This window comes from Rhopalosiphum padi, chromosome 2 (genome assembly GCF_020882245.1).
Source record: "Rhopalosiphum padi isolate XX-2018 chromosome 2, ASM2088224v1, whole genome shotgun sequence".
NCBI lineage: Eukaryota > Metazoa > Arthropoda > Insecta > Hemiptera > Aphididae > Rhopalosiphum > Rhopalosiphum padi.
In genome coordinates, this window is record NC_083598.1 from 43,538,092 (window position 1) to 43,648,185 (window position 110,094).

General features: G+C 29.5%; 4 protein-coding genes across 5 annotated transcripts; all 4 read left to right on the forward strand.

Moving 5' to 3' along the window:
• The first annotated feature begins 9,778 nt into the window (after nucleotides 1-9,778).
• LOC132920792 (fatty acid synthase-like) lies at nucleotides 9,779-31,103 on the forward strand. The gene is made up of 28 exons (XM_060983465.1): nucleotides 9,779-10,043; nucleotides 16,895-17,114; nucleotides 18,585-18,737; nucleotides 19,541-19,915; nucleotides 21,726-21,964; nucleotides 22,029-22,259; nucleotides 22,337-22,528; nucleotides 22,604-22,726; nucleotides 22,971-23,201; nucleotides 23,271-23,460; nucleotides 23,550-23,779; nucleotides 24,546-24,683; nucleotides 24,754-24,926; nucleotides 25,001-25,145; nucleotides 25,328-25,441; nucleotides 25,510-25,618; nucleotides 25,812-26,069; nucleotides 26,537-26,713; nucleotides 26,795-26,949; nucleotides 27,152-27,328; nucleotides 27,391-27,696; nucleotides 27,829-28,283; nucleotides 28,350-28,473; nucleotides 28,552-28,728; nucleotides 28,789-28,968; nucleotides 29,037-29,816; nucleotides 30,029-30,274; nucleotides 30,368-31,103. The coding sequence occupies exons 2-28, from the start codon at nucleotides 16,910-16,912 to the stop codon at nucleotides 30,845-30,847; spliced, it is 6,363 nt and encodes a 2,120-aa protein (XP_060839448.1). The 5' UTR covers nucleotides 9,779-10,043; nucleotides 16,895-16,909; the 3' UTR covers nucleotides 30,848-31,103.
• Nucleotides 31,104-42,191: 11,088 nt separating this feature from the next.
• On the forward strand, nucleotides 42,192-57,493 carry LOC132922449 (fatty acid synthase-like). Its single transcript, XM_060985980.1, has 28 exons — nucleotides 42,192-42,524; nucleotides 45,214-45,366; nucleotides 45,466-45,639; nucleotides 45,906-46,106; nucleotides 46,574-46,812; nucleotides 47,447-47,869; nucleotides 48,177-48,302; nucleotides 48,419-48,649; nucleotides 49,134-49,323; nucleotides 49,647-49,876; nucleotides 49,966-50,103; nucleotides 50,171-50,596; nucleotides 50,909-51,017; nucleotides 51,095-51,337; nucleotides 51,414-51,578; nucleotides 51,662-51,816; nucleotides 51,901-52,050; nucleotides 52,156-52,446; nucleotides 52,522-52,715; nucleotides 52,813-53,049; nucleotides 53,915-54,038; nucleotides 54,151-54,327; nucleotides 54,397-54,576; nucleotides 54,941-55,466; nucleotides 55,567-55,820; nucleotides 55,908-56,153; nucleotides 56,251-56,467; nucleotides 57,179-57,493. The coding sequence occupies exons 1-28, from the start codon at nucleotides 42,350-42,352 to the stop codon at nucleotides 57,361-57,363; spliced, it is 6,159 nt and encodes a 2,052-aa protein (XP_060841963.1). The 5' UTR covers nucleotides 42,192-42,349; the 3' UTR covers nucleotides 57,364-57,493.
• A 4,825-nt stretch (nucleotides 57,494-62,318) lies between these two features.
• LOC132922900 (fatty acid synthase-like) lies at nucleotides 62,319-77,420 on the forward strand. The gene is made up of 32 exons (XM_060986644.1): nucleotides 62,319-62,705; nucleotides 63,499-63,651; nucleotides 65,927-66,100; nucleotides 66,177-66,377; nucleotides 67,281-67,519; nucleotides 67,675-67,905; nucleotides 68,000-68,197; nucleotides 68,467-68,598; nucleotides 68,659-68,889; nucleotides 68,959-69,139; nucleotides 69,205-69,269; nucleotides 69,869-69,988; nucleotides 70,064-70,227; nucleotides 70,311-70,455; nucleotides 70,531-70,647; nucleotides 70,804-70,912; nucleotides 70,981-71,232; nucleotides 71,415-71,573; nucleotides 71,652-71,806; nucleotides 72,104-72,262; nucleotides 72,323-72,634; nucleotides 72,719-72,915; nucleotides 72,989-73,237; nucleotides 73,327-73,624; nucleotides 74,428-74,607; nucleotides 74,715-74,907; nucleotides 74,981-75,170; nucleotides 75,238-75,383; nucleotides 75,568-76,061; nucleotides 76,547-76,784; nucleotides 76,992-77,189; nucleotides 77,270-77,420. The coding sequence occupies exons 1-31, from the start codon at nucleotides 62,492-62,494 to the stop codon at nucleotides 77,165-77,167; spliced, it is 6,072 nt and encodes a 2,023-aa protein (XP_060842627.1). The 5' UTR covers nucleotides 62,319-62,491; the 3' UTR covers nucleotides 77,168-77,189; nucleotides 77,270-77,420.
• A 1,407-nt stretch (nucleotides 77,421-78,827) lies between these two features.
• On the forward strand, nucleotides 78,828-98,077 carry LOC132921517 (solute carrier organic anion transporter family member 74D-like). Of its 2 annotated transcripts, none has more exons than XM_060984579.1 (12): nucleotides 78,828-79,297; nucleotides 87,660-87,887; nucleotides 88,580-88,816; nucleotides 89,109-89,300; nucleotides 90,288-90,428; nucleotides 91,413-91,541; nucleotides 91,832-92,192; nucleotides 93,033-93,183; nucleotides 93,267-93,427; nucleotides 96,733-96,836; nucleotides 96,957-97,058; nucleotides 97,789-98,077. In XM_060984579.1, the coding sequence occupies exons 2-12, from the start codon at nucleotides 87,674-87,676 to the stop codon at nucleotides 97,902-97,904; spliced, it is 1,908 nt and encodes a 635-aa protein (XP_060840562.1). In that variant the 5' UTR covers nucleotides 78,828-79,297; nucleotides 87,660-87,673; the 3' UTR covers nucleotides 97,905-98,077. The 2 variants fall into 2 exon arrangements, with proteins under 2 accessions (XP_060840562.1, XP_060840563.1); XM_060984580.1 differs by lacking the exon at nucleotides 78,828-79,297 and adding an exon at nucleotides 87,331-87,440.
• The last annotated feature ends 12,017 nt before the right edge of the window (nucleotides 98,078-110,094 follow it).

Sequence of the window (110,094 nt, forward strand, 5' to 3'; positions counted from 1 at the left end):
TTTAAATTCATTATTTCTTTTGCATTTATGATTTAAGATAGTTTTCAACATGAAAGGTAGTGGTTAACTGTGACCTCCTAAACAAATTTTTGGTGATAATGAGTATTAAATCATTTGCGTGCTTTCTAAATATTTTGATAATTTACTATTTTTATACAAAATACTATATAAATAGTTGAAAACATGGAATTTTACCATATAAAAAAAGTAGAAAAGTGCTCTGCTGTATGGTATAGCAGTTGAGTGTATCTTGTGATTTGGTAACTTTTAACAGAGTAACATTTTTTATTCAATACTAAAAATAAAAATTAACAACTATAGATTGAGTATAGAAAATAATAATTGAGTATCAGTAGAATGTTTCTAGATTTTATGATTAGTATGCTCATTGATTTACATTGTAAAAATTATGATTGTTCATAATATTTAGAAATTATATCAATAAAAAATTCTAGAGCCTATGCCCTATAACGTATTATAGAAGAACATAAAATATCAGCTGCAAAATGCTAATTCAAAACATAATTTATGTTTCTAAAATATCTTCTATTACATCTTAATCATTGTATAGATTGTGAAGTAAAGAGCATAGTTCAGTACTTTAAGTTGTGTGCATACTATATGTATTATATTAACAAATATGTACCTACATCAATTAATACCAGATAGGCTTTATAACCTTCACATTTTCCTCAATCATATTAGTAAATTATCAAAACAAATAAAATCGTCAAAATTTGATAAAAAATATAAAAATTATTTTTTTCAATTTTTTTTTTCCTTAAGTTAATATTTAATTAGTGAGATCCAAAGTATAAATAGGATACATGGAGGAATAGTTTTTTAAGTTTTTTAATTTAAAAATATAACATTGTTTCTTTTCATAAATGATAACAAAAATAGTAGTAATAATACTAGTAATATATGACATGATCAATTTTGAGCCCCTTCCAGAAAAAAACTACCACTGTGAGTGTTGGAAGTGTATGACAAGACGGCACATTTCCCTTCCTGGAAAAATTATATTTAAAAGGACGTCATACCCGCATGTGTTGTCTCTGTCTTACGAACGTAAGACATGGCAAATTTGCGTTCAGAAGATTCAATTTTATGCTGTTAACTTTAATATTAGATTCAATTTACGTATTATCAAACTTAAAGGCAATAATATTATGTATAGGGCATCGGGCATCTCATAGCCTTTTATTGATATCTTAATTTTTAAGTGAGTTAGAGTTATGTAAAATATTAAGACTTTAAAATACCCATAATTCGCTTAAAAATTAAAATATAAACAAAAGCCTATGAGATGCCCTGGATAATATTATTACCTTTAAGTTTGATAATAGGTAAATTGACTCTAATATTAAAGCTATTAGCATAAAATTGAATCTGCTGGACGCAAATTTACCATGTCTTACGTTCGTAAAACAGAGACAACAAATGCGGGTATGACGTCCTCTTAATTCATAATTTAGTAAATATTACCATGATAATATATAATAATTTAAATTAACATTTTGAGAAATTTTGTATTCTCTCCTAAAATTTTCAATACGGGTGTTCGTGTAGAGTATTTGTGTTCATCGTGGTTCATCATTTTTCTCTGTCAGTTTACAAAATGAATACATTTCTTTATATGAATTTTTATCATGTTTTTTTATTGGTTCAGTAACTATTATTTACTAAGACATGCACGAAATTACGGTTTTGTTAAATCTTAAATGGAAGAAATAATTATGTGTAATTAATTAACAATTTTTATGGTAGAAATTATAATTTTGTTTTTGTTTTTTAATATTAAGGATTTTATCTAGGGCCTAAATAGATCACTCTTAAGTAATACAACGGAAATATAAAATATAATATTATCAACTTTGTTTAAACTGCTAAAAAATAGCATAGTTTCATGCAACTAATAATATAGTTTAATAAAAACAACGTTCATTTAATTTTTAAAACATTAACAAATTAAATATAATTAACACAAAATTATAATATTAATAAAATTTCACTTTTATTTTTGCTTTACTCTAACGTGTCTTAGAATGGCCAAGTGTGCTTAGGTAAAACTAATTTTAACTGTTATAGCAGGTGAATAAGTTTCTCTTTTTTAATTTTAAGAGGTTCATTATCCAAATTTTTTTACAATAATATTATTATGGTCTTTTTGTTTTCTGTACTTGTTTGGTAAATCTACTCATTGGTCATCAGTCATCATAATTATGTTTGTATTGAATAATAGAGTCTGCAGGGTTGTACTTGAGACATATTATGTGAGTAACTGTAGGATCCCTATTTTTTAACAGGTCTAATTAACGTGTAATATTTCAATGATGAATAATCATTGAAACGACTAAAATTCAAATATTTGGCTTTGTATGGATTATTACTTCTAGAATCTCGACATACATTAAAATAATCAGAAGGCGAATAAATTTCCCCTTTTCTAAGTTTCATCTTAATAGAGTGATGGAGTTGATGGACATTCTCTACTTCCATTATTTGAATATAGAATGGGTTAGGTATTGCCGTATTGGATAAGTATACCCTTCTCTAAAAAGTTTTGTGTAATGGTCACTTTTTATCTTTTGATAAATTGCGAATATTGATAATGCATTGGATACAGTTTTATTAAGGTTTTGATGGAAACTTATAAAATATATGTCTTTATAAGTCATAACCATAACCAATTATATGATATTGACTATTGATTTACAAGGTTTTGTTATTGATGTTTTAGTAACGAGTTTTTGTTTTTGTATATCATCTATGAAAATACCGGGAAAAATTATGATATTTTTGTATTAAAAATATGCACAAAAATACAGTGCATTAAAAAAAAAAAAATACAAATTTTAAGTAAAAAATTATTTTAGTGAATATTACGGAACGAATTGAGTATTTTGTGATACAACTTATAACTAACGAATATTTTAGTAATCTATAATTGACTTGGTTAATTTTATGAGCGATAAATGTGATCTTTTAGGAAAAGAACTGCAAAAAATTATTCAATCAACGAAGGATATGAGAGAGGGAAATAGGATTTTAAAAGAACAAAACAACGATTTACGTAATGATTTTTAATATTATGCTGTTTAAAAAATATGAAGAGTTCAGAACACAATTTACTTAAGAATGTTGTTGAAATAGTTGGCGTCCCGAAAATTAATAATGAAGACTTACAGTCAGATAATTGAACAAATCACACGCAATTTTTTTCAAGTTTTTAGTTTATTGAAAGACTACATACATTTTTAATATCATATTTCGGAGTAGAATATTAATCAGAGTACAAAATAGTACATAAAAATTGAAATTCGGACGAGTTGTTTATGAGTTTTAAGTGTTTAAAGATCACGTGAGCTGAGTAATAGATCGACATTTTGTGGGAATTCCCGTACCACCCACTCCACTCACCTAAACTTTAGAAACTTTAAACTTATTAACACTTTGGTAACTCCTTTGGAAGTCTACATACTCCTGGACGTAGTATTGAAGTCAGGTGCAAAATGAGAAGTAGCTCAGTTGAAAGCTCAAGCCCTAGGAATAGACCGAGTTCAAGTGAGAAACTTTATAAGAAGAATCTAAGTAAAGGTTAAGATAAATAATTAAATAATATTTTTCATAGTGCGCGCTTTACAAGTGCTCTCCTCATGACCTCATTCGTCTCTCGGTTGTCGTTTAGTATCATCGCACGATAACAGAATGGTATTTTTGATTTTTACAATATTTGAATGACGCAGAAAAATAAAATTAAAAAAAAACTAAACGTAATCGGTGAGTACATTCAATTAATTTAAACAGACCACGTAAAAAACAGTTTCAAATAATTTTCATGATATTGTGACACATTTAGAAGAGTTTTTAAACATTTCCGTTTGTTAATTAAAACATTTGATAAGCTGGTAACTGGTAAGTACCTATAATATTATATTATTGTATAAAAATGTAATACAAATGAAGTGTAAAGAAGTCGAATCGTATTGTTTTCTTATTATTTAAATCATGTTTGATTATTCAGTTGGTCGTTAGACGTTAGATATCACTGGAAGACAGTTGTTGTCGAGCAAGATAATGTGTTTCGCCGTTTCGGTAATATTCGGTTGTCTATTGCACTTGAAGAAAGGATAATTATTAAATTAAAGGTAAATTAAATAATCCCATTTAATTTCAATGTATAAGCTATTACTACTGTATAAAATATAGTAAAAATAAATGCATAAAATACTTATAGACTATATTCCAATACAAACAATATTCAATTACAATAACAAAATGTTAAATGATAATAAATGGGTAATAATATTTTACGATATGAAAAAAACTTAAAACCATATTTTAAATATAATATTGTATTTTAACAATATATAAAATATTAATAAAAATAAAAATAACTGAAAATATTAGTTGACAGTATTTCTTTTTATTTTCAAATATTAGGAAATTTTGAGTCATTTTCTGTATAACTTGTCACAGATGAATAATTTTGAAGATAGTTAGTATTGTAAGTTAAAGCGGATTTCGGGGCAGATTTATAGGAGAATGCTAGGTAGTCTAAGAAAATTGTATATTTTGTGTATAATGTTGTGGTACAGAAGAAAACACAAAAAACTGATAAGTTGAATTAATATTTTTTATTAGAGGGTGTGAAATCGGTAATAAAATAGTATAAGTATATTTAATAGTGCCTGCAAAAGACTTATTATATTGTATTCTTGGGGAATGGATAAGGAACCATCAAATCTGTCTAGGGATTATCGTTACTAGAAATATTACTCATTTGTTGAATGTCATTAAAATATAAATTAAGAATTAAGTTTTTTTTTGTCCTGTAAAATTGTTTAATTTTTGACAACAACAATAAATAAAATAATAATAATAGGAATACCGAATAACTTTTCAAGGTCGTTGTATTTTTATAGTAAATCATATTATATAATCAATTGATTATAATATATATAATATATATATAATCAATGATTATATAATATGATTTACTATAAAAGATTTCATAAAATAAAGGTTTTCAAAAGATTTTATTTTGATTAATTTGTTTATATTAATAGTAAGGAATCTTGGCGGCACTTCATATTTGATATTATTAGCATATTATTGACAATTGTGTTGAATTATTGTTGAAGGTATACGTGTATGGACAGTATATTATTGATTACCGTTTGTCATCTATAGCCAGACTTCATATTGAATTATTGAATGTACGTTTGATATATTATCAAATGAATGGAATGTATTTTATTAACTTATTTATAATATTGTGTAATTTTGTAAAAAATATTATGTTTTATTACGAATACATATATAATAATTTTAATTTATACTAAATATTGTTTTAGTAAAAGTGTATTTGAAATTGTCTTTTAATTATTATTATTATTTTTTATAAAATCTGAATTCATACTTTACTAAAACAGATTTCTCATGTTGCTAATATTTATTATTTTACCCTTTAAGCATTTAATAATAATAATACACATGTTAAAATTTACCTACAATTAATCAAATCTAATCAAATTTAAAAAACATAATTTTAGATATAATTTTTGGTATTTATACCAATAAGCTATTTTTTATTTACAAACATATTTAGAGTTGTGTATTTGTAAAGAAAATAATTTATTTAAAAACAAAACAGTATTATATTAATGTCTTATTTTACATTAAAATTGTCAAAAGCGTCAATTATGCCTTTTTCTTCTCTTCTCTAGTTTGACATGGTTTTCTACAGTCTACACAGTATTGATACACTTTTGATCCTATTCTTGTTCTTCGTTATTATGCTCTAGTTCATTCGCGGTGGACTCGGCCAAGTTATTATTTACACACAATTGTTTCAAGTCCGTTAATATATGTCATAATATAATATAATTATGTTTTCGAACGTTCAAATCTGCCCGTCTTTAATTTTCTTTAATGTATAATTCGCATATAATGTCCTACTTACATGTCATTTTGTTGAAAGTTTTCTAGTTGTTCTAGATATATCGATGATAATTTTACCCGGTAGTAATAATTGATTTTGTTCGAATATTGGTTTTAGCTCATAATTTTTTCTCGACATAAAATTGTATCGTTTTATGATTTCGGACACTAGGTAGGTATGTTATATTCTATAATGGCGTGTCTAATAAAGTTCTTACTGTTTCTTTTACGTTAATTATTTGTGTTTCTAATTTTTCGAAATATTCGTTTTTAATATCTCGAATCGTGTGTATTCTGCTTTTAAATGTTGTTCTCCTGGGAGGTCCATTTCTCCAGCTTCACCATATTAGATTTTCCAATTATTTTTTTTTCATTCGATTGCGCCGCGTTAGCGCCGTTTGTTCTACTTGGCTCCGCGTTTGTGCCGAGCCCCTAATTCTAAGAAATCAAATTTCAATTAAAGCGGGGCCGCTAAAATAGAATTTTCAGAATTATAAAAATAACAAGATGTTTATTCTTGATACACACTAAATACACACAAAATAATTAGTTGTTTGGTAAGAATCTCTAAAAATGTAATAACTTATAATATTAACTATAGTAATAGTAGCAGATCTAATTATATTATAGTCTAGTGCTAATGCCTATTATTATTTTATTATTTCTCCGTTTGCATGTCCAGATATCAATTATTTATTTATTATTATAGTAATTTATAATTAAAATATAGCTTTTATATACATATATTAAATATAAAAAAAAACTTAAATATCTAATCTGCTAAAATTTCATATTTTTATTTTCAAAACTCGTATATTATTATTTATTACCTATTATGTATTTTTATAGGAAAACGGCAAAGGCTGAACAGTATTAATAATAATTATATTATTGCTGTAATCTGCGATAACTATCATCGCGGCGACTATTTCTAAGTTTAGAAATTATGCAAATAAGAAATTATAATATGTGTATATATTTTATTTCCGATCAAAGGGTTCGAAGATGCTGCACTTATCACCGTATAGTTAGCCGTGAATAAACATTTACTTGCACTGGTAGGTTAAGCCGTATATTATAACTATATTATTACTATAATTATTGTATTACCTATGTACTTAACAGTGGATCATAGTGACCTACCATGCAATTATGAATTCAATATACCTGACCTACCAGTTTAATCTTATCGCTGCTGGTGTTTACGGGCAGCAGTCGCATCTAATGTTATACATACATACATACATATTTATAATTATTTATAAAATTAATACACATATTATTTATATATTATTTTTTAATGATTATATTTCAGTGTTAGCAGTCTGAAATTTTGATGCCATACATTATATTACTTATGCATTATATTTATGGACAAGTAGGTAGACCCACTGATATCCTTTTTATGTCTTATTACATAATTATCTGTAAATCGCTTTTGCAGCCAATTACAGTAGAATTTCGGTAATCCGATAGACATCAGACCACACTACTGCCGAATTAACAAAAACAGCAGATGAGGGTTCACATAAAAACGCATTTTTACTTATTGAAAAATTAAAAGATTGTTTATTAATTATTAAAAAATGAATAACCTTATCGTACTTCAACGTTTGGTAACTGAATAAAAATAAAATATCTAATACGTTTATTCGGATTTAATCTGTTATTACTTAGTTATATCCAACGTTTTATCGTTTACGATAGTAACTTTATAAAGGTACAAATACATATTGGTACGTATAGGATTGTTGGACGTATCGGATTATCGAACGGCCGGATTACTGAGATTCTACTGTATTGTTTTTATGCTACGGCAGTGACTCTAACTGCAATATTTCAAAAACCGCCAGTAATCTTAACGCACGCCGCAATTATTTGACTTATTGACTATCGTAGATCGCGCGTTGAAAAGGTAGAAATTTGAAGGGGTGTAGACTACAATACTACACAATGTAATAGCTAAAATAGCTTTATTTGCACGATGTCCCGTGAAGTTTTTCTATAAGACAGTATCTGTTTATTTTTTTTTAATAATTATTTGTGAGCCATAGAGATTTTTATATTTAATGTCGACTTACCTTAGCTACTTAAACAAAAAAAGTGTGTTTAGTAGTGTTTCTAATAAACTCGAGTTAGTCAAGTATAGAGCCAAACGCATGTAAACATTTGATAGACAGAATTACTTTTTCCAGCAAGTGTTTCACGCGAACTTTGTTCGATTGTCTGTGATAACTGTTGATCTAATTTCTCAGTCAGAGTAATAAATTCAAAAATTTCACCTTATTATTCATATACGTATATAATCCAATCAAATTAAAGTTATCTGTCGTTTTAAAATTCTATATTGTACATTTTAATTTTGAAAATATTTAAATGTCATTTATTCATTTATAAGAGGTGAGCCGAATGTGTTACTTATAAATTGTGTTACATATTATTATATTGTTACATTTTGATATCTGAACAATTTGAATCACTGTGCCATATTAATCGATAAAACATGCAAAAACGTACAGTTAAATGATGTTATCATTAGAATCTAAACTGAATATTGCTAAGATAATCTATTGAACTACGATTTTTAACACAGTTTATGGATACTCAATCTGATTTTTTTTTGAGGCGGTGAGAGTATCTTATCTAACTCTGACTTAACGCATTCAAATATCCATCAACCCACCTACCCATCTATATATGCAGTACAATTGTTTGGGCGATAATGCTGTAGTGCAGAGACGCTACGAAGGGACTAGGACGTAATAAGTAAGTATAACATTTTTTTTGTCTTAACTACAACGATAATAATATCGTGACTAGAAATTTATATTAACGTCATTGACGAAGTGATATAATCATCGTATAATAAGTCTATAACTTGTCATATTTCTAAGGCCGAAAAAATGGAGCTCTGCGCTTAAGATTCATATCGCCAGCCACGCTCCAGCACATTTATCGACGTTTGCATACCGTAGTGATGGGAATTCAACTCAAACCCCATAAACGACCCTATCAGTAAAAGTAGATAAAAACTCGTGCTCAAATCGCATTTTCATCACTCGCGGTGGACGTTCGGCGAACTAATATTCAAGAGGTCTGTATAATCGTTATCCACGCTATACTTTTATCCTCTTGGGGTTTTCCTACGCTGACGTGCGTACTGCGACAGACTGCACGCTCTGCATTCTCCAATGATACACTGCTCGTTGGGGTATGGTGAGTATTGTGCCTATATACCTAATATTCGCGATGGTCGGCGTAAAACGATTGTATTTTCGGTATTTTGAAAATCGACCGACGTGAAGCTGTAAAATCTTCTGTCGCTAACCCGTCGGCGATGAGTCAAACTTTAAATTAACATATGACTATATGAGCATTATTAACGACCTGCTGCAAGGAAAACAAAGTCCGTGAACTCGGAAAGATATATATTGTTATCGATCCGAACTCGAGAGACGGCTCCTGGTATTGTGCACACAATATATATATTATAATATCTATAAAAGCGACGGTGATGTGTAATCATTTAACATTGATTTGTCCTTGCCGTGTATACAAGGCATGTATATATACGCTATGCGCGTACGCATTATTATTGTACAGTTGGGTTGTTAAGACAGCATAGTAAATATATGATATTACATTATTTTAGTACATTGTTTTCGTGTTATTTTCATCTAAACACACAAACACTCGCACACAAACGCACACACATACACACGCACACGAGCGCACGGTGTAGATTATAACAATTTATCTCGTTGACCTATAATCGCTAACTTGATCGTTTTCAAAAAACAAATAACTTCGACCCATCATCGAGCCAGGTAAATGCGCACGCACGCACGCACGCACGACTTACAGCGGTGTTTGTCCGCACACTTCCGTCAGTGATCTACAGCGGTCCACAGCGATCAATATTAGAGTGTACCGCAACACGTCCGCGTCTCCGGGATCTTTGGATTATAATATTATAATAAACCGGCGCCGTCCGTACCATCGTCGTCGTCGTCGAAATCTGCACCGCGGAGTCTCCGGTCCGTCCCGACCGACGAAAATAAACTCAAAAATAATAATTTATATCACCGCAGTACCAAGTAAGTCCGTAGTCGTAATATATATATAGATATATATTTATACATAATTTCGTATAATAATATAACACCCGTTCGATGTGACGCTATACGTATATATATATATATGTATATTCAACGTACTCGAACGTGGTCGAATCACGAATATATTATTTACGAATTTGCGAATTCGGGGGTTTGTTACGTTTTATTCGAAAAATCATTGATCCAAGAGAGTCGGACTTGTGGGGGGGGGGATGGGGTTGAAGCCATTTGTCCGAGCAAAGACGACTATAGCTTTCGAGAGTGTTGGTATAATACATAGTTTTTGTGAACATTTTTTTCTAGTCAATTCTAGAAATTGTCATGTTCTCGAAAAAATTGAACTCGGCAACTTTTTCCGTCAGCAGCAACTATAATATTATTGGCAAGTGGCTACTGCAAGTTATGTTTTTTCAGTTTTCACGCGTCGATCGCAGCTTTTTGGATTCGTCCAGACACACCGCCGGGTTCTAGATTGACTGCGATCTGTTTTCACGTGATCGAGATCAACCCACGTCGGTCGTTTACCACTCGTGCATATCTTATTTTTTTTTTTTATCTAATAACTATGCTCATTAGTCGATTTTATATAATAATCAAAGGACCGACACTATTAGTACTAGTATATATATGTATACTAATTAAATAAATATTTAATATAAAATACGCGAAAGGACAAAAATTTGATTCGTGTATTATTTGTTATCTTGTGACGAACGATTGTCCGTTGTTTGGGATGTGTCAAAAATATCGACGTTATCGCTGTACACTTCTTAAGCGTGATCTTGGTAATTGTCAAGTTGGTTGCCGCTGATTGAGCTGGTTGTCTTGTATATTTTTTTGTTCGAGTTCGGTATTTATAATGTTCCTATAACGCTGTGCATGGTAATTGGGAAAACAGTGCGTTTTGGAGCTGATATTGAACATGTGTGCCGCATAGAAAAATGAATTGTATTATTATCTGATTTGTACCTACCCTTAGGAGTAATACATCGTGTCACGAACACGGATTTCATGATGCGTAACTTGGTCTCTCTTTGCCTCGCTCTTCATTCAATAATCACAGAAAAAATGGCTCTGTACTGCACTTATACTATATTATATACTACTATTTATCAATATGAAAAAGAATTAGTTAACTACAAATGAAACAATTACGATTGCTCTGATTTTAAATTTGTGGGTGCTACGGTCTTTCAAGTTACTCCTCCCCCTAAATTGCTTAACACGGGTAAATAACATCTCGCGATGTTTACTATTTAACACCGGAAATTTTAATGTAAAATAATAATAACCATTCTTAGGAAAAAAATTCATAAGGCAATTTACCTGAGGCTGTATAAGTATATGTGTAAAGTGATGTTCGCACATTAAATCAGTGTGTGTTAAAAGATCAATGTTACAAGATAAAGTTTTGTAAATACTGACAATTATTGATTATTTAACCTATCCGAATACGATTTAACCTTAATTTATCATTATAATGTTATCAGCTTGTATAGCTAATATTATAGTTAAATAATAATAATAATAATAATATTAAAAAAAGTAACATTTTCCATTGCTAATATAATAATAATAATTAAAATAATATATGTTTTTATTTATCGACGAACACATCTCCGTTAAATTAATACTGTACAATGTACATCGTAATTATTTTACACTTAAAAGTCTTCTACATATCAGTAAGGTCGAATTATTGCTATCGTTTAAAGCTTTTTAGAATTTTGAAATTTTAAGAAAGTGGCCAAAAGTTCTAAATGATTACACACAAATGACATGATAATCATTATAACGTATAATTACTATATTTTTAATAGTATCTATTACATTTTTTAAGTGTTATCAAAAATATTGATTGGTGTTTATGTTAATTGTATCATAGTCCATAATTATGCAAGAGTCTGTAAATTAATAATTTTTATTTTTAAACATAGACAGAAATTTTCATTTTCACTTAATGACTTAACGGCAATGATTTCATTATTTATCAATGTGCCAATGTTCGATCTATCATTATTCATTGACATGGTTTATAATACTATAATTAATAGTTATATAATGTGTAATATGCATTATTATTATATGTAAATGTTTTGTATTGGAATATAAAATTAAAAGTGCATAATGTCATTAAAAAAAAAAAAATTATAACCATTTATGTATATTAGTGAGAAATACATTAAGATATAGGTATTAATATATGTATATTAATGTCAATTTTCCGAAAGAACTTTTTTTCTATAGTTCCGTGCTAGCAGATGATAGAGACAATATCGTTGTATTATTTTTTTTTAGAATAGAATAACTTAACTTATGGCTATTTTGCAGAATCTCAACCGCGCGTTACAGAGGTCCGATCGAAATCGTCTACCAGTAATTTTCAATTTAATAATGACACTATACGTACCAGCGTACCTATGATATATCTTTGAAATCTTGTTCAAATTATTTTTTCAGATATTGTTCTGTTTGGTAATAGATAAAATATAGATCAGATTAAAATTTAGTCATATGACGATGATTAATGCATATCATGAATTAAAAAAACTGTTATATACATTAGATGTTTTATTGATTTTGAACAAATTTATATTGTACATACTAATATGTATAAAAGTTTCTTATTAATTACTAAGACTCACTCAAAATATTAGATATAATATGTATTCAATATAATACAGTTTGTAAATTTTATTGAATAATTTTGAGTTTTTGCCATCTGAGGTGTACCAAATAATTGACTTAAATCAACCAACTCTATTTGCATATTATTATTATATTCTATGCTTTTGGAAGAAAAATGTTTTGAATTAGACATGTTGAATTATATACCATTATTGTTTTTCTTTATTAATTTAAAATTTAAGCGTTTTTTAACGACTGTAGAGTTTCTCGTTATTATTAATGCGTAATATCAATTGATTTAACAGACTAGGTACGTTTTTTTTATCATCAGGTGCTGATCTATTCTTTAAAATCGCTAATCGTGTAGGTATTCTATTTTTTGATAAATTCTGTTTGGAAATGATATGAAAGACGTTCGTACGTAGATTCTTATTTACTCTTATTATTCAACGATATACCAACTTAAAATAAATATAAAAAATCCACACATTCGACCGCATATTTCATTATTTGACTTAACCGAAATGTAGTTCTTACGTCATTTTATTGGACAAATTCTCAAACAGCCTCAAATGTATGGTCAAAAGGTTAACTACAACGAAAAATCATTGCGGAATATAATTAAAATAGGTATAATAGGTATAATATAATAAGTTTCGTTAAATATATTTATGTAAATTTATAATAAATTTAACCAAATTACATACAGATGTCAAATAAAGGTCGATATTAAGTATAATGTATAATACTAATAAAATCATATTGTATAATATTTAGAATTTATTAGAAAAATTGATTGGATGCAGAGATAAGGGGGTTTTGGTGTTCAAAGTCCAGTCCAATTTTTTCCCTGCTTCCCCACTCCTATACGGAAATCTTTTAATAGGTACGTTATTTATTTAGTGAAGTTTTATAAACTGTCCATTTTTAAAATTGTTAATTTAATTATAAAATAAAAATGTTAATTTAGGTTTCTAAACAGAAAATTGATTTAAGCTAACTAATTTAATAGCATTAAAATTTATGGGTATAATTAAATAAAAAAAAAATTAAAACTCATAATTTGATAATTACCTATACAATATACACATATTAAACTAATAAATGTTTCATTTTCCAAAACGATCATAAGCTTTGTAAAATATATTCTAATTTTTCAATACTTTGGACTATGCTGATATTTGTGATATATGATAATATAATGCAATGTAATGTTAATATTTAATTATAATATAATAATTATGTAATAGCATTTTATTAATTTGGAATATATAAATATTAGATTAAAATGTAAACACCACATTTCTTAGCACAATTAATGTAAAATAACAAGTGATTACAAACCCTTTTAGATGGTAATAACTTACGTAAGAAGATATACAAAATATTATATTTTACTTACCTGTTGATAATAATTTTTTGTTCATCTCGTCATCAAAATCATTTATTATTTTATAGATCTCATATTATTAAAGTATTTTTTAATTATTTATGAAAATATTAATTAACACTAAAGAGTATTTGATAAAAACATTTATGTTAAAATTAAAATCACTTGATTTTTGATTAATATGGCTTATAAATAATGTAATATTTCTACATAAAATATTGTCTATTTGGATAGAATTTAAAAATAAATTATACCGTAGATATTTCCACCAGACGTTGTTACGATGACACGGTAACTACATAGATCATTGAAGATATTTTTTATCGTGTTTCCGTATTATGCTTTTATATTTTCTCCTCGTACACATACTAATAAGAGACAATGATGAATATTTAATAATTACTAGGTTTTGATGTACATTTTAAAAATTGCAATTTTCATAAAATTTTAGTGGCCAGGAATTTTTAGTGAGGACAATCGTCAGTCGGCGCCGCCATTGCCTAATAGAATTAATGCCAAAAAACAACGTGGATTATATACTTATAGTGATATCACTGATATAGGCTGATACGTGATAGACAGCTCATTTTTCGTATACAAATCATTGATTTTAAAATTTAAGTCATCGTTTAGTTATTTTTTTTTTTAATAGTTAGAATGAAACACATAACTTAGAGGCAGGAATTATTTTCACTAAAAGATGTAAAATATGATGAAAATGACAAAATATGCTACTATTATACGCATAAAAACTTTTAAAAATTACATTGAAAAATAGTATCAAATTAAAACAATATTAATTAATAAACATTAATTTTTTATTTAACCTAACCTAACCTCTAAGCTGCACAGTATTTATTTTTTAGTATGTTTGTATTGTCAAGTTATCTACGCAGCTGATAAAGTAAATATATAAACTTAAAGAAATCACATTTGTATTTTTATAAATATATAATATTATAGTACTCACTATTCGGTAATCAACATAATATTCATTTTTTTGTTATTGCAAAGAGCATAGAGGAAAAAAATAAAAAGTTAATTAATTGATTAAAAATGTATAAAATATGCAAATAATAGATAATATGATTTATAATAAAAAAAAATATGTGCAAATACAATTAGGAAAGCAGTTTGGTTGGAAACGTCCACATTTAATATACCCATCATACTCTTGCATACACTCTGCGCAGTGTGAATATAATATGCAAATGCATGCAGTTCCGTTATCTACGGAGGAGCGAGCGAGTGATTTAAGCGACACAGCTAATATAGTTCATTAAAAAATTCGCGTAAAATATGTAGATTTATTAATGAGAACGTCGAGTACTCGGTCAGCGGCTGTGACAATGGTTTCAGTTCACGGATACACAGTTGACAAATTGATAAAAATAAAAACACGTATATAGGTATACACGCAGTGGATAATGAATATTTATAATATATAGACATCGTAACAGTCGTATTTTATGAATGACGAGAAAAGCGTACGAGTATCTGTATTGTTCCCGTTGAAGGACTAATAATAATTAATAATTAGTCGCCGTTTATGAAACGTCATCACTATATCGATGTTTTCGTATTTTATTCTGTTATGTGTATAGGTATACTATTGTTTTAAGATTAATATATTTTAAATTTTTATCGGGCCCGTCCCGTTTCATAATAAATAAATAAATAAATAATAAGTACAAAAAAATAAAATTGCGTAGAGATAAAAATTCACAATTGCCGTGCTGCTCGCAAACACCGGTTTTACTATTATAGACGATAACGGAATATTACGTGTATTATATGTATATATACATAGCTTTTACATACCCAAGGCCTTTTTTCGTTGTTCTATGGTTATACCGTAGACATATTAAATGCGTTGATATATCTATGGGCTATACGCATAACGTATGAAAAATGATAAAATCAATCATTTCATTCGATTTGGCCGGTTATAATAAAGTCCAATGGCCGAAAGAGGTAAGTTTACGATGGGCGGGGGAGCAATCCCCCCCTTTAATTTGGCTCTTGGCGCTACCGTTGGCTTATTACTATATATAGGTATAACTCAGTGTTTCCCAACCGGTGGTCCGCGGAAAAGAAACTCAAGCACAAAAATCGCATTAAGACCATTAAGTAGAATAAGTAAATAATATTTAGTTTAGTATTTAGTATACAATGTATACTATACATAATACAATAATAATAATAATAATAATAATAAAATGACAAAACGTAACGTCAAGTCGTCAAGTAATAGATGTACACATTTTTAAGGAAATTTGTTTCGTGTGATTTTTTAATCGAGACGGTCCGTGACCAATTAAAAACTAAAAAAGGGGTGGTAAAACGATTGGGAAACACTTGACTATAACTGAATAGCCGGTCGTGTTCTCCTATCGCTACGTTAAAGTGCATTTTTAGAAGGAGAGGCGGCGAACTCAAGAACTTAACCTAACTACACGTTTGTCCTACTAAACGTGTTGTATTAATTAATTACTATATATTGTACTTTTGAATAAACATCATATAAGTTATATCGTCGATTTGTCTTTGTATAATAAATATATATACATATACTGACGCGGGTACATCAACTTCCATGAACGGAATGAATAATATATTAATATAATATACATAATCTATTCTCACGTTGTATGACGTGTATATCGTTTATCCGCAACACTTCCTTCTCCTTACGAGTTTGCCTATACGTCAGAGAATAATTTACTTGACATTATATTTTATAACGATATGTTTTAGATTGTTCGCATCACAAATGATTAATATTTATCTGTTTTTCGTTACATTTTTATAGCAAAAGGTAGCTATTATGCCAGCGAGGTTCTCACAGGCTAGTCAATTACAAGCTGGAAATGGGACTGTAAACGGTGATTTTCCGCACTCCGGAAATGACGAAGTGGTCATCAGTGGAATATCTGGACGTTTTCCAGAGTCCAATTCAATCGCTGAATTCAGAGAAAACCTGTTCGCCGGTGTAGATATGGTCACAGACGATGATCGTCGTTGGCCTACTGGTAAGTAATTTACAGTAATAAATCTATTCACACATTTTAGAGTCTGAACGGAGTGATGATTGGATTGATTTTACAATGATGTGATGTGTGTCTGTCATCACATTTTGGAGTGGTAATAGTGTAAGTCAAAGTAAAAAGTAAAAAATTTCCACTAGTTTTTAACAAAATCCATTTTTTTTTTTTTGTAACAAAAACGAATCATTGTAAATACTTGAAATTTTCACCAAAGCTTTATTTATTTATGATTGAATTTTAAAAATATATTGACTTTTTTAAGCTATTTAAAGACAATTAAAATTTTCGATTTCTCTAATTTTTTTTTTTTTAATGCCTATAAAAATTTTGGTATTCCATAAAATCTTTCAAATTTAATACAAGGTTTATTATAAGTTGTACTTATCATTAAAAAAAAAAAAAAAATCAAAAATCGTTAGTCACCATTCTCACAAATCAATATACAATCTCTTCAAATAACTGTAAAAAACTCCAGTGTCAATTTATGAGCGTATAAAATTTAAATTTTTACGAAATCGTGTAAAATAACGATATAATATTCTAAAACGATTTAAGATATTTTGTTCAAAAATACATGCAATGTTTTTGAAAAACATTGATTAACCTTTCCGTATGGAAGTATATAATCCGTCCTAAATCTTACTTGAAAAATATATTGTAATTTAAATATACGTAATATATTATATCTTAGACTGGCAAATCATTTTCGTTCAGAATCGTTTTTCGTATACAATGATATACCTATCATTGCATTAAAATTTAACAGATCCATTACAGTGATCTACTGACTACTCTCCACACCTAACATACAGCAGACCGAGTTTTTTTTTCATAATTATTTTTGGGTTTAAAACAAAAATGATTGTGTAATTTGTAATGCAAAATCACAAAACGTAATAGGTATAGTAGTCATAAATTACAAATACCGGATGTTACGAACAATTAATGTAACGAATAAAGTGTAATCGTGTAACGATGATGATACTATAGATGTTATAAATTCAATTTTTTTATTTATTCGATAAATATTTAAAATTTATTTTCAAATAATTATTTTTAACTTTGACAAATACACGATTTACAATAACCCACGACAAGATACATATTATCTATTGGATTTGATATAAAACCATGTCAGTGCATATACAACAGAAATCAGACATTAGAGTAAAAGCATTTCGTTTTTATTTCTTTCTATTCGAGATAATAGTGAATATTGCACGATCACGTCCATAACCCAGACTTGGTAAACGTTGATAAAATAATATTAATATTATTATTTATGGCTTTTTCTATGCGCAATAACTGTTAAATTCTACGGTCGCCGATCGGTATAGAAAACGACGATTAAATACGGGTTAACGAACATCAACTATTCAGACTGACCTATCTTTTGATTTTATCATTGCCCATTGTTTTTATAATTATTGATATTTTGTATTGAATTTATTTAAGGTCTTTACGGTCTTCCCTCGAGGACTGGAAAACTCAAGGGATTGGAATATTTCGATGCCAATTTTTTTGGTGTACATGCTAAACAGGCCGAAGTCATGGACCCGCAGTTAAGATTGCTTTTAGAATCAACTTACGAATGTATCGTGGACGCCGGTAAGCTATACAAATCATAATATGTATTACATTTATACTCTCCTGCATGATATAAAATGCTATTGATTGCTTACACAAGAAAATAGTAAAAAAAAGGCCAAAAATTGCAATAAAAATAAAAAACGGATTGGAAACATTTTGACGACGAAATACAAACTGCAGAAGTGATAGATTTTTTGCGTGTAACCGTGTTACCTAATATTATATTATATAAATCAAAGATTGTTTGTTTTCGAAAACTTTCGTATTATTCGTAAATAATTATATTACAATATCATTTTGTGATATCACGGTTTTCAAATTTAAATATTTTTTATGTTGTCTACGATTTTGTATGTTTTTTTCTACATCAGGATATTGCAAACATTTGTTAATTTTTAGAAACATACAATTTGAAAAAAATATGTACAAATAACATATTTTTTATGCAATTGAAAAATATTGATTATTATGAACAAATGAAACATTACAAATCATATTTAATTGCATTTTAAATTCGTAATTCGTAAATATTTCAATGTTTTCGGAGTTGATATTGAATAATATTTTAAAGTTTTTTTACCACATTAGTCTCGAATTGATAACGTTCACGTGCACGTGGACGCAATGACGCGAAGTGCTCGGTTCGTGGGCGTTTTTAATGTTTGTTGCCAAATTTACTGAAAATCGTCATGTTTCAGAGCCGTTTTGTGCAGTAAAACGCACGTTAACCGCTTTCAAGACGACCGCGTGTAAATCGGTTTACAAACCGAGGACGGCGTGAACGTGATAAAAATATTATAACACTTTCGAAACTTCCGCAGGCGTGAACCCCGACGAAATCCGCGGATCGAAGACCGGAGTGTACGTGGGCACATTCCAAAGTGAGACGGACGACTACTGGAGCCGAGTGCAGGAGCGCGTGAACGGTTACGGGCTGACCGGATGCAGTCGAGCGATGTTTCCCAATCGGGTGTCGTACACGTTCGATTTCAACGGGCCCAGTTACGCGGTGGACACGGCCTGTTCGGGCAGTCTGTTCGCCCTGTCGCAAGCGTTGCACGCCATCCGGAGCGGACAGTGCGAGGCGGCTGTGGTGGGCGGCGTCAACCTGTTGCTCAAGCCCACCAACTCGTTGCAGTTTCACAAGTTGAGCATGTTGTCGTCGAAAGGGATGTGCCGAGCTTTTGACGCGTCCGGTACACGTTTTTGTTTTATTTTTATTTTTATTATCGGCACGAGAACTGACCGCGGTCAGGATTCATAATTATTATGCATTGGTACGTTTTTCTCAACGTCACTGTACAAGTTATATTTGGTTAGTAATATCGAAATAATCGAATACATATTTAACTGTTTTATATTGCGTTAGGTATATAAATCCTCGCCACTGGTCTTAAGCATATATTAGCGTAAGACGGATTTAGAGTTTTGATAGGTTAAGTTTTATTGATATTTGATACCACATCTATCACTTCCAATTTTTTTAAATTTGTTTTTTTAATAGATATAAAAAAAATATTATATTAAAATCTACTATAACTAAAACAAGCTATAGCTATTTAAAAGCAGCCATAAGATTAATATTTTTAATAATTAAGTAGTACGGGTAAACTAGTAATAAATAATTAGATTCATAAAATTAAATATGTATAATTGTATTTTTTAAGCGATACAGCACAAAATAGCTGTTGCAGCAGTTTTGTACCGTGTTAAGAGGATATTACACGCGTACGTGATTTTTCCGTTCTAAATATAAACAACAAATCAAATATAGGAGATCAGTAGAACCGATGTTGTCTTGTTAGCTTTATCATAGTGAATTGACCTTTTATCAGAGTTAAAATTAGTTTTAATTTATTAGCATTTCTAATTTGTAGCATTTTACATTCTCAAATCTTACTAAAAAAAATGTTATTAATACCTTTAGCTTTGATAATATTAAAGCCAATAACACTAAACCGATTCTATTGAACGTAAATTGACTATGTGCCTATGTTATTTATTTGTAAGACGGAGATAAAATAATTATGTGGGTGTAGTGTACTTTTAACACGGTAGAAAACTGCTGCCGAAAACAGCCGTTTCGAGTTGTATCACTTGGATATTAAAATTATATATATTTAATTATTTTAATCTAATTTACGACTGTGTTACTAATTACTACTTAGCTATATTAATCCTATAGTTGTATTTTGTTATTTATTGATCATTGTTTTAGTTCTAAGTAGATATTAATGACATTATAATCCAATATTTTTTTATGTGGCATTCTCAACTTTATGGCACATTAAATTGTAAAATAATTTTTTATTGACTTTTATCAATATTTTGTCAAACACGATAATGACAGAAAAATGAATAAATAATTAAATTAAATACATTTTATATTCGTAAATAAAATATTTTTGATATTTATAAAAAAAATGTGATATGATAATAATGTTCATGTCTCTTGATTGACAAATAAAACGAAAAACAACGGTTGTAATATTGTAAAATATAATAAATTCTTTCGTCTCTAAATGTTTAAAAAAATTGTTGATGGTATTCTCTCACCTACTTAAATACGTAAGTACCTGAAACATTAAGATGGGATTTTATCATTTTTTTTCTGGGGGAGGGGGAGAGCTAAATTATTTATAAATGAGTTAACAAATATGCATAATCAACCTCCTCCCCTAATAATGTCATAAATATATTAATTAATATGTAAAAATGTGTTAAATTTTTTTCTTGTGATTTTTCTTGCATAATTTTAATGAAATACAATGTTTTGATTTGGGAATGAGACGGTTCGGGCCAAAGATATAAACTTCCGATTCCGATATAATATCAAATTAGACCAATATTCTGTTTTATAAAAGCCTTAATCATTATGTTCATCAAACGTATAAATAGGAAATATTTTTGAATGATTTGAGGCGCATTATGCGTCAACGGGAGTAGTTAAATTTCTCAAAAAAACGTCATCTTCGATCGTGCACTTATACTTGATAGTTGTTACAGGAAACGGATACGTGCGGAGCGAAGCTGTAGTAACAGTATTTTTGCAGAAGGCCAGTGTAGCCAAACGAAGTTATGCCACGGTAGTGGAAGCATTGACTAATAACGACGGGTTCAAAGACCAGGGGATCACATTTCCGAGTGGTGCCATGCAAAATAAACTCATCCGAGAAGTGTATGCCAAATGCGGTGTAGATCCAGCCGAGGTGTCTTACGTAGAAGCTCACGGAACGGGGACAAAAGTATGATGGTTTAATTTTGAGGTGCATACAGACATTTATTTTATTTTATGATATGCCGATTTAGGTTGGTGATCCACAAGAGGTCAATTCTATCGCAGAATTTTTCACTAAAGACCGTACTTCGCCACTGTTAATCGGTTCCGTCAAATCGAACATGGGTCACTCCGAACCCGCTTCCGGTCTTTGTTCGTTGGCCAAAATTGTCATTTCTATGGAAAGTGGTAAAATTCCTGCAAATCTTCATTTTGCCAACCCAAACCCTGACATCCTGGCTTTGTTGGACGGAAGATTACAGGTAATTTACAATTCACATAATTAATTATAATAGTTTTCAAAAAATTATTTCTCATAAAAAATTACACATGTTCGCAGGTCGTGAACAAAAACTGGGACTTCAATGGTGGTTATGTGGCTATCAACTCTTTTGGTTTTGGTGGCGCAAACGCTCATGTGTTGTTGAAATCTAATCCCAAAATAAAAACCAATAAAATTGTTACCCATATACCGCGTTTGATTGCTGTGTCTGGAAGAACGGAAGAAGCAGTTAACAACATGTTGAAAAATGTGCATTTCTTTCTAGACTTCATAATTTATTAGTATTTATTAGTTATCAATTGAACACATCGTTTTTGTTGGTAGATCGCTGAAACGCCATTAGACGATGATTTTGTTTCTTTGTTACACGATATCCATGCTAACAACATTAACGGACATGGTTATAGAGGATATTCAATTCTAGGAAAATCGATCTCTGAAGTTACTGTAAGTTATTTTATTTTAATAAAAGTTAGATCATTTAAATTACTCAAGTCTTATCAATTTTTTAACGTGAATTAGTTTAAACTTTAGGGTTCTTTAATTTTTAAAGACTTTTATCTTTACTATCGGTTTAATCAAATTAATTATTTTATATTTTATTATTATTTATTAATTATTAATAGAGTTTAATACATCATAGTATTCAATCTGTTGATATCGAATTAATAATTATTTTTAATGGTTTAAGGAAGTAAAATCAAATAAAAGACCAGTGTGGTTCATTTTTTCCGGAATGGGGAGTCAATGGGCTGGTATGGTCGAAGGACTCCTTCAATTGGAACCTTTTGCCAAAGCCATAAACAGAGCAGCTTCTGTTCTTCAAGCCGAAGGTATTGATTTGTTGAGCATTCTGAACTCCAAAGATGAAAAAACATTTGACAATGTCCTCAACTCGGCTGTATCGATAACATCCATGCAAGTAATATTTTGGTATTTATTCTAATATTGATTGATGGGTTAATTCTAAATTTATATCTGATTCGTTTAGGTGGCATTGATTGATTTATTAAAATCAATTGGAATTGAACCAAATGGTTTTATCGGCCACTCAGTTGGCGAACTTACTTGTGCTTATGCCGATGGAACGTTTACCATTGAACAGACTATTTTGATCTCAGCGTTGAGGGCTCGCTGTATTTTGGAAACTAAACTAATTCAAGGGTCAATGGCTGCTGTCGGTAAATTACTAAATAATTATACTTGAATTTATTGTTATTTTTTCAAATCATTTTATTTTTATACCAATAATGGGCATTTGTGAATTTAGGCTTGTCTTGGGAAGAAACTAAAAAAAGACTGCCAGCTGATTTGGTAGCCGCCTGTCATAATAGTGAAGACAGTGTAACAATATCCGGTCCTCCTAAGAGCGTTAGTGAATTTGTCAAAACTTGCAAAGCTGAAGGAATTTTTGCCAAAGAAGTTAATAGTTCTGGATTCGCTTTTCATTCTAAATATATTGCTGATGCAGAACCAATGCTTCGTAAGAGTTTGGAAAAAGTAAGTTTGTTCTACATTATCTTTACAAACTAAAAATGTATATCTTTGCATTTTATATTTTAATTTTATTTTATTCTTAAAGTTAAAAAATATCTAATGTAGTAAATTATTATTTATATAGCTTAGAAAAAAATTCAGTAATTTTTATTTTATTTTCAGTAGTATTAAGTTGATATTTAATTCAAATCGTCGGTTTATTTTATTCATATTTTATTCATATTTTTGAACATTATTTTTTATTTCCCGATAAAATTTATGGTACCTACGTACTTATTATCATTTATAAATGGATTTAGGAGTTAAATTGAAATTATTAATTGATAGAATGTCTTTTGTAGTTCTGTTTAAGTTTTGTACTTAGAAATCAAGGTGATATAAATAATTAATTATAGTAGTTTGTTGTTGCATCATAATCTGTAATATAATATTATAAAAATAATCTTTATAAATGAAGGATTGATTTAAAATTATAAAGCATCTATTATAGTAATAAATATAAATATTAATTATCATGTATAATATTATATAGAAATAAATTGTTATATTTATTATTTTTTTAAATACATTTTTAAGTTTATAAATCCATTTAAAAAAGATTAATGTGGTATGATAATAAGTGGATCATTCAAAAGGCGTTTATTATTGTTCAAAATCAATAAGAAATTTAACAATATATTTTATGACCGTAAACACGTAGAAAAAATTATAATGTTAACATATTTCACATTTTTATGTTTTTTTTTTTTTTTTAAACAATCCATATCAGATTTTACAAAACCCAAAACCTCGTTCTTCTAAATGGATCAGTTCATCTATACCTGAAGAATTATGGAACACTCCGCTAGCCAAAACAAGTTCTACTGCATACCACGTAAACAATTTACTGTCACCGGTTTTGTTCCATGTAAGATCATTGCGTTGTTATTATCTATTGTATGGTATCCCAAAATAATTTTAATATCGCTGCTATTTAGGAAGCTATACTTCATGTGCCAAAAGACGCAGTTGTTATTGAAATTGCGCCACATGCATTACTTCAAGCTATTTTAAAAAGATCTCTGGGGCCAGAATGTTTGTGCATCGGTCTAACTAAGCGTTCTACAAACCCTCAAGGGAATATTTCAGTTTTATTATCAGCCATTGGAAAGTGGGTTTGGATTTTTCTATTTGAATAGATCGAATAGTAGGTAAAGTAATATACTTAAATTTTGCTAATTTTAGATTATACAATGCTGGACTTCAGCCCCAAATCAAAAACTTGTACCCAGCTGTGTCGTATCCTGTCGGGCGTGGTACACCAATGATTCAATCGTTGGTCGAATGGGATCACTCTACTCAATGGACTGTTGCTGATTTTGTACAAAAGGTAAATTCTATGAAATAAACTAAATTACTTACCTATACATACATTATTCTTATGTTTCTTCATTCTGTATAATCTCTCTCTCTCTCTCTCTCTCTCTCTATATATATATATATATATTAGTATTGATTGTTGACTATTGTTGATTAACAATATTTTTTTACATATATTATGACTGATCACAGGATGCTGGATCTGGTGAGTGCGTAATTAAAGTTGATTTAAGTGTGGAAGAATACCAGTTTTTGTCTGGGCATGCAATTGACGGAAGAGTGTTATTCCCTGCAACAGGATATTTAGTAAGAAAAAATTTAATTAAATTTTAATGTTTTTGTGTTATTTACAAAGTGTATTGTAAAACAAATAGACTCTTGTGTGGGAGACGTTCGCTAAACTTCACGATAAAAACATCGAAGAATTCCCAGTTACTATTGAAAATGTACAGTTTTTGCGTGCAACCATCATGCCCAAAACCGGTAATTATACTTTGTGTAAAAAAAGTTTAAGAAAACTAATAATTGATATATTTAATATTTATAAATAGTGTATATTTAATTATACAATTAATATAATTTTAATTATTTGCGTAAAAATATGCGATTTATAAGTGCATAATCTATGGAATAGTTAAAGTATTACTACGTGTTATTAATATATCTTATTTCGCAGGAAACGTAAGCTTCTCAATCAGCATTTTCGAAGGAACTGGCAATTTTGAAATTTGTGAAGGAGATTCTGTAGCAGTGACTGGTCACATCTCTATTCTAAACGATACGGATTCGGAGCAATTAGATGCCGAACTACCTATTCTTGATATCAATGATAACGCTTTACCACTTAAATCAGGGGACATTTACAAAGATTTGGGTTTGCGTGGATATGATTACAAAGGAGCATTTAGAGGAGTAAAAGAATGTGATAACAAAGGTGATATATTGAATGATAATGAATTAGGTATTAGTACTAGGTTTTATATAAACATATTTTTTCTATGATTAATAACTTTTATTACAATACAATATGTATATTATATTTTATATTACACTTAGGTATACTTAGGTTATTAGGTTTTTATAATTTTACTATATTTAAGGACACTAATTTTCAAATTTTTGTAATTAAAATTATAAATTACGTACAAATTTATAATTTTTAACTAACTACATTTTTAAATATTCTTAATAACTGTATAATTAATAAATATTTATTTATTTAATTAAAAATAATAAGTATAAGTACGTACAATTTATGAGTTTCTATAGGTTTTATGCATTATTTCAATTGATAAGACACTATGTTGTACAGTTAATTAAAAAACATAATATACTCTATTTATTATCTATATATGAAAACCTACTTATATATGTGTAATTAATTTACAATAATATTATCAGGCGTTCAAGGAAAATTGGAATGGAATGGAAACTGGATTAGCTATATTGATACAATGCTTCAGTTTTCAATTGTGGGCTTGAAAACCAAAGAGTTATATTTACCGACGAGAATTCAGAAAATTATTGTCGATCCTATTAAGCATTCGGAAATAATTGAATCTTTACCTGAGAGTAGCCGTAAGTGTTTGTGATCCAAAGTATTGTTTGTTGACGTTTTATGCATGAATTTAGAGTTTTATCACGTTAATATTTTTTTAGCAATCCCCATAAACATGTACAGAGATATCGATGTCATAAAATCTGGAGGAATTGAACTTTGTGGATTGAAATTGAGCTTAGCTCCAAGAAGACAACAATCGCAAGCAGCTCCTAAATTAGAAAAGTACACATTTGTACCGTACACTGCTGATAAAGTAATTTATTCAGATTTATATTATGTAGAATTGATTGCAGTTATTAGCGTTTAAAAATGTAAATTTTCATTTCGTTTATAATATTTTGAATTGTATTATTATAAAACATATATAATGGAAAAATACTGAAAAATATTTATTGCTTCGTGAATGGTGATTAATAAATACTGTATAATGTTAATATATGATACTTATTTTACAGGTTTCTTCGCTCCCAACCAAAATATCTGACATACTCTCTGCTTATCTACAAATCGTTTTAGAAAACAGTGCTGGCGCTATTAAAGTAAAAGTTGTTGAATATGGAGCAGATAAACCATTTGAAGGAATATATATACCTAATGTTGTCCAAATTCTGGAATCTGAACCCTTAATATCTGTAAGTATTGCAACATAAAATATTTAAGTGTTCAAGTAACAATGTTTTTAAATTTTTTTCAGTTGGACGCAACATTAGTTACGACTCAACAACAAGCTTTGGTTCCGTTTTTGGGACCGTTAGAAGTAAAAATGATAAATAAATCATTGGAAAATGGGCCTATTGAATCTAATGCTCATGTGGCGGTCGCATTTGATGTGTTAGAATCAAAAACTAAACTAAATAACTTGGCCGAGACAGTTAAGGACGGCGGATTTATACTTTTATCCGAAGCCAATAATGTTTCTCAAAGCCTTGTTGAGAATAGTGATCTCATTTTTATAAGCAAGTTATCTGCTGATGATAGAACATTCTATTTGTTGAGAAAGGTACACTTTAATTGTAAATCATTAAAATAATATTAAATGACCACAGAATATCTTAATTATTCTAATTAATTATACATCTATTTTGCATTGTATAGTATATGTTATTTTTTATAGTATTATTTTCTAATTTAGCTAATTAAAAATCATTCAGTTTCTGAAGTAATTCAAGTTTCTGAAAAATCGTATGAATGGGTTGAGACATTAAAATCTGCTCTAAAAATTGCTGAAGCTGACCCAAGCAAGAAAATAGTGTTATTCACTCAAGGAGAAGACACTAACGGAATTATAGGTTTAGTGAATTGTGTCAAACAAGAACCCGGTGGTAACAGTGTCAGATCTGTATTCATTCAAGACCCAACTGCACCGAAGTTCTCTTTAACAGCTCCTTTCTATGCTGCACAGCTGAAAAAAGATTTACTAAGCAATGTATTGAAACCTAATGGGGTATGGGGTTCAATGAGACATTTGGAATTAGAAAACCAACATGATAAGCCTTCGTTACATGTCGAGCATGCCTATATTAACGCATTGACTAGAGGAGATTTGAGTAGTTTGAAATGGATCGAAGGTCCTTTGGTGAATTACAAGTGAGTATTTATTGTTTAAGAATCTTGAAGAGAAAAGTTTATTTACTAACAACTATATTATTTTAGACCTGAATACAACCCAAATACTGAATTATGTACTGTTTACTACGCACCACTTAACTTCCGTGATATCATGTTAGCATCTGGAAAACTTCCTCCTGATGCATTGCCTGGTGATTTAGCTGGACAAGTATGCTTTTTAAACTTATTATTATATTATGATTATATTGTTCTTAAAATCATAAAATTGATTTGACTTTAATTTTAGGACTGTATACTTGGACTTGAATTCTCTGGCCGTAACTCCAAAGGTAAAAGGGTAATGGGTATGCTTGCTGCTAAAGGATTAGCTACCAGTGTTCTCGCAGATCCAAACTTCTTGTGGGAAGTACCTAGTAAATGGACATTAGAAGAAGCATCAACTGTACCTGTTGTTTACGGAACTGTAAGAATTTTTTTCTCATTTAATTTTATTAAAATAAATTTGGTTTGTTATTTAATTTAGGCCTATTATGCACTCTGTGTGAGAGGACGAATGAAGCCAGGCAACTCATTGTTAGTTCACGCTGGTACTGGAGGTGTCGGTCAAGCAGCTATTGCTATTGCTCTGCATATGGGTGTAACCGTTTACACCACTGTTGGAAGTAAAGAAAAAAGAGAATTTTTAAAAAAGACATTCCCCAAGGTACTTTTTTAATATTTCAATTTTTATGATTAAATAACTATGATTTTTTTTTTTTTTTGACAAACTAGTTAACTGATAAAAATATATCCAATTCTCGGAACACCAGTTTTGAACGACATATTTTGAGAGAGACTAAAGGACGTGGTGTAGATTTGGTCTTAAACTCGTTAGCTGATGACAAACTCCAAGCATCTGTTCGTTGTTTAGCTAAAGATGGTCGTTTCTTGGAAATCGGTAAACTTGATTTGTCAAACAACAGCCCACTGGGAATGTCCGTTTTCTTGAAAAATACTACATTCCACGGTATTCTATTGGACTCATTGTTTGATCTTAATTCTACAAGCGAGGAAAAGAAAGAAGTAGTAAGATTGCTGAACGAAGGTATTAAGAATGGTGCAGTTAATCCTCTACCAGCTACTGTATTTACTGAATCTCAAGTTGAACAAGCATTCAGATACATGGGTTCTGGTAAACATATTGGAAAAGTAGTATTGAAAATTAGAGACGAAGAATCTACAGCAGTTGTTAAACCTGCAACCAAACTGGTAAATTCTATTCCACGGTCTTATTTGAACCCAGACAAAACATATGTCCTCGTCGGAGGTCTTGGAGGATTTGGGTTGGAATTAGCTAACTGGTTGATTGTCAGAGGGGCCAAAAACCTTGTGTTGACTGCCAGAAGTGGAATTACCACTGGTTATCAAGATGTCTGTGTTAGGAATTGGAAAGAATCAGGTGTTAATGTATTGGTATCTAAGGCTGATTGTTCAACAATTAATGGAGCTCAACAATTGATTGATGACAGTAACAAATTGGGACCAGTTGGAGGTGTCTTCAACTTGGCCGCTGTAAGTCACTTTTATTATTTTTCTATGTATGTTTAAAAGTTACGAATGACTGTAAATTATAATATCGAATTTGAAGTATTTAATTTAATGTTAAATCTAAATAAGTAATATATTTTATAACATTTAAAACATTTTATACTGTTCGTTTTAAAATATTTTTCATTTTTTTTGTTTGTTATGAGAATTTATAATTGGTTATTAATTATTTTAAGGTATTGAGAGATGCATTCTTAGAAAATCAAACTCCTCAAGATTTTGAAATTGTGAGCAAACCTAAAGTAACTGGTACCAAAAACTTAGACACAGTTACCAGGAAGTCTTGTCCCGAACTCGATCACTTTGTTGTATTTTCATCAGTATCTTGTGGACGTGGTAATGCTGGACAAACTAATTATGGTTTTGCTAACTCTGTCATGGAAAGAATTTGTGAAGCTAGACAAGAAGCTGGTCTCCCAGGGGTATGTCGATATTGATATAAATAATATAATATTAATTTGTGTCCAATTAGAACTAATTAAATTTGATATTAATAATTAATTTATTGTTATTAGTTGGCTATTCAATGGGGTGCCATTGGAGATGTTGGACTTATCATGGAAACTATGGGTGGAAATGAGACAGTGGTTGGTGGTACGTTGCCACAGCGTATGGCATCATGTCTGTCCGCCTTTGATTTGTTCTTACACCACCCAGAACCCGTCTTGGCTTCCATGGTCTTAGCGGATAAGAGAAAAGGGGGATCCGGTGGAGCTACACAAGTGAGCTTGATCGACGCTGTTGCCAACATTCTAGGCGTAAAGGACACGAAGAATATGGATGAGTCAGCAACTCTAGCTGATCTGGGCATGGATTCTTTAATGGGTGCCGAAATCAAACAGACTTTGGAGAGAAACTACGATCTGGTGTTAAGCATTGGAGAAATCAGAGTCTTGACAGCCAAGAGATTACGTGAATTGCAAAGTGATGGTAGTGAATTACCACCCGTTGATGTGTCTGTTGTAGACACTAAGAATAGTTTAAATGGGGCCTGAAAGACTTATCAATATTGATTTGTATAAATTTCTGTCTGGTCGATGTAAATATTTCCATTCCATTTTTTTTTAGTCGGAAAATGATGTATACGTTGAACGTGCAAGGTATAATATATTGGATTTGAATTCTCAATTATTTTTCAAATTGTTTTTAGATGATATGTTGATACTGAATTATAATATAAATTGAAATAAATAAAACTGTTATTTAATAAATAAAATTTAAATATAATTTGTTAATATTGTTTACTGTCAACCGTTTTGTTTTCAATTTAATTTCAACCAAATTTCAATTAATTTTATTTGGAACGAATATTATAAAAAAATTTGAGTATCTTACTCGTTGTATTTTCTACAGGTGTACAATCTAGGCGTAAGTTAACGGTTATTGTTGGTTACCAAAAAAAATCAACACAAAATTAAATACATTAATCGCTCAAATTAGCTATATATTATAATTGGGCACGTTAAGTTTGATCTAAAATATTATTATCATTCAATTTAAAGGATTAAATATTATGGTAGCATATTAAGAACGTTATTCTATAGTTTAAGAAGTTTACAAATAATTTGTTTCTAAATAAAAAAAATGCATGTACTGAGTGATTTTTTGTCGAAAAATATTTATTATTTCAGAATTTATTGATGTTTTAGAAAATATTTTTTCTATTTAATTTCCAGTCAAAATAAAATATTTTTGAATATTTTCATCATTATAATTTTTATTTTATTTAATTTTTTTACTTTTTTGAATGGAAAAAAATATTTTTAATTTCATATTTTGACAAGAATATTTTTTGGAGTATTTTGACACATAGAAACGAAGTTTGGACTAGTAGTTTATAAGTTATGAGTATTTAAAGTTTTGGTAAGCGGAGTAGTAGACCAACATCTTATGACGAGGGTACCTCACAAAAATACAAAATTTTGGTCTACTACTGTGCTTACCTAAACTTTGAATAATTAAAATAGTCGTCTAGATTTAGATTTTTATGTGTTGAAATACTACAAGTTACATTTTATTTCGTAGTATGAAACTAAAAACGTATGTTGTATTTCAAAATCGAAAAAAAACTTAAAAATTATAATGATAAAAATGTAATTTTTTTTAAAAAAATATTGTTTTATTTCGACTAGAAATTATGTAAAAAAACTAGAGATGTAAGCTCGGTAAATTTACCAATTATTTTTTACAGGTAAATATTTTTTTACCGAAAAAATTAGCATGTGACACCTCAAATTAAACGTCTTAACGAGATTTATAACATATCAATAGAATGGAATAGTTGATAATATAAACTTAAAATGTAAAAGTTCAATATTCCCACGCAACTATACTAATAGTGTATTACCATAACATATATTATTATATCTACAACTAAATGATATTAGTACAATTTTTTTTTTATTTTTAAATTATAATTGTAACTATTTATATAGGTGTAACTAAAGAGAAAGACAAATAAAACTAAAAACTAGAATTTATTTTGAATTTTGATTTTTGGTGTTAATGTTATAGGTACCTAATGAATCTGATTTAATGAATTTCCAAATTATTTTATAGGTACATTTTTAATATTTATTTACATATAAAATAACTTAAAATATAAATATATAAGTCAATATAATACACTACAAGGTACTTATATAAAGTCATTCATTGAATTTATAGTACCATGAACATCTTACTATTCAGTATATTATAATAAAAATAAGCGTTACAATAATATAATAAGATCATGAAATAGACAGAGAAGAGTTCCTGAGGGTGTCCTTATAGTGATATACAAGAATTATCGAAAATTTACCAAATTTACAGAATTTACGGTAATAAATAAATAAATTTACGGTATTTTTTTTATTTATTTAACTTTTATCGGTAAATTACCCAAAAAAAATTTACGTAAATTTTACATCTCTAAACAAAACATTTAAAAATGATCAATACATTTTGAAATAATGAGTATTTTTCTATAAAAAAATCATCATATTGTATAATATTTAGCGATAGGATTTTGATTCGGTTAAATGAAATGTAATATACTAAGTTTTCATAATTTTAGTATGTTTATATTAAATTACACGAATGACTATAAATTGTTAGTATTGAAGGGTTGGTTTTCTAAATTATCAGATAAGTCATTAATATTAATTTAATGTTCTGTAAAATAATTATGTTTATAAATTTATAATATTTAAATTTAACCGTAGATTCTAAAATAAAAAAAAAAATAATGTAATAAAAGTAAATAATTAAAATGTTTATGACAATGATCGATTTGATTATTATTTATAAATGCGAATTTGGAAAAATAGAATTTGTAGCTATACTAGCTTAGTATAAATATAGTTTTTCGATGTTTAAAAATGTAATTTTTTATTTACTATATACTTGTAACTATTGAACCAAAGTTAACTACTTTTGAGATAAATTGGAACACATTTGATTAATTTTAGATCCTAAGTGAAACGATGAATCTATAGAATTTACCTTGATAAGTGTGATTTTTGTGTTTGTGTTGTCAGATTGTTTAATTTTACAAGGCGTAATGTATAGGCATATATTATTACTGCATTATTATCGCGTCGAAGTACGGCGAAATATATTCAATTATTATTTTATTCAGCATTTACATATTAATTCGGTTTATCATAATGCATTTTTGGTTTTTTTTCTAGGTAATGTTTATCGTATACTATTTAATGTTAAACAATAGTTTTTTAGTGTTACGAAAGCCAAAAATATTTTGTTTTAATTTGAATTATGCAATGACCAAGTATTTTTCTCAAGTTTTGCTAATTAGTTATTTTATTATTAGTTTTTATATTTATACATCTAATCTACTATTATGTATTACTAGATTTAATATTATTATGAATATCTCGTCGTATAAAATACATATAAGTATAACACATATATAATATTAGTTTAGCATCGAATCGCTAGAAAACAGAAGAAAATTTTATGATGTATCTTGTTTATAATATAAACTACTTAATTCTCTAATTATATGTCCCGAATTACTTAGTAAAATACCTCTAAGACCCTAAATGATCCTTAATAAATTAATACTCGTGTGTTAGAAATGTTGTATTCATCAATTTATCGTCAAAATTACAGTAAATTTGCACCTGCCAATACAATGCTAATGTCAAGTAACACAATAATAATAACTTTGATTTTTTCCACGACAACTTAGTCACGTTAAAATCATTAATTTAATTGTAAATAATACTATTAAAGATTAGAATATTAAATTTTAAATTTAATTATTATCATTAGGTATAAGATAAGGATGAGATGTTATGTATTATATTTGTTTGTACTGATTGGAAAAAAAAACTGTTCTGACTTCTGAGCCGACATTTTTAGGCGTATATTTATTAAATAAATAAATATATAATATATATATATAGTAAGTTTATATAATAACTATTAACTATAATATATTTTTATATAATACATTATTGTTATTAATTTTTAAGTCAAAACCAACTTGCCATTGAACGATGTGAGTTAGTCCGATAAATAGAAATAATAAAATATTATGTATAAAAAGTAAATAAAATCTAAACTTCAATCAATCATAAAATAATTTATATTAGTGTTTATATTACTTTTCACAATATCCCAAAATCCAGTAGCTCTCGCTACTTATTCTTATTCCTGTAGACCGCCAGAGATGGGTGGCCCGCGTACCATTTTTAACTGGCTCGGTGGCCCGTGCTACATTTTAAATTACTTTATAAAAATAAAAATTTTAGAATTTTTTTGTATTTTATTATGTTTATTAAACCTACATCATTTTTAGTGTAAAACGTAGATATGAATTCTTATCTAGCATTGAACTATAAATGTCAATTTTAAATTATATTGACCTTTTTTTTGTTATTGCCCTTTATGTTTACTGGCTCGCCAGATTTTCAGTATTAAAAAATTGAATTTCTAGTAGCATTGAGTTGCCGCACGTCCTTACTATAGACCAACGATTAAGCTGGACAGACTAAATAAAAATTAAACGAATCCTTCTGGACTTAAGGAGGTAATCTTGCTCTTACTTACTCTGTAAATATTCTAAACTCAGCATAAAAACATAGATACTCCTTTATAAAATTCTAAACTGACGTCTATCTGCATAGGTGCACTATAGCCCAAATATTGGTGGTGCTGAGGACACAACCACTCGAGAAACATCATTTAAATTCAATATTTATTTTTAAATGCATCTTATTATGTCCATAAGATATACACACGGTAATATTTTATTATCTGTGTGAACAGTAACACACTTACTTTTTTCATTGAACTATAATATTATAAATGTATATTAAGGTGATACAGTACTGAGTAGTAAATAGATCAAAAATATAGATATTTTATTTATTAAGTTCTGTTAAAATAATTACACAATTTATGCGCAATAAATTATACAAATTATTTTGAATTTTCAGTCATTACATACAATTATCTAATTCAACTTGTTTATTACAAAATGTTACCAAAAAGCACATGATTTAAGTAAAATCCAGGAAGTCCTGCACAAGATGAACTTTGACAAGGGATGCAAGGGTCATCAATATTTTCTATTTCTCAAGAGTGATTATTTATTTTGTTTTTTTTATTTAAAAATACTGAAAATTTTGAAACATAAAATACTTATAACACTTTACATGAATATAAGAGATAAAATTATAATAATGAAAATATTTCATCCAAAAACATGTACATAAGTTAGATAATTATATCAAATAGAAACATATAGAAGATTATTTTTTTATTTTTGGTGTTTTTTAATACCCTCAAACAACCCCCTATTTGCTCCTAAACCTATCTGAAAATATGGAATCCAACTATAGGAGATAACCAAAAATTTAAATATATAATAAAATTCAAATTTTTCAATTAATAACTCTTTTTTTAATTACAAATGTTCTCATTCTATATCTCAAATTACACTCTTTATACTTATTTAAAAACAAATACAGTAGAAGAAACAACAAAGGTACTGTACAAACGTTTCCGCTCTCGACTAACAAAGCGTCATAATCTCTTAGTATCAGTTTAAGTTAATTTGTTAAATTCCCAAACTATTACTGGCTAAAAATAAAATGGGGTCACGACTTAAATCTATATTTTTAAAAACTATAATTACAATGTATTGAAATTCCCAAATAAAATGTCATTAGGTAGTTACTTTTTGCATATGTCTTATGTCTTAAACATACACATACGTATAGAATCTTATTGTTATAAATGCAATAAATGTATTGATTTTATAATGATGTATTTTTTTATTTGTATACACGATAATAGTAGTTGAAAAAATGCTTAGATCATCAACTTTGATAGAAAATTGGATCTAAAATGCACTTTTGTGATGTAAAAATTAAATAATCCCAGTAATATTCAAAATAATCTGGAAGAACAAACAAAAAATTAAGGAAAAACTGTCGTTTTTACGCGAAACCATTTTTAGAAAAAATCGATGTAGTTTTTTTTGGCGTACCTCAAAAACGAATAATCATATTATACTCGTACGCTCAAAAGTTATAAAATTGTTTATATTAGCATTTTATTTAATATGATAAAATGTTCAAAGTTGTTTGATTCTTTTTGAGTTATTTATAGACATGAGAAATTGAAAATTTATTTTTAAATTATTTTTTGTGAAAAATTTCTCACTGAAAATGTTACATAAGGTCCCTTATAATATATTATAATTATAGATAACTATTTAAAAATATTAAAGATAGGTACTAGGTAAGTATTTTATATATATGTTTATAGACATTTGAAGTTTAAATTTGGATTAAATTACATAATTTAAATATTTAAAAAAGAATAATATTGTCAGTTATGTGGTAATAATATAAAACAATTATTCGTATGGTTTAAGTCATTTAAGACATTTACGTTTTATTATGATTAATTATTACCATCTGCAATGCCATTTTCAAAATATTTAGATTTATTTTAAGCTATACACTGTTTTACAGTTTATTTTTTTTTATTATTTAACTAATAGCAATACAATTATTAATTATCATCTATTAAAAAATACGTCTTAGTAGTTATATAATATTATAGACTAACCACAGTCAATCTCCACTAAGAGTCGTCAAGCGTACGCAATTAATTATATTTAATTTGATTTTAACATATCCATAACAGTTACCTAGTTTTTTGTTTTTCCCAATTATTAAGATAAGTATTATGAATTTTTTTTTAATTTCTGACCTTCCCCTTATTGACGCACCAACTACACTAATTTTGCCGCCAGGAAGATAAGTTTGTAATTTAAGTATTTGTATAATGTTCTTAAAGGCGTTGGCAGAGCAAAGATAATACACACACCATTGTACAATTAATATATCTGTCACTTTAGTCAGAGTCTAAAACGAAACACTGCTTACTTTTGATTATCTTTATGTGACGATACGCTCGTTTTGTACTATTTTTATTTGTTATAATTGTATATGTATAAAAAAAAAAACCAACATTTAGTCGGTAAATTAAAATCATACTCGTTATATACTGTTACGCAATGGTGGTTAGATAGTGCTGTATGCTCGCCATACGATTTTCTTATATTTCTGATTACGTCGGAATATTACTGATTTTTTTCTATAAAGGTCGTATGAAAAAAAAAATTCATACCTATTTATATTATAACAGAAATCGTTACCTGACCAAGAATAATATTATAAATCAAACGTCTGGATAATATAAACACTATACGAGTATAAACTACTATACATAAATATTGTATTAGGAATCATAATATCAGACGCAAATGTAATGACTTTTATTATCTATTATTGATAATTTTTTTCGTAATAACTGTGAAAATGTGAGAAAAAACATAATTTCAGAGTCCCCGATATTGTTCCACGCTATAGATATTTCAATAAACGAATTTAAGCATTGTAATGTTCAAATAATTTTTACTATGTTTGTTTGTTTATCTAATTAATTTATTGGCGAATATAAATATAAATACAAAAACAAGCAGTTATGATCATGTCATTGCAAAAAAATAAATTACTATGATTAACCTACGATTAAAATGTATGTATATATGTACCCGTATAATATATAATATATAAATTGATAATTAATTCATTGCAATAACATATTTTATTGAATGTGTATAAATACTGAACGGTTTATAAGATGACGATTTAAAATAAAACAAATTATGAACACATTTAGTTGGTGAAATTAGTTACACTACATGGCTTAAAAATTCGATTAATGTATACTTACATGACTTATATTGTGTTTAGAACTATTATTATAAGTTTTAAATTTACTTTTAATTTAAATTATAATATATTATTATGTTATAAAGGCAATGGAGAATTTCATGAATGTACATTTTTTATTGAAATTTATCAATTTTGATATATGTGTAAACATAATATGTCAGTTATCAAATTAAATGATAATTTAGTGTTTGGAAATAAAAATAATTAGAAAAACCTCAAGTAGGTTACTAATTAATTGTAATTTACTGTAGATACCTATACATAATTATTTGTAACTCTTCAAGGCTAGTGAAAGAAAATATTTTTAAATGGTTTATTAATAGTTTATAATATAAATTAAGAATTTTATTGTATCAATTAATCAATTTTAAATGTAATCTGAATAAAGGCAATAAAGGTTAAAGTGTTTTTTGCGACACTACAATAAAAATAAATATATTTCATTACGTTTTGTATTAAACTTTTGTGGTTTTACACGTAGCTATTTATAATACGAAGTGTATAGGTTTTTTTTTATTTAGTTTTGTCAGAGGCAAGACACAGTATTTTTATGTTTTTTACAACCTTAACAACATAGATTATATATTATATAGATTAAACAAGAAATAGTTTTAAAAGTTTACTGTTTTTCTTATATTAATATTTTTGGAAATATTTTAGATTCTGGCAGAGCGATAAATGTATTGATTTTACAATGATATGTTTTTTATTTTGGATGAGTACACAGCAAGTTGTTGATAGAATGGTTCGAGTTTCAAAAATGGGAGTGTTTTTGGATATAAAATTGGATCTAGTTTGTACTTTATAGTGGTCAAACTTAAAAATTCCCATTACTTATTTTTATAATTGAGGGAAAAAAAAACAAAAAATTATGGAAAAACAGGAATTTTGACGCAAATCCAATTTTTGACAAAATCGATTTTGTTTTTTGATGTAACTCGAAAACTACTAACTGTTAAAATGGTTAGGTATTTTGTAGTTAAAAATTCATAAATATTTTTATGTTCGCTATTTCGTACCGTTCATAAATAGTTAAAATATGTATAGTTATATAGTACCATTTTACTAACTAATTGTTCAAAACTCAAATAACATATTGTATAAAAATTCTCAGGAAAATATTCTTTGTTTGGATTACAAAATCATAACTATAATATATTAATATGCTACTATACAAAAAAGTGAAAATATTGTTTTGTATTTAACGGTTTAAAATTATGTAATAAGTATTTTTTTTTATGTTATTATACTTGACAAAACAAATAGTGTTTATTTTCAAAACAATCACTTATAGTAGCGTATGATGATCCAAATGTAGTAGGAATTCCTACTTGTTATTTAATAAATTTAATTATAAAATAGACCCTAATATCAACTTATGTAAATATTAATAATGAGTTCTTACAAAACATATTATACATATTGAAAATAAAAAAAAATAAATAAAAAATGTAGATTATCATTTGAAAAAATCAATAGTTAGTATTACAATAAGATACTCTTTCAAAAGTACAAAATCTTACCTTTAGGTATATTTAAAAATTCCGAAAGTTTAAATTTCAATAAAGTCATTACTGAATGAAAAATAGAAAGAAAGTATGAACCGGTCTGCTGTATATAGTTAGTAGGTATCGAGAGTGGCTTATTATTTTTGCGTAAGCCACGCTGTACTGTATATTATGTGTTAAAATCGAATTCAATGAAAAATTATTGCATACAAAATACGGTTCTGGGTGATACACTATCAGTCTATGTAACTAAGTATATTTTATGATATATTTATATTGTTGCTATAGCAATTATTAATTGTACCTATTATTAGTAATACGATAGGTTGGGTACCATCCATAGATAATTATACATATTGTATTAATTATATATGGCTCTATCATTGAATATTTTTATCTTAACAAAAAAACAAAAAAATGTAGATATATTATACTGGTATCATACTTTCTTATTATGTACATAGTATAAATTATAAATTTTTCAATAAAAAAATACAATTTTTATATTTTTTTGGTTTATTCACGAGCAATCTGGTATTAACCATTTCAAGTCTTGGCTATAAAAGTTTAATATTTTATAAATGGTTTACTATGATTTTGTAAATTTTCGAGACTGACAAATTTTGTATAAAATTAAATTGCAAGTGCTTCTGAAAAAAATCGTTTCTTTGTATCTCTAATAATAAATTGAAATATCTATATAATAACAATTTATAAGGAATTTTGTATTCAATTTCCAAGCTTTTTAATATATCAAAACTGTTTAAATTGATATTTACGAAATAAAAAAAAAAAAATAAAAAATTTATAAATAACTATTAAAGAATTATTTAGAATATTATACCATGTGTAAGAAATAACAATATAAATATTTGTTGAAAATGTCAAGTATTTACGATTTTTTGTTTTTGAATTAAATCGAAAATGTTTGTGCAATACTAGTATTGCGTAAAAATTATCGTATTCTATTTTTCCGGTTATTTTGAAATGTATGAAGACATTTTTATTTTTGATCAGTCGGATCCAGTTTTTTATCAGAAACAACTCTATATTATATTATTTATATTGCCGTTATCTAAAGTAATTTATTTTATTATAAGTAATACGGTATACTAATTTGTATAATTTTTAAGTGAATAGTAATTAATAGGTAATAGTATAAAATTAATTTAAATGTTTTAAAATATTATTGTGTATACCAAAAAAATAATATCTATAAAAGTATTAAGTCCCCACGAAAAATATTTTTTGAATTACAACAAAATAACTAAAATCGGTTTTTTTATTTATTTGTAAATATCTATTTCCGTCGAAATTTGAATTTTAAAAGGTTATAAAAACATTGTGTTTAAACATATTTTTTTTTACATATTTTGGTTCCGGTATGCTATTTTCAAGTATAACCTTGTAATATTTTTTCAAAGACTTAGCTATAAAAAATAATATTTAAACATTTGACACATTTTTAACTATATATAAAATATTTTTTTTATTGTGATTTTGACGTATTTGGTCTAAAAGTAAACTTTAAAGCCCTATACAAATTAATCGTGCCTATGCATATTTTTACTATTTTACTATTTTTAACTCATGAATCGTCAATTAATAAAACATTTTTTTGTCGATATTTATAGAAGAAAAATATGATTGAAATTGTCAAATGTCTATGAATAGCTCATAAAGAGTAAAAATATTTTTAAAATTACACTATGTGTAAATGCCAATACAAAAAGTTGATAAATTATTCGAGGATCTCCGTTCATTTGTTCAAGAAAATTGTTTTTTTACGAATGCATTTTTGTAAAAATTTAAACGGCATATGCATATGCTCTTTTAGAATTATTATTTGTATTTACGAACAACTTTTTTTCAATAATATTATTTTAAATATACGATAGGTGCCTACGCATCATCTTTAACTAATTTTAATTTTTTATACATCTGTACAGAGCATTTTACGTAACAAAATTCATATAATATATCATTGAATATAATCCGTTTTATTTTGTAAATATATCAAGTGCATGTTTTAATGATTTAATATTTAACATTTTTTGATTACATATTTCCGTATGTATTTATAAATTTTATATTCATGTAAGTACTTTATTAATATTGGAACGAACGAGTATGATATTATAATGATGGTATTAAATCTTAGTCTATAATATGTAGTAACTGACGTTGAAAAATATTTCGGGTAAAAAACGTCAGAGCGTTACGTGGTGTACACCGCGAGACGAATACTTCGTCATTATAATTTCGTATGACATTTTATGAATAAAATATTATCATCATAGTATATTATAATGTTATCGTTTTTAATCTGTGGTCATATAATTTTAGTAACACACTACAATACGCCGCATATCATACCTCCACATAGATGATGACACTGTACATGACCGTTAATACGGTTTATCAGTGTTTGACAATTAGGTAACTATGAAAAAAAAATTTAAAAAAAAATTATTCAACGATTTCTGTGCAAAAAAATGGAACGTATTGAATAACAAAATATGTTCTTCATCCGATCCGCGACCGGTATTTAAACGCACCGCCCTACGTAATTTCGATTTCTAGTGGCCTGTCACTGTGTGATAGCAATAATAGTATACACACCGACGTATACCAACCGATACAGGAAATCCAATAATCGTACGTGGTTCACTCTCGAGTTGTCTTCGATTGTTTCCGTTGTTTTTCGTACACAAACGCGAACAATATGGCTCCGAACACAGACGCAGCCGCTAACAGCCCGAAGTTCTACCAGGACGATGATATCGTGATTTCGGGTATTTCCGGTCGCTTCCCGAACTGCGACACGTTCGAAGAGTTCAAACAAAAACTGTTCGACGGCACTGACATACTTGAAAAAGAACAGACCAGATGGCCGGAAGGTAAGAGTTACAATAATATTATACAACAGTCTTGCAGTAAAAGATACTTTTAACATTTTATTTCAATACACATACAAGTACATCCATTCAGGAAGTATATTTTAAAATACATTTTAAATACTTTTGAGAAAAAGTATTTAAGAACAAATACAAATATTAGCCATGTAAATACTTTTCAAATACTTTATACTAAACAATTTAAATAAATAAAACTTGTTATATTATAGCAATTCTTTAATATTAGGTAGTACGTACCTAATTAGTAGGGCTAGGAAATTGTAGGAATTGCATATTGTTCTGTATGCTCTCAATTTTTAGTAGATCTAGCTAGAAATCTGAAGTATACAATGGCGCGTTAAAAAATGGAAAATTAAAAATGCATAGATTGCCAATTTTAGCTAAAAAAAAGTGTATATTTCATTGATTTTATACGCATATTATGCATATTTCATACTTTTTTAAAAAAATTGATTTTTTTTTTAACCTGTATATTTAAATTTATATTAAATTAAACTTAACAGGTATTAGATAACATTTATTTTTTTCGTAATTTAAAAATACTGAAAAAATATTTTCAATTTTATTTTCAGCTCAATAAGACGTCAAAATGACAACCAGATATAATTTTTTTTTCAATTATAAATAATTTTTATGTATAATATTATTAATTTATTAGCATCATCTGATGTATTTTATTTTTGGAATTTAGAATATTTTTTTTTGCATATTTAACATTTGTAATGCATATTTTGTAACTTTTTCGTGCATATTTCGCTTTTTATAGCTCCTACAATTACTGAGCCCTACTATCTAATAATTGAACAGTTGTTAATAAAATATAAATAAGAGGACATAAAAAGCAATTAAAAAAAAAAATCATTCCCAAAAATGTTTATTGTATTGAAGTATATTTATATTTTGTAATAATCACGTTCACAAATGAACGAGTTACCAGCAATAGAGGACAGGTTCTCAACATTTATGAATAAAAAATATAAAATAAAATAGACAAATAGTATAATAATTAAAAAAAAAAAAATATATGTGACTGACGAATAATTTGTTTATCAAAAGTATTTTATTTTCAAATACAAATACGTCCAAGACAGTATTTAAATATATGTATTCAAATACTTTACAAGACTGATGTACATCGTAAATTAAATTCAGTAATGCATGCAATTATTCTGCTCGTATTACTGGCATTACTATTAATAATATAATAATAACAATAACAAAAATTATTTATTTAGATAATTAAGTATGAATAAAACAATAATATTAAATTTTACGAAGAAAAAATGTATTATTTAAATTATATAATCGTATTACACTTATTATGCTTTTATTTCAAACCAAAATCGGGGGAGGGGGGAAATATAAATTTATAGCTTTATTATACACTGATAAGTAGGTAACACATCACTACATCAGACTATATACATCAATATTTTATTGTTATTTATGGTAACGAAATAAGGGGATTTCGCCTGAAATTGAAGGAGAATAATTCAGACTGATTTTATCGTAAGATGATTCAGATCAGCGGAATGCTCCATTCTTGATTTTATGTACAATAATAACTTCAAATTCTAACCGTCTGGTTTTTGTTGACTTTAAACCAACAAAATTGACGGCTTAATCAATATCGTGGTAAAGGTTGGTAAATATTGGTTTTATAAATTTAAAAGTGTAGGACAATTTCCCGAATGTTTTCTAGTTAATTAATTATAAACATATTTGATTAGTATTACACAACAGGTTAATAGGTACCGTACTAAATGTATCAATGGTCTTATCTCACGAGTGCACAATATAATAAATTTTAACAGAACGGGTCATTAAAACCATTAAAATGGCAGATGGAATTGATGAACGTTAATGTATATAAAGGACTTTCCGTATATTGTTTCAACTTAAGCATTAAGGATAGATAATAAATCCGTGAAGAGGATAAATTTTTTTTTAAATTAATATTTTGAAACTTATGAATATAATAAATAAAGATTTAAATACATGATATTTTGATTTGTTTGCGTGTTTTGTATTCTATTTGATTCAATCGAATTTATATCGTGTCGGCAAAAGTAATATTTTTGAAAAAAATGCCTGTAAAAAATAAATAATAAAAAGTTCGCTAATTGAAGAAGAACAGACCATGTTTAAGTTAGGCAAACAAACAGAAATACCTTTAGTATAACCTCGATAATATTTTTTCCTTTAAATTGCATAAAATTCCTATCAATTATCAATAATTTAAAAAATTAAAGAATAAAGTGAAACAATTATGTATTTAAAATTTGATAAATTGTGAGTAGCACATGTGGATAATATGGTGTCCTCAAATAGACCTTCATCGGATTTATTATAATATTACATATTTATAAAACTAATAATATATTAAAATTATTTATTTTATTGATCCATATGTATATATATATATATAGGTATTAAAGTAGTATAGAATTGATTAAATTACTTTTTTTTTCAATTTTTAAAGGTAAATAGCATGTTTATATATAAATTCGATTTAATAATATTATACAGACTGTAGTTTTTGAATTATATATAGTTTAATTTATCTGACAGATTTTATTTATATATTATTAAAATATGTCAGTGAAATTATTAATAATAATTTGTAAATACCTACGTGAAAATAATATTACAAGCATCGTGTTTACTATAGGTATTTGCGGTGCTGTGACTAAGATTGGAGTCTTGAATAATTTGACGAAATTCGATTCGACATTTTTCAATGTACATCCAAAATTGGCCGAAAGGCTGGACCCACAGATTCGTACCATGTTGGAGAGTACATACGAAGCATTTGTCGATGCCGGTAAGCAAATATATAATAATATTATTGAACTATAGAATAACCCATTTCATTCGTTTCTTTAAATCCCAATAATTATAATTTTAATAATTAACTCGGCAGGTGTGAACCCGACATCTTTGAGGGGATCGAACACCGCAGTGGTCGTGGCTACGACGAACAACGATTACGCTGATTGGTGGTCTGCCGATCCTACTAGAGTAAACGGTTACGAGTTTTTGGGTTGTACAAGAACCATGTTCCCAAATCGTATTTCATACTCGTTCGATCTGAAAGGTATTAAAATATTATTAAACTAATAAATAATTATAAATTTGTTGCGAACGCCTTCCCGTGTATAATATTATAATTATATTATAGACATATTTATAAAGGCAAACAAAAAAAATCAATCGTTTTAATGCGAATTCATACGTATGACAATTTGTATAAATCAAAGAAATTAATATTATTTAATTTTAATATATATTCGTTTATCGTACGGTAATTTACCGATCGCGTCTTTTAACTAATTATTAAAAATTTGTTGTATTCCTTTACAGGGCCCAGTTATGCCGTTGATTCCGGATCTTCGGGTAGTTTGGTTGCTTTCGAACATGCGTATAGAATGCTTAAGACCGGAGTGGTAGACGGTGTTGTAGTCGCTGGATGTTCGTTGCTGCTCAATCCCGTGTTGTCCGTCATGTTGCAGAAGATGGACGGCGTGTCACCAGACGGCAAGAGCAGACCATTTGACGCCGCGGGTAAGTACCGAATTTTATTGTCATTGCGTTTTCGTGTTTGCTTAAAAGTCGTATGAAGAACTAACTTGACGAGTCTGAAAAATAAAAGCTCGCGACTCGGGTAAATAGGAGACATATTTTGATTCGATACGACTTTCTTCCGCGATGACTAGAAAATTGAATTTTTCAACTAACATAATATATTTATTGTTTGGCGTATTAGAAAAATATTAATAACGTTCGAAAAAAAAAAATATATAAATATAATACAAATAAAATTAAAATTTTTATAAAAATACTTTTTGAACTTTTATTGTTGTATACTTCACAAATTATTACACTTACGATACGCGTAGTATTTGTAATTACGAATTTCAATTTTTCAATGGAATATTTCTATAGATTATTGCTTTAGTGTGTATAGTCCCGAGTTCTAACTGTAATAGCAATAATATAATAATACCACAAAAATATTGTGATTGTTTCAGGCCAAGGGACCGCTCGCTCTGACGCCGTTGTCATCGCATACTTGCAGCACGCCAAAAATGCCAAACGCGTGTACGCAACCGCCGTTAACGCGCGCACCAACAACGAGGGTTTCCGTTTAGAAGGAGCCATTTATCCAACCAACACACAGCAGATCGAGCTGTTCCGCGAAGTCTTGGACATGGCCAAAGTCAGTCCCGCCGATGTCGACTACATCGAGAGCAGTGCTTGCGGCGACCAGGTACCTATTATATTTGTCTTAATACGCATACAATATATTATACCATCATATTCGTTACATTAGGTTTTCTGAAATAGGAATTTCACACATGCCCCCCCCCAAAAAAAAAAATTGTCCGCAGACGAGTTATATATATTATAGATTTTAGTTAATTTGTTATACGTCATGCGGTGCTAGTAACGTGTATAATGTATATCGACGATTTCAATCAGAATGGATCAGAGACACCATTTATAAGGTTTATAAAAGGGCTGATACATTTTAAACGATAATATAAGCTTTCAAACTACACTGGTCAGTGACATTTAAACGGAGGACATAATTCTAACTTTTACTTGAGATACATAATACATTTACTAAAAGTCTACTATAGTATTAGAGCCCGTTGCTTTGCTCACGATGTGCTTAAACGTGATTTCTACAACAAACCGATAATTTAAACCAATTAAAAAACACATACATATTACGTTACGACTTAATAGTATTGTATGATATTATAATAATTATTATTCTGATTATCCAATGTACCTACTTACTGCTAAAATTTAATATAACGCGTATCGTTTCGAATATTATTGTTCGGCTCTCGAGATATTGACAGGTGACGGACATTTTGTTTGTGTTGAAATTTTAGTTGGGCGATGCTCAGGAACTCAACGCTGTCACTGAAGTGTACTGCAAAGACCGCACCAAACCACTGTTGATCGGATCCGTGAAATCGAACATGGGCGACGGTGAGCCGGCTTCCGGGCTCTGCGGTATCGTCAAAACCGTGTTGGCCATGGAACGTCAGGAACTCCCACCGACGCTCCACTACAGCGCCCCGAACCCCCGTGTCCCGGCCCTGAAAGACGGTCGGTTACTTGTCGTCAACGAATCGCTGCCGTGGAAAGGACAGTACGCAGCCGTGAACGCAGTGGGTATCGGTGGACATAATGCACACGCTCTGCTCAAGGCCAACGAGAAGCAAAAGCAACCGCTATCCCAGGAATCCACTCCCCGCCTGGTGATCGGATCTGCTAGAACCGAAAGCGCGATCAACTACCTGCTGGACACTGTGAGAATTTCGTATAGACGTACTCAATAACTCGACGTTCGGGCTTTGTAGCGATTGCTATGCGCATACCTATATTTAGATCGTACGAAATAAGAAATTTCTTAACACATTTTTAACGATTAATTAAATACTTAATTGATTTAAAAATCCGTCGTGCATATTATATTATGTAATTTTATCTTTTCGAGACATACTATTATGTAAATACGTATCTGAATGATTTTTTTTTTTGCTGCTACAAGTCTCGATCCGATCGATAATATTTTTTCGGTCGCATTTATGATCAAATTTATCTTCGTTGTCGTAGGTCGAAAGCCTGCCCAGAGATCCCGAGTTTTACGGTCTATTGTACGGAGTTCATAGCCAAAACATTCCCGGCCACATTTACAGGGGATATAGCGTTCTCGACGAGAAGGACGCTCGCGAAGCAGTAGTGAGTAAATTATTATCATTTTTATTATTTTGTTTTCACCAACAACGGTTGGGCGCGTACAAGTCATACGACTTGTATAAATAAAAATGAAAAACAACCATCGATTCTGTCACCAGACAATTGGAGTGGGCAAACGCCAAGTATGGTACATTTTCTCCGGCATGGGAAGTCAGTGGACCGGCATGGGCCGCGACCTGTTGGCTCTGGCGCCGTTCCGCGAGTCGATCGAAAAGACCGCCAATACATTGAAAAATCTCGGATTAGACATCTACGCTATTTTAAACTCAAACGACAAGACGGTCTTCGACAACGTATTGAACTCGTTCGTCGGAATCGCTGCCATACAGGTACGGAGGTTTCAATACGTTTAGTTCAATGTAATAGGTCCGAACACAATTTTGTCCAAAAGTAGTTCAATGCATTTGCGTAAAAAGTTTATTGTAAAATGCATTATTAAAAATACTATTAAGGCAAATGTAATTTAAATTAGAAAAGTTGAATACCCGACCTATTCAAGACGCGTATTGTACGATTTATATGATAAACAACATAAAACAAATGTACTTAAAATATTTGGTTGATTTTAGTTAGATGAACTAAACAAATATCGGTAGATATACTCCGTCAAACGAAAATTACTATTGGACGAAATTGCGATTGGATATAATCTATCGGACCTATAATAAACGTCTGTCGATCAGACATTATTATATATTTTATTCGTTACTATATTATTTATTAACGGCCATTCATATTATAATGTATAGTTTGTAGATTTATTTTTATATTAACGCGCCATTACGTAGATAGATTAATGTTTCGTTTTAACAGATCGCTTTGGTCGATGTGCTCACCGCTGTCGGTATCACACCCGACGGAATCATAGGACACTCGGTTGGAGAACTTGCTTGCGCATATGCTGACGGAACTTTGACGGCTGAACAAACTATTATCGTCGCCTACTGGAGAGGTCGCAGTCTTTTAGATCTGAACTTGGCCCCCGGTGCTATGGCCGCTGTCGGTATGTCATTTTTCATTTGAACGTTTTTTTTACGTTTGTAGAAACGTTTTTACAAATAGTAACTTTCATTAATGTATACGAAACAAATTGTTGTTTCAATAATTTGTTAATATTTTCAAATTTTATTTAAACAAATAAATTACTTAGCTCATTTTTACACCTTTAAAAACTGCAAGTTGACATTTTTGAATATTTTTTTAATTATAAACGCATTTGAGTTCACATATATTTATCCATTTTTCAGCGTTTGTTGCTCAAATTGACATACTTGTTTTTATAGATTCACCCTTTTTAATAAATTAATATATTTTGTTAAATTTAAGGTTTATCTTGGGAGGAGGCCAATGCTCGAGTTCCATCTGACATCGCTGTGGCTTGCCACAACAGCGAAGATGGTGTCACAATTTCTGGACCACCAGATTCAATCGCAAAATTCGTGAACCAATTGAAATCTGAAGGTGTGTTTGCAAGGGAAGTCAACAGTTCTGGAATCGCATTCCACTCGTGGTACATTGCTGCCGCAGGACCATTATTTAAAGAAAAAGTTGCAGGCGTACGTTTATTTATAGTTTTAATTACAAAAAAAAAACCATTTAATGCGATATCAAATATTTTTTAAACGCACGATGTACTATAATACAGATCATTTCAAAACCGAAAATGAGGTCAGTTAAGTGGATCAGTACTTCTATCCCAGAATCCAGATGGCACGAACCGTTGGCGCAATATTCATCCGTGGCATACCACGTAAACAATTTGGTGTCTCCAGTTTTGTTCAACGTGAGTGCGAAAATCGCAAAAATAAAAACCGTAATGATCGTTTAATGATTTTTTAAACACGTTTCAGAGTGCATTGAAACACATACCCGACAACTCTGTGGTCATTGAAATCGCTCCACACGCGCTCCTCCAAGCCATACTGAAACCGAGCGTTGGCTCCAAATGTACGCACGTAGGTCTGGTGCGAAGAAATAATTCGACGGTAGTGAATTTGTTGTCCAGTATTGGTAATCTGTACAACGCCGGACTTCACCCGAAAGTAGAAAATCTGTACCCACCAATCAACTATCCCGTTTCCAAGGGCACACCATCACTGCAACAGTTGGTCGAATGGGATCATTCCGACGACTGGGAAGTGATCACTTTTATTGACAGCGAAGTAAAATCGTCCGGTGATGTCAAAGTAGATGTGGACACCGAAAGCGAAAGGTACAACCACCTTAGGGGCACATACATAGATGGTGTCGAAGTCCTTCCGTACGCGTCATACCTCGTAAGTTTAACGCGATGTATAATAAAATACTTTAGTTTTTTTATTTAATTGTTAGTTGAAATATTTTCGATATTTTCAATTCATTTAAAAATTAATACAATTAATATTTATGATATATGTACATATATATTATTGCAATATGCACGAGCCGTACATTAAAAAATATATATATTAAGGTTAGGTTATCTTGTAATGTGATAGTAAAAACTAATCTAATTCTTTTGACGAATTAAACTGAAAAATATATATTTATTATGTATGAAATAAGAATATGACGTTTATTTAATATTAAACAATATTTACATTTTTCAGACATTCGTGTGGAATACTTTAGCTAAATTGCAACAGTCATCTGTTGACAAAGTCCCTGTAGTATTCGACAATGTTCAATTCTTTAAAACATTACCTATTCCGGAAAACGGTAAATCGATTATATATAAAAAGATTTAATAATTATAGATTATATTGTACGTTATTAAAAAAAATTTTTTTTTTTAGGAAAATTCAGTTTTTACATTAACATTTTGGAAGGAAGTGGAGAATTTGAAGTTAGAGAGAGCGATGTCGTTGTAGCGTCAGGTTTCATTCATATTCAAACATCTGACGAACAAATGCAATTACCAGAGATTAAATCATACGAAGTCGACCAGTTATCGACCTCTGATGTTTATCAAGAACTTGCGTGCAAAGGTTATAAGTACAGCAAAAACTTCCAAGGCATCAACATAGCCAGTAACAACGGTATTAATAAATATTTAATAATTCGCTTATTCGTATAATTGCAATTTAATATTAACTATAATTATTATTTTTACAGGTAATTGTGGACGTATCGATTTTGATGGAAAATGGGCACCATTCATCGAATCACTGTTGCAATTGCACCTGTTGAAACTCGAAACGAGAGATCACTACGCTATTAAATACTTATTCAAATTGAGCGTTTGCCCGAAAAAACAATATGAACTTGTGTCTTCTAATAGTAATTATTACCGATTAGCCAAAACATCGTTGTCAAAGCACTGTTTAAACATTTAATGATAACACGAGTTAATTTGTTTACAGGCGCGTCATTCAGTGTTTACGAAAATATCGGCGTAATTAAATCCGCCGGAGTTGAGATCAGAGACATCAGATCTACATTGGTCCCCGTCCGAAAAGAATTACAACAAGATTTCGATTTGGAGTCTTACGTATTTGTACCATTTGTGTTGGACGAGGTGCGTAGACAACTAATAACTATTGTCCTCTCAGTAACAATGTGTATTAAATCATTTTTTTTTTTTTTTTATACATTTTACCAGGCAATTGATGAGCCACTCAAGAATATCGTACAAATCGTATTGGAAAACGCTTATGAACCTTTTGACGTGTCAGAAGTAGTAACATCATCACAACAAGAACTTTTAGTTCCGAAGATCTTAAGTCTTATTAACGCAAAATCTCCATTCCACGTGAGAGTGACTTATTGAAATAAAATAATATCTTATATATATATATATATTGTCCTTATGTTTTAACCTAACCTAACGTATACGAAATTATATATTCTATTGTAGATCAACGCTCAAGTGTATGCTAAAGACGTAAGCCAATACCAATCCGAGAAATTCACAACTTATTATGAACAAGACTTGACAACTAGTACTTTGGAAAATCCATCGTTCTTCGTCTTAGCAAACGGTGCAATTGATAACAAACAACTACTGAACAACATATTGTCGGGTGTTCAAAATGGAGGTTTCTTGCTAACCGTAGAAAATCAATTTGATTCAAATTTCAGACAAGTTGGAGTAGAAGTGATCGCAAAGTATACTGACGGAAAAAATTTATATATTTTGTTAAAAAAAGTAATTTCACACACACATGCATTTATTAGATCGACGTAAGTTTATTAAAATCATGATTTTTTTTTTTTAATTTAGAACACCGACGCACCCACTCCAGTTGTACTGTCCGTTGGAAATTCATTCTCCTGGGTCGAGTTGTTGAAACAGAACATTTTAAACGCTAACAATGAAAATCGAGATGTTTTTTTGATCAGTCAAAATTTGGAAAACACCGGAGTTATAGGATTGACGAAGGGCTTAAGACAAGAGCCAAATGGCAAATTTGTCAAGTACGTCGAAATTGCGCATTAATATCAAATTAAATGACTTATGTCGCATAGCCCGCAATAAATAACAGTTTTGATTTTATTATTGTGTTATCGTTAGATGTGTGTCGATTAAAGACAACAAGGCGCCATTGTTTTCCGTGTCTACTCCGTTATATCAAGAACAACTTAAGAAAGGATTGGCCGTCAATATGTTCTTGGGCGGTGTTTGGGGCACATGCGTGTTCGCTCCATACAAACAAGCCAAAGTCCAGGTAGAACATGCTTACATAAACACTACAACAGCTGGCGATATCAATACCTTACAATATATAGAAGGAAAACTATCAACTTTCAAGTGAGTTTTTATACATACTACATACATATAGTTTTTTTATTACTTTACATTTGATTTGTTTCGTATTATTTTATTCATACAGTGACCATATTATGTACAAAAAACTAAACTATATAGTTAGAAAGCTTTTTGAAAGTATTTCAAATCATATCTATTGAAAAAAAACATATAAGTTTTTGTATCTAAGTGTATGGTGTATACTGTTGAATGTTTATTACTTTCGTTGAAACAAGAATATTTTCACATTATTCATAAAATTCTACTTCAAATAATCATATACATTATACTTATTTATTTAAATTCATTTTACAAGACAATCTCTTTAACGGTTTAACGCAATACATTATAGAATAGTAATATGAACAACCAAATATAATATATATAATACTTCGTTTAAATCAATAGGTGCCGAATATGATAATATATGAGCGTATATTCGTATATACGAGTAAATAATGAGATATTAGTTTGAAAATAAATATAGAGAGCTTTCATCTTAAAACATACGCGGGACGTAAAAAAAGAAAATCTACGTCATTACAAATTGAATTACATGACAAAAGCGCTCTTGGGAAAAATATACTTATGTACTAAACTTACCAGGGATTACAATTTATATTTTATACTATAATTCGATAAATGTATTAAATTCGTATAGTAATATAATTCAATGAAAATGTATTTTCAAACGTGCAGTCTGAATGCTCGTTATTTAATGTTTCAAATGTTTAATGTTTACCGTTATCCCGAAGTATTTGTATGGCGCTAGTGCTATTTTATTTTTCATAAGTATATGAATATTTATTAAGTAAACACAATATATTTTACTTCAGTAACTAATAATTCATATTTTTTTACTCGGCAGCCCTAAAGAATACCCGGATTATGATCTATACTACCCGTACTACGTTCCTCTTAATGGTTTGGACATCAAGATGGCAAAGGGCGCTATCCAAAGTAACGGAATTTCCGAAGATATAGCACAACAAGTAGGTGGTCGCATTGTAATAAATATTCGTCGCGTTCTCATATTTATTATTTGTATAACACCGGTCGAAGACTAGAACCAGCTGATGCTAAAATTACAGTAAACTGTTTCAGGGTAGCTACCTCGGTATGGAGTTCGCAGGACGCAGAGCCAACGGTAAGAGAGTATTTGGTTTGGTGTCCGGTGGGGCTTTGGCCACTTCAGTTTTAGCACATAAAGATCTCGTCTGGGATGTGCCTGATGCATGGTCTATGGAAGAAGCTTGTACCGTTCCGAGAACCTACAGCTTGGTGAGTATACTATAGCGATAGCGATGTTTTTCGATTATTATTACATATTTTTTTTTATTTTTTCTTTAGGCCTACTACGCGCTAGTCGTTCGGGGAAACGTCCAACCGGGTGAATCAGTATATGTGCACGCCGGAGCTAGTGGCATAAGCACAGCCGCCATCGCTGTGGCTCTCGAACTTGGAGCTATCCCGTACGTAGGAGTATTCAACAAGGATCAAATGGCGTTCTTGAAAACACGTTTCCCACAAGTATGTCTTGAAAAATATTTCATATTGTGCCAAACGGTATTGTTTTTTTTTTAGTGCTGAATCTAGGTAGAGGTGGGCAATTTGACACTGAGACTTACTAGTTTGTTTAAAAAAAATTAACTTAGTGGATTTAAGAACTATTTACAAATTTCTGAAGAAACCATAATATACATTAATTTTAATATGTTTGTTTAGATTGTATACTAATTTCTAAAGCGTACAATTTTAGTAAAAGTATCATGTATATATTTTTGGTTTGAAAGATAATACAACAATTAAGGACACCAAATTCACTAAATCTGCCTCTGTCTTTACATTGTTATTATTAATATTATTATTTTTTTTTGATTGTGCGATCGTACAGCTAAACGATGACAGTTTTGCCGATCTGACCGATGGTAGTTTCGAGCAACACCTACTAGAGCAGACCCAAGGCCAGGGAGTCGATCTGATATTCGATACTTATTCTGCGATCGACAAACGCCAAGACTTTGTCAACTCGTTGTCTGAGTACGGCCGCTTGGTTGATTTCGAAGTCTTCGCACCAGTATCCGATTCATTAGGAGTGTCTGGAAATCTGAAGAGCATAACATATAGCAAGATTTCGTTTAGCACCATTCACTTCTCACCATCCGAAATCAAATACATCCAAAGGCTGGTAGATCAAGGTGTCCGTAACAAAAAAGTACAACCACTTGGAACCACCGTATTCCCCGCAAGTCAGGTGGTCGATGCGTTCAAGTTCAATGGAAATTGCGCCAATAACATGGGAAGAACTGTAATTGAAATCCGCGAAGAAGAAGATAAGGTGAACGTAGTTCCAGCCAAGATAACCGTGGCTGCGTGCCCCAAATTGTTCTACACATCCGAAAAAGTTTTTGTCGTTAGCGGTGAGTTTATTTTTATCGTTCTTAATGGTATTATGTTTTTCAAAGTGGAAAAAAAACATTTTAATTTTTAACACTTTTTGTTATCGTTGTCATTGTACAGGAGACGAAGATAGCTTGAGCTTGGAATTGATTCAACATCTAGCATACAGAGGAGCCCGTAAATTTGTTTTAGTTTCGAAAATGAACAACAAACCTCAGTCCGGCTACAAGACGTTGACCTTGAGACGGTTGAAGAACAAAAACGTTACCGTAGTCCTGTCGTTTGCCGACCCGTCAACAGTGAGAGGCGCTGAAGACGTACTGAGAGAAGCTGTAGCCCTCGGCACAGTCTGTGGTATTTACTACATAACCACCGTGAGTACATTTTTTGAGTTTGTAAACGTTACAATTAAAAATAGCCTCGTTATTAAAAATAAATAAATTATTCGTGTACATGTACAGGCCCCGGAGACCAAAAACTTGCAATCATTGAGCGAAAAAGATTTCGTCGAGACGAAAAAATCCGTGTCCGAAGCGGTTGCCAATTTGGACACACTTAGTAGAAGATTGATTCCTCAACTTGAATCATTTGTTGTACTTGCCCCGGCCGTCGCATCGAGAGGAGCTAAAGCCAAGTCCAACTACGTTTTTGCGAACGCAGACGTATTCAGGGTCGCTGAAGTCCGCAAAGTTTCGGGCTACCCGACAGTGAGTATTACTGACTATAGAATGTGATATTTTCCGTTTTCGATTCGATAGATTTAAAAAAAAAATACCTTTACGAACACTGTTTCTTTGTTTTCAGGTGGTCCTAGAATACGGTGCGATCGACGGCAGTTCAGACGTGTTCAACAGTCCAAACTTCAAACCAGCGTCGATCGTTTCAGCACTGAATGTTCTGGATGTAATCACCAAACAGCCACAAAACCCAACGGTTGTGTCGTATTCGAAATTCAACGGCCCGAGCTACGACGATTCGGATGCCGCGACTCCACTGTTGTTGACAATTGCTAAGATTTTCGGTAATATTTTAGGGTTTATTTTAAAGTATAATACTCAAAATAGTGACAAAACAATAAAATTATTTGTATCCGACAAAATTCGAATTCAAAAACTCAATAACAGCAGATTAAAACCAACTATTTATTTTGGTAGTGATTCGTATATTATTTTGATCCAAGAACTTTGTGTAAATCGGGTATCTTGGTAATTTTTTTAGTATCAACAACTAATACAATTAATTATTTTATTGAGAATATAAAATTGACTAATTAATATGACGAATTAGTATCGGTTTTAATGACTGAAAATTCTAAGTCCACTGAGCTTATGCGTCATTATATGTATTTTTGTTACTCAACTATTATACTGGTATCAGTGAAATATTTTAATACATTTACAAGGAATTTGGACAAAATAAATAACATCCGATAATTAATAACAAATGTAAAGAAAACATTTTTAAATTCTAAAATATTTTAATTATCTTGAATATATTTTTTTATGTGCAAGGTATTAATTGATAATATTAGTATAATATGGTATTTCAAACAGAGACCACGTGAAGAACCCGGAGCTTAAAGTTTGAATTTAATTGCTATTGATGTCGAAGCCCAGTTTTTTTCATAAAAATTAAAAAATAATCGTATATTCATCTTTTAATAGTCGTATAATTGATACAATTATTTATCAAATATATTATTTGAAATATTTATATTGTATTTCGTCCATAGGTTACAAGAAACTGTCTGAAGTTGAACAGACCTTTAATCTCGCTCAACTCGGTCTGGACACGTTCCTCGCACCACGAATCCAAGAAGCCATCAGACAACAACTCGACGTAGTCGTCGATATTGAAGAACTGAGAACATTGACGTTCCCGGCTCTTCGGTCCAAGATCATCGAATTACTCGCCTGAAATACCGTGCATATAATATTATTATAGTGTTGTTAGAATTGAATTTTATTAATTGTATTTTATTTCATTTCTCCGGCACGTGTAACGCTGTAAACTTTTAAATAAACCAAATGCAAATTAGTAATAGAAATTACGTTGTTTTTATTACCATTATAAGTATCTTAGCCCAATTACCAGTGTAATAATAATTATATTTGGGTCTTTGAATATAAATCAAAATATATTTTACAGAAAGCGCATAGTGCTCAGTGCTGTAGATAATAAATTGGTATTCGTAAGACACTCAGTTCAATGTTATTAAGTTGATTTAATTGTTTAAAGTATAAATATAAAAAAAAAACACGTGGACTTAACAATTTTAAAATGCAAAACCATAATACATTTATATTTCGTAAATATAAATTAAAAACATATTTTAATTAAATCCTTGTCGAGATTATTTCTATTTTATTACTATAACAAATAAAAGCGTTATGTAGGGAGCATATTTTTCATTTACATTTTTATTCATCGACGAACACTATAACAACAATCTAAAAAATAATTTGTGTTCAAAATAAATAAATAAATAAATAATAATAATAATAATAAATTGGTTAACGTTAATTAAAAAACAAAAAAAAAACTGAACAAATTGTACAAAACATTTATAGTACAAATATATTTAAATATTTAACTTATACCGTCTGTGTTTTATTGTGTATAATATAATAATACATACATGTTATAATATTATAACTAATGCTTATGATTAAAAAATGGACATAATAATATATCTACTAGCATTTGGTAAAGGTTTTTTTAAAAATGTAAATAACAATAATGTAAATAAATTAAACACGTAAGTAAATATTATATTATGAAAGAGTTCTATCTAAAATATGAGCGACTCAAAAATATATTAAACATTTAAAACGCAATACTCTAAGTATAATAAGTATATATGTGTAATATAATGAGTTTATTGAATTTTCTTTTTGATGTGACAACAGTTGTTAAATCATAAATACTTACTTATAATATAATATTTAAATACGTCATAACTCATAAGTAATATTTTTCAACTGTACAATAATATTACTACCTATCTCAAGGTCTTTCGTACGAGAAATTTATCTACACCGATTTCGTGTTTTCGTTTTTGTATTATATTATTATGTACCTATAACAATACGTATTGCCAGATTTTGTAAATTCATTAAATTTTTATTACATAATAATATAGTTGTGACTAATAATCCAAAAACAAAATCGTCCATCGTCGTGATTTATAAACGTTTTTATAGTATTATATATTCTGCAGTATCTCACAAGAATATTTATAGATATTTTTTCATTTAATAAAATATATAACCTTTAAGATTAAATTTTCATTTTTTTTTTACGATAGTAAAGTGATGGCACTGACGTTAGTCGTTTCATCTCCAGCCACCATCGTCTATTATTGTCAAAACAAATCACACTGTACAATAAAAATTACTTTACATTATGCATATAATTTACGAGTAGACCAAAGGCTCTATCCGCTATACTTTTGCCTTCCGGCGGTTTCTCTCTTCCTCTCATTTATTCTTCGTGATTGTATAACTATCGACCGCTCATTTATAGATCCGGTTGTTCTCTGACGACAAATTCGGTGCAGTTTATTTTCCGGCGTTAGGTTATAGTATCTATCAGCACCACTGCAGCCGCGACCCATAAACGTCTGGATAAGGCGACATTTTGACTCGCCGTGATTTGTGTTTAACCACTTTATGGTATTGCCAATAATCACCTCGTACGCATCTCTTCCATTATATAATGTCGCCATTCCACTGCGTCTGCCACCCTGCCAGTAAGTCGCTCCCGATAGCTTTAAGTCTGTCACTTTACGGTACTGTCGAAACTGTTGGCGGGGAGCTCGGCAGACTCCCGTGGAAGTAGTGCAGTAGACACCCAATTTGAGTTATCACACTTAGCGTCACGTCACGCCGTATTTCTGCCATTTTGGCATGTCTTTGTCTGCATGAATTATCATGGTCCGCCTCATGAATATTTTCAACACTGAATATTATAAGATTATTTGTTTGTGATTTATACACGTACGATATATAAATTGTATACACTTATATACAAGTTTAAAGCTTGTAAACATGAGGCTATATTTACTACATTTTGTTTTGTATTCATAATATAATACTATTTATAAATGTATAGAAATTAAGAAGAACAAATATTATAGTAAGAGCTTTGTATATAAACAATAATAATATGTATTTTAAAATATTATAATAATATGTGTAATACATAGTTTTTATGAATTACATTCAATTTTTTTTAAATTAAAGACAACTTACGATTTGTTATTAATTTATTATGATCATATTGATCGTATGTATCGATATCACGTAACCCTAATATTGATATACCAATAGATGAAGCTATTAATATGTACGGCTCAAGGTCAAAACTACTTTTGTTTTAAATTGTATTATGAACGCTTATTTTTAAATTTAATATTTTAATATTTGACTCAAGTTAAAAATATTTAAACTGACTATGTTTTATATCTTCAAAATTATGTTTATAATCTTTTAATAGAAATATTATAGTCTAATATTAAAAATAATATAATATTAATATTATAATATTATTTATAGTCTTATCTATTGAAACACCTAGAAAAAATTGTGATCAACTTCATATGCGCCAAACTCGACCACATTTTTATAGACGAACAACATGATTTTCAACCCGGACGCTCTACTAATACATTCAACGCCATTATAACTTCCTACATTTATGATTATTTCCGATTATATGGCCAAGACGACACAATATAAACAGACATATGTAGTACATAGTTTTTGTAAATTAAATTCGATTTTTTCTAATTAAAGACAACTTACGATTTTTAAGTTCAAATATCATTAAAAGTTAAATCGATTACTTTAATCTTCTTTCTCAAATTTTCTTCAAAGCATCCCCTGTTACACTTATTCATCCACCGGCTCTTTCCATATCCCGTTATTTCCCCGAATAATTACTTAAATATAACTTTCCAATCATCCCATTTATGCGCACTGCAAATCACGACCTAATAGACTTGCGATCGACCTCCGAGATGTACATTCGTGTTACACTTTTTATTCGATACTTGTGTATAATCTCGTTTTACATAGTTATCTATTGCTTTTTTCTAAATATAATTTTTATACAAATTTACAAAAAAAAAAATTATTTTAATTGTTTTCTGAAAAAAATTCAAAAATTCAAGAGAATACGAAAAGGTGATCGACCGGTCGATTATATGATATCTAACCCTATCTCAATGATCAGTTAGATTCTAGTTATTAGTCTAATATTAGTCTATTCTTAACCTTAATATTAATTTTATCACATTATAATATGATAAAAAAAGTAAAAAAAAGTAGTCAAATGTTTAATAAGAATAAAAGGGTACGTAAGTATTTTTATTTTCGTTTGATTCATTTTTAAATACAATTTTTATGTTTTATTGTTTTAAATAGTTAACTGCAAAAATCATTACATATTCATCGTGTACAGTTAATAATGTGTGAAGTGTAAAAAACTTAACTGAAGTTACTAAACAATTAGGTATATAAAAAAGTTTTTAAGATAATATTTATTTTTTGTTTGTGGTGGGCGAGGAGGCAGTGGGTAGTCTATATAATATTGTCTTGCAAAACAATGTATAATAAATTCGAACCACCTCTGCTTACGAACTTCATAATATAATATACATAAATATTTTATAATTTTATAAATCAGTTAATAATTTAAACTTTCATTTCATGAAATAGAATCATCTTTTTGTATTTACTATTTAGTGAATATTCAATAATATATTAATATAATAAAATTATTTATATTATATTTATTACCAAATAAGATTTTTTTATAATTTATACATATAAGTTGTATTTATATTAATTACGTTATAACTTACACAGTAATATTTGTAAATATTTAAGTCATATTAAATAATAATAATAAAAAAAGGAAAAATGAAGTATGTAATCGAAATTAAAAAAATATAAATATTAAATTATGCTATAAATAAATATTATTATTATTATTATGGTAAATTCGGCATATAAAATTAAAAATGTCAAAATAACAAAATATTGTAAGAAATATGTTTCTTTTTAAATAATGTTTTGTAATGACTTACAGTTATGTAAAAATAATATTAAAGACAATCATTATAGTTTTTAAAATTATAGGTGTTTTATAGTAATCAGATATATTTTTACTAAAACCATCTAGTACATATTTTTATAAATAAATTATTAAATTATCCTAAAAGAACCTAACTTTGGTTTTAGTCTTTTACCTAATTGTTTTTCAGAAATAATGCATAAACAAATATTTGCGTTTTATAATATAATATTAAAAATTTAAAAATTTATAATTGTACGTCGTTGCAAGCAAAAATTAGAAATAGTATGTTTGTATTAAAATATAAAACTGACACGTGTATACATTTGTTTTACCTTACTGTTTCTGAGCAAATTTAATTTAATAATATTATAGTTGACAAAATAAAATATCAAAAAAACTGTTAAGCTAGCATTTTATCTCAGTGGAAAATTGATTTAAAATTGTTTAAATTTCTTCGACGCTTAATTTATTGTACATTTTTTAATCATTTTAGGTGTCGTTTTATCTACTACATGATAATATTATCTAACGACGTTTCGCAAAAAAAAAAAACTAAGATGTTCGCCTCACGACCTCTATATGGTCATACGACAGTTATTTAAAGTAAAAGTCATCAAAGGATTGATAAAAAAAAAAAAACCCAGTACTGTAATTTTTTCGTGAGTTATCTAACAAATTTTGCGTAACGTCCTGAGCTTTGCGCAAGTTGAAAAAAATCGAATGTTTCGGTGGCTAGAAGAAAAAAACTATTGACGACGGGTACGGGTCAGGGTATTTAAACGGGACGTCCAACGATAACACGTCTTATTCCTGTGCATCCGCGTCGGCGACGATAATAGTAAAACATTTACTAATATTATTGGCCAATTCGGAAACACACACTTATACACACTCAACAACATATAATATCATTAACGTTAAGTCCGTTTGATACCAGTCGGTTTTGTTTTTTGCCCTCGTCACGATGGCACCCAATGCCCACGAATCAGAGCCTGTACGCGCTCCAGCCGCCGCCAAGCCCGACGTGCTGTCGGACGAGTTTGGCTTCCAACCCGAAGACATCGTCATCACCGGTTTTTCCGGTCGGTTTCCCGAATGCGACAGCATCGACGAGATGAGGCAGAAGCTGTACGCTGGCGTGGACATGGTCACCGCGGAACCCTCAAGATGGCCTACCGGTGAGTTGGCGTTGAACCGTTGTCGTATTATATACATACTATTGTATCAAATATGATATACGTACAACTCGTACAAGTATGATTTAATTTTTATTTTTATCTATACGCGGCACCCGCGGCGTTAAACTTCAACGCGGTTGACGACGAGTCCGGTAAACCAAACTAGCTGACTGGAAGTGCCGACGAACTATATCTTAGGAACGAACAACATTTATAGAGACTAATCGTTTATGTTAATATTATGGCCTCTTTTCGGTCGTTATAAAAATCATATTTTAAAAAATATACGCTACACCTGCATATGGTGAAATGTTACACGATTGTAAGGTCGAGAATTATTTTAACAACCAAAAAAGCTTGTTTTTGCGGGCCCAAATGAGTTCACTTTGATTCGATTACACACATCTCACAAACTAATTTTGCTAAAATAAAAGAACTTATATCGTATCATTTTTATAGCTTTTTTTTTAATATTACAATATTTTTTTTTCTTCAAAATATTATGAATTTTTATTGTTCAATATACGATTATTTGATCAAATAGAAATCGGTACATGGATTATTTTTCGTAGTACAGTATTTAATTAAAATTATATTTATAATTTTTAGCAGTATTTTAAATTATTTTTTCAATAAATTTAAAACCATAATAATTAAAAGTTATGAGTTTATGACTATAAGTTTTTTTAAATATTATAAGATAGCAAAATATTTTCCCGAAAACTTTTTTTTATGAAAATATGTATAATTTCATTTGACGATCCTTGTAAGAGTTTTATGATATTTATTCTAGGTCTGTATGGTGCCATCATGAGAACTGGAAAAATGAAGGACCTTTCTCAATTCGACGCTGAATTTTTCGGCTACCCTCCTGCTTTGGCTGAACGTAGTGATCCGCAACAGAGAATGCTGTTGGAAGTTGCTTACGAAGCAATCGTTGATGCAGGTTAGATTAGTTTTCATTTAATACATTCAAATTTTTTGAAACATCAAGTTTTAAATATTTTTAAACAACAAAAATAAATAATATCATTTAAACCAATAAATGTATATAGCATGTGACATATAAAACGTTTTTAACTCTATTTGGTGAAGACACTTTAGGTTTCAACATTTGTTATCGATTTGTGAATAGGATTTGTAATTGTTTAAATTTGTTTGTGTTATTATGCGAACCCATATTAAGCAGATAATGTTTTAATGATTTATACAATATTACAATATATTATGTAAGCATATAAAATAGGTATAGCGTATACTTATTGTACTCGTACTATAAAATCGCTAAATAATTTTTTTTATATATTTTTACCATTAGATTTAACGCATATTTTTACACTTAATATAATGGCGAATAAAATTATTAAATTTGAAAAAAATCATTTTTTAGACACACTTACCAAGCCAGTAATAAATATTATGACATAATAACTTCCGGCTAAATTAAATATTTAATTTGTAAATTTTAAATTGTTTAATTTATCTTTTAACATTACCAACATTATAACATAATATGTTCATATTACAACACGGATGTAGTGTGCGCATCAGGCGGGTAGGTTTCTTGAATGTTTAGTTGCAGAATATTAAAAAAGTGGCTTCTATAACTGAATATTTATAAGGCCATAAGTCACAAACGGATAATTCTAATTAAATAGTGTTAACGTTAATTTTTTTAATTATGTTTATTTGATGAAATTATATTTCTGTAATTGGAAATACGTGTTAGGTACCATATAATAATTAAAATTTGATACCATTTTATCAAACAAGGCAGAGAAATAAAAATATTGTTATTGTAAAAAATAAAAAAAAAACATTATCTTAAAAAGTTTAAAAAAAATAATTATAAAAAAAAATGTTAAGCGGCTTGATGAGGTTATTGCCCGGTTCTCGATAAAAGGACCACCTTGCATATTATATCATTTAATTTGATAAATATTATTATACAATCGCACTAAGTTGTTTATGTGATGAAATATATGTGTAGTAAAAACAAATGATAATATAATACATATATTAGCTATAAAACTAGATAATACTTTTTTTAGGTAATTAATTAATCTAAAGACTAATTAATTAATTTAAGGATTAATTAATTAATAAAAATAAATTGTATTAATATTAAAATCAAACTATTAGTATAATATACAAATCAATTTGTTTTTAATAATTAAGGAGATAACATTTTGTACAATAAGGTTTCAACAGTTGTTATCAGTTTTTAAAGAGTTATAATATTTTATAAATTTATAAAAATAAGATAGTTCAACAAAAAGTTACTTTTGTATTAAATAAAAATAAAAGGTGGGCAAGCGGAAACCCTTACGATGTTTAGTAGATGTCGAGTTGATCAATGTAACGGGTGTGTTGAATTTTATTCAAAGATATCGTTATATACGAAAAACGATTCTGAACTGAGGTTATTTGTAATCCATATCACTAACTGCACTAATCACACTTTCTTGACATATTTTTTGATATCGCTATTTAAGTATTTATTTTACCACAACTATTTACGATAGGTTGATTCAATGTTTGCAGTAGACATTGCATTTATTTTATTATTAATTATTATAATAATAGTAAATATTATATTATATTATTTTTACGTTATAATATTCATTTAAGAGTTAATACCACCTTACCGTAACAAACTGTGAATAGATTAGTGGCATAAATAGGTAATATCTTAAAATTAATCTTCATATTTTAAAAACTTAATTGCATAAAGTAAAATCAATAATATATGTAAAAGTTTTCAATGTTCCACGAATAATGTTTTTAAATCGTAACAAATAAATTAACACTGTTATTTATCCTTTAAGTACCTATTTAATTTCGTAAAAATTGGATTTCAAATATCTGTAAAAAATAATTATTTTATTACAATTTTTTAGATTTTTTAGTTCCATTATGAACTATTTATGAGGGACAATTTATTAAATTTCCAAACCTTAGTTATGAAAATTGAAGATTTTATAATTTTTTTACTAACAAATGTTTGTAGTTGTATATACATTATAAATCCAAATAGATATCCAAATAAATTGTGTCTAAGCATTTAATTAATTATCGTTTGTGAGGCGTTGTATTAAATGTCCAAGATAATTTGATAATTACGTGTAAATTAAAAAAAAACACACATGTTTTACATGCTGTAAAATCAATACATTCATCACTCCGCTCAGATATACGAATAATACGTTTAACATTTTTAGGACTTCATCCGATGGCTTTGAAGGGCTCCCGTACCGGTGTAGTCGTAGCTCTATCATCCAGTGAAACTTGCGATTGGTGGTCCAAAGATCCAGAAATCGTCAACGGGTATGAATTTTTGGGCACCTCCAGAACGATGAGCGCTAATCGCGTGTCCAACTACTTCGACCTTAAGGGTGAGCAAAGAAATAATTATAGTGTCCGTTTATAAGCCGATCGGTAATATCGTATCTCAATGTTCATAAACATCAGGACCGAGCTATTCCATCGACACGGCGTCTTCCACCAGTTTGATTGCCCTCCACCAAGGATTCAAGCTCATTCAAGATGGCGTTTGCGAAAACTGCATCGTGGCCGGTGTCGATCTTGTGTTGAACCCAACTGTATCACTCATGTTCCAAAATTTGAACATGTTGTCGCCCGGCGGCAAGTGCCGATCATTTGACGCTGAAGGTACGATATTATATAATATGATGTAAACACACCACAAGTACACCCTACAAGTATGAGTTATTATAACTTATATGTTTGTAAACATCGAATAAGACATTAAGTCACATACATTTTATGTGTTTTTCATTACTTTTCGGTAGTTTTCCTTTTTACGCGTACCGTAGTGGCGTAGGGAAATATATTATTAAATATAATATATAATATACTTTCTGTTGCTGTCACAAACACTAAGTTATAAATATATATATATTGGTCCGCGTTTGCTATCACGGTATATTATCTTAGTTTATGGTTGTATAGTAGTTGATATTCATATTTAAAATGTACACAGTTTGTAGTATGTATTTTTGTGGCTTATTAATGCAGATATACTGCAGTGAACGGTTTAATATCGAAATACTGCTACCGCTACGGGTATGCATTTTGTTTATGTCATTGCACTTAATACGCTTACACATAAATCATTACAGGAAAACACGGACTGCACGTCCATAATGGAATTGTATACAAATAAAAGCTCTATATAAATAGACAATAGTATACAGATAATGTTTACTACTATAATTAAATGTATTTATTGTTTTAACTATATCACGTACTTCAAATTTTTATCAATATATTATTATTTAAAAGTTCTAAATAAATTTGAAATTATTTATTCAAATAATTTAATAACAAATAATATACTAAAATTCAATAAAATACACATTTTTAATTAGTTAAAAATAAATTATAATCGCCTATAAACCGTATTTAAATTGTATAATATATTTGTTTACGGCGTTATGTACTAATCACGTTGAAGTGTGAGAGACGAACTCATAAATACAAGATGACGATGTTTAACCTGCCAAAAATTAACTCAAATTTATTAAATTGTACGTATTTCAATCATGTGAATAGGTGATGGATATGTGCGATCAGAGGGCGTTGTTGCCGTGCTGTTGCAAAGAGCCAAAAACGCGAAGCGCATCTATGCCAGTGTGTTGAACACTGGAAGTAACGCAGATGGATACAAAGATGAGGGTATTACTTTCCCTTCGCAAGAAATGCAAATTTCTCTGTTCAAGAGAGTCCAAGAAGAGGTCGGTGTTAAATCGACTGATCTGGCTTTCATGGAAGCTCACGGATCTGCTACCAAGGTGAGTTTTTTCTAAATGCAATCAAAGTATGCAATCAAATAGAACATAAATATTTATAGCGTGAATATCGGTTTACCATACGAAAATATTTATATCTGAAATGCATATTAAAAATATTTATTTTAAACGATTGATGACAATTTGTGATTTTTCAGGTGGGCGACCGTCAAGAAGTTGGCGCAATCGTCGAAGTGTTCTGTAAAGGAAGAACTGCTCCGCTTCTTATAGGAGCACTCAAGTCGAACATGGGCCACGGTGAACCAGCCTCCGCCCTATCTGCTGTCATAAAAGTCCTCGTAGCCATGGAATGTAGACTTTTGCCACCCAACTTGCACTACAACATTCCGAATCCAGACATCCCCGCTCTTGTAGACGGAAGATTGACTGTTAGTATAATCGTCACGTCGATTTATGCTTATTATCGATCGAAGCGATGATTGTTAAATGATTTTTATTGTTATTATTATTATTATTTTAAAGGTCGTAGAAAACGTCGTTCCATGGAATGGTGGTATTGTTGCAGTCAACTCGTTCGGCGTAGGTGGCGCTAACGGACATTGTCTGATGAAATCGTATACCCAACAGAAGAAAGAAAAGCAAGTGCTAGAAGAGGAATTACCTAGATTGGTGGCAGTGTCAGCCAGAAATAAAAGCGCTATAAACTACATGATAAACCGAGTAATTATTTTATTGTTTTTATGGTTTTTTCCAATGTTATCGGCTTATTGCATGAGTACTTAGTAAAAATAGTGTGAAATTAAAATTCAAAATTGTCTATTTCTATAAAATATATTTTCAAATTCACGACATTTTTACAAGTTGTGAACTTATCAAAAATGTGCACTACATTTATGTTTCATTTTCAAATCTATATTTAAAATTATAAAATTTTTTCTTAGAAGTTTTATAAAATTTAACATCATTACATAGACTTTGTTTATTATTAGATCGACGAAATGCCCAGAGACAAAGAATTCTACGCCTTGTTGTATGGAGTACACAGTGAACACATATTTGGCCACAAATATAGAGGTTACATTTTGTTTAACGGAATGTACGACAAGACTCGTCAGATCACTGTGAGTTGATGAAAGACAAATGTAAAATTGTGAGTCATTTGTTCTATTTATGCGTTATAGGAGTTTGATGGCCAAAAGAAACCAGTCGTTTTTGTTTTACCCGGCGTGGAGTCATTCTGGGCTGATGTGGGTAATCAATTAAAAGAATTGCACGTGTTCAATGAGTCGATCACGCAGAGTGCGAATTTATTAAAACAAAAAGGGTACAATTTACGATCAGTGCTGAGAAATACAGATCTCGTATCGATAAGCGATCCATTTTTGTTCGTCGTGGCTACGACCGTTGTTCAAGTACATTTTTAATAATGCTACAACAATTAGAAAACTTTATTTAAAATATTTAATTCTTTATGGCCTTAGATTGCTCTTTTGGACGTCCTAAAAAATCTGAAAATAACGCCTGATTATATAGTTGGAGAGTCGTTCAGTGAACTAGCTGCCGCATACGCAGATGGTGTTTTGACAGCAGAAGAAGCAGTTCTATCGGCCTATGCTATTGGTAGTGTATTGGTTGAAGCAAAAATCCCTGCATCTAAAAATGGTAAACAATTTATATCTCCGACAAATTTAAAAATTAATACTAATATTATTGATTTTTATCTCCAGGACCCGTGTTATCTTCTCAGAACGTATCAAAAGTATCCAAACAATTGCAGTCCGCTTTACAATCCGTAAGTATTATTTTATCACTATATCCAATTAATGATCACCCTAGTTAATAACGTTTTAACAGATCGTATATAAATATATATAATTCCAGAATTGAAAATTTTTTGAGAATTACTAGGTACTCTAATATTTTTATCATATACTTGCAGAGTGATTTACCAAGCATGCTCACTGCTCAATGCTTACCTTATTTTTATTCTTCGATAACTCAGTTATTTAAATCTAATTTTATACCTAAATATCAAATTTTTAAATTGTTGAGATTTTCGCATTGCTTAGGGAGTATCTCATAGTGGTACAATTCTATTTTTCAAATAAGAAACTTTTTTTTATTTTGGTAGTTTACATTTTCCGTTAAATAATTAATAGTAGAAAAAGTGTATTCTTAAATGCAAAAACGATAGTGAATAAACTTGAAAAATCAATTTGTATATTATAGAGAAATTGGAATTTGTAAAATTTTTCTAATCCTTGTATAAAGTATCTGAGTAGGTACTATTAAAATTTACCGGTAACATTAGTATTCATTAAATATTTGAACTACTTAACAAAATTGTTTTTTTATTATTTTAAGTACATTATATATACAATTTTATTTTAGATCATCCCCAAACCAAAAGCCATATCGTCTCGATGGGTTAGCGCTTCGCAGTCATTAGGAAGCCAACCAGTGTCATCGACATACTTTGTCAATAGCTTATCTACACAGTTATCTGTTCAAGTATGTATACAATTTAAATCATTATAATATTTTTTAATACAGTATCATTAGTGGCAAATTTAAATTTTTTATTAGGACTCGTTGGCAAAATGTCCCGAAAAATCAATTTATATTCAAATCCTCGATCAAACACGAGCGCAAAACTACATTGAAAGTAATTTACACTCCGATGCCAAGCACATAACCCTGATTAAAGATGCTAAAGATATGTACAAACAGCTGTTGTTGAGCGTAGGAGAGTACGTAAATCAAAATAATATACTATTAGGAAAAATTGGCGTACTTATAGTCTTGTTATTTATTAATTTTATTCATATCTTAGCTTGTTCAATGTCGGTCTTCAACCTCAAATTGAACATCTATACCCGCCAGTGAAATTCCCCGTGTCCGCACGTACCCCTATGATCCAATCATTAATCGAATGGGATCATTCTGTTAAATGGGGCGTAGTTAAATTCTGGGGCAAGGTAATTGTTTCAACTTTATAAGCATTATCTATAATTAAAATTGTACAAACAACAATTTGTTTATTCACATTACAGCCAGTTTCTAAAGCCGGCCAAGTCACATTAAACGTAGATGTCAATTCCAATCAATTCAGTTTTTTGAAAAACAATAAAATTGACGACTTATTCATTTTACCTTATGCTGGTTACCTGGTGAGTTTAGTTGATATAAATACATTTAAAATTATAAATTATTATTGTACTAATAGAGTTGAATATCATTAATATTTAAAAATAAGCCTTGTAGCAAAATCAGTTAAAAATAATACAGAACTATTATTTGAAAACCAAAATGATTTTTATTTTCAGTCATTAGTTTGGCAAGGTTTTGCTGAGTTGTTGTATCAAGATCCAAATGAACTACCAGTTGTGTTCAAGAATGTGGAATTCTTAAGAAAGACAGTCATCCCAGAACAAGGTAAAGAGATAAAAATGTTATATTTTGGACTATCCACCGTATAATAATATTTTTAATTTTAAATATAGGTGTAGTTAAGTTTGATTTGAGCGTATTAGCATCTGGTGAATTTGAACTCAAAGAATCCGGTAAGGTTGTTGCTTCTGGTCAAATTAGCACATCGGCTACAATTGAAAAAGAATTATCAAAATTGGTTACGCCCAAAAACAAAAAACCTCAATACTTACCGTTGGATTCAGCTGATGTTTATAAAGATTTGCGTTTGAAAGGTTACGATTACAAAGGTCCATTCAGAGGGATCCAAAAAGTAGATCACACAGGTAAAATAATCATTTAATTTAAAAATCGAAAATTTTTTTATACATAATAATATATTAAGAGTTTACATAAATATTATAAATATATAAATATTCAAAAAATCTCATTGAAATTCTAACGATACAATTTTAAATTGCAATTATGAAATATTATTAAAAATAAATGTACTTTTGTTTTTATATAGGATACTATGTGAATTTCGATGGAAATTGGTTAGCATTTTTAGAAAATCTATTCCAAATATCAGTGTTGCAATTAGATAATTATAATTTGTATATTCCGAAATACGTAAAAAAAGTAGTCATCGATCCTACGAAACAACAAGTACAAACTGAAAACAACGGTAATAACTTTATAATCGTTCAAATTTTTAAAAGGAAATAATTAAATTTTTTTTTAATATTTATGTTTAATTTTTTAGTTATCCCAGCTAATTATTATAAATACGTTGACGTGATTAAGGCCGGAAGCGTTGAAGTTCGTGGATTACAATTAGAAGAGGTTCCATTGAGAAACAAAGGACAAAAAGAACCTAATTTAGAGTTCTACACTTTCCAACCATATGTTTCTGATACGGTAAATACATATTAAATAACAGTAGAATATGATGTGATGTAATCATTGCTCAATGTTTATAAAGTATACGACACGTTGTATAAATCAATACGAAGTTGCTAAAAAAATTACATTTGTATATTATTTTAATTAATAATGTACTTTTGTACATGGAAATATAGTGAAAAAAGAATTTAGGTTAAAAATATAGTGATATAAAATGAAATATTAAATAAATAAATTACTACAATTTTAATGTGATGTTATATTATTATAATTTAATTTTAATATTATTATTATTTTTACCATTGGTTTCAGCCAACAACATATGCTTTAGACACATGTGTTCAATTAGCTTTTGAAAACAGCGGAGGTGCTTTCAAGCTAAAAGTTGCTGAAGTAGGAACTGGTAGAAAACCAGAATCACTGTACGCAAAATCCGTCATTGATGTGATCAACACCGAACCTATGCCAAGCGTATGAGTATATTATTTAAGTATGAGAAGAAAAAAAATTAATATTGAATGTTTCGGATAGGTGGAAGTAACTGTATTCACCGACCAACCAGCTCCTGTCACGGAACAATTTGATGAATTTGGTGTTCGAGCCGTAGAGAAGGATGTGTACAGCCCGGAACCGATCGATTCTAACTGTCATCTAGTAATCGCCGTCGATCAACTGAATAACGCGGTGTTGGCGAAAAATGCTGTCGACAGTTTAAAAGTTGGCGGTTGTGTACTGTTTGTTGAAAGCAAAAAACCATCTGAACAACAACTCAACTCGACGGGATTGGAATTGGTAGCCAATTTAAGATCGAAAGATAATAAAACATTCGTTCTCCTCCGAAAAGTAAGCGAATACATTACTTTCTATCTTACACGTATGACGGGGCAGTACAAAAAAAAAAAAAATTTATGGTATTCGATTTTTTAGAATGTAAACTGGTCCACACCGATCGTGGTGAACTGCACTGGCAATGACTTTGCTTGGATTGAACCATTCAAATCGGCACTCCAACTGGCCGAAAAAGAATCTAAACAAGTGCTCTTAGTTAGCCAAGGAGTCAAGTACTCCGGAATATTAGGTTTTGTAAATTGTATTAGATTGGAACAAAACGGAAACACATTGAGGTGACTTGTTTATAATCATATATTTATGTAATTACATTTAATTGTTGAACTTGATTATTTCGTAAATATTTAGATGTTTGTTCATCGAAGACCCGAAAGCACCGAAATTTTCGTTGACTTCCGATTTCTACCAGAAGCAATTGAAAAAAGATCTGCTGATCAACGTTTACCGCGACGGTGTCTGGGGTAGCAACCGACATTTCCTGTTGTCAGAAGATTCCAACGATGTGGTCGTACCAAAAGAATACGCATACATGTCCACAAGAAAGATTGGAGATCTATCAACACTAAGCTGGATTGAAGGTCGCCTACAATATTACAAGTAAGCAAACAACAATTATATTTGCCTTCAAGAATACGGCGAAACCGAACAGTTATTTTTTCTTCAACCGAATCGTCATTTTTCCGCAGACCTGAAGACTATCCTGGACGAGAGCTGTGCACAGTGTACTATGCACCGCTGAATCACATGGACGTGCTGTTCGCAGAACGTTCGTGGTTACCGTTCTTCAACACGGACACCGCCGACCAGGGTGCATTTTTGGGCCGAGAGTTTGCCGGCCGCAACGCAAAGGGCCAAAGAGTGTTTGGACTGGTATCTGGTAGCGCCCTCGCCACTCACGTGTTAGCCGACAGCTCAACTCTGTGGGAAGTTCCCGACAAGTGGACTCTCGAGCAAGCGTCTACGGTTTCCGTTGCATACGTTTTGGTAAGTCTTCAGAACATTTAGTTAATATTGTGCTATTTTATGCTTATCGTAATTTATAGAGAGATATATTATAATTTATAATGTATATAGTTATATAGATATGCATTTACGTTTTAAATTAAACTAAGTTTTGTAAACAGTATAAACCTTTAGATATTCCAAACTCAATTAATAAGGCTCTTGTTTTACTTCTCAAAAATTTAAGAAAGACTCACGAATTTGTGTCAACGTACATTCTCGAACAACGTATTTTTACTCTTTCAATATTAAGTATTTTGATAAAGTATTGCACAAGGATTTTTGTTCATTTATCTAAAATATATACTCCTTACTTTTTATTTTTATCAACTCGTATTTTACAGATCGTCCATTGCATGAGTACCTTAAAACAGTATATTTTTTATATTTACTGTTCTAAATTGATGCTAACGATTAGCACGTTACGTAAAGTACTCTTGTTGTCGACTTGATTTTTTTATTGATCTATTAATTTCCTCGGTTGCAAAAGATTATCGCAATCAATTTCCTAAATGTAAATTAATTGGTAAATTTAATTAATTTTAAATATGGTACCTGATCAACATAATAGTCAATAATTTAAGTATCTATACATTATATTAAATATGTTAAATATTTAGATCGTATCATTGATAATAGTTAAACCTTAGAATAATCATAAACAGTTTTTTAATTCTAAACACTCGCTCTTGCACGTACACTAAAACATATACTGTTACAAAATCAATTCACTGTTTTAAAAACTCAACTTTTAATTGATTAGATATTATTTCCTTTAATTACAGGCTTATTACGGACTGTTTATACGTGGTAAACTTCAACCGAACGAATCAGTGTACCTTAACTCTGGTACAAATTACACGGTATTAGCTGCTCTCAGTATCTTAAAAGATAGCAACATAAAAGTATACGTCGGAGTAGACAACGAATCTCAAAGAGCATATCTACAAAAAATGTACCCGAAGGTTTGTCATAAGATTATAATATTATTATTTATTTATATAAGTAGATGGTTTTATGTTAAATTTCAATGTTTATTGTTTAAACTTAAAACAAACATACCATGTTCTAGATCCAAGACAATATCGTCAACAGTAAATTCGGCGAACAAGAGATACTCGAAAAAACCAATGGAAAAGGTGTGAATTTAATCTTCAACACACTCGAATCCACTCCATTTAAATTACAGAGTTTCATCCACACTGTAGCGGAAAGCGGACGTATCGTAGAGTTTGAAAAACAAAAGCAAGCAATCGAATCCATCGGTTAGCATTATAACTATACTATATCTGATAAAAAATTAAACTAATTAAATTGTGTGTTTTAAAATTAAATCAGGTGTTACCGGAAACTTGAAGAACATTACCATCATAAAAATGAACTTGAAGAGTTTATTCCACGGAAAATATTCACTGATCGATAAACAGGAGCTCTATAAACTCATAGCAAATGGAATTAAAACCGGCGAAGTACAACCATTGCCCACGACAGTCTACTCTACCGATGAAAGTTTATTAGAAGCTTTTGAGTAAGCGATATATTTGAACTTTATTTTTTTTTATTATTATCTAATTATTTTGTTTTACTTACTGTAGCAAGACCGTAAGTTTCAACTATTTCGGTAAAATTGTATTAAAAGTCCGTGATGAAGAATCGAAAAAAGTCGTCGTTCCAGCGCCCAAAAAAGTATTGGCAGTGCCGAAAACATTTGTTGACCCAGAAAATACATATGTCGTAATCGGTGTGTATGGACTTAAATTGAAAAAAATAAAATAAAAAAATAGCTATCTAACTTGTGTATAAAAAAAGTATTGAAGTACCTATCTATGCTTCGTTATTAAAACTATTGTATTTGAATTGTTATTTAAGATCGAAATTGTTTGGATTTCTAATGGTTTTCTTTAATTTTCGAATCAATATTTTAGGTGGTCTAAGCGACTTTGGTCTATTAATGGCCAACTTTTTGGTGACGAGAGGTGCGAAAAAAATAGTATTGGTGTCTAGCAGTGGAGTTCGTACCGGATTCCAATCGTTATTCATGCGTAGGTGGAAAGAAAAGTTCGTCGAGGTTGCCGTCATTGAATACGATACGACTAAACCGGAAGAAACTGAAGCGCTGTTGAAGGAAGCCAACATAATCGGACCAGTCGCCGGAATATTCCACGTGGATTCTGTGTTACACAGTGTTTCGGCTACAGATCTGACCGCGACCGATTTCCGCACAGCATTCGATCAGAAAGCTGCGTCCGTCAAAAACCTTGACACTGCCTCCCAAAAACTGTGTCCAAAACTCAAACATTTCTTAGTCTGGTCCTCGGGAACTTCTGGACACGGTACAGCCGGCCAGGCCGACCACGGTTACTCTGACTCAGCGATAGGAAAGATATCAGAAGCTCGACAAGCAGCGGGATACCCATCGGTAATATATTTTTACAATTTTTACCGAAATACGATAAGCGTTTCGTGTTTATAATAATTATGGCGTTCTATGAATCTTACAAATGCATATTTGAAATTACTTTCGTTGAATGTAAATCTAAAAGACATAATCTTAAAGTAGTTAATATTTATTTGATGTAAATAGTCGTCAACAGTGCCTGTAGAGTATGACAAAGCTGTAAATATGAATAATTTGTTAGTATATTGGTAATATTTTGTATCTTCGAGTTTTTTCCCTATTTAAATATCAACAAAGTATTCGTATTTGCAGTGTTAGTGTGCGTACCAGTTACGTCATACTTAGGGAAGATCGGTGACAAATGTATAATAATATATACCTAATACATCGATAACAGTGATGTTGTATTAAATGCGTTCTTGAATTATTATAAACTAGTTAAAAAAATATTCCACAGTTGTTGGCTTGTAGTTATGTTGTTAAAAAAAAAAAAAAAATTTTTTCAGACTGTCGTTGAATGGGGAGCGATTGGAGACGTTGGTCCGATTTTGGAATCGTTTGACGATAACAATGCGATCGTAAACGGTACTTTGCCTCAGAGAATCGCTTCATGTCTGAATGCGGTCGACAACTTCCTAAATCAGCCACATGCCGTGCTATCGAGCTCGGTTCTCGTGGAAAAGAAGATGGCTAACGTCGAGACTGTGTCCGTTGGACCTGTCGACGCCGTCGCTAAAGTTTTAGGTCAGTGTAATAGAAAAAAAAACGCACACAGAATTTTATTTTATTTAGACTTCAATATTTAACTTATCTTGTGGGTATTATAGGTACCCATTTATAATATTTATTTGCCTACCACCGGGTGGTTTTTATATAATTAATAATATAACAGAAATCTACTTTATCGAAACATTTTAAATTGATTTTTATACTTTTTTATTGTACGTGCAGGTATCAAAGACGTCAAGAACGTTTTGGGTACATCTACGCTGACCGAACTTGGTCTGGACTCGTTGTTGGGAACTGACATCAAACAAGTGTTGGAACAAGACTTCAACATCGAACTCAGCGCCAAAGAAATCAGGGAACTGACATTCGACGCAATCAGAGAACTCCAGTCCAACTAGGGATTCGACGGCAGAGTCTAAGGTATTTACTTTTATAATAAAAATAATAACACTAATATCTATTAATTCGTCGATTTAATCGTGACCGTTTTCTTTTTTCAGACTAGTATGTTGTTGCTGTGACTCGAAAACCGTGTTATCTTGTCATTTTTTGTGATTGATAATATACTATTTAATAGATAATATATATGATTGTTATTGTTATTATTATGCTGTAGAATTTAGAATAAAGTGAACTAAAATAAAAATAAAATATATATTTTTGTTATTACCTTTTAACAAAGTCATCACAGTTCTAAAGAATATAAACGTCTTATGTTCTTTTTCTAAAAAAGTTTGCTTATTATGATAGGGGTAAGATTTTGTTTTTATTAATTAAACATTTTCAACAAAAAATAAATTTTATTACAATTTTAGTTTACGTGTATTGGACGTAAATAAAACGACACTTAACACGACTAAACATAGCATTTTAGTTAATTTCATGTGTAAGTTATTTATGTGTTATATTTTATAAGTGGTTAACTGATCATAAAAAAAAGTTATATTTTACTATATTATTATTCAAGTGGACAAATAAATTATTAAAACGTGAATTCGATCTACACACTTTAACTTAACTTTTTAGTTAATTTTATTAAATTTACTATTTTGACATTGTGATAACTAATAACTTTGCATTTTTATAAATTTATAATACACTAAAAATAACAGGAAATTTAATCTTGGTATGATATGATAATAAGGGCCCATAATAATTAACTCAAGTTGAAATATAAGAAGCGAAAAATGAAAGCATGACATACTTACATCATATTCTTAAAATTGCCGAAAATATTTAAAAACAATTATTCAAATTTGGTTAAGCATCAATATCCCCACATCACAATGTTAACTTTAAACTTTGAGCGTCAAATGTCTCGCTTGTTTGTCGTGTTTGAAACTCAGCTGTATACTACTATGGATATGACGTGTAGGTATACTATACACTGTATATCATAATAGACATATTAAATATTAATCCGATGACTTGCACGCGTGCTGTTCGACATTGTTATACCGCTAACGGGACTGGAGATCGGTTTATTAAATATCCACTTCATCATTGTAATAAATTATTTGTATCAAATTCGAGCGAATTCACCCGCGGTAACGCGACAGACATTCGTCGCGCGTTCTATACGCGGATCGTCATCGTCGTCGTCGCCTGCTGCAGCGAGTGCAAGCAGCTGCAGTATATTATAGTTAAACATAGTGATCTGTTCGTACGACGCCACTCGAACTTCGAACTAATCGAAATCGAAAAACGTAGCTAACGCGTACAATACCACCGACGTATATCATTATACAGACGACGGGTTTTCGGTCGCGAGATGACTGGACGAAAATCCCGAACGGTCTGCGGGCGATCCGCGGCAATAGTACCGTCACCGCGATCGCACCGTATATAATACATATTATATATTATATCCGTTATACGCAGCTCCCCGACTCTTCTCTGCGCCGCGCCAGAACGGTACGACACGACTCGCACACTCGTGTATAATACCTGTTACAAGTCCACAGCGACGTATTATAATAATAATATTATCGTATTGTATACACGCGCAATGCCGCCGCAATGTACGCACATATATATAATACGCATCACGCCCGCCGATTGTGTGCATTACAAGTATTATAATACAGGCCGCGGTCTTCGTCGTCGGTCGGGTGTTGCAGTCGCGATTCGCCGTCCGTATATTATGCGCTATTATCGCCGCCGTTATCGATTTCTGCAGTGATACTACGTAACATTACGTATATCGTTTCCGTCCGAATTCGTTTGTTTTTAAAAATAAAAAATAAAATAAGATATACCGACGACGACGCGCGCGCCCGAGATTTCGGCCCGAGTGATATTACACGCGATATCGCGATCGGCTACAATATTATTATACCGTGGTCGTTGTCGTCGTAAAATATGTGTCCGCTCGGCGACCGGCCGTACCGCTCGAATAACGTGTCCGTTTCGCCGTTTGTCGTGTTATGTACGTGATATTTACGTATATATTATAATATATATATATATATATATATATATAATAATTTGTGTACGCGACCTGCACGCCGCGCGGGAGGACTGCTGCAGTAAGTGTACCCATCAGCGACGACCGCTAAATTTTTATTATTTTAATTAAGCGCGGTCGACGGGAAGTCTCGCATTAAAATTCATGCGAAACTATACGGCCGTCTTATATTGAACGCAACGCCATAATAGTTGTAGAATAACGATAGTATAGTATACGATAACGCGTTATTATATAGGTATAAATAAAATAAAACGCGTCCAGTAGTATATAGGTGTAATATTATTATCGTATTATACTCGTATCATTTATTGAAATCGCTCGATCGGTATACTGGACGGTATCCGGACGTATTGATCCGGTTTGGGGACATTTTGATCCGCCGGGGAAAAATCGATCTTTTGTGAAGACATTTGGATCCGTTTTCTACAAAAATAAAAATTTCTAAGCGGATCAAATTGTTCTCCAGTGAAATTTTGATCCGGTGCGGTCTTGAGGTGGTGTTGCATAGCAAGTGGAGGGATATTTTCGTTTTTTTTTTGTCCGAGTGAACGCAGTCCAGTTGAAATTGATAAACTTATTAAATATTTAACTTTATACTATACCTGCGTATTATTAAACCATCGTGCAATTTTACTATAAAATAATATATTGAGTTATTATTATACATTCGACATAAATTTACTAGTAGGTATAAAAATATAAAAACTGAAGTACTAACGTGGAAAAAAAAGCGTTTATAGTTAATTGATTGATCGTGGTACGAATCTATTATAGTCGCTACAGCACATAAATAATGGTTTTACATGAAATATAAAATAGATAATATTATATTATATATTATAGTTAGTCTGATATTTATTATACTCAAAATTAAAATAATTTTGTAAAATAATAAAATATTAACATAGATTAATATTAATTAATATTAGTAAATATAATTTCATTTCAAATCATCATATTTTCCGTATATTCCTTAATGTAAAGGGTGATATTTTTATCAAATAACACTAATTATTTTAAGATCTATTAACGTTTTTAAAAATATTTTTCTTCACATAATTTCTGGTCGAAATAAAACAACTTTTTTTAAAAAAAATTATGATTTTCATATTTGTTATTGTTATAATTTTTATGATTATTACTTTTTTCGAATGAAAACATACATTTTTAATTTAATACTCTAATATAGACAATTTTTCGTAGCATTTTGATACTTAAAAATCGAAATAAGGACGAATAATTTACGAGTTAAAAGTATTTAAAGTTTAGGTGAGCGGAGTGGAGTGGTATGGGGATACCCCACAAAAAATATTGTTTTATTTCTAATGAAAATTATATACATAAAAAAAAATTCATAAATGTTAATTATATTATATTAATTATATTTTGAAATAATGAGTGTTGCTCGATAAAAGAATAATCACTCATTATATTTATTAACATCTGAAAAATTACTTAAAATATCTAAATTAATATATTACATTATTATATTATAATAGATAACTTTATATCTATAAATAGGTTATAATAAGTAATTAGAGTGATGTAGTTTGTACATAGTTGATAATTATTCGCTTCAATGGCTAACAGATATTAAAATATTTATATCAGTGCTCAATAAATTAGTAAGCGTGAAATAATAGTTGTTGTACCTATAACGATGACGAATCAAAATTGAAACAAAACCGAACATCCGGGTCTTCTTATCGTTTAAGAAAGATCATCGACATTAATATAATATAATAGATAAAACATATTAACATATTATTTACTCGTCGGTATTCAAATATAACGTTAGAAATCAAAATATGTATTGTATTTAAGCGATTTCGCTATTATTTTTAACAGTAAAAAGTGAAATTATTTTTGTTAGCTGCAAAATTTGAATTTATAAAAAAACTACTTTTTTGAAAAAAGATTATATTTTTACTATTTTGTTTATTGTTTAATTTTTTAAGTTTACACTTTTAAATAGTGAGAACAATTTTTAATTTTCTGAAGACATCTAATTTTAAACTAGTACTTGAGTAATATAAGTGTATTATATTTAATGCTTAAATGAGAGGACGTACTCCTAGTTCATTACTCTGTTCATTTAGATGTTAATAATATAATAATATTCGTTCAAAACTGTAGTAAATTAAAACAATACAAAATATGAAAAATATAATTTTTTCCATCAAAAAAGTCGTTGTGTCAATTTGAATTTAAATTATGTAAAATAAAAGTATTCATCAATAGCATTTGAAGGTAGATTATTCACCAATCAAAATAATCACTGAATCACCACCCTGTAACTACATCATGACGTATAATATTATTTATTTATAACGATTTAGTAGTGTGTGCGTTTTACAATACAAATACCGTTTCACATGTGAATATGTGTGTAGCTTTTCATTTTTTCTTTTAGTCGATTTAATTCTGTAAATCTGTAGAATATTATATAATATCGAAACATGTGTATATAATATTGTGCACGTTTTTTCTGTATAACAGTATAATATGTTGGTTGTGCGTACCTATAAATAACTATTGTATACCACTGCACTATGGACGTTTGATTATTATACTCTTCGTAGATGTTGCCACATATTATATTGACGTTGGTCTAAGACCTTTGAAAGGGCGAAACCATTAACGACAGTACACAATACAATAAAATAATAATATTGTGCGTGTTTCACAATAATTATTGTAATTTTTCTGCCGCGGTAGTGGTGGGGGGAATGGGAGAAGGAGAGGGGAAGGAAATTGGGAAAATCGGGAGTTAATAAAACGTCGTATGTATGCAATTTCTTTCCACCGCAACTAATATGCTATGACGTTCTACGAAAACACATTGTTGTTGTTGTTGTTGTTGTTGTTGTTGTTCCAATATATATTTATATATATAGTAATAAAAATAATATAGTGTTTCGACATAATAGTATTATTGCTAACGATGGATTTTCAGAGCCGATGGGTGGTAAGGTTCCCGTGTATCGCGTTTTACGCCGTTACCAGTGAAAAAAGCCGAGCCGCATTCAGTACAGTTATCGCGTTACACGAATAGAAGGTCGAGGTCTTGTGCAACGAGATGTGACCATAATATGACAATTTCGCTCAGTAACGTGTGTGTGTGTGTGTGTGTAAGTGTGAGTTTACCTCGATATAGGTTAGGTAAATTACATAGGTATTGTATCTACATTATTCTGAAACGCTAATATTATTACCGCGATGACGACGATAATGACCATTTTGGATTTCGCCGTGTAACATCAGTGACTTGAAAATCGTTTGCATAGAATATAATATATCGACGTTGTATATATATTGACCCAAAAAATTACAGTATAAATAAAAAATAATTTAAAACATTTAAGCTCAGATATATAATTAAACTTTAAATTGATGCTCCGAATAATTGTGAAAGCAGAGAGACGACCTTCTTGGTTGATATCATATTGAAATTGGTTAAGATGGTATTATGATTGATGTTTAACAGAATTTTAACAATTTAGTACGTTCGTGAAGGTGAGTTAAGGTTGAGATGTAAAATAGGTACATATTTATTAAAAATATCCTATGTAAAATTATAAATATTATTATGCTTAGTGAACCATATATAAATATATATATATTTTTTTTTTTTTTTGGTCTGTACTTATACATATTTTTAATGAAAGATTTTTAAAGTCACATTTAAAATATTATCTCGTTATTTTATGAATTATGTTTTTTGTATAATATTTAGACATAATATAATAATTGAGTATATTTTTAAAATGCATATTTTAATAAATTTCATTGTCATAAATATCTGAACTCTATTTATAATTAGATACATTTAATGTTTAGGTAAGTTGAGTGATGGAACAACTACATTACGTAGCCTCTCAGGGTATTCATATCCAATTATTATATAGTCTGATCATTTAAACTTGACATACTTACTTAAAACCAATTAATTACTGATTTTAAATTGAAACTAAATTAAAACATATTTTAGTTTTTTTTCTATGATGTATTTCAATATTGTTAAAAAAAATCATACTTTCCGAGATAACGCAAGTAAATATAACGTTAAAGGATCGCTCTATAAGAGAATACCTGAGAGACTAGTGCGTATTAAAAAAAAAAAAAATATTTTAATATTGTGAAACAATGTAAGCACTCGTATGTTGCACGAACCTCCGATACTTTCGCTTTTCTGCTGTCAACGGCCATTGGTTTTCACTAGGATTCCTCATTACTAACTCGTCACTCGTCAACTATAATACTTATTATAATACAGCGACGATCCCAAAAATATTTAGTATATTTTGTGTTTTACTAGTATAATAGGTATATATAGGTAGTCTACAAATGAAAAATATACATAACTATACAATCTTTGATTTTCCATGAAAAAAATATATAATGAGTAATATATTATGATTTGTAACGCTGCAAGTGAATACCGTTATATCGTATACGTGTTTATTTTTTGTCAACAACCTGAAGTGTACAGTATTACTTAAAATAATATATAATATCCGCTGCTCCAGTCGTATACTTGCAGTAGACTTGTGCATTTTAATTTTAGTTTTCTGGTCGCATTCCGTCAGCTTTCAGTTATTCTAAACGTGTATATAATATTGTGTGTCTACATAATACTTACAATTACATACTAAATGTATATTATAATGGTCTACATTCTACAGCGATTAATATTTGCACGCCAACACCGAACCGCATCCATACTAACCGATTTATATTATAATTTGCGCCGTATTATCTCCGTGACGTATAACACAGTTGTATATCAAGACCTACTGCGACTGTTATTCGGCGATATCATTGTTATTAATAATAACTTATTATATACCTACGCGTGCATATATTATGTGCTGTGCTGGCAATACAAAACGTTGATATACGCTTTTCGACCGGTTACTTGGAAATCGGAAAAACCAAAAGATAAAATGCCGTCGTTGTGCAAAGGGGATAGGAAGCACGAAATATTACTTGAAATATGCTAGAGGTCTGAGATAGATACACGAGCGAAACAACGATGTACAAATACTGAAAATTAGTAGGTAGGTACGCAACGATATGTTATTTCTACAACGCTGCGGTGAACGTGTGTATGCACAATACTCGAGTGTAAAGACATTTACTTATATGCACGACAATGTCAGAAACTGCAACACGCGTGAATGTTTGTACATAGGTACATCCAAACGTTTCACAATAATTCGCCAGACTTTACAGAGTGATTCGCCGAGCATGTTCACCCCCCCCCCCCCATTTTTTCCTTCAAACAAACGTTTATTAAAATTTTTATTTCTGAAATTTTTAAGTATATCCAACTTAAAGATCATACTTTGTAAATATAATGCTGTTTTACCATATTACTGTTAGTAATGTGGTGATGTGAACTCATTTTTTAAATGAGTATCATTAAGATTTTTACTGCAAGTTGTAAATAAAGTTTGTAGCACCAAAATATCTAACCTTACAGGTAGGTTATTATTTGAAAATATAACCTTTAAATATGCTAAAAAATTCTATCGACCCTAATTAAAGAAAGAAAATAAATTGGAAAAGAAGGTAACTGCTCTGCTATAAAGTAGATGTCGAGTGTACCTCATCTTGGAGAGTAATAGTAACCGAGATGTATGTGTTACATTTGAATATTGATATATTTATATTTCTATTAACGTAATTAATTTTACTAGTAGTTATTCAGTAGGTTGAATTAATTTTTGTTTTAAAAATATTACACTTGAAAATACGATTGTGTTAAACTATAATAATATAAATATGTTCCGTTAAATTTGAATAAAAAATATCTATAAAAAAAAAAACCGTGCTCGTGCCTATATGACATAAATATTTCTATAAATAATTCAAAATAAGTCAAAATATTTTGAAAATGTTATCATATTATATAAGAAGTAATAATATAAAATTGTGGTGAAATGTCAAGTATGACGGTTGTTTATTTTTAAATTATGACAAAATAAGAAAATCTGTTTGATTGTAAATTAGTTTTACGTAAAAATGTTCGTTTTTCCGTTTTTTTTTTTTAATTTTGATAAGTATTAATCATTTTTATTTTTGACTTCCTAATAAGTACCTACCAAATAGATCTAATTTACTATTAGAAACTATCCCTAAAGTTTATGATAGATAAATAAAAACACACACACACACATACACACACAAATACAATTGTAAAATCAACACATAAGTCGCTTCCTTGAAATCTAAAAAATGGAGGTAATAGTATGTTTGTTGAACTGTATATATATATATATATATTATGTTGTGTTTAATTTGTATGATGTATAGGTGAATAGTACAACGCGGTTACAATAAATAATTACAAATATAAAGGTAAATGTGATTTTGTGTTCGATAAAGTACAATGTAGGTCTCAACCTATATTGTATTTACCATAGTATAAATGTATGTAACCGTCGTGACAAGGTTATCTAGATAGTCGGCTATAATATATCTATATATTATTATAATAATTACACGCAAACAGGCAAGAACGTGTGTCCGTCATAGTTATTACACAGTTTCCACGATTTTATATAATATTGTAATATTTTGTTATCACATATGTATGCTATGAAAGTATGAAAACGTGTATTTAACACATTCAAAAAATAAAAACCATTTAGTTTATCTACCTACCGATTGCGGTAACGACTTTTAGTCGTCATTACTGAAAATGTAACTGATAAGCTGACCATTGCACGTTACCGTTAGATACCAAAAGTTCATTTAATCACTGTTCTTATTTAAAATTTGTGAATAGTTATGAACATAATTTTGTGAGTAGGATATATATATATAAGAATCTATATGTAGACTAAAATAAAGTAACTTTTAGAAAAACAATTTTTATTGTATTTATTTTAATACTTTAGTAAATACGCAAAACAAATTAATGACTACACTGGATAGGATCTTTGTTTGCAACACCGTTAATTATTATAAATTTGATTAATTAGGACTAAATAATATTTTGCACAATAATAATTGTGTACAAATTCCCTCATATTAATATAGTTAAACTATTTTTTACTTTGCATATTTTGACTGTAAACACTAACATGTCATGAATTCAATGTATCGTGTCGTATTGACTATAATGTAATCAAATACTATATAAGATCTATTTTTTATTATGCTGATTATTTCACACATGCATTTTAAAAAGTAACTTTGGTTATCTCATACAATTTACTTTAAAATTAGAAGATGCTTTACTTTCTCTCAACGGTATTTTAGAAATTATTGGTAATTTTACTATGTATTTTATCCTAAGTTAACAACATTGAACGAATATTCTTTTTTTTATAAATTGCATATCATTTATAACTTATATATATATATAATAATTATATGATATAATTTATAAGTTTATAACCCTACGTTTACTCTTCATGGTTTTTTTCACAGAATTATGAATACATAATATGATTGTTTTACTATGTATAAAAGTTCAAAATTACTTTTAATGACTTTGGTAGATAGAACACATATTTGTAAATATTGCCATTTCCCGCTCGATCTTAAATATGTATCAAATCCTGATTTTTTTAAAATTTATAAACGCCAATAACGCCTATAATACTTTTGAGTACCATATTTTTAAGTACTTACATTATTTTTTTTAGGAGTATCATATGGCGATACATTGACACAAACTTATTATTTTTAAATTAGTTTCGGCTATTTACTGTGAATTATTAATAGCAGATGATTCTTGTTGATAAATTGTCTATTGTATTGTAAAAAAATATGTGCTCCCTATGCTTACATCATATATTTTTATCGGAATTCGCGGCAGTGATTGTGATGAAACAACATGCGGAAACCTTTTATGATAATGTTTGACTAAAATACACGCCGACACCTAATAAGACTGGTATTCATTATAAATAGCTGGTAAATTAGTTAATTTTCAAATGCTTAGAATATCAATGACTCTATTCAACCGCCATTATAATATACTACTAAATGAATTGAGATAAAATAATGGTAACGCATTAACAGTGCTTGTCCGTACATAAATAGCGATGCATAATAATATGCTGTATGTGTGTGTGTGTTTGTGTTTGTGTCGGGCCGCGATGGTAATAGATGATCGTAAAGTTGACGTAAAATACTGTACCGCGTTCGACCGCATCACTGTAACTTAAATAAATGCCGGCTCGATGGTATAATATTTTAATGTACTTATATTATGTAACTCACGTGAAACGCTTACGTCTTGCATATTATTGTATTCGACAAAATTATTATTACTATTATTAGTGGAATTATTATAATATAGGTAGTGGTGATATTATAATGGTATCACGTGCCATCGATCAATAATATTACGATTGAACAGTGTACGTTTATTGTATTGATCGTCGAAATCTAATTTTGTTTAGAATAATCGAAAAAAATGAGCGAGAAGACTGCGGACGACCCGGCAGTCGAAGACACGGCTTGCGGGATATGGTTGTTCAAGCCCAAGTGGCTTCAGATACTTGCGAGCAAAAAAGTATATGTCATCGTGTACGGGCTGTTGGGGCTCAACCAATTCATGTTGTCTTCGTACTTCAACGGTACACTGACTACTATGGAGAAAAGATTTAAATTCTCCAGTCAGATGAGTGGTAAGTAAAACGTAGCCTATTTAACAAAATATATAATATTAATCGAATCATTGATATAGGCGCTTGAAAATACGTAATAGAGTACATCACTCGATGAGATCCCGGACATGGTCGTTATTCCTAATATTTTTCTCCACGATTTAACGATATTTAACAAAAACTAATATTTAGATCATGAGCTCAGTGAATATAAAACATAAACATATAGATTTTTATTAAATAATGATGAATTAGTGCATTACTGTGGATTCAATTTAAGTTATATAAATATTAAAATACTCTTCCCCTTGAATTGTGCTGTGAATTTAAATATGCATTTTTAGTTCGTATTTTAAAATTTTAAGATCATATATTATTTTGGTCGTTTAATTATATAAACAAAAATATAGTTTTGAAAAAACTTATCGACACTTTTATAGGAAAAATTATTTAACTATATGTGTTTTTATAAATTTTAGTAATGACATAATATTTTATTATTTTATATTATCTATAAATGTTTACTAATATTTACTATAGGCACTCACTTAAGTAAGTATATTTATTTTTTATCCCTCTAAATATAATATTTTATTTATCGATTTTTCATTTGTAAATAGATTTTTCTATTTTCTGTATAATTTTTGGTAACAAATATTTAAATTTTGTTTTTGGTAATAATTATTAATTACCGTTTACTTATACTTTTTTAGGTATTATTTCGAGCACTTGGGATTTTTTTTCGCTCATATCATTCATGGTGACGTCTCACATGGCCGGCAAAGGACATAGGACGCGTTGGTTGGCCATCGGTTCTTTCTTCGTCGGTCTTTCCTGTTTTGTTCGTCTCCTGCCACACATTATTTACGGGCCAGGCGAAGAAATCCTTCAGTACACTGTCGAATACGGTAGCAACGCGAACTCGACTTCTCTGCTTAGTAATATATCGCGTGAGTATAAAAAATAAAATTCGAACAATAAAGTCTGAGTCTTCTATACTATATCATTGTGGTTAAAGACTGATAGTTTATTAAATGTTAGGATAAATGTTAACTTTTAACTAAGAAACGTATCGTTAAATAGGCAGTTATTGTTAATTAACGATTTAATATGTCATATTGTAGTTGTTCTTTATCGTATAAAATGTTACAAACACCATAACACTTGTAACTGATAGTGATTATTGACGATTAATAATTTAAAAATATTTAAAAAAAAAAAACGGTTTTATGTGTAATAAAGGACAAAACGAGAAAATCTGTGACGGACAACCATTGTACGAAGACTGCAATAACGAACAGCTTTGGAACGTGGCTGCTTTCTTGTTGTGCGCCGCACATGCGATGTTAGGATTGGGTGGTTCGTTATACTGGACTTGTGGAGCGGCGTACTTGGACGACAACGTTCGCAAGAATGCGGTACCTATGCTTTTAGGTAAGTTTTCAAAAAAAATAATTCTATGGCTATATAAGGGCTGTTGACATTACAGAAAATTATTTTGTGGATGATAAAACGTGAATAATCGTGGTTTTCAGAAAAACACATAAAATTTCTATTTGAAACAATCAAAATTGTATTCTTAGGTGATCGTTGGGACACGACTAGGTGGTGATATTAGAGATTCGAGTATTTTGGTAGACGTAATATATGGTGTATAAAAGTTTTTATCAAATGGTCTTGTATGACTGTTTTTTTTTTATTGGACTTGACATGCCTTAGAAGTAGAGTTGTAATAAATACTTTGAAAAAATGTTTAAATAAAATAAATAAAATAGCATTGAAAAAAGTGTTTAAATAACACTTGTATATCTTTTTATAAAATGTATATTTGAGAAAATTTTAAAAATATTCCAAATACATAAACAGTTTTAATATTCATTGTATCACCAATAATTGTATTATATACCTAAATGTTTATTACATTTTAAGTTGCGATTATTTATAAAATCTCGTAAACGTAATATTTTTAAAAAATTTACTATACATGTCTAAATACAAATTGTAATAAACAAGTTTATAAAACACTATTAAAAAATATTAAAATATTTAAGATACATTTAGTGTTCAATATCACATAAAAGGATTTAAATACTACTCAAATAAGGATAAAGTATTTGAAATTTGAATATCGATATAATTCAAATATTCTACGTCTCTGTTTAGAAAGCGTTAAGACGGAATTTTATCTACCTTTTGGATATAGGATGCAACACCGGTAATTAGTCTTAATTAATACAAGAGTTTAAGCTTTACATTGTACGGTCATTGTTTTGAACGATAAATACAATATAAATACATAATACAATAATTACAGACGGTCCGTGTTGGGTTTTATATTTTTTCAACGTTTAAACTTGAAAACTACTTTGACCAATTATTGTCGGGCAAAACTTTTACAAATGATTTATATAATATCCACAGCGATCGTCCAATGCATACGAATGTCGGGTCCCATGTTGGGATATATGCTGTCGGCATACGCGCTGACTAATTTCATCGAACCTCATCTGACGCCGACCATAACCAACGAAGATCCGAGGTGGATCGGCGCTTGGTGGATGGGTGAGTACTCTTACTATATTGTAATATTAAAATAAATATTTCAAACGGTTTATCGGGATTCTGGAAAAATTATGTCCTTATCATAAAAGCAACGATTAAAGTTTTGGACGGTACCGATCGGTACGAGTGCGCGTAACTTAAATAAATGGCTGCTCATACTTGATTAGATCCTGCAGGGAATTTGAGTCTTTACTGAGCAGGTCGGGGTTTGATTAGGCAATGATCCTGAAAAGGATCGGTTAGTTAAGCTGTCCCAAGCCATAATCTTGGATATCTAAGTTGTCGTCTTGTTTTCGTAGTTATGTGTAGTTATGTGCACTGGTTGAAAATGAAAGTTGAATTGACTTCTCCTGGCACTGCGGACTATGTCAGTTTTGTATTGATGAAAACCAATCCATTTATACGTGGAGTTGTCGTGATGTGATTTCTGTTTGACATACTCGTTTCCTCAGTATAAATATTGTGACAATGTATTTTGGTTTTTATTTGGTGTATGGTACACGGTAAAACATTAATTTCCTTACACATATTGACATATTATGTAAAAGTTAGACATTGACGAGATTTTGATTTTTTTTTCTATTCTTTTATTAAATTTTGATATAATGAGTTGTAAAAAATCAGTTTTCAAAAAAAAAAATTAACTTAGTAATAAGTTACTTATGTATTTAATTTGTGTCTTTTTCAAGTAAAAATAAAAAAAATCAGCTTTTAATTTATATACAATTTACATTTTATACATAAACTTAATTTAATTAAAAAAAAATTAAATAACTTAACTTGTCGATAAAAATCAAGATAATTAATTAATTAAGTTGCTATTTCAAAAAAAGTGTAGAAAACAAAAAAATTTAAATAATTTTTATAAGATATAACAAAAAATGTATATACATAACATGTACAACTTCTTAAAAAAAATGTTTAACTATATGCTATACTGCACGATGATCATATTATTGATGTAGTGTTGATTTTTCTTTGCAGGTTGGACGCCCATTGGTATTTCATGCATATGTTTTTCGATAATGATGATGTTTTTTCCGAGAGTGCTTCCGAGAGCGGCGGCCCGCAAGGTAAAACAGCTAGAAGAAAAAACAGAACAAATTTCGACCGGTAATTCCAAACATACTTGTTATGATCGATCTCGTAACATTATAACCAGTTGCGATTTAATTATTTAAAAAAAAAAAATGTATATTATGTATATATAATAGAAGTATACTTCTGTTTTATAGTTACATTTTTTGGAGCATAACGTAATAAAAATGGTTACATCTTAAAATTTTTTAGTGATATAAGTCTCATACTCATGAAATAACGCATATTTTTGTATACAATTTATATTCAATAATACTATTATATTATGTATTTTAACGATATTTCGATTAACTGTTTGGTTTCAGATTTCAAAACGTCTTTGAAACGGATTTTGACAAACAAAATACTGGTGTTTAATTCGGCGAGCAACTCATTCTTCGTGTTGGGCCTGATTGGATATTGGACGTTCATGCCTAAGTACATGGAGACTCAATTCAGACAGACGGCCGCGAATTCAAATTTTGCATCGGGCGCCATAGGCATTTTGAGTTCGGGTTTGGGCATTGTGACTTCCGGATTGGTAATATCGAAATTCAAACCGTCACCGAGGTCGCTGGCCATGTGGAACTTCATTACGGAGGCTTTGGAAGTGGTCGGTCACTTCGCATACATATTTCTCGGGTGCGCGGCGGAAGATTTGCACGGCCAGTGGAATGCGGACAAAACGTTAGTAAGCAAATTTTTCGTTCCGTTACTTTTGATAAGTCGCTAATCTTACAGGTCTCCTGAAGCAATGACTGACTTATTTTTTTTTTAACTGTCTTAAGGTATCTTTGTTTAAACTACCATGGTAAAATGCACGTTTACCCGCTTGTCGCCGTTGATCTTTATTTTCGAACACCTAGTCCAAATAAGACGCGGTCGATTGTAAATTTTCAGTCATCGTCTGTTGATCATTACTCTTTGTCGAAATTACCGTTTCATCAGTAAATATAGGGGCCATAGACTGTCGGTGTTGGTTGAGATATCAGTGGTGTAGAGTAGTAAAGAAATAATATGACACTGTCTCTGTAGCTGTTATCCCGACTGATATCATTTTCCAAATTGTCATCACTTCTTCATGCATGAGTCTAACTAGTATATTGTTCACTCAAGTAAGATTCTAGGAGTGCTCAAAAAGTGTGTCGTAGTTGTTTTTGTAATTTTATGAATAGTCATTTATACCGAACCCTATCGAAATCTCGGGCTACGTCTAGAAATATTGCACTGCAGCATTACTGTTTTTTCTTCTTTCGCCTTGCTTATTACGTTTGTGATACGATGAACTTGATCGATGGTAAAATATTTATTTCTATTATAAAATTGGTTGGTTTTTAATAGAAAGAATATCTAGATTTTCTCAAATTATACTTTCACTATAGAGGACCAATTCGTAAAAATTGATGGGGAGGGTTTGATTTTAGGTGAATGAACTTGCTGGGTGATTAACTCTGTACTTGTATACATTTATAGGTACAATAATTTAATAATAATGATAATATAATATATTTATCGGTTTTTGATTAGATGGAACTTGACGATGGACTGTAATGTGGGCTGTAATTGCGGGAAATCGATGAGTTACAATCCCGTCTGTTCGTTTGACGGATCAACCACATTTTATTCGCCATGCTACGCGGGATGTACTTTGGAGACGATCATCGACGGCGGAATGAAGGTGAACAGAAGTTTCATTTTTTTTTTTTATTTAGTGTCGCTATATTTTAGAATATAAATGTGATTTTCGTTGTGTCTCGTAAGGCTTACAGCAACTGCACCTGTATAGGTGGCTCGGGCACAGCCACTGAGGGAGTGTGTCCGGTCGACTGCGGTCACGACTTCATTATATTTCTTGCTTTAATGGGTGTAATGCGGTTCTTGTCGTCTACCGGTCGTTCAGGCAACACCATAATTCAGTTCAGGTCTGTACGTTGCACTAGTTTTAGATAAAGAATTTTGAATCTGAGATATATGATATTATTGTAGGTACACCAGTTTTAAGAAATGTGAAATAAATTTTTTAAAACCATCGTGAATCAAAATTTGCACGAAAGTCGCTACTTAAACGTCTTGTATTGATAATTATGAAATATAAATAAGCAATAAGTCCCTTAAACAAATGAAATTATATTACGTAAACAAAATCGACGAATAAACGAAATAAATCGGATAAAAACTCATTAGAATGGATACAATATAAATAAAAAATCTGTTTAGAACTGAGAACTTTTTTTTTGGTCCCATCAAAATTTTTGATATAATTTTTATTCTTAAATTATTATTTTTATCTGCGTATAATACGGAAACCAATATTTTTCATACAAATTGTTGGTAGGATTACAATACATGGTATTTTTACTTAGTAAAACGAAATTTTTACGTTAAATCTCATCAAATGTCATATACAATAGTACATTCAAAATGTCAATTGGTTTTATTTGATACGTCTTACCGACTTCCAATTATATAATGATGATGACTATATAATCATAAATCATTGTTATTTAAATTTTAAATTTTAAATTCAAAATTAATTGTGTTAGAAGTATAAATGCTTTAATTATTAAAAATTAATTTATACAAATATTTGCCAAAGAAATTCAAACTTAATTGGTATTACATTAGTAGTATATTAAAAGGAATCTCAAACGTAAAAAATTATAGAATTTTATATTTATTTATAAACTGTAAGCATTTTAATATGAGCTATTGCACTAATTTCCAATTAGTAATTTTTTTTCGCGATTACTAATTATCATGAATAATACCTAATAATATCAGCTATCTCGTATACTATTGATTATTAATATAATTTTCAATTTCTTTTTTTACAAAGATAATTAATTAATGAAACGGATATCATATTACACATTATACTCAGTAAAAGACGAAAAGCATAACTTTTTTCCGGTTTCTTAAAACCATTTTGTACAACATAGTTTGATATTAAAATCTGATTGATTCGTTACAGACGCTAGTAGGTACCTATGATTTTTACTATAGTTATAAAAATTAAACACTAGGTTATACACTAAATTAAATCATACATAGGTATTTTGTTCATTAACATACATTTCTTGTGTTTGAAAATTATAATTATATATTATATATGCTAATTAAAACAAATAACTGATATAATGATTTCGATAATAAATACAAATTAAAAATTAATTAAATGAATCATTATTTATTTACACAAGGCATAAACTATAATGGCCTCTATTTTTTTTTCATAGTTAGTTTATATTGTAGGTACTGATAACTAATTTTACTTTATATGAATTAAAATTCATTTACATTTTATCACGTGTACCAATTTAGAATACCTACGTCAACAAGCAAACATCAAACTGTTATATAACATTTATTGTTGGGTGGGAAAGGAGAAAAAAAACGTACAGCTAATAATGCAAACATCGTTAATAAAAGAAGTAGGTGTCAAAATAGTAAGATATTTGTAATTTTGACGAATTTTGTCAAAATTTGAACTTATACGATTACACACAAAAAAAGAAATGTCTGGGCACCTATATATTTTCAATATTTTTAAATTGCAAAGAACAAATTATCTACCATAGGATCTTGTACATTTTTAAGGTTTGTGCCTGAGACTACAAATGGTTAACGTAGCTTACAATTATAGTTTAAATATTTTAAAAATATATTAAATAATAATAATAATAATAATAATTAAATAATTAAGTTGGACGTTAAAAGTGTTCATTATTTTTTTTTTCTTAGCTTAGTTAAAAATTAGTTATTTCTTGTTTAACTTAATATTTACAGGACATGCTAAATTAATAATAAAGTAATACGATTAAAGCATATGCATAAACACAAAACTATGTAGTGTAAACAATACATAATATAAATAATAATAATAATAATATTATAGTAATTAAACTTAATTAGCCGTATCACTATCTGCTGTATATAATACACATTTAATAATTAATATATAATATTACAACTATACTTATTAATTTATTATAATCAATAATTACTACACATTGTATTATACCTATTCATCATTAATTACTCTTTGACCGTTTTAAAACTTTATTATATGTAGTTATATTAACATATGTATAGTATTTACATTGTTTTGATCCTTATTGAAATACAGAAATTGAGCAATTTGATTTTTTTATATTGATTTACAAAGGTAAATATAAAATTATAAATAATAATTCTGATTATTTAATATTATTATTTTTTTAAACAATTATTTGTAAAAACCAATGTACTTATAATATATAGGTACAGTGAAACCTTTGAATAGCGGATACTATCGGTCAGGTTATTTTGCCCACTATTTGGAGTTGTCCGCTATTCAAGAGGGGGGAACTTTTTAAATTCATAAAAAATAAATGTTTTAAAGAAAAAAATATGCAGTGTATTAAATTTGTGTTTTAATAATTGACAAATTAATCAAATAAAAAATATATTAAATGAATATTATTGTCAACATTTAAAATTTAATATAATACCAATACAACTACCAGTTTCCTATTAAAAAAAAACAAATATAAAAAAGGTGTTGATTGGGCTATTGTAATGGATGTGTTCAATTTAAATTCATTGTTATATCATTTAATATGAAATTTTGGTAAATGAACGACTTATAACGAATCTTATATTCAATCTCTAAACATTTCGATAAAAAAAAAGTTATCAACATTTAAAGAAAAATACCAAACGGCAAAAACCAATATCTCAAAAATAAAATATTTAGAAAATTATTTCATGAATTTGAAATGCTAACATAAATATTTTGTGACAATTTCAAGTATCTAGTTATTTATTTTTCAGTTATACTAAAAAAAAAAAAGAAAATCAATCTTGTCAAATACTGGTTTTGCGTCAAAATTCCGGTTATTCCTATTTTTTTTTTTAATTTGGCGTCCGCTATTCGGAAGTTTTACATTGGAAACAATAAAAATGTCCCCGTTCCCAAGAAATCGCTTGCTATTGGGAGGTGTCCATCAAGGGAAGTGTCACTATATTTTAAATCAATGGAGCTTTTATAAAGATCGATAAAAAATTAATTAAGATTATAAAATGAAATTTACTGGTGATAAATTGCATATTAGAGAAAACTCAAAAGAAATCTCGAAGATACATTATAAAATAATTTGTTATGAAACTTAGTTAAAAGTAATTTGATTTTAAATGTTTCACTCGTTAATGCTCAGCTTGATATTTTGTGTATATGTTTGGTGTATAGGTGTGTAAAACAAGAGGATAAGTCACTATCGCTGGGTTTCTCCGAAGTGGTAATGGCCCTGGTTGCGTTCATGCCCGGTCCTATATTGTACGGCACGATTGTCGGTAAGTTAATTATGGCGTCGAAGTCTTAGTATACCTACGTATTGTGAACTTCACATCATGTGTGAAAAAAATTATTTTATATAACATATTAAATTTATTAGTTTTATATGTTTTCTATAGACGCCACATGCATGGTATGGGGTGGTAAATGCGGTACCGACGGTAATTGTTGGCTGTACGACGGTATGCGGCTGAAGTACTACTTGAACTTTACCGGAGCTAGTAAGTATAGTAGTGACAAATGCCTAATCTACGTTTCGACAATTAATAATTATTATTTATTAGTATTTATTGTTTCCCCTAATTGATACTTAGGAACGGATATAATAAATTAATTAAAATTGTCTGTTACTCTAAATGTCCTAAAAATTGTTTCCCGAGCAATAAATAATTTGTTTCATACATCAAAAAATTTAAACATTCTGAACATTGAATTTGTTTTTTTTTTTTAGAAATTTTATATTTTTATATTTTGAGTACATTGTTCGTATGTTTTGTAAAAACGAATACAATCTGATAATAATTTAATATACATTATATTTAGCTAAAAATGAAAATAAAAATCAATATATAATATTTAATTTGCTTTCTTATATTATTTGTATAACGCATTATATATTATCTATGTACAAAGGTCGAACAGACAAAATGTTTAGATAGGTTTAATATACACGAGTATATTATTATAAAGATGCATCATTTTATTCACGACTTGCGTCAAAAGTGGTAATGACAAATTATGATTATTGATTGTACAGTAGAATACAATAATTAATAAAACAAGCATCTTTTGGCTGAATTGTTTTTATTTATTACAAGTTATTTAGGACACTTAAATTCGCGCCCAATACAATAATTACGAATTGTCAAAAAAATAAATATGTTACACATAGTTAGTTCTAAGTTGCTTTTGTTTTATTTCACGTCTCTTTATTGAATACGATTTCTGCAGGTTTCCTGTTGATCGGAACGATACTGGACATTGGTGTTTGGTATCATGTCAAGGACCTGAAGATCTATGACGGCAGTGGTGATGAAAAAAACTCGCAAAAAACAATAACGACTTAAAAGTCGACAAATCAAAAACAAAAACGGCGTTTACGTGTTAAACAAGAGCTAATATTATGTTGTTATAAACTAATTATCAATACACTGTACATTTATTACTATTTTTACTTTTTTATTACTGCATGTCCAAATAAACTAATATAGTAATATAAAGCAATTCACATCGAGTTTAATATGAATAATATTTTTATCATTATTTATAAGTATATAATGTATTATAATAGGTCGATTGTTTAATCAAGAATTATTAAAACAATGTATTTTAATTCCTACTCACGTTCTACGGAAAACACAATTAACAGCACCAGAACTGAGAACTTCATACGACATGAAGTAGTAAGTTTTCAGTAGCAGTGTTTTTAATTTAAACGATAACACAAATACAGAACAATTAATTGATTGTTCTCGGTTGGTCGATGTAATTGTATTTCTGTGTTAATTGAATAAGTATTCTTTTTCATAAATGGTTGACAATTGTAGATTAGTTCCGTTAAGTGGTGCAAGAAGGAAGACGCAATACGGTGGCATAATATTGGTTTTAGAAAATCGAAACAGAAGTTTTGGTTAATAAAAAACAATTTTTTTAATATATATATACCTAAGTTATGTGGTGTTTTATAAATGGTCATATTAAGGCGAAGCAATAAAATATTTAAAAAACATTAAACTTAAGTCTGTGTCTCACGTTGAAAATTACCCCATAATCTTCAGTTATATAATATAGCAGTCTGTATAACTTGCACACTATAATACCATATGTTATATACTTATATAGTAGTACAGTATGTTTATTTATGGAGACAATATATTATTATATGATATATAACATCATAAACACAGTATTTGAACACTAATAATAAGCATCTATCTAACTCTTGCATGACCTAACTTTGTTTGTTGTAAGCACTAAGGGGTATATGTTATAGCTTCATTGTCCCTATACTAGAAGAGTTAGCTACAGTTTCGATCATTAAAACGATATTATAGTTGGTAATATTTACAGTATCGCGTTTTCCACATACTATAACATAGGCAGGTTGTACATAGTACTATGTATAACTAAAATGGAATGTTCAATAAACAACTATAGGTAATCTGGTGTCGACAGCCCTTTGAATTTCGATGCCGGTAAGTATACAAGATAAGATATTAATATCATACTGTTGTGGAAATTGAATAGAAACTCAATCAAAACTAATAATTTCCACGAACAGTAATCTAAAATTTAATACGAATCAAATTCAACTATTATTAAAAAAAAAAAAAAAAAAAAAAAATGATTATAGTAAAGTAATATAAAGAAGGATATTTTAGTACTTTAGGTCTATGAAGAAATAAATAAAATTTCAGGCATTGAAAGTGTGCGGTTATGACAGCCGCTGTTTTGACAAAATAAAAAGGCATATGCACATCGATTGAGCTATTAAAAAATAATGGTTAGCCCAAAATTATTATAAAACTGTCTTAGTTGGTTTAAGTTTATATTCAATATACATAGTGTAGTTATAGTTATAGTTAACATTTTATGTTTATAACATCGTTAATACCGGAGTTGATACGTTACGAAAATCATCGCGCTGTACAGCCGTTGCAATTTGCATTGTGCGCATTCAAAATTACGCGAAAACGTTTTGCGTGTCAATTTTTAAAAAAATTTTATAAAACTATGGAATCCAACACGTAAAATAGATTCGTAGTTATAAAAATCTAAAACACCATTGTTATCAAAAATATTTGTAAATTACTAATTTATAAAAATGATCAACACGGCTTATCTGTATGAACTAAAATCAATGGTAACAGACAATAGTATTATATATGTTTTTAAGAATCGATTAGTGGAATTGACGACATACAACAGTGTATCACATTAGAATATCGATCGACGAGATTTTTTATATATCCAAATTTTTTTGGAGTTATTGAACTGCTGTAATAATGTCGTTATTGGTTAATTATATAGCTGTGTCGACGGCAAGTGTAGCTAAGGAGTATTAGATATTGGTCAAAGGGATCATCATGGTAAAGATGTCATATAAGTCAATGTGGCTACACCTTGGGGGACGCTTGTTTCGATGTCGTAGAGTGAAGTTTCCGTGTCTAATCTTAAATATTCTATTTCCTAAGTGTGCTTGAAAATAAGCTATAACGTCACGTTTAGGTTAGGTGGCATTATTACCACCGTCGCGTAAACAGTATCTCTACGGCGGCTTTAGCGGCATTTCTAACGCCAAAAGTGTATATATGAACTATTATGAATATTTTATAAATCGGGTAACGGATAATGGCAATTGCTCCTTTTGGCCTTTGCTACAACCATAATGGCACCGGGAGTCGAGCTTAAACTATAAGAAGCACTATAATATATACAAGTTATAAAGACAAATCAACGGCAGACTTGTGTACAGTGACGTGGCTTAATTACACAACAGGCCCATAGAGTATGGTTGACTCGATAGGGGTGACAAACAGGTGTTGGCTGACTACTACCCAACAAAAACTGGTCACCGCCAAGTCGTCTTCTCAAGTACTAACTCCAATAGAGTATAGGTATACGTGTAATATAATATTGAAGTTTGTAGATATCTCATTTATATTATTATAGCTCAAACAACCGACATTAAATATTGACGTCTTCAAATATTAAACTGGAGTAATTTCTTACGTGAAATATATAAATACAAACAAAGTTTATCCGTTGTTTATTCTAGGTACTATAATTGAGTATCGATTATTGACCGTCGTGGACTTAATAATGTAGTTATCTCGAGAAACTTTCTCGACAAATCACGATGGTATTATACGGCAAAGCAAACATTTTCTTTAAACTATCCTTTCAAATCCAACATCAAAATTAATATTATCTTATACAAACTGTTTTATTTATAATTACGATTACTATTTTAACTGGTTAGGGACTTTTTTACGCGTCTGTGTATAATTTAATTAATAACAGCAAGTTTAATATAATATATAGTTAAATTAACATTACCGAACATGCTATGAAATATAAATATACTTATGTTAGCCTAACATATTTGTACGTATATTCACTACCCAAAACATTATTTCTACAATATTAAATATTAGTGGTGTAACACTGTACCATTCTAGGTAGTTTAGCTATATGATTACGACGCTACTTGAACATAATTTAATGATTAAAATTTGAATCGAACAAATTAAGTATTTTTGTGTAATTTTTAGAAAAGAATCCAATGTGGGTATTGATATCCAATCAATAGAGCAGGCTGAGTGTACGTTACGTTCCAAAATAACTTGTTGACGTAAATTGAGTTCGGGTATTATTTGGATATAGTATGTAAATTGCATCCAGAGTATTTTTTTGATGTATGTAAATTGCGTCCATTAAATGTAAGAAAGTGTTGAAGTTTTTTTTGAATAAACAATATTTTCCTTACCATTTTTTCAGACTCAGGAAAGTCAATATTATTGTTATTATATTGGTATAATACTGGTCAATTTTAAGGTTTTTTTTTTTTTTTTTTATTATCTATTACGTTCATTTTGACACATGTGTACTCGATAAAACGGCTACTTGAAACTATCAATTTAATACTATGTGGAGTTAATAGATTGTTAGGTATCAACAAGTACCTATACAAATTTTTGAAGTTACATTGTTATATTGATCTTAAACTGTATATTTATGACGGATTTTTCGTCGAATTAAATTTACTTATTCACGTTAATAATACGGAATGCAAATGCAATATACCCTATTTACAAAATATCCAATTAAAAACAAAACGCAATATTATAATGACCAAAGAAACAAACCTAAAATTACAACGGACAACAACAAAATACTAATTTTATGTGTCGGTTTCGTGTCCTAGAGTAAAAAATAAACTTCAAGCCATTCAAACATTTATACAAAGAATTAATTCACAAAAATCGAACCAAATATTAAATTTATAGATGCTTAAAAAAAAGGAGTAAAAATTATTGTCTATACAAAATCAAAGCATTAGAAATATATAATAAATATAATCAATTCCAACTTAAAAAATAAAAATAATTTAAATAATATAAGAATATATAATTTTAACAGACTCCGTGAGCATTTTATAAAGTGTCTCGATAAATATATAAAAACGAAAATATTATTGTTTTTAAATGTATACCAAAATAATTGTATAAATTAGTTGAAAATGAAAGAGCGGACGTACCTGCTAAAGTAAAGCCGCCTCTGGAATACAAACTCAGATAAAGGCATTTAAAATGATCAATAATCGATTAAAAATAAATAGCAAAATTAACTACATGAACATAAAATTGAAATAAGTAAAACAAAAAAAATAATAATAGAAAAACGAAACAAACTGACGACAGTTAGTTGGACAAATAAAGTCGTATGAAACTGCCATAGAATTGCTTATATTCAATATACGCATGGCCATGGAAGTAACAATTAAAAAAAAAATCACAATTCAATGGCCCAGCTACCAAGGAACTAATAAAAAAAAACACTATGGTCATGAGCTCGGGCGTTTTTCTGATTGATGTCTGGTATTTAAAAAAAAAAAAAATTAAACTTAACTAAATAAAAAAATAATATTATTATTGCACGACGTGCGTTGTTAGCTTATAATTTAGTTTAATATGACATACATAATACACGTATACCTAAAAAAAATATTATGTTGTGTAAATATAATATAATACGTCAATTTAAACGACTTCTATCACTCTAAATCGTGAATTTGAAACCTGTGGACTCGTTGGCTTTGGTAGTCAAAATATTATGCTGTTCCGAGGGAATCCGTTCATACATTTGGCTTTAGTGTTAGTATATGTCTCGACAGTAAAATTATTAATGGGCGAGTCATGACTGTAGCTTATTATTTAAAAAAGTAATAAAAATCTTTTTTTTTTATTTTATTTTAATAAAATTACATTATTTTAATTTTCATACTATGTAGAGTGTAGACAATATTTAATATATTCATAAATCATAAAATACAAAAAATAAATAAATAATAAATAACAGGATTTATTACTGATACTGATTGTATGTTTGATATTTTATTTAATAATTAATTGATTTAAGACTTCATAGTTGATACTCTTTATTATTTTTATTGCTTGAACTTAATTCCAAAAAAAACGAAGTCATACATTGTTGTTTTAAAGCTTGTGAAATAAACTTTAATGCTTTTTTTTACCAAATTTGTACGTATACTTAAGCCCTTTTTACTTAAAAAAGTCTCATGTCAAGTAAATAAAGTTTAAATCTTAAAAGTTAAATTTAAAGTATGTTGACAAACGGTTGTGAATTTAAAAAAACAAATTTTTGAGGCTGGACATTTATAGATGACTTGTCGTCGTACATCATAATATTAACCTCACATGATTTGTACATGTCACTTTCCACTAAGTGCATCTGCCAATCTGCAAAAGTATATAAAAAAAATAAATAATAATTGACCATTTAAAGTTATATTATATGTATAATACATAAATACCAATCACAAAAAAAATAATTCCTGGAATTTTATATTATTATATTCATATTCTGTGTAAAAATCATTGTACATAGGTGCTGTAAGCATGACGTATATACAAATATACAATATGCAAATATTAATAAACTTTTTTTTTTTAATTTGAAGATTTAAAACAATAAATATACAGAAGATATATATAAATATATTATACTTAGAGTACTTAGACGAATTAAAAGTATTGTCAACTGAATAATAATAATAAATATTTATTAACGGTTCTTATACATTTTAATAAATACAATTAATATATTTTATTATATTTATATAGTATAGGTATATACGTATGTATTATTAAATATAACATAAACAAACGTGCACTTTATAGACATAATATTAATGAGAAAAAAATTGCCACACCGTCGTTATATAAATTCGGATTTAATAGTTTAAAACTTCAGACCTGTAGTAGGTACATTAAATATTGTTAAACGTACTGAATAGTTGTTTTAATAAGCTGTATAGTGTAATAATAATGAAAGTTTATAGAACGGAATCAATCGTATATCACAGTGAATTATTATTATTTATTTTTTTTTTTGTGAAAAAAAAACAATATATATATATATATATATATATATATCTACCTATATCCTACTTATATCAATAAATAAAGAATAATAAAAATCTAAAATAAACATAATATTATATTAAAATACAATAATAATAATGACGTACTACACGTCTATACATTGTACGTTTGCACATAATACAAGACAATCACGGAGTATTATAGTTCGTACATTTTGTTACACATATTACGTATTGGAAAAAATGTACTCAAAGTAATACGTGTCAGCAAAAAAGTATCACGAACGTTACTCGTATTTTACGACTATGTAATGTATTAGGGAAGTTACGAGTTTCTACAAAAAAAAAAAAAATTAGAAAATGTTTGAAAAGTATAAAGATATATGTTTTTTTTTTTTGTAACAATAATACATATTATATGAAGTATATCTTAATGAGGTGATTCACTAAGAATATACTTAGTGCTACCCCTAACTTTTAACTTTAATAAATAATAAATTCTAATTCAGATTTTTGAAATGTATAATTACACCATACTTCCGTGCACTTAAATTTCTTACACTATTTATCGAAAATCACGTAGTGTTCCCCATTTTTTCAAAAAAAAAAAATGCATTAGCAAAGGAAAAACCACGGTACGCACCCTTGCCCCTTATTGGTATAGAAATAGGAAAATGGTATGCTATATATTATATATATGTTATAATTTTATTGATATAATCAAATGAGATATTATACAGTGCTGGTAATATATTATATTATCTTATATATTGTATTAATATTATAGACGTATTATTAACATAATGATTTCACGGACTAGGAAAATTTGTTAATCCCGATGCGGTCGCGTTAACACGAAATGCGTGTGCTTGCGTTGACAGGAGGACGTGCGAGTGTTCTGGAAACGGTCCAAATATGTTACCGTGGCGTGCGGAGGCACGAAACATTCTCAGTACTTTATTGATATCCGTATAATATACCTGCCGGGTAAGTTTCCATATTTCGACAGAGTTTTTATGCATAACATTAAATTCGCCTCGATGACGAGACTGCGACATCGATATTATAATGGCAACGACGATAGCGATGATAATGGTCATACATAATGAATGTGGTTGTAATAATATGGTAAATCGACATTTTCTTCATTAGTTGCGTACGAAAATATGTCCCTTTCTGAAAAGGATTTAATTGAAATACCTACGGTACAATAATATATCTGAACGCCGACGGATTTTACGTAGGTATATACCTACGCGTGAAGAGATAGATGGGTTGGAATCGTTTGCGATTTTCGGTCCACAGAGATACATATCATGTCCGTCGCTGTTCTATAAATATATAAATAAACAGTTTTGAAAATTGCATAAATCGTTTCACGTACAACGATCACGTACTCGTATAGGTATAGTATACCTTCATAGACATGCGTTATCTACGCGGCACACGCACCACGTGTCTGATTAAAACGCATTGCTGGATGTAAAAGTGCAATCAATCTCAACGCTTAATGTATTTTTTAGCGCTTCGTTTCTAATGACGCTCGAAAGAATTTCCAATCGATACGCATACGGCGGTGAGTTACGTTATCGGGCCGGAGTTTTCAAAATACCACCCTATAATATTATTCTAAATGTATAACTATCACAAAAATAGCCACGTACTGTTACGATATTTTAAATATAATTATACACACACTTGGCACCGTTATTAATTTTATTTTTTATTTTTAAAAATGAAAAACTGTATAAGTACAACATTTAAAGAAGCCTGGCTTGGCTGTCCAGTCCTATTGCCCCGGAAAAAAAGAAAACTCGAGCACGCATTCTAGCAAGACTGTTATTCACACATCGGAGGCGCGGAGACGGGATCTGGAATTAGGGCCGATGATATGTTTTTTTACATTTAAAAAAAAATATTGTCGTCCATTATTGTCTATTGCTAGTCATTACAATAATATTGTAATAGTTATTATTTTACAATATGTAGTTGAACGGGAAAATAGATTTTAGCAAAATAAGTAACAAATATATAGGTAAGGAAAATTAAACAAAGTAATGTGCTGAGACTATTATAATGACTACGTACAATTTGTAATACAACGTCGCTGCAGTCACGTCAAATAAATGATTCTTTCTTCTGTTATGTAGTACGTGTGCGGTTGTCGTAGACCATCTATAACTGTGATACAGATCAAGTAAATTATTTTATATAGTTTTTAATAATTTTAATAAATGTTTTACTGACCATATTTTGTGTTATATTTTCTCGTAATGGATAACGTTCTATTGTAAGACCGAACAACACTGAAATATCATTATTACCTGCGGAAGTCTAAAAGGCGTGGACGAAGTAAAACGATATTATACGTATAATACTATCGTACCTTACGTTTAGTTAGCAGTGCGGGCCAAGTTAATTAGATATTCGTCATTGACTAATAGAGTATACTTACTAAGGTAAGGCAATTATTGGTTCGAGCGTGACGCTTTCACGCTAAACAAATTCAACAGCACCGGAGTGCATAACTTGCGATTTAAAAGAGGTCTAAGTGATACAAAAATGTGTATGAAGGTATATCTCGACCCCTCGAACGACATCGAGGTTGCACCAATAAAGTTAACCGTACCTATGTACCCGGTGCAGTACTAATTATTGTAATAATATACCTCACGATAATACTATAATATGAAAATCGATCGAATTCGGAGTTTTTTCTGCATTCGTCCGGTATCGATAGGTGTCATCGTTGAATTCGGATTAATTCGAAGAAGAGATCGCCAAGAGATCCAATATAACGGCACTCATATAAACGCGGACTTGTGGTGGAAATGAAATACGACTCGCCAAAATGCCGGAAAAATGTCCATCGAAACGAGTCGATAATATAATATTTTGTATACATCATACATAGGACAGGTATACTCTACAAACAATGCCCGTGGAGGTATGTAAAACATACATAATAATATAATATACCCACACAATACGGCGGTGGCGCCGAACACGACGTATATGCTAAAATGTTGGTTAGTTATTATGGGACGGGTCGGTATAGTTAATTATGTATTAATATCGTGTACGACGTGTATGTGTGTATAATAATATATAACATGATATATATATACAATGTCAGAATGTCGTCGTTTTATGGGAGGGATAATACAACGTATAGTGTCTCGAATTGGCGACGCGGGGGGGTGGTGGTGAGGGGGTGCAGGTAAAGTTATTAATAACAGTTCGACGCTATACTGTACTGTATACATATACGGGTACAATATATCATAATATGCCGAGTACTTTAATTACACACGAGTCGTGTTGTCGGTGCTTATATTATTATACTGTGCGTAGACGTATATCTCGCGAACGAAATATTAACGGCGAGTCGCGCGTTTCTCGACTTTTCAGCCGCCGCCGAATGTTTACCCATCGCGGGTCGTCGATATAAATGGACAGGCGGGCGCACAGCAAACGGCAATCCACATCACGTCGAGACGCATAACAAAATATTACATACGACGCAATATATATATGCCACGCGTACACTTGCACGTTGCACGAGTGAGATTTATTTTTTCTCCGTTTTTGCCGTATTCCGATTTTATTATTACTGTCGTCAATTATTTGGCGGCGGTGTCCGGTGTTTCGTTCATCTCTCGTCGACGGCATTCGTCGGTCGGAGATCTTTGCACTCGCGCGACGGTGATGTATTATTATATATATCGTGTAAAGTGAATTAGGTCGGATGATAAGAAGAAAGTTTGTGTTTGTGCTATACATAATAATACAAAACACACACGTTCGATAGAATTTCGTTTTATTTTACATTATGTTTGTATTATAGTCGTATCATAATCATAATCATAATAATAATAATAATAATAATAATAATAATAATAATATGTTATATAGTGGATAATATAATAATGTTTTGTTGTAAATTATAATATATTATTTACACTCGGGACGTTCTCGGCGCCCCGAAGAATACATATATTTACGATAACATAAACAATAATAAACATAATATCATGACGATACAATATGAATAAAAATAGAGCAGTTTTTTTTTTTTTTTTGCACAAATCCTAACATAGTGTGTGCGTGGAGCTACATTTATGTACAATCGATTTCGGGAATAACAGACAGTGAAATGACATTTTCGGCTACAACGAAATTACAAATTTTAATCGAAGTAATATATTATAATATATATTATACATAACAGTGTTGTGTGACATTTGACAAGTTTTTTCAATGCTAAAAAGGATAATTGAGAGATGTACATTTTTATCCTGAAATTTTTAGTGATGCAATAGTAAACCGTATTCAGAAAAAAATAGAATTTTGAACAACATTTTACCTAAGCTGATGCAAATAGTTGAAATATATTTGTTTAAAAACGGTTACCTACATTGCTTACAAATTCCCTTCTATAACAGTTGTTTTTAATTTGTCTAATATCACACTTGGAAGCTATAATGTATAGGTAAATTTTAATATACAGTAACTGTTCGGTATTAAAAATCTATGTATAAATATGCAATGTAAAATATGTTTAGCAACTGTCCCAAAAAGTTTTAATTGAAATATAAAAGCAATAATTAAACAATATAGAATAATTAATATAGTTTGTATTTGAAATCTAAAATGGACGTTGTACATATCATAAAGTTAAATATATATTATATATTATTTTTTAAAGCAATAACAACGTTTTGATTTTTTATTAAAACAAAAATAAGAATAAAAAACGACAATAATCTATACACACACACGCGATTGACGTGTTTATTTACACAAAATAATTTCTTATTTAAGTGTGTATCGACGAATTGTACTAGTTTCAGACTAAATAAATTGATTACAATTTACAAAAAAATGAAAAAAAAAAAAACAGGAAATATTTCAGGGAAGTTTTCTCAAGTTCGAAACGAATCAAACGTTTTCATATTTTAATGTTAATAATGTTTCATGTTTTTAAATTAAAAAAATTGAATATCTATGAAACTACGGGCTTCAGAAAAATTAACTATAACCTAGTGTTAAAATAATGAATTATAGATTTAAGAACATAGTCTCGTAATTCAATTAAAAATAGTATGGACCTAATAATATTTTGAACATATAAGAATATAAATTATAAATGCAGCACTCAGTAATGTAGTTAACTCAAGACTTGGTAACATGTCCATTGTCCATCAATTACCTAACAATTACTGCTCTTAAATTCGTTTTCCTAAAAATATTGCTAAACATTGAAATTGTAGGATTTAGTTCTGTCACCTGTTTTAAAACATTATGGCTGTCAGTTGATGAAAATAATATGAACGTGTTCCTTTAAATACAACACAATAATGTAAACTTGAAAACTTTAAAACTGAGTCCATTGCAAATATTACATTGACAAAAAAAAATCATTTACTGCTACTACTGATTATCAAAATGAAGAAACTACATCAAAAAATACATAATATTATTATTATAAACTTTACAATAATTTATAAAAACATACTAAAGACAATACGTTGGTATCAACGATAAATTTTTATATATATGAAATAGAATAAATGTCTACGTATTATTATGAAACAATAAAATATATGGTAACACGTAAAACACGGTTGACAAGTAACAATAGTTTATAAATTAGCTTCGTTTCAAAATAACAAATATATCACAATAGTAAAATGTCTATAAAAAAAAAGTGTAAACAATTTCGTAGTGTCGTGTGTTTATAATAAATTCATACTAAGTTTAAAATGAGAAAAAATGTCAAAAATGTCATATGTCAAATGTCTATTGCGTAACTACTGACTTGTAACAATGTTTAAAAGAAACGATATTCGACTAATTTATTATGAGGTGTTAACCAATTTATAGTTTTATAACTTCTGCTAAATAATACGTTTTGTTTAATAAAGGTTGTCGGTTTGGGTAAAATAATATACTCATAAATTTTGTTTTTTTTTCTATCGCCAACATATTTAGATAGATACTAATAGTAATAATACTTTTGAAAATTAATTTAATAGAAAAAAAAATTATACAAAATTATTGTACATTATTTAGTTATTGGTATGGATTTTAAAATGTATATAATGAGTACCTATTTGAAAAAAAAATAT

Coding starts and splice junctions, on each gene's coding strand:
- LOC132920792 (XM_060983465.1), top strand. CDS start 16,910: ATGCCAGCGAGGTTCTCACAGGCTAGTCAATTACAAGCTGGAAATGGG. Junction 26,070..26,536: donor AAAAGAATGTGATAACAAAG/GTGATATATTGA, acceptor TAATATTATCAG/GCGTTCAAGGAAAATTGGAA. Junction 26,714..26,794: donor ATCTTTACCTGAGAGTAGCC/GTAAGTGTTTGT, acceptor ATATTTTTTTAG/CAATCCCCATAAACATGTAC.
- LOC132922449 (XM_060985980.1), top strand. CDS start 42,350: ATGGCTCCGAACACAGACGCAGCCGCTAACAGCCCGAAGTTCTACCAG. Junction 50,597..50,908: donor TTCCGTACGCGTCATACCTC/GTAAGTTTAACG, acceptor TACATTTTTCAG/ACATTCGTGTGGAATACTTT. Junction 51,817..51,900: donor TACCATTTGTGTTGGACGAG/GTGCGTAGACAA, acceptor ACATTTTACCAG/GCAATTGATGAGCCACTCAA.
- LOC132922900 (XM_060986644.1), top strand. CDS start 62,492: ATGGCACCCAATGCCCACGAATCAGAGCCTGTACGCGCTCCAGCCGCC. Junction 70,648..70,803: donor TACCTTATGCTGGTTACCTG/GTGAGTTTAGTT, acceptor TTTTATTTTCAG/TCATTAGTTTGGCAAGGTTT. Junction 70,913..70,980: donor GACAGTCATCCCAGAACAAG/GTAAAGAGATAA, acceptor TTTTAAATATAG/GTGTAGTTAAGTTTGATTTG.
- LOC132921517 (XM_060984579.1), top strand. CDS start 87,674: ATGAGCGAGAAGACTGCGGACGACCCGGCAGTCGAAGACACGGCTTGC. Junction 91,542..91,831: donor AACAGAACAAATTTCGACCG/GTAATTCCAAAC, acceptor GTTTGGTTTCAG/ATTTCAAAACGTCTTTGAAA. Junction 93,428..96,732: donor AACACCATAATTCAGTTCAG/GTCTGTACGTTG, acceptor TTTGGTGTATAG/GTGTGTAAAACAAGAGGATA.